At 34.3% G+C, this 122,302-nt stretch overlaps 17 protein-coding genes and 1 non-coding gene across 21 annotated transcripts; 3 read left to right on the plus strand and 15 right to left on the minus strand.

The window, feature by feature from the left end:
* Positions 1 to 480: 480 nt before the first annotated feature.
* On the minus strand, positions 481 to 3,904 carry LOC108219912 (protein trichome birefringence-like 35). Of its 2 annotated transcripts, none has more exons than XM_017393507.2 (6): positions 3,444 to 3,901; positions 3,007 to 3,286; positions 2,500 to 2,671; positions 2,187 to 2,383; positions 1,924 to 2,076; positions 481 to 1,127 (listed from the first exon to the last, which is right to left on the minus strand). In XM_017393507.2, exons 1-6 carry the CDS (start codon positions 3,709 to 3,711, stop codon positions 797 to 799), a joined length of 1,401 nt encoding a protein of 466 aa, XP_017248996.1. In that variant the 5' UTR covers positions 3,712 to 3,901; the 3' UTR covers positions 481 to 796. The 2 variants fall into 2 exon arrangements, with proteins under 2 accessions (XP_017248996.1, XP_017248997.1); XM_017393508.2 differs by lacking the exon at positions 481 to 1,127 and adding an exon at positions 1,148 to 1,834 and having other exon boundaries at positions 3,444 to 3,904.
* A 5,660-nt stretch (positions 3,905 to 9,564) lies between these two features.
* LOC108221921 (protein trichome birefringence-like 34) lies at positions 9,565 to 11,431 on the minus strand. Its single transcript, XM_017395777.2, has 5 exons — positions 10,937 to 11,431; positions 10,673 to 10,844; positions 10,373 to 10,569; positions 10,136 to 10,294; positions 9,565 to 10,054 (listed from the first exon to the last, which is right to left on the minus strand). Exons 1-5 carry the CDS (start codon positions 11,266 to 11,268, stop codon positions 9,703 to 9,705), a joined length of 1,212 nt encoding a protein of 403 aa, XP_017251266.1. The 5' UTR covers positions 11,269 to 11,431; the 3' UTR covers positions 9,565 to 9,702.
* Positions 11,432 to 12,031: 600 nt separating this feature from the next.
* On the minus strand, positions 12,032 to 15,258 carry LOC108221704 (protein trichome birefringence-like 34). The gene is made up of 5 exons (XM_017395566.2): positions 13,675 to 15,258; positions 13,294 to 13,465; positions 12,986 to 13,185; positions 12,686 to 12,844; positions 12,032 to 12,570 (listed from the first exon to the last, which is right to left on the minus strand). Exons 1-5 carry the CDS (start codon positions 14,004 to 14,006, stop codon positions 12,219 to 12,221), a joined length of 1,215 nt encoding a protein of 404 aa, XP_017251055.1. The 5' UTR covers positions 14,007 to 15,258; the 3' UTR covers positions 12,032 to 12,218.
* An 8,090-nt stretch (positions 15,259 to 23,348) lies between these two features.
* LOC108223854 (uncharacterized) lies at positions 23,349 to 25,610 on the minus strand. The gene is made up of 2 exons (XM_017398295.2): positions 25,429 to 25,610; positions 23,349 to 25,214 (listed from the first exon to the last, which is right to left on the minus strand). Exon 2 carries the CDS (start codon positions 25,211 to 25,213, stop codon positions 24,161 to 24,163), a length of 1,053 nt encoding a protein of 350 aa, XP_017253784.2. The 5' UTR covers position 25,214; positions 25,429 to 25,610; the 3' UTR covers positions 23,349 to 24,160.
* A 1,538-nt stretch (positions 25,611 to 27,148) lies between these two features.
* Positions 27,149 to 28,429, minus strand: LOC108223855 (abscisic acid receptor PYL4). The gene has a single exon (XM_017398296.2). The coding sequence runs from the start codon at positions 28,119 to 28,121 to the stop codon at positions 27,498 to 27,500; it is 624 nt and encodes a 207-aa protein (XP_017253785.1). The 5' UTR covers positions 28,122 to 28,429; the 3' UTR covers positions 27,149 to 27,497.
* A 2,574-nt stretch (positions 28,430 to 31,003) lies between these two features.
* LOC108222420 (uncharacterized protein At5g01610) lies at positions 31,004 to 32,311 on the plus strand. The gene is made up of 3 exons (XM_017396343.2): positions 31,004 to 31,218; positions 31,595 to 31,649; positions 31,810 to 32,311. The coding sequence occupies exons 1-3, from the start codon at positions 31,132 to 31,134 to the stop codon at positions 32,178 to 32,180; spliced, it is 513 nt and encodes a 170-aa protein (XP_017251832.1). The 5' UTR covers positions 31,004 to 31,131; the 3' UTR covers positions 32,181 to 32,311.
* Positions 32,312 to 32,713: 402 nt separating this feature from the next.
* LOC108221098 (uncharacterized mitochondrial carrier C8C9.12c) lies at positions 32,714 to 34,200 on the minus strand. Its single transcript, XM_017395000.2, has 2 exons — positions 33,298 to 34,200; positions 32,714 to 33,053 (listed from the first exon to the last, which is right to left on the minus strand). Exons 1-2 carry the CDS (start codon positions 34,054 to 34,056, stop codon positions 32,853 to 32,855), a joined length of 960 nt encoding a protein of 319 aa, XP_017250489.1. The 5' UTR covers positions 34,057 to 34,200; the 3' UTR covers positions 32,714 to 32,852.
* Positions 34,201 to 35,629: 1,429 nt separating this feature from the next.
* LOC108219781 (small ribosomal subunit protein eS4-like) lies at positions 35,630 to 38,204 on the minus strand. Its single transcript, XM_017393294.2, has 5 exons — positions 38,064 to 38,204; positions 37,333 to 37,410; positions 37,062 to 37,242; positions 36,529 to 36,626; positions 35,630 to 36,257 (listed from the first exon to the last, which is right to left on the minus strand). Exons 1-5 carry the CDS (start codon positions 38,064 to 38,066, stop codon positions 35,823 to 35,825), a joined length of 795 nt encoding a protein of 264 aa, XP_017248783.1. The 5' UTR covers positions 38,067 to 38,204; the 3' UTR covers positions 35,630 to 35,822.
* A 1,089-nt stretch (positions 38,205 to 39,293) lies between these two features.
* LOC108223858 (protein TIC 56, chloroplastic) lies at positions 39,294 to 42,488 on the minus strand. The gene is made up of 5 exons (XM_017398307.2): positions 41,636 to 42,488; positions 40,690 to 40,887; positions 40,212 to 40,494; positions 39,842 to 40,004; positions 39,294 to 39,729 (listed from the first exon to the last, which is right to left on the minus strand). The coding sequence occupies exons 1-5, from the start codon at positions 42,315 to 42,317 to the stop codon at positions 39,565 to 39,567; spliced, it is 1,491 nt and encodes a 496-aa protein (XP_017253796.1). The 5' UTR covers positions 42,318 to 42,488; the 3' UTR covers positions 39,294 to 39,564.
* A 1,347-nt stretch (positions 42,489 to 43,835) lies between these two features.
* LOC135152559 (uncharacterized) lies at positions 43,836 to 44,994 on the minus strand. Its single transcript, XM_064092838.1, has 2 exons — positions 44,919 to 44,994; positions 43,836 to 44,766 (listed from the first exon to the last, which is right to left on the minus strand). Exons 1-2 carry the CDS (start codon positions 44,982 to 44,984, stop codon positions 43,936 to 43,938), a joined length of 897 nt encoding a protein of 298 aa, XP_063948908.1. The 5' UTR covers positions 44,985 to 44,994; the 3' UTR covers positions 43,836 to 43,935.
* A 15,042-nt stretch (positions 44,995 to 60,036) lies between these two features.
* On the minus strand, positions 60,037 to 61,862 carry LOC108221706 (protein MAIN-LIKE 1-like). The gene is made up of 2 exons (XM_017395568.1): positions 61,851 to 61,862; positions 60,037 to 60,690 (listed from the first exon to the last, which is right to left on the minus strand). The coding sequence occupies exons 1-2, from the start codon at positions 61,860 to 61,862 to the stop codon at positions 60,037 to 60,039; spliced, it is 666 nt and encodes a 221-aa protein (XP_017251057.1).
* Positions 61,863 to 64,036: 2,174 nt separating this feature from the next.
* Positions 64,037 to 66,933, minus strand: LOC108222058 (kinetochore protein SPC24 homolog). Its single transcript, XM_064092897.1, has 5 exons — positions 66,517 to 66,933; positions 65,619 to 65,762; positions 65,426 to 65,525; positions 64,534 to 64,610; positions 64,037 to 64,427 (listed from the first exon to the last, which is right to left on the minus strand). The coding sequence occupies exons 1-5, from the start codon at positions 66,692 to 66,694 to the stop codon at positions 64,321 to 64,323; spliced, it is 606 nt and encodes a 201-aa protein (XP_063948967.1). The 5' UTR covers positions 66,695 to 66,933; the 3' UTR covers positions 64,037 to 64,320.
* Positions 66,877 to 66,963, plus strand: TRNAS-CGA (transfer RNA serine (anticodon CGA)). The gene has a single exon. It is a non-coding gene; the product is annotated as a tRNA-Ser (tRNA).
* A 7,905-nt stretch (positions 66,964 to 74,868) lies between these two features.
* On the plus strand, positions 74,869 to 77,824 carry LOC108222230 (myb family transcription factor MPH1). 3 transcript variants are annotated; one of them, XR_010291903.1, is made up of 6 exons: positions 74,869 to 75,461; positions 75,622 to 75,698; positions 75,914 to 75,950; positions 76,056 to 76,167; positions 76,288 to 76,930; positions 77,509 to 77,824. XR_010291903.1 is itself a non-coding variant. In XM_064092977.1 (6 exons), exons 2-6 carry the CDS (start codon positions 75,194 to 75,196, stop codon positions 76,847 to 76,849), a joined length of 1,056 nt encoding a protein of 351 aa, XP_063949047.1. In that variant the 5' UTR covers positions 74,870 to 75,049; positions 75,150 to 75,193; the 3' UTR covers positions 76,850 to 77,150. The 3 variants fall into 3 exon arrangements, 2 of the variants coding, with proteins under 2 accessions (XP_063949047.1, XP_017251636.1); XM_064092977.1 differs by lacking the exon at positions 77,509 to 77,824 and having other exon boundaries at positions 74,870 to 75,049; positions 75,150 to 75,461; positions 76,288 to 77,150; XM_017396147.2 differs by lacking the exon at positions 77,509 to 77,824 and having other exon boundaries at positions 74,870 to 75,461; positions 76,288 to 77,150.
* An 8,117-nt stretch (positions 77,825 to 85,941) lies between these two features.
* Positions 85,942 to 89,640, minus strand: LOC108221708 (receptor like protein 22). The gene has a single exon (XM_017395569.2). The coding sequence runs from the start codon at positions 89,435 to 89,437 to the stop codon at positions 86,036 to 86,038; it is 3,402 nt and encodes a 1,133-aa protein (XP_017251058.2). The 5' UTR covers positions 89,438 to 89,640; the 3' UTR covers positions 85,942 to 86,035.
* A 2,742-nt stretch (positions 89,641 to 92,382) lies between these two features.
* LOC108221709 (receptor-like protein 7) lies at positions 92,383 to 95,595 on the minus strand. The gene has a single exon (XM_017395570.1). It carries the CDS (start codon positions 95,593 to 95,595, stop codon positions 92,383 to 92,385), a length of 3,213 nt encoding a protein of 1,070 aa, XP_017251059.1.
* A 1,461-nt stretch (positions 95,596 to 97,056) lies between these two features.
* Positions 97,057 to 99,321, minus strand: LOC108221710 (receptor-like protein 6). Its single transcript, XM_017395571.1, has one exon. The coding sequence runs from the start codon at positions 99,319 to 99,321 to the stop codon at positions 97,057 to 97,059; it is 2,265 nt and encodes a 754-aa protein (XP_017251060.1).
* Positions 99,322 to 110,106: 10,785 nt separating this feature from the next.
* Positions 110,107 to 113,555, minus strand: LOC108223320 (pyruvate decarboxylase 1). Its single transcript, XM_017397506.2, has 6 exons — positions 112,828 to 113,555; positions 111,941 to 112,104; positions 111,185 to 111,835; positions 110,970 to 111,087; positions 110,625 to 110,813; positions 110,107 to 110,507 (listed from the first exon to the last, which is right to left on the minus strand). The coding sequence occupies exons 1-6, from the start codon at positions 113,344 to 113,346 to the stop codon at positions 110,337 to 110,339; spliced, it is 1,812 nt and encodes a 603-aa protein (XP_017252995.1). The 5' UTR covers positions 113,347 to 113,555; the 3' UTR covers positions 110,107 to 110,336.
* Positions 113,556 to 122,302: the final 8,747 nt, after the last annotated feature.

Here is a 122,302-nt window from a genome sequence, read left to right on the forward strand (position 1 = left end):
ATTTACAACTTATCGGATATAAAAATTATTAATATAATAATAAATTTTTTCTAAATTGGTCATATACATTTTGGTAAAATCAAATTTCAAAAATAAAATAATTCACTAGAAAAATAGAATTTTCAATTTTTATAACCTGACTTATAAGTTAAAAATTGATTTATAATATTTTTACACAACCAGATGAATATGACCTGTAAAACCAGAAGCTAGAGCCGTTGTGGTTTTGGGATCCGCTCAAAGTACTTGACCCATGTTAAAAGCTCCCAGAAATCTCATTTTTTGTATTTAACTTGTGCATACGTGTATACGGATTTATCGATCCAGACTGAGATTATAATATTAGGTGAGAGGGGTTAGTAGCTAACTTCTGGATGTGAAGCATGTGCAACTGATTTTCTTAAGAAAAAACAATGCAATACGATAGATTTTGTGATGTTAGAAAATATCATCTGCAGAGCCCATTTGAAACAAGAACAGTTCCAAGGCAAGTGAAATATGCGTTGAAATTTCTACTGAGAGCAAATGTACAACTATGTGACATATTACTACTTGAAAACAATGAATCTGGGATCATTGCAATGCTGGTGTAGGATACCCTCAGTTTCGTATCCTGTATTACAGGAAAACGGAAACTAAAGCAAACAAAATTATGAGATTGGGATCCGAATTCAGTTTAGATATTGGAACTTTCCCGGAAATTTTTAATGACTGACCTCAGAGCTCCGACTGCAACTTTCTCTACTCCGTGATATCTGAACTAGTTTCTTTTTGTTTACAACAAAAATCTTGGCTTCTACAGAAATTGGAATAGTAATTCATTCCATACATCAGGCACACCTGGTAGGCACCAGTGTATGCAGTCAGAGTAACTTGAAGGGTTTGCCAACTGTTCAGGCGTCCGTGGCTCCCAAAACTTTCGATAAATGGAAGGGTGACCATCTTTTCTATACTCTGACAGCTGAGTGATGTTAAGAACAGAGACCTTTGAGCCCAATCTGTTCAATACCTTGTCCACCATCTGCATTGTGGGCAGGTCTGAACCACTTCCCCAGTAGCTCGTGTTGTCGATTGGGGTTCTCTGATTATAACAGTTTCCTTTGCCTTGCGGCTCCCATTCTTCTCTCCTGTATTTTTAAACAACAAATGCCACATAAACTCAAGACAGACAACAGAAAAACAACTTGAGCTGATTACGAGAAGAAGTTTAATCAGGAAAACTTTATTGAACAAAGTATAGTCCACTGATAAATTTAAACTTCATTGTAGGAGCCTATATATATTTGATATCTTTAGCTAAGATTAACAGTTGCAGATACTGTAGCGATACAATGCACAAATTGTACTCCCTCCATCCATTTTTAATTGTCACTTTGACTTTTTGCACGTAAGTTAAGGTTGCTAAAAGAGATACTTCCACCCACTATTTTAAAATCTTCTTTTCCTAAATTAAAGTTTATAGTTTATATTTTTATTTGAAAAAAAAAGAAAATTTTAAAAATTAATGAGTAAAAATTTCTTTTTAGCCATCTTAAATTACTTGCAAAACACCAAAGTGACAGCTAAAAAGGCAAAAAGGGACGGAGGGAGTATTTAGATTTGATGAAAAATTTTAACACTCAACAAAGAGGTATATTACACATTTCCCTCAAAGATTACATAAAAGGAGCAATCAACCACATTGAGTTTCCGTTCCTTCTTTATTAGGAATAAGTTATGTGAAAGCTGGCTGAAATTAGGTTTACCCGGTAATAAGACACAAATTACCACAAATTAGCCATATAACTTAACTTCATTAGCAGAGCTGTAACTGAGGTCTGAGAGGACAAGAGATCTATCAAATGTAAGTTGAAACTAGCTTTAGAAAATTTATGCAGATACAATTAAAATATCAGAATTTGAATATAGGGTAATACTACTCACAATTGATGTGTTGGCGACATGGTAACAAAGAAGACCTTCTTTTCAAGGGGGTCAACATTAGAATCTATCCATTCTGCCCAAGCCTCCATGGCCAAGTTCATGCCTCTTAGCTCATCTATCTCTTGGCAAACACCATTTCTTTCTGTACTCCATCTGCGAAAAACAATTGGCTGTGAGACTATGAGCTACAAGTAGATCATTTCTCCTGAAAACTATTCTCTTTAATTCAAAATGGAGACAAAAACTAATTAGTTCATACTAACAGCAGCTTAACAGGACCCTGTCTCCACCACAGGTACGAATTGAAAATAAGTATATCAGCATTTTTCCATTCAGATGAGTGCCTGAGGAGTGAGTCTGGACACATTATTCGTTCATCTAATCTGTGATCTACAGGATCATCAGAATTGGATTCAACAAGCAAAGGGGCCCAAAGAAATTCCACGGTTGCATTATACTCCTAAACATACAAAATGCTTACATTTAGAGAAATCCAATATTGTGCTAAACACGGATATTGTATAATCAGTCCGAGAAAGTAATACAAAAAAAACACACAATAGAGATGAATGTAACCTCTGCTCTAAAAGTGGTAAGGTGAGCTTGGGGAGTTATTGACCTTTTGTTGGCAGGAATTACAGACTGCAACAAACATAACATTGATATCCATTGTCCTCTATTTAGCGAATCCCCCACAAACATAAGTCTCTTCCCGCGAAGCTTCTCCCATAGTTCAGTCGCATTCCATCTATAAAACGAATATTTTAAGTTGTTGATTGTTTCCATAATTACTTCAAAATGAATAATTACCTAATTAAACATCCTTACCAAGTCAATATAGTAATTAACTTAGAAACATACTTCCGTGACATACATTTAACTGTATCTTAACATCAGATTGGAGGGGGTATACTAGAGTCTCCCCTTAGAACCCTCCCACCCGATTCTCAGAAAATGATAATATGGACCAAGATCAATAAGGTTTTAGCAGCGTCGGAAACTTAATACATACTTATTACATAACCCACACGTGCACGCACTGACTGAATAACTTCATAAATTTGCAGCTAAAAACAGAAGTACCTCTTCAAATCGCAGCCATAGGGTTGCCATCTCCAGTAATGGTAATCAAAATCAGGCCTTCCATGCTTGTGACAAGCCAATTGGTCAGACATGTAAGGACAATCAGACTCATTATAGAGTGGATATGTCGAATTGTCGAAAACCCACTTGCCAGAAAAAACATCACACCTCTCCAAACTCTCCCTCCTCCCAGTCACCTCCTGCTTCCCCACAGCCCATTTAGCTTCCTGTCCACTATATTTCACAGTTGATTCACACTTGCTAGATCTATCCAAAGCCACTACAATAACCCCCCAAAAGGCAACAAATAATAACTTTCTTAATTAACAGAATAGCCTATAAAAATTTCAACTTAAAGCAAAAACCAACAAACATAAATAATCAAATCAGAAGCAAAAACATTAAACAAGTATGTATACAATGAGAAGTAAACTGACCTGGAGGAAGCTCATCAAGGGTATGATTGAAATGATTAAAGGGGTTATTATCATAAGCATCAACAAGATTAGTTATCTGATGATTATTATTCGAGTTCTCCTGATGGATTTGGTGGATGTAACGCTCATTATAGAAGATTGAGCACAAAATGAAGATCAGAAACACAAAAGCTAAAACAGGGAACTGGGCTTTCTTCTTCTGCCATTTCTGCATCATTCTTAAAATGATAATTTTATGTGTAGGCCACTTTGTATCTACTATTATCATAGGTTTTCATTTACCCCGTGAGGTTTTAGCGTTGACCCGACAAAGACCGTAAGATACCGTTTCAACTTGAAATGTCAGAAAATAGTTGAATAGTGCAGAAAATTAGGTTGCATAAGAAGCTTGTCAGATGCAGCAGGATTAGTTTTAATTTTTGTAAACTCAATTTTGTTTGGATGGGATCACATTATTAGTTTCTCGAGTACTCAGATTAATTTATGATTTTATATCAGTTTATATGTATTACTGAGACAGATCTTGAACATGTTAAGGTATCTTTGCCGATTGACGATCTGAAAGCAGAAATGCTGCATTTTTACCAAAAATATTTTATATTACAAGGAGATCTGCCTAAGATAATTTTTTTTAAATAAAATTGAGGTTCGGACTGACAATAAAAATTGAGATTTTACGATGTATAATTAGCGGAATATTTCATATTTTTCTGGATATGTGTCTTGTCATTTGTATGTCATGAATTTGGAATTTTCAAATCCTAGAAAGAGTCGGGAAAGATCTTGCTAACTCGGCTGTTAGCAGAGACTGTTAGCAGAGAAATCAAAGAGGCTCGTTCACCTAATTTGATGTGTTACTAGTTAAGAAGCCGCGCGTTGCGGCGATCTATAAAAATTATATTAATAATTCAATATTAATATTTGTAAAATAAATAATGATTCAATATTAATATTTGTTGAATAAAATAATTTTTTGGCTGTCTATAAAATGTATATTAATGTTTTAAAATTAATATTTGTAAAATAAAATAAATTTTATATTATAAAAATCTTGATATAATACCAATACTAATATTTTTAAATTGTAAAATTGGACTATAATTCATGGTGATAAAATGAAAATAAATTTATACACGTAATTAACAATTTAAAACACGACGAATCTTAATTTTATTTGTGTTTTTTTTATAAAAGTAATCATGTTCATACATTGTCACATTCCTCCAATTTTTTTAGATTGACTGTGCACAAAAACATCCAACTTAAATGAGATAGCGGTCTATAACCACCCTTGCTTGTAACAATCTTTATTTTTTAATATTATATAAACAACCTTACTTAAAAGTTGCTTGAACGGAGCAAACAGATTATGCATAAGTAATTTATTGATATCATCCATCAATATCATGTCAAGACTATATTATACAAAGTAAATCATATAAAAATTAACAACAACAAACATGTCCGATGAACAAAACAAATATTATAAAAGCATAACCAACAAATATACATCACTAATAGTTAATTTATTGATATCATCTATCAAGACTATATTCTTTTCTCGTGTTTGGATTTGTCGACTCCCACATAATGGTCTATAACTACCTTTGCTTGCAACAACCCTTATTTTTTTAATACTATATATACAGCCTTCACTCATCGTTGCAGAGAGACAAAGTTGTGGTATTGAAAGAGAGGAGGTTGTGTTTAGATGATCAAAAACCCTGCGATCTATAAGGGTATTTATATGTGCAGAAAGACTTGTGTGCTAATCTTTCCCATAATTAAATAATCTGAAACAAAATCAGATTAAAACTTTCAAGTTACTATATTCCATAAATAATCTGAAACAAAATCAGATTCTGAAACTTGCTTCTAATATACCCGAAACTATAAAAGGTAGTTCTAATTTTTGATATTTTTCATCCAAAAATTCCAGAAAATTAGAAAAATAGAACGGAACGATGTGAGATGCGCCATCTACACGCCCCTCGCTTCTTCTTTATATAAGTATATTGATTGATGATTGATATCGATTTTTTTGCAAAACAGAATTTAACCACGTACAAGATGCATCATGTGTATCCTTACTCCCTCGGCTTTATTTTTCAATTTAACTCTTACAAATCATATTTATTCGTTGCCGGCTCATCCGTCGTCACCGCCGCCAAGCTCTACCTCCGGTCTTTCACCGCTCTACCGCTCGAACGAGTCAGGTCACTGATCTTTCAGTTGACGTATTTTATTCTGATTCGGGGTTTTTCTATGCTTCTTCTCCAACGACCATGATACGCACATCCTCTGATTATACGGCTATGGCTTTTTTACGTATAAAGATTTCGACATTCAAAACAAAAGGTGTACTCTCTCCGGTTCTTAACTTACATGTTTATGTGTCTATTTTTCTTAGTATTTCAATATTGTGTGTTTTTAAAAGTATTGATGTAAATTTACGGATTGTCTCATTAATTTTAGAGGTAATTGCATATCGCACCCCCTAACTATCGTTCAAAAACGATATTGTACCTATACTTTGAAAAACTCAACTCGCACCCCTTATCTTTACATTTCAATAACGATATGCACCCCTCCGTTAAATTCCGTTAACTTCCGTTAAATTCCGTTAAAATACTCCCTCCGTCTCAATTTACATGTCCTTTTTGCTGTTCGAGGAGTCAAATTGACTAATTTTTGACCAACTATGAGAAAATATTTATTTATTATTTTAGAAAATAGAAGGTTAAATATTAAAATAGACTGGATTTACTTTTTGATGATATTTTTTTTAAATTTTTGTTTAATTAAGCTATCCCCAAGTCAAAATGATTTTACATATCAAATGATTTTAAAATAGATATAGATAAATATTATGTGATATTAAGTACTTAAAATACACACTATTTTATATATATAAATAAATATTATGTGATATTTATTATAAATAATACATAAATTTATATATTGAATAAAATATAGAGGTAATTGCATATCGCACCCCTTAAAATATATAAATTTAAGTATTATTTATAATTAATATCACATAATATTTATTGTTTATATTTAAAATAGTGTAAGTGTATATTTTAGGTAAATTTAGTCTATTTTAATATATAACTTTCTATTACCTAAAATAATAAATAAATATTTTCTAATAGTTGGTCAAAAATTAGTCAAATTGACTCCTCGAAAAACAAAAGGACATGTAAATTGAGACGGATGAAGTATTTTAATTGGAAGTTAACCGGGGGGGGGGGGGGGTGCGTATCGTTCTTGAAATGTAAAAATAGGTGGTGCGATTTGAGTTTCCAAAAGTATGGGCACAATATCATTTTTGAACGTAAGTTAGGGGGTCCGATTTGCAATTACTTGTATAATGACTTAACGGAGTTAACGGCAGAGGGGTGCATCTCGGGCTTGAACTGTAAAAATAAGGGGTGCGAGTTGAGTTTCTCAAAGTATGGGTACAATATCGTTTTTGAACGATAGTTAGGGGGTGCGATATGCAATTACCTCTTAATTTTATTTTATGCTCGATAATCAATCATTGTAGGTGTTGTTTTATGTCTTAGTTTTGTCTTTTTAGATTTATCAAGAAGATAAGAAAGTTGGTGAGATGTAGTCAAACTTATTTGTATATTATGTTCATAATATGTTCTGTCACAAGTTTTACTTGCAATTGTGTTTCTGAGGTTGGAGGGATTAGAGTTTTGTATATCGTTATTGCGAAGTGACAACGAGGAGATTAGGTTGGTACAATGTCGGTGATGATGAGATGTTGCTTTCAATTAGTGTGATTGTGAATATAAATATTCTTGAATAATTTTCTTGCATGATTTAAGATTTTTTTGTTGAATTGGTAAGTTTTTGTCAACTATTGAATTGGCTTTAATAGTAGTAAATGATGATTTAATGGGTCAATTTCTTGTCAACTTTGTTTAGAGAAGTTGACTCACTTGATTCTTGCACATTTTGAATGTTTTTTTGTTTCTCGAGTAATTGCTTATAAATATGTTCTAAATGTTTTAATCATGTTTAATGTTGATTAATGAATTTTATCTGTACCATTTATGGGTGGCCATGATTGATGGCGTATATATTTGGCCTTGTATAAGGCAATTTGGTGTCATTTTGTTGGCTTGTTTATCATATGTAATTTGTTTCTTAAAATTTTAGATATATTCTTGAAGATGTTTTATATTATATTGCTTATATTATTAATTCTATATTCTTAGTAATTATTTAGTTTGTTTTATATCTAGCCAAAGGGTCTCCCTTTGGTTAGATATACTTTTTTCTATTTTTTTTATTTATCTTCTTTTTTTGATAAATTATTTTTGGTTCATCTTCTTTTGAGAACTATACTGATTTTAATAATTAAATTTATTATTATTATTTTCTTTTATTAATTGGATTGTATTTTTTTTCAGGTAACGTGGTCTTACAAGTTGGGATATTTTTCTTTTCGGACATTAAATGTTATTGTCTAAACTTCCGGAGACATTTTCATGTCTTTCGGTTAGATAATAAGCTTTTTGAACGAAGGAAACTTTTCGGAGTATTGGTGTATCTCATTACGGGCAAGTGCATTTTCTGTCAAAAAAAAAGAATTTAACCACGTACAATTTTTTCATTAAATCAATTTTTATTTTAAATAACAAATTCTTATAATATAAAATTACTCTTATCTATGTTTCTGTATTTTTAATTAAATATTAATGAAATCATTTTAATTTTTCTTTTTTAAAATCAAACCGGTCCGATCCATGCCAGTCCAAAGGGTCTTTTAGTGAAATTTGTAATATCAAATTTATTTTTAATACATGATCCTATATATCATTGGATCATGTCTCGATAAAATAATGTATTAATAAAAAGTTAGATTAATAAATTTTGCGATTGTTTTTGGCTTAGCTCAACCGAGAAATGTGAGATCTCGACGATAGAATATACTAAAAAGTTATTCAATGAATCCAGTGATTATTTTGAGCTCAACCAATGAATATCAATGTTGAGAATTTGGTCTTAAAAAAGAAAAGGAAGAAGGGTCTTATCTTAAAATTTATAATCAAAGTTATTTTTGATTCGTGACTTTATTATTTGTCATTCCTATATTGATAAATAAAGGGTTACTCCAATGAGAACTTCTTTTTAACAGAAATTCTTTAATTTTGTCATATTTTGACTAATCTAAACATCAAACTAGTGGGTACCCAATATAATTTTTTTTATAAAACTAGCCTCTCCCTAGCTAGTCAAAAAAAAAAATTCAAAAAAAAAGTCCACTGCCACGTCATCAGTGAATATTTTTTTTGGCTAGCTAGGTGAATACCTTAATGATATACATTTTTTGTGAAAGTGCTCCTGGCGGTGCCCTTCAAATGAATGAGATTTTGATAAATTAAAAAAGTTCTCACGGTTCTCATTTTAAGAAAGTTCTCATTTGAGCAAGTGGCTTCATAAATATATGTATGTATATTATTAAGTAAAATATTATATATAATCCGAAATTACTGTAATTTATTTAATATTTTAAATTTGTAATTTGATTGTTACAAAATTATTATTGTTATTAACAAAATACAATTTCGGGCACTAATAATTCCAAATCTTGATAAAAAAGATTATAAAAATAATTATCAAGTTATCACGCTCCACCAAGGTGGCTCTGGCAAGACAACTTTTCACGCCTCTAGCTGTTCCGTGCGCAAAGAAATGACTACGTTCAAGGCATGCGAAGCAAAGAAAGTAGACCAAGTGAATTTGGAGCATTGGAGTGAGATGAGACATGGGCTTAAGATTCAGGAACTTTTGGCAGTCAGTTATGCTGGTTCTAATAATACAAAGTCAACACTGAAGCGCAATCTGCGCAATGGTTTTCAGGATATCACATCACCACCTATATTCACTAACTAACTATCTCTATAAACAAATATACAGAAAGCAAAATGCTACGTATTCTGCAGCAGTTAGTTCAGGGAGGCAATGAAATATGGGACTTTCAACTACTCAATATATCACACAAGGAAGCTGAGGTCATGCATGGGGTATTCTGTAGAAAGATAATTGTATTATTACACCTAAATGTGTCTAATTCAAAAAAGTCGTATCCAGTGCTCGAGACTCGAAAAAAATACGGGACCTTACTCTAAATTTTCATTGAGACACAGAAGATGATGTTAATAATTTGTGCTAACGATTTTGATCTTTTGTAAACAACTAATTAAATGGAATTGTACAAGCTAATGAACGTTTTGTATGTTCAAAAGTAGTTTAAAATGTATGCATAAAGGAGATGATTCCAAACATCAGGCACTCCTGGAAGACACCAGTGTACACAGTCTGAATATAGAATCGGATTCGCCAACTCCTCTTCAGTTGGGGGCTTCCAGTGCTTTCTGTAAATGCTGGGATGGCCTTCTCTTCGTTTATCCGATAACTCGGTTATATTTACATATTGTACCTTCAATCCATGGTTTTTTAGCTGCTGGACTGCATTTTCAGCTACTTCCATCATTGGTCGCTCTGATCCACTCCCCCAAAATCCCTCATCCTGTATCGGCTCAGTTTCGTTGTAGCAATTTGTATTTTCACCCTTTCCCCAGTCCCTGCCCCTGAAAAATTTCCGAACAAATTAGCAGTTTTAACTTTTAAGACATGTATAGAAGATAGGTCAGCTTAATTAGTCAGCTTACACTTGATGGTAAGGGGAGAGGCTCATGAAGAACAACTCTGTTTTGGTACGGTTGATATGCAAATTCATCCAGTCTGTCCATGTTTTTAAGGCCATTTCATAGCGACGCGCTCTCCCAACTTCTTTGTATATATCTAGCGAGTCTTTGGATGATTCCCACCTGATCAGAGTTTCCTTGTTAGTCAATCTTACATATTTTGAAAATTTGTTGATATAATGGTCCTAGGGACATACTTACAAAACAGTTGTTGTTGGAGACAGCCACCACATGAAAGAATTGAAGATGAGCATGTCTGCATCTTTCCAATGTATTGCATGGCTTTCAATTCTCTGGACTTTGATAACTCTTTCCATTACATGATGGTCGATTGGATCATCGCAATTCGACTCGACTAACATTGGTTCCCAGTAAAAATCAATAGAAACATCATATACCTGAATCATATTAACAATCACTCAGATCAATCTTACATTAATCATCAAGCTAAAGAATGCAAAAAAGTAAATAAATAAATAAATAAGTAAAATATTCACTTACAGATGACCTAAAGGTCATCAAGGAGCCATGCCACTGTTTGAGTCTTTCTGATGCAGGCACAGATGTTTCAAGCAGGCAGAGAAGTGATATCCATTGATTCTTGTTTACCGAGTCCCCGACGAAAATGACTCTTTTTCCTCTTAGTTTCTCCAGAAGTGTTGTGCCATTGAACCTTAAAAAACGACACAAGGTTCAGTAAATTTCTATGTTCTTTCATTTGTTCGTGATATGTATGTGTGTGTAAATTTGAGCACAAAAAGGTACCTGGGAAGATCACAATCATGAGGCTGCCACTTCCAGTGCTGATACTTGGAATCTTTTCTCCCATATTTGTGACAAGAATAATCATCAATCATGAATGAACATTCTTCTTCTCTATACAGAGGAAAAGACTTGGGATCATAAACCCATTTTCCAGATAGCAAATTGCATCGTGCAGACGACTTCTTTTTTATTTGCAAATCTTCACCTTGGTATGTTGAATCTCTTGACAGAAAAACAGAACCGAGGAGCAAGGCCATGAGAGAAATGCCTAATAAAGAATGGAACTTGCTTTGTATCCATGTTCCAAAAGTCCATTTCTGTTGTTTTTCCATGCACTTGAATTGTTTTGGTCTTGTTAGGGAAATGAAAGAGAGAAAGAAGGGGAGCTAAAGAATCGGACTTTTGTATGAGGTTAGTCTACTTGTAACACATAAAGTTGTTTGAATGGTTTTGTTTTGTCAACTCCACACCTAATTCTATGGTATTAACAAAATGGCTCTTTTTTAAATTTCAGAGAGAATGATGTGTTGTATATATATAGCTAGTAGCTTACATTATTAACAAAAATAATCACCAAGTCAATTACTATTACAAATTCCAAACACAGGGGGTTTAGGTGAATTACTTTCTATCCACCCTACTAAAATAAAGTACTGATAAGATTAGGAAACCAGACACTAGTTAATTAGAAACTCATGAGGTCATGAATGAAGTTAATTAATGCGCACACTCCTGGCATGGAATTCTGTTATATCAAATTATAAGTTGCTTACAAATAGGATCTAAGATGCTTCTGTTCCTATTATAATATACTAGAGGTTGGATTTGTTCACTTATCCATATGCAGATCGATATCTCAAATCTCTATGTATGCGCATTTACATGTGTTAGTTCACAGGTTCACGTCCTCGACAGATGATTGTTATTAACAGTTATCTGTCATCGACATGAACCAATTAAACGTATATAAGTACACAAGATTTATATAGTCCTTGATCGTCTTCAAGAATCATGACCAAGATGTAAAGAGTAGATGTTGTGCTTCTTCGTCATGCTAATTACTACTCCACTTGCTTATACATAAATTGATAAAGTTTAAACATTTAGCTCCAGCAATTGTAGCGCAACAACAGTAATAATTCAGCTGACATCAGTCACATCACATTTGTGTAAACAAGAACTATATATTTGATTGTGGAACTTCATATTGTTCAACAATGTAAATGAATTTTCATGAGATAATGTTCAAATTTCTGAAGTCTTTTGTATATACTCTTAACTCTTATGTATACTGTAATATGTATGCATAAAGAAGTTGATTCCAGATATCAGGTACTCCTGGAAGACACCAGTGTACACAATCTGAATAGCTACTTGGATTTGCCAACTCCTTCTCAGTTGGAGGCTTCCACTGTTTTCTATATATACTTGGATGGGCTTCTTTCCGCCTATCTGATAAGTTCGTTATGTTTACATATTGCACTTTAAGCCCTTTACTTTGTAGCTCTCGGACCGCATTTTCAGCTACTTCAATCATTCCTCTGTCTAATCCACTCCCCACAAATCCTTCATCCAGAATTGGCTCAGTTTCATTGTAACAATTTGTGTTAGAGTTCTTTCCCCAGTCTTCACCTCTGCATATATTCGGATTTTTATATTTTAAACATTTAATTTGTATAGGATACTCCTTCATGAAACTAAATATATTTATAACATTCTGTTAATCAAACTCTATCTTGTCTCACTTACGTGTGATGATATGGGGAGAAGCTCATGAAGAACAACTGTGTCTTGGTTTGATTCACGTGCAAATTCAACCAATCCGTCCATGTCTTTAAAGCCATTTTATAACTCTCTGTTCTCTCCACTGTGTTATTAATTTCTTCAGAGTTTTGAGATGATCCCTGTCTGTTAAACTTTTATGTTAAAACATTGAAATATTTTCTTGCAAATTATGCAAGTAAAAAAGCAATCTATATATTAGACGGACTTCGTATCATAGCAAATATTTTTGTAGAATCATAGTCAAACTAGAGGGAAGATGCTTACAGAACTGTCATCTTCGGAGATAGCCACCACATGAAAGAATCAAATATAAGAATGTCTGCATCTTTCCAATGCATGGCATGCTTTTCAATTTTGTGGACATTGATAACTCTTTCCAATACATGATGCTCTGCTGGATCATCACAGTTCGATTCAACCAACAATGGCTCCCAGTAGAATTGAATTGATACCCCATCATATTGCTAAAATTATATTGCATTAGGAATTAATCTAATGCAAGAAAAGGTTTGTAATAAAATCTGGCCAGTCAGGATATAATTTACGGAAAGAAGATAAAAAGCTTCACTTACAGAGGTTTTAAAGGTGGCTAAGGAGCCATTCCATTGCACAAATCTCTCTGATGGAGGAATGGATGATTCAATTAAGCAAAGAAGCGAAGTCCATTGATTCTTATTCAGTGAATCCCCTACAAACGTTATTCTTTTACCTCTAAATTTCTCCAAAAGAGTCGTAGCATTGAACCTTGCATTACAACACAAAATTCAGGAACTATGCAGCAAATCAAACCTTATTATACCTAATGATAATGCGCAAACTTGGCAGTATACAGTAGAAGAAAATAAGCTCAACACTAGTTGGTCTGATATTTCCCTAGGTACATAAATCTTGGATACACGTCGATGGAATCCTAGTACAGTGTCTGAACCAAATACAAATAGATGCAGAAGTACCTTGAAAGATCACAATCATGAGGCTGCCATCTCCAATGCTGATATATAGACTCATTCCTACCGAATTTCTGACAAGCATAGTCGTCAGTCATGAATGAACATTGTTGATCATTATATGAAGGCGCAAACTTGTGATCAAAAACCCATTTTCCAGAAAATAAATCACATTGTGGGGGTGACTCCTCATCTATTAACAAATATTCATCTAAATTTGTCGCATCCCTAGTCAAATAAATTGCAGCAAGGAGCAAGGCCATGACAGAAAAGCCTAACACAGAATTGACTCTGTTGTGTGCCAATGTCCCAAAAATCCAATTCTTTAGGCTTTTCATTGTCTGGCCTTCTTTGTTGAATTGACAAAGCTTTTTGTTTCTACTTTGTTACTTGTTCAGTCCTATAATGAAAGTGTTTAAATATAATTTATATCTCATGGTTTTGGTTAGCAAACTTACACCTAATTCTATAGTTCTTACGCATGGCTGTTTTTAATGATTATACAGTAAAGAATAAATATCATGTGTGTTCAAAGCAGCTCGAATAATATTACTCCGGAATCTTATCAGGTGCGCAGGGTTTGATAGATACTTAATCTATGTAATCAAGAAAGTTAAAGTGTAATTAAATTGTAGCTAAGTTGGATGTGATCTTGACGTGTGCGTGTTTCAGGGTGTGGGATAGTGTTTGTTAAAGATTTTAAGAAAATAAAAGTAAGAACCTTGAGATATTTTGCTTGGAAACAGGATCACTGTCACTAACACAAAAAGGATTTGAGGCTTTAGCTACTGTTCAAAGCTCTAATCTCTCCTTCATCCTTAAATATAAATGCTCACTATGCCATATATTAGAGTGAGAAACTATTAGTAACATGCTGTACGAGCGGAAAATAGACATCAAGACCAACAGACAAATAATTCAAAATATCGGACTCTCTCTCTCTCTCTTAAAATCTTATGACGTCTGAGTCTTCCGCGAGCATACTTGATACTAATACCATGATAAGTGATCACCTCTTCCAAGTTCATGTGAACTGAGAATTTGAGATGCAAAGTTGGTTTATTTTAGTTGTTTTTGAGAATATTCTATGCAGTGAATAATACTGTGAGTCCTGTTGTTGATTATTGGCGTTGCTATCATTTGCCCAGTTTAATTGAACTGCACCACTGAATTTAGGAATTTAGGTTAACGTAGTTGGCTGTAGCAGGTTAACATATTCAAAGTACTAGCCTTTAACCCGTGCGAAGCACGGGCGGGTATATAGTTAGTAATTTATTATTTATAATTTAAATTTTAACATCATTTTATTAGCATTTTAGTATTAACGGTTTGAATTTTAATTAAATTATATTATTCAACTGATTATATTTTCACCCGATTACTTGAAAATGGACAAACCCTAATACACGCGCACACACACACAAGATTTTAGTACATTTAATCCGAATTTAGTAACGTAGATTTAAAAATTAAAAAAAATTAGAAAATTTAAATCTTTTCCGAACATAACCGATCGTGTAATACCTTTGAAAGATTTAGTAAATCAATCGAATTTCAACATAATTTTGTAATTTTGGTTTTTTGACAACAATAACTTTTAAGATTAGAGTTGCAAAAGGTTATATAATGGTTCATGTTTATATTGAGATAGAACACGTTAAAGTTAAAAAGAGTTATATGAAGGTTCTTGTTAAAAGAAGATATTCAAAATTGTATATTTATAATTTTATTTATAACATCATTATAATTTTTTTAATGAAATATTATATGATAATAGATAATAGATTGTTATGAGTGTTTTTAAGATTTGAAACTGTTTAACAGTATAATACTAATAGACTCCAGATTTGTAGAATTGTAGTACCAAAAGGAGAGTACCAAACCAAAAAATATAACTAAAACCTTGGACCAGATTTGTAGAATTGTAGTACCAAAAGGAGAGTACCAAACCAAAAAATATAACTAAAACCTTGGACTACAAATTATATCCATGTTGGCTTATTATAATATAGTATAGATTGGTCGTTGAAGTTTTGGCATCGTATTGCTATTGTTTTATTCAGAGTCCGTAGTTGCAGTCTTGTATGTAAGCCCAAGCATGCAGTCTTGTTTACTGGGCTTTTGATCTCTTACATGCCCACTTCTTTTTTTAGTTATAGGCCTATAGCAAGCCCGTCTTGTCTTAACTCGAAGCATCCTCCGCTTTGGCGTCTTGAAGATTCAGCTGAGCAGAGAGTATCGGTTACTGTCACAGACTCTCAGAAGATGACGCAAAGAGAAACATAATTAGTTGCATGAATATGGCTCCAATTTTCTTATCTCCTGTTAAAATTTATATTTTATTTAATTATAATAAATAAGTTATATTTTATGAAAATATCATTTCCTAAAAAATTTAACAAATTCATTACTATAATGATTATATTAATTTAATTTGAAAGGAAGAAAATTGGAGGAGAAGGGACCGACTATATAGTAAATGTTCCCTTTAATGCAACAAAAGCTATGTGTGTTGGTAAATTCTTTTTTCGCTGAGCAAGGATTTACTTAGAAAAATATATTTAATTTTTTTATTTAAAATAAATATTAAGGATAAATTCTAAGTATCTTTTAAATAAGAAAAATATCTATATTTAAGTATTTTTTTTATAAATAGATATTATCTTCACTATAATATATGTTTGTATTATATTTAATAAGAAAAATAAATCACCGAGTTTAATCGTTCATATTATATAATACTATAATTACTACATAAATTGATGAACCGACAGAATATACCAATTTTTATTATTGATACCCTCCATCGAGAAAAATGTGGATCAACCAGCTCCGGGTGTGCATGGGGGATGAATTCTAAAAGAGTCGAGACACACATGATAAATAACAACGCGATTCAAGCAGCAGGCCACTTGCAACTTGCAATACAAATCAGAGTTTTATAACCACTCGTTCGTAATCGTTCCGGCTATAAAGCTGGTCCATATTTCCGTAAAGCAAAAACCAAGTAAAAAATAAAATAAAATACTAGAAGGCTCCTCAAGTTGCATTATTTTCCTTTATTATATCCTTTGTCGTCTAACGATGGATGTGTTTCTTACGTAAAATAATATTACAGGCCAGCCGAAGCTTATAGAATAGCGATGTAGAAGATGCAAGTTGCAGGTCTCAACTTGGCAAGTTGCGAATTAAAGAAAAGGAGTATTCGTGATTGTCAACACAACAGCTGCAACAGCTTGCAAGTTGGTCATAACAAGATTGTCAAGTTGCAAAGAATGGTTGTTTGTATATTCTTGCTTTTTTCTCTTTTTATTATGATAACATTAAACATGCATGTATTTAGATATATAACATGCCAACGGTGTGTTAAAACTCAAAAGCTAAAATCTTGTGCACGGTTTTCTGCAATATTGGTCCTAGAAGCATGAGAACTATATTGTGCTTTAATTTAAACCGTTCTCTAAAATTCAAATAAATTACATGCAATTACCAGATTATTTGTTTTTACTTACAGAAATATTATCATATTTAATATTAGTGGAAAAAGAAAACTAGGATTGTTGACCGTGGAAATCCTCAAAAAGAGTTGTGCAACTCTGATAATATTTAAATAATCAGTTTTCACTGATTATTATTTGCGGGTAACTAACATAAATTAACATAATAATATAATAATAATATCTTTAAAAAACATAATAATGATAATAATAATAATAATATACAAGATTTTTTTTTTGCTAATTAAGATTATTTATTTATATATTGTCATAAGGTCACTAATTAGCAAAATTAAATTATATAAAATCGGTGAAAAAGTTCAAACATGTTGTAAATCTTGTAATATACACAACGATATAAAGTATAAAGATGATAGAAGAAGTAGAGAGAAAGTAGTTGTATTTCAGAATATTTCAGAATAGAATTCATTTCAACTGAACCACCTATTTATAGAGGTTGGTTGGTGAATCTTCCTGACTAAGCTTTACAATACTTCTAGGTTAAGTATTACAAATCTTCTCGACTAAGTATCGTAAGTCTTCCTCGATAAGCTATGCGAGTCTTCCTTAGTAAGTATCGTAAGTCTTCCTCGATAAGCTGTACGAGTCTTCCTTAGTAAGTTTCGCCAGACTTACTTGATAAGCTCTGCGAGTCTTCTTGACTAAGCTTTTGACAATCACTTACTATTATATTATTTTATAACACTCCCCCTTGATTGTCAAATGCGAGTTATCATAGAGATTGACTGTCTCGTTAAAACCTTGCAAGGAAAAACCCAGTGGGATAAAAACCTTGTCGAAGGAAAAAGAGTACAGTCTCCCCCTGAATAAAATCATTCACATTTTAACATTCTGATCTAGCAGACTCCTTAATCTTCGCATACCCATATTACTTCGTAACTTCTCAAATGTTGATGTTGGTAATGACTTTGTAAGTATATCCGCCAGGTTATCGCATGAACGAACTTGTTGCACATCAATATCACCATTTTCTTGAAGCTCATGAGTATAGAAGAACTTTGGTAATATGTGTTTTGTTCGGTCTCCTTTAATATATCCTTCCTTCAGTTGTTTAATGCATGCTGAGTTGTCCTCGAATAAAACTGTAGGGCTGTTTGAAATACTTGATAATCCACATGATTCTCTAATATGTTGAATGACAGACCTTAGCCAAATACATTCTCTACTTGCTTCATGAATTGCTAGTAACTCTGCGTGGTTTGATGAAGTTGCAGCCATAGTCTGCTTTGTAGATTTCCAAGAGATAGCAGTACCACAATATGTAAATAGGTAACCTGTTTGTGATCGCCCAAAGTGAGGATCTGACATGTATCCAGCATCTGCATATCCAACTAGCTGTGATCTTGAATTGTTGGGGAAGAATAGCCCAAGATCAATTGTTCCACGTAAATATCTAAATATATGTTTGATCCCATCCCAATGCCTTTTAGTTGGGTTAGAACTAAATCTTGCCAACAGGTTCACAGCAAACGCAATATCAGGTCTCGTATTATTCGCAAGATACATAAGAGCTCCAATTGCACTAAGGTAGGGAATTTCAGGTCTGAGTGCATCTTCATCCTGTTTTCTAGGACGGAAGGGATCTTTTTCAACCTCAAGAGAACGAATAACCATTGGCGTGGTTAGTGGATGAGCTTTGTTCATGTAGAATCGATCAAGAATCTTTCCAGTGTAGTTTGATTGATGAACAAATATGCCTGAGGATAAGTGTTCCACTTGTATACCTAAACAAAATTTTGTCTTTCCAAGATCTTTTATTTCAAACTCATTTTTCAAATAGTTAGTAGCATTAGTAATATCTTCAGAAGTACCAACAATATTCAAATCATCCACATATACAGCAATAATAACAAAACCAGTTTGTGAACGTTTAATGAAAACACAAGGACATACCTGGTTATTGACATATCCATCATTCAATAGGTATTCACTAAGCCTGTTGTACCACATACGACCAGACTGTCTCAAACCATATAATGATCGTTGTAATTTAACAGAATATAAATGACGAGGCTTAGTGTCCTCTATTCTTAATCCTTCAGGGATTTTCATATAAATATCACTATCAAGTGATCCATATAGGTATGCTGTTACAACATCCATCAAACGTGTTTCCAGTTTTTCCATACAAGCCATACCTATTAGAAAACGAAAAGTAACTCCATCCATTACAGGAGAGTATGTTTCCTGGTAATCAAATCCAGGCCTTTGAGAGAATCCCTGGGCCACTAGCCGGGCTTTATATCTCACAATTTCATTTCTCTCATTTCGTTTTCGTACAAATACCCATCTGTTCCCAACTGGAACTACACCATCTGGTGTTCGGACTGCAGGTCCAAATACATTTCTCTTGCGCAATGATTGCAATTCTTCCTGGATTGCAATTTTCCATTTTGGCCAATCATCTCTTTGTCGACATTCTTCCACACTTTGTGGTTCAGGATCGGAATTCATAATAACATTAAATGCCACGGAAAAAGCATACACATCATCAATTTCAGTACTTTCACGATCCAGTAATTTTCCGTTATGTACATAACTCATTGAGATCTCATAATTCTCAGGTGCCTTTGCTTCTATGGAAGCATTTGCCACTTCTGGGGCATGTGCCACTTCTGGGGCAATTTCCTCTTCAGGAGGATTTGTTACAGCCGCTTCAGGGGCTTGAACCTCTTTAGGAGGTAATACCACTTCTGGGGTATTTTCTAAAACTTTTGCCTCTTCTGGGGCAACTCTAATCAATTTCCGTTTTCGTGGTACAATATCTTTTGCACCAATAGGTCTACCATGCTTTTGGCGTGGTTTTGATTCACCAATCAATTCCTCTGAAATTGATTTATTACCAGGAATTTCAATCCTGGCCGGAGCATTAACAGCAGGTATATATGATTTCACAATATTTCTAGAATCATTAAAAGCATCTGGCATTTGATTAGCAATATTTTGCATATGTATAATTCTTTGAACCTCAGATTCACATTGTTTGGTACGTGGATCAATAGCATTTAATCCTGAGGCATTCCACGATATTTCTGAGTTCAATTTATGCAAAACTTTATCTCTGTTAGGTCCAATCAGACGTAGAAGGGGGGGGGGGGTTGAATACGTCGTACCAATTTCTTCGATTTAATTTAATTGCGGATAATCTTATTTCAGTCCATGTTAAATCAATCGTAAATAAATAACTCCAGCAAGTCGGGGAATATTCTTGTATTAGAAATAATCCTCGGGTGCTACAAATTCCAACACAAGTGTCGGCTGCAGAGACTACAATCACTCTATTACAAACTCTCGATAAATACGATCTTCTAATTTAACTCTCGAGAATGTGTATAGTGTGTGCACTTACAAAGTGTGTAGTTGTTTTCAAATGAAAACACAAAGCTCTATTTATAGGCTTTCCAACAACTAACCATGGTTAACGAGTTCGTCCAGGACGACTTAGATTTACAAAAATAAATCTAACACAGAATGAATCATGGGTGGCCCCACTTTCATATACATATATATAAATATATACATATATATGTAAGTTGCGCCAAGTGCATATGTGCACACCACTGAGAGTCAAACTTGGCGCCTGGTCAAAGTTGGCGCCAGTAATGCACTGTGTCCCTGACTTAGAAGATTTCTGAACTTCATGAACTTGCACTAGAAATCCAATTTGAAGTCGCAACCTTTGACCAAGTCAAAGGTTGCGCTTCACTCTCCAACAGCCTTCACTGTAATGCCTTAGAAACAATTTGAGTGAACTTGCGCTAGATGAGCTTTTGTAGTCGAAACCTTTGACTTGGTCAAAGGTTGCGCTCAAGAGCGGTTCCCCTGTGTCCCTTGTATCATACTTAGAAATTCTAGCACATCATAAGTCTTGTGCATATGTACGAAGCGCAAGCTTTGACTTTTCAAAGTCAAAGTTTGCGCCTAAGCACAACTGAGTTCCCTGTGATGTACTTGGACAATTTTACAAGTCTTTCATTTGAGTAAGAATTAAATATACATATATATACAATTAATTGTGTTAAGTTAATTACTTGAATTATTTAAACTCAAATAATTCACAATTAATATATATATATATATATATATCTAATTAATAATTTCCTTTGGCAATAAATCCTGGAGCAGCTCGATTGACTTGATCAATTAATTCGTTGATCGAATCTATTGAATATTTTCGTACGTCCTGACGTCCTGTGCACTGGTCTGGTTCACGAACGACTCGAACTGAAATAATTCTTTGAATCCTTTGCTTGATAATATACTTGATCAGTCATTCCGGGTTAGATGTTGCTTCGATAAATTTGATTATAAATAATCAAATTAAATATACTGGAATCTTCTGGTCTTTGATACTTGATCTTCAGGCAATCTTGATAGCAGAAACATATTGAACTTTATTCTTCACTGAGGCTTGAACATGTTAATGAACTTCTTCCAGTGGACGGATGCTCGTCTCAGATATCTTGATTGTCTTTGTCTGTTCGTATCGAATCTCCAACCTGTAGATTCCTGTATAATACTTATGTATTGTTTCCTGTCTTTTGTTGTGTTGAGTTATCGTAATTACAGTTACGTTACATTATGCTTTACAATCTCCCCCTAATGTAGGGAACATAGATTCATCAAAATGACAATCAGCATACCGAGCAGTAAAAACATCACCAGTTAATGGTTCCAGATACCTTATAATAGACGGGGAATCAAAACCAACATATATACCGATTCTCCTTTGAGGTCCCATTTTAGTTCTTTGTGGTGGTGATATAGGAACATATACAGCACAACCAAAAACTTTTAAATGAGAGATATTGGGTACTTGACCGTGAACTAATTCTTGAGGGGATTGTTTATGATAAACAGAAGGTCTTATCCTAATTATACTTGCAGCATGAAGTATTGCATGACCCCAAACAGATATAGGTAGCCTCGCTCTTAGTAGTAAGGGACGAGCAATAAGTTGAAGTCTTTTGATTAGGGATTCTGCTAAACCATTTTGTGTATGTACGTGAGCTACCGGGTGTTCGACTGAGATTCCTACTGACATACAATAATCATTAAAGGTAGCAGATGTAAATTCAGCAGCATTATCTAGTCGGATTGATTTAATGGGATGATCAGGAAATTGAGCTCGCAGTTTAATTATTTGGGAAAGTAATTTGGCAAAGGCTGTATTACGGGTTGCAAGTAGACATACATGGGACCATCTAGTTGACGCATCAATTAAAACCATAAAGTACCTAAATGGGCCAGAAGATGGATGAATAGGCCCACAAATGTCACCTTGAATTCTTTCTAAGAATTTTGGGGACTCAGTTTGAAGCTTAACAGGGGATGGTCGGACAATCAGTTTTCCTAAAGAACATGCTGAACAAGGAAGTTCATCTCTAGGTATAACTGTTTGATTTTTAAGAGGGTGTCCTATAGAGTTTTCGATAATACGGCGCATAGGGGTGGCAATTTCGGGTAATGGGTCGGGTTCGTGTCGGGTTGGATGTACCTAGTTTTTTTTTATCCCAACCCGAACCCGACCCGAACCCGAAACGGGTTGAAAAAGTGTGACACGAACCCGACCTGGTAGGTACTTGAATTACCCGAAACTGACCCGAAATGACCCGAAAATTTGAATAAAACAATAAAAATAAATTAGAAAATTAAAAAATTAATAGTCTGGTCAAAAACAACCAGAAGAAACCATAGAAGCTGGCTTTCAAATCCTCTCTGCTATGAATGATGAGCTCTGCGATCCCACCTATGGTCCACACCACCTACTTATGATTTCAATTCCAACCGTAACACTACTTGAGCTGTTTTGAACAATCAGTCTTTGAGCAATTATTCGAATGGGGAGGTATCGTATGATTCGACAACAGGGTCAGTTGCTCTGCACTTTGAGATGGGTGGTGTTGCTCTTGATGAAGCTAGGCTGAGGTATAATTGATATGGCTTTGTAAAATCAGAAGAAGGAGATGATTTTATATTTTTGTGAAGAGGCAGAATGGAGTCGTCAGTATGAAAGAGGCGGAATGATTATTCTTGGTTCCTAATAGGGTTTGAATCGATGTAATTATGGATTGGGCCTCACAGCTGGGTTACTGACTCCGGATCGCACTTTGCAGGCTGGAAGATGTAATATATATGTCAATATATAATATATAATATATAATATATAATATATATAATATTAAAATAAACAGGTCGGGTTCGGGTATTTCGGGTCAACCCGAAAATGACCCGATTTTTTCGGGTATATTTTTACCCAACCCGAACCCGACCCGAAAGTCAAAAACCCCGACCCTAATTCGTATTTTTTCGAGTCGGTTTCGGGTCGTGCTTCGGGTCGTGTCGGATTTTGCCACCCCTAACGGCGCATCATAGATATTCCTGGATGACCAAGCCTTTCGTGCCAGAGGGAAAGTAGTTTTGGGTCTGTAACTTTGGGGACGTTGACACTATGGGTTTCAATAACTCTTATTCTTGTAACATATAATCCTGAAGAAACTGAGTGAAACTTTTCTAAGACCCTTTTATTGTCAACGGTGTTTGAGGTGATGAGAAGATATTCTTTTTCATTCTCATTAGTAGTTTCAACGTGAAACCCATTAAGACGAATATCTTTAAAACTCAGTAGATTTCTAGTTGACTTGCTAGAGTATAGAGCATCTTGTATATGTATATGTGTCTTATTTGGTAGAATAAAACTAGCTTCCCCAAAACCCTCTATTATATTTGATGTACCCGATACCGTCCAGACATGTGAATTGGTTTTAGTCAATTGTGAGAAGTATTTCTGACTCTGTAAAATAGTGTGTGTGGTTGCGCTGTCAACAATGCATGTATCTTCCATCTCTATACATATATAAATATAAAACATCTTCATTAAAAACACAACGAGTACATAGGATAACAACATAAAACAAATACATAAAAACGAGTACATGAAGGAAATACATAAAGTAAGACAATACATATGAAGGCTAGTCGTCTAAACCATAATAAAGGTTAGCACCAATATCTATTTCATTTGAGGCCTTGTTGACTGGTTCCTTAACTAGATTATAATTAGCAAAGTTTGTTTCCACTCTCTTTCCAGTATTCTTTTTGAATGACTCGTAGAGATCAACAAGATGTTTGGGTGTACGACAAGTACGTTGCCAGTGTCCCTCAGTTCCGCACCTATGACATATGTCTCGTTTCTCTCCTTCTTGGGGTGCCTTTCCTTTATTTGGCACTTCACGTTGGCACTTGTTGTAACCATCACGTTGCCACTTCTGGTGGCCAGAGTTGTAACCATCTCGTTGCCACTTCAGGTGATCAGAATGATATTGATTGCGAAACCGACCACGGAAATTTCCACATCCACGGTTTCGTCCATAACCTCGTCCTCCTCTATGCCCTTTCCCACGTTCATTCTTCAGGAATGACGTGTTGTGTACTTCAGGTAACTGGGCAGAGCCTGTGGGACGTATCTGATGGTTTTTCAATAGCAACTCATTATTCTTTTCAGCCACAAGAAGGAGAGATATCAGCTCACCATATTTCTGAAAATTCCGCTCCCTATATTGTTGAGCTAGGATCATAGTGTTGGGGTGAAAGGTTGAGAGGGTCTTTTCAATCATTTCAGCATTGGTAATATTTTCACCACATAAAATTAATTTTGAGCTTATCTTGAAAAGAGCTGAATTATATTCAGCTACAGATTTAAAATCCTGTAGCCTCAAATTAATCCAGTCATATCGGGCGGATGGCAAGTGAACAAGTTTCTGGTGATCAAATCTATCTTTAAGATTATTCCAAAGGGTGAGTGGATTTTTGATAGTGAGGTATTCAGATTTTAGGTCTTCGTGGATGTGATGTCTAAGAAAGATAATTGCTTTCGCATTTTGTTCAACGGTTGGGATTTTTTCTGGGTCAATAGTATCTTTTAGGCCATTAGCACTAAGGTGTAATTCCGCATCAAGGACCCATGATAGATAATTATTTCCAGAGACATCCAAGGCAACGAACTCTAATTTTGCAAGATTCGTCATTCTGAATTTTCAACATAAATGTTTAATATATGATATAATAATATAACATGCTGGTGAACAAATAATTAATCATGTGTCACATAATAAAATTTGTAGTGCATATATTACAATTAAGCGACATGAATCTTTAACTTTAAACAATAATATACACATGCTCAAAAACTATAATAATAAAGGAGATGTTAATAACAAAACGAGATATAGTTCGAACGTACCTTCTTCGTCGAAATAGATTTTGGATAATAACTTGCACACCTTTATTGAAACAAAGCTCGGGCAGAGACTCGTGCTGATAACGTGTTGTAAATCTTGTAATATACACAACGATATAAAGTATAAAGATGATAGAAGAAGTAGAGAGAAAGTAGTTGTATTTCAGAATATTTCAGAATAGAATTCATTTCAACTGAACCACCTATTTATAGAGGTTGGTTGGTGAATCTTCCTGACTAAGCTTTACAATACTTCTAGGTTATGTATTACAAATCTTCTCGACTAAGTATCGTAAGTCTTCCTCGATAAGCTATGCGAGTCTTCCTTAGTAAGTATCGTAAGTCTTCCTCGATAAGCTGTACGAGTCTTCCTTAGTAAGTTTCGCCAGACTTACTTGATAAGCTCTGCGAGTCTTCTTGACTAAGCTTTTGACAATCACTTACTATTATATTATTTTAGAGTAAATGACAAAGTGGTGGCCGAAATTTGTCAAATTTTACAAAATGGTGGCTGGACTTCGAAAACTACAAAATGGTGTCTGGAGTTCACTTCCGCCTTTTAAAAAGGTGGCGGCCGTTAAGTTCAGTTAATTTCCACCGTTAACTCCAAAAAATAAAACTAAAAAAGGGTAAAAAAGAAAATCACCCCAAAACAACCTCCATCTATCTCCATCTCCCTCATTTCATTTTCTCTCTCTTAAAAACACCCGACTCCTTCCCTTTCTTTCATATGATTTCTAGACTCCCGAGAGAGAAGTCAAGCGCGGTGTGTCCAGATTATGGGTTTCATTTATATTTAGCCTTCCTGCCAAAATGAGATGCAATGAAAAACAAATGGTACACTAGTATTGTAATGTTCTTGACAATATGCTTCTCCTAAATACTTATGAAGTAGCTCAAAGCGGGCTAATCTAGTTCAGAAATTTATGCAGCACTTACTTTCTCTGTTCAGCCTTTTCTTCTTGAGCAAAAGCATGATGATCAAAACTGATATTTCTGTTAATAATGTTGGAATTGATATGAATAGCTCAGATATATGTATGTAAGCACATTAGAGTTTCCAAGAAACAAGAGAAAGTTGAGAGTTTTGGATTTGGGGATAATCAATTGATTTAGGGATAATCAGTTGAGAGTTTTTAACCCGAAACCCGCTTTTGCCCCTTTTTTTTAATTTTTTTTCGGAGTTAACGGAGGAAATTAACGGAGTTTGACGGCCGCCACTTTTTTAAAAGGCGGAAGTGAACTCCAGCCACCATTCTGTAGTTTTCAAAGTCTAGCCATCATTCTGTAAAATTTGGCAAACATCAGCCATCACTTTGTTATTTACTCATTATTTTATAACAAAACACTTATAATTTTCAAACTGTTGAGCTAGTTGCTCCGATGCAAATGCAGTACTCATTAATGCAATAAATAAAACCACCGTGCTCTATCAAGTTGTCACACTCCACAACTTCCATTGATCTTCTGCCCCATTCAGATCCCGTAATATCAACCGCATATATATTAAGCAATTAAGATGACTTGCAATTGTTAGTGAATATTACCATTCCAATTTCAACTCCAAATAATTAACCGGCATGTTCGCTTGAATTTTCCGATAAAAACTGATATCAAAGAATGAAAGAATCAAACTTTCATCACTATTTTACAGAAGCTAGCACCCATGAACTGAGAGTTCACTGAACATGAAGAACTTTGAACAAATATATGATCTTAAACATCAAGAAAGCAACTTAATCATCCATTAAATAAAAACCGGTCAACATCTATACAATCGCAAGAAATCTTTACGTTACACGGTTCTACAACCGATCACAAATGAACAATTAACACCGGCACATCACATTAGGCACTGAATCCTCATCAGCTGTCGAAAGCTCTTTTGGAAATATTTAAGGTACAGCCTGGATCACGAGATTTCAATCAAACCGATACAAAAATATATTAAAATCTCATCATCCCCGTTCATTCAGACCGGATTGAAATCTCGTGATCCAAACGATCGTTAAATATAACCTGGGGTAACCAAATGCTGTCATCGCTCAGGTTATTAAACGAATCTCGTGTGTTTAATTTCGCTTTGATAATTTGTTGGCGATCTGCGTAAGTGACTGAAAATTGCACTTAACAATAGTATCAACAAACACACAAGTTTCCTCTTTAGTATTACCTGGCGGAATATCAACAACGTAAGATTCAACCACCACTGTTCCATTACCTGACGGCGCTTCATGTAACGTCGTCACCGATTTATAATTCGCCAGTCTATGGTCCCCACCCACCACGCTAAAGCTGATCACGTGTTGTTCCTCGTCTAGAATCTCGAGCCTCTCGGTGCTACTCGCGGCCGGGAGGCCGGAGATGACGTGGACTTGCCGGAGTGAGCCTACTTTACCGTCACCGACTAGGAGGTGACAGCTCTTGACAAAGTGTTTGTACGCTTGTGGGTTGTCGAAGCGGCGAACGAGGGACCAGATGGAGGAGATGGGGGCGGAGATTTGCTGGATCACGGCGGAGCAACACTGGTCGGGGCCCACTTGGTGGTTGTGGTAGACGGCGACCGAGTTGGGGACTTGGTGGGTGCATGGTAGAGGGTTGCGACGTTGATATTCTTTAGTGGCGGTGGTAGGGTTAGGGTTAGGGTTGATTCTTTGGAGTACAATAGATGAGGATCTTTGTTGATTGGAATGCATTGTGTGTGTTTGTGTTTTTGCTCTCTCTTTTGTGAGAGCTAAAGAGATTAGAAAATTTTAGTTTGGGGATGATATGAAGAGAGAGTGTGTATATATATTGTTTGTTTGTGAGGTTTCTTTAACTTTCTATCTTTGTTTAAAGATGGTGGGCAACTAAGAGGTGATATATGTATTTATATTGGTTTGTATATGTAAAAAGCAAATAGGAGGTGGAGGGGGAGACAAGGAGGGTTGGTTGGGTTTTGGATCTCTTCAAAGTTCAAACTTTGAAGATGAAGATGATGGGTTATAGGGGAATTCATGTGAGCTTCATAATATATACTTTCAACTTGGTTTTTTCAAATGACCAAAATAGCCCCTCACTTTTGCAGAACACAAACTTAGAAATTATCTCTAATTTTGTTTCTTCTTCTTAAAGGAGCTTTGAAGCAGTAGTACAAAATCATGTGAGGTAGTACACAAAATTAATATTATGTTTGTGTCATTTTCTAACATGGATTTATATCTATTCAGTCACATATCAATGTAGCACTAGTTGGGGTGTCAATATTTATATATTTACCATTTGCAATTTTATTAATATGAATCATGCAAATTCAATATATGTTAAAGATTATTTTAAATTTCTTGAATTAAAAGTATTTGGACACGATTGATTCAAACAAGATTTTATTTATTGAGATCGAAGAAGCAACATTATTTATTAAACGAGAAATAGCTGGGAAGATTGGAGGGTTAAGCAAGTCAATTCATCCAATAGAATCCGTCCTTCAACTTGTGCATAAAAAAAAGATGCAAATAGGGTCTCAACTGCCCACAGAAGATTAAAGAAAGAAAGAGCCAAATTGACAGAGAAAAGAGATAAGGCTTCTCTCTCTCCTGCCCTCTCTTTACGCCCAAGTTCATATTATACATATTTTCAATAAGTCAAGCAAGCTGACCATCTCATTTTCCATGGACATCATGTGCCTTCCACTTTCTTCTTCTCGTTTCTTTTCCTATTATAATATCACCACTTGCAGTGTGTTTAGATGGTATATTTAAGTACGTATGGTACCGCTTGAATTGGTTGATATCTGAATGCACATTCATGTGATGCATTTATTTTTGTATGCAACACAGATAGCGTGTTGTGCTTATTATATTTTAATTTTTTTAAAACCAGTCAGGGTGTAATAATTTTGTGACATGTTTAGACAAGTAATTAATCGGACTAAGAATACATATTAAGAAAAAATTATATATGTACTCAATAATAAAATTTAAATATTATATAGTGTTAGCAGTCTTGCGTGAAGCCGGATTCGAAAGATGCATCGATTTAGTTATAGCACAATCTATACTGTACTATCCTATACTATACTATAATAAGCCAACATGGGTATAATTTGTAGTCCTAAGTTTTAGTTATATTTTTTGGTTTGGTACTCTCCCTTTGGTACTACAAGTCAACAAATGTGGAGTCTATTAGTCTTACATTGTTAAACAGTTTCAAATATTAAAAACACTCCTAACAATATCTTATCATATAATATTTCATTAAAAAATTATAATGATGTTATATATAAAATTATAAATAATAATTTTGAATATCTTTTTTTAACAAGAAGCTTTATATAACTCTTATTAACTTTAACGTGTTCTATATCAATATAAACACCACACATTACATAACCCTTTCTAATTCTAATCTTAAAAGTTTCTGTTGTCAAAAAAATCAACATTACATAATTATGTTGAAATTCGATTGATTAGATTACTGAATCTTTCAAATGTATTACAAGATCGTCTATGTTCGGAAAAAATTTGAATTTTCTGATTTTTTTTAATTTTTAAATCTACATGTACTAAAATCGGATTAAATGTATTTTATATATATATATATATATATATATATATATGTTAGGTTTGTCCATTTTCAAGTAATCGGGAGAGAATATAGTCAGTCGAATAATATAATTTAATTAAATTCAATCTATTAATATTAAAATACTAATAAAATGATGTTAAAATTTAAATTATAAATAATAAATTATGAACTATATACCCGCCCGTGCTTGGCACGGGTTAAAGGCTAGTATCAAATTATACATTATCCGTTTCCGTCGAAACTCAACTTAAACGGCCGGGCTAGCTTTTTATAACACCAGCACGACTAAGCTATGTATTTAAATGTTTAGTGTGGACTTTTGTTTTTTAAATTTAATAATATTCATTTTCTCTTTGTTATTTCAAGTTCGAAAGTCTTAAAAAAAAATATTTGAAGTTATAGATAATTTGTGAAAATGTCTTTTCATTTTTATATAATACTCCTTCCGTTCCTTTATTTTAGTAGTTTTGACTTTTTACACGTATTTTGAGGTGCAAAAAACATATTTTTACATATTATTTTCGAATTTTTTTTTCTGAATAAAAATATGGATGACTTTTATTCAAAAAAAAGAAAATTTGAAAAGTAATATGTATAATTATGTCTTTTGTGCACTTCAAATTACCTGCACAAAATCAAAACGACTAACATAAAAGAACGCATGGAGTATAACATTTTATGAAGATTAAAAAATATATTATTTTCTGAAAAAAAATTCACTAAAACATGGATTTGCTAAACGAATAGATTGTTTTTATGCAATTTAAAATTTTGATATCAAGATCAATTACAATTAGTGATCCAAATTCGGATATCCAAATTTAGGATGAGATCCAAATCTTATTCCAATCACGTGATCTAAATATAAATTCAGATTATTTATAAATTCAGATTATTTATTTTTATTATATTCATGTATGTACTTTGATGTTATTTTTATTGGGAGCTGTAATTTTGTCCTGCATGCACTTATATACCACCTTAATCGTAATATGTTGTTATTCTCACAAACATGGCGCAATTGTAGATGCCACTGGGAAAGAGGACCGTCTATCAGACTATCATCAGAGTTTAGGGCAAAAAGAAGAATTTCAATTTCACATTTAAAATAAATAATTCTGCTATTAAATATTGTAACTAATGGATCAAATATTTGGCAAGGTAGGTGGTTATTGGTTTAATCAAAAAGCCACCAAGGAGCTTGATTCTGTGAGCAATAATATCAATGTAAGATCAAATATATATCCTTAGCCTCTTTCTTGATAATCTTGATTACCTATATATTTCATGTAAATGATAAATGTGTGCGTTTTGTTTTATTTTTTTGAGGATTTTGCATTACAATTGTGTGTATCTCTAGTTTTGTTGAATTATATGAAAGATAAATTCTTGAATAATGTTTGCATGTAAATTCTGTTTTTTTGACAATTTAGAGTTTTGGTTGGGTGTGAATTTTCTCAGCTATGTCTATCAACATGAAGAAATTTTTTTGCTGCTAGCATTATAGCTTTCATTTCAATTTCATCAAATATTTAAATTGTTGGGCCCTAGAGAAATTATCCACAAATTTGTTCTATATGATGATCTTTTCTTCTTCTGTTAGACGGTGTCAAACAATATTGACAATGGAGCCAAATGGTTGGTCGGCAAAGTAACAGGTATGCATTGTGCACTCATCCGTTCAGACATTATTATTACTAGAACATATTTCAGCTACTAGAACATTTCAAACATCTCAATAAATGATCAATTTTTTCCCTTTATCATGACATGATATCATATTTTGGGATGCTTATCAATGCAAAATTTTCTCTACAGGTAAAGTGCAAAAGCCATTGCCAGATCTTCTCAAGGAGTTTGACTTGCCATTAGGCATCTTCCCTCTTGTTGTGACCAGCTACGAGTTCGATGAAGGAACAAAAAGATTAGAAGTGCATGTATCTTCAGTCTGTGAAGTAGCTTACAAGGACTCGTCTGCCTTGCGCTTCTCCACCAATGTGTCTGGATATCTGGAGAAAGGAAAGTTTACAGATATAGAGGGATTGAAAACCAAGGTGATGCTTTGGGTAAAAGTAACATGCTTGGCCACTGAAGGGTCAAAGCTCCATGTCACAGCAGGACTGAAGAAGACAAGAAGTAGGGATGCTTATGAGGTTCAACATGAGGGAGTTGCTGTTGATAAATTCTGAGCGGGTCAGATTTACTTGTATATATGATCACAGTATTTCTAGCATCTTTTTATCCCCTTCGGATCCTTTTCCTTGTTTTAAAATTCACTATTATGATTATACAATTAAAGACTATGTTTGAAGATAAAAAATTTCTGATCTTTAAGTCCGAGTCTTCACCTCATTCATAGAATGCCATAATAAGATAAAGAAGAATTTAGGTTATCAAAGTAGATCCTAGATCAAAAAATTGCTAGCTGTGGCCTTGGTTTTAGATGCGAAACAGAAAAAGATGACAGACAGGCGCTCTGGAAACAAATGCATTCTAGCCATTACGCCTCTATACAGAGATTGTCTGCTTGAATGAACTAACCGTAACATTACTATAGCCAAGGTCCAAATCTGGAATACACAATTAGAAACAAAGTATAAAAGGAACTACTTCAAATAACCATTTAGAGCATGGGATCCATGGGTGATGGGTGGTGAATTTTATTGGTTTACAGCATATTCACAATTCTCTGAACCCCATCTTCCCCATGTATATATTGAGATTTACAATGACCAGGTACATTTTACAAAGTTATATTTGACCTATACTTCAGCAAGTTTATGAACAAGAAACACCTTACTTAACTAACCAGATTGAGATTCATTTTAGCAAATCTGACTTCCCCCCTAAATTCCAATCAATCAGGCTTGTTTGCCATTCAGTTCTTGAAAGAAACTCTTAGCAGCTTCATAAGTAGACCAGCATATTGCAGCGGCAGGTGCATGAAAAAGCATTCTCGGAACCCAGCCTCTCATGAGTCCAGCATATCCATCCTTCTTCACAATGCTTTGTATAACATCACCAATTGAACAACTAGAAAATCTATCACATCCGCAGACACCCTGGTCATGTAAGAAACATTGACAAAACATAATTGTAATCGCACGTGTTGAAATTTTCAGAAACTAACTTAAAACATTTAGTAAGATCTCCTTGGGTGCTCCTATAGGTTGAATGTTAACAGATCTACAAGAAATGGCTGTCAGAGTGTCAGGTGCACAATATAATTAGCAACCAGTTATGAACTGTTAGTTCAACAAATCTGACACATAAATTATATGATTATAATTTATAATTCTTGTTTACCTGACACTGAAGCCGAGTTTTTACAACATCCAGAGGATTGGTTACAGCAGCAGCCAATCCACCAGCAGCCGCTCCAGCTGTTGCATGAACCAACAAGGTCTCATCATCAGCTACACTATCGGGTGAAAGCTCCATCAAGCCCTTCTTAGCAGCCTCATATGCTGCAAAATGAACTGCTGTAAAAGGAGCATTCATCAAAACAGTAGTCCTATAAGACACATAGAATGCTCCAAATCCTTCTTCAACCAGCACCTTCTTCACACAATCCCCTACACCTTTATAAGGACTGTTCTTCAACTGCAGCCTCTGTTTCACAACATCCATTGGTGTGATCATGGCATCACTAGCAACAGTAGCGAAAACACCAGAAACAGCATGAACAGCTGAATTATTAGGGCTTCCATGAGCTAATAAAGATTTCTTGAAAGTCTCGTAAACTGAGAAGTATACAGCATGTGCTGGCCCTGCACCAATACCCATTGCAGCAATGCCCCTGTATAATCCTGCAGGACCTTCAATCCTCAAGATTGAGCTGAGAGATTGCCTGAGATTAATCACTGGCCCTGAGTAAGAAGTTGATGATGACCCCATTACTTGCATTCTTGTTTTTAAGGTGTCTATTGGGAACATGGCCATGTGTTCAACTGAGCCAGCGACTGAGCCAGCAACCATAAATTGCCAGAATTTAAGGCCATCATGAGTCGATGGCAAAACCGCGATTTCTGGGTAGAAATCAGCAGTGGTGACTGTGGTGGTCATGGTAAGACCAAACAGTAGGGTGATAGATTATATTGGACAGTGGGAAGAGTACTGTGTCTTCCCTTTCATATGATGTTTTTAGGCAAATGTTTTATTACTACTATGAATTATCTCCAGTCAAAAACGGATGTTTTAATGGAAGAGGCGTACATACATATAATTTATCTTCATACTCTATACTCTATAAGTAAGATATTCCGCATTTTAATTATATTCATACTTTGTGAGATACATCGGATATGTTTGATTTATTTTGGTATCGCTTTCCGAGTGAATTGTGATGGCTTGTTGCCATACACAAGAATGCATGAATTATTATGATGAGAATTTGGAGAAGAAAAAGACTTTAATAAAACAAAATTATGAGAAAGATGGGAGTAGAAAATAAGAATGAAGCTGTCAGATAGTGGAGATGAGCATTTTTCTTTCTCATCTTTTGGGGAGACAAGAGAAGATTAGATTTTGGATATGAAAACGAAACAACCTTTATACCATTAATCCATTATCATCCTTCAGGAGGTGTATCAGTTTAGTTATCTAGCTCGAACGAATGGGCAGTGTTTGAGTATCAATATTTGTATGACTTTTCGAGAAAAGAAAAACAAATCAGAGAGAGATCAGCTCTGTATATGCCATAATACAGCTCTGTATATGAGATAATGCAGTTCCTTAAGGTAGAATATCAGATTATGTACTTACCACAAGCCTTTACTTGAAGCAAGTGATTGTCTTTACAAACTCTTGCTATTGCTGACTATGGAGCTCGATCTGCAATCGCAATCGCGGCTTCACTTTCAAGACAAAAGCAAGAAGATAGAACTACTGCAGCGTCTTTGACGCGTGGTAGCCACAAGTCCTTTCGTTCTTGCAATTATCTTCCATTTAAGTAGTAGAAAGTAGCCTGATATCATCATTATCATATATTTCGGAACCAAAGACATGCAGCAGCAAAGTAGTAAATTGACAAGGAGAAGATTATCATCCTCTAGTCAAAAACAAACAAATGTCCCTCAAGAATCGAACTGTCACTGTAAAGCCTATAGGATCAGACAAATATGTTAGATTCTTGACCAGCGTGAAGAGTAAGAACTATGAATTCTGTGTCTCTGCAAGCTAATGGTTATCGTCGACCTCGCTTTTCCCTGCATAATCCATTTTTTACTCAAAGTACACATTACTATTCACTCCGAAAACAATGTCCATTTCAATATCAGACTAAAATTACACAGATAATTTGGCAATGGCAAACCACACACCTCAGCCTGCATCCTCAGTTTGTTTAGACAAACATTAGTACGCAAGATAGAAGTAAAGATGAGATCATGCCATAACAGTTATTATTTCTGTCATATTTAAGCCTTTCAAAAACCTACAATATATGCAATATTCACTCCATTAGTGATTATTTATGCCCAAGCCCAAGGTAGTCACAATTATATTCAAACAGCAACAATCGGTAACAAGGAGTATCGAGATGCCTGCCAGGCTGCCGCTGCACAATGATTAAGCAATGCTAATTTCAATTTTAAATAAATATAAAGCTGATGACAATAAAGTACAAATTAAGGACTGCTGAGTTGAAAAGTTTTCTATTCTGACCAAAATTAATAGAGTTCAACCAAATTTGGAACTAAATCTTTCACAATTTTCAGTTCAACAGAGAACAAAACTTAATTTCAAAAGCATAAATCCTATGGTAGCCAGATAACAACCACCTGCTTGTAAAATTAGCAGATAAAACTCTGCTAAAAATTTGTTCACACAATTTATGCAGTTGTCGCAGCCTGGGCAGCAGTCCTCTTCCTGGCCTCCTCAATGATGGTCAATTTGATACCCTTGCCTTTGGGAAGAGACACCCATGGCTTTGAACCCTTTCCAAGAGTAAAGACATTCCCTAAACGAGTAGCAAATTCATGACCAAGTGCATCCTGAATGTGAACAGTCTCAAAGCTCCCCTTATGCTTCTCCCTGTTCTTGAGAATCCCTACCCGTCCTGTATTTCTTCCTCCGGTCACCATGACAACATTGCCAACATCAAACTTAATAAAGTCAACAATTTTGTTTGCCTCCAAGTCAAGTTTGATGGTATCATTAGCTTTGATGAGTGGATCAGGATAGCGGATAGTTCGCCCATCATAGGTATTGATGTATGGAATACCTTTCTGACCAAACTGGACTGATCTCACTTTGCACAGCTTAAACTGTCAAGGGTGAACACAACTATTTATCAAACTGGACAAGTTAGTCCACAAAATATCCTTATCAACAATGTTAACATTCACAAGGAGATATAGAATTTGAACATATGAAATCTAGAAGGTATTTAAAAGGAAATATTACCATTGTAGAACTGTATGCAAACAAAGTTAATACACACTCTAATTCCAGCCAATAGACCATTGTCGTTAAAATAGATATAGTCTCACATCTAGCACATCCCTTGAATCAAATTAATTAGGTAAATAGACATACCTTTGACTCCTCGTCTCTAACAGAGTGTAAGCGGAATCGGCCTTTGGTGTCATAGAGGAGACGGAAGTTCTCGTTGGTCTTGGGAATTGACACAACATCTGGTGATCAAGTACATGCAAGTTAATGTAAAATTGTCATCACAACATAGCTACAGAAGTCGTTTTTTTATTATGCATCACATACTAATTTACTTAAAATATATAGGTAACAGTGCACCATACGCTACAACTGGATACAAATATCCCAGTTCTAACAGTTGGTTGTCATGTAAAGTAAAACTTTTTTTTAATTTAAGTTAGTCTGTACAGAACATCATTATAAAGCCTTTAGTTGCACTAGGAAGGTTTGTACAGAACTGAATATAACTGTAACAGGAAACTAGCATTGGTAACTTGCACTACACAAGTCTATACTACATTAAATAGGTCAGATATAAACTACTCCAAGAAAACTACATGTTATAGTGATCACGTAAACTATATGTAAAGGAATATAATAATGCCAATTAGTATGAGGTGAATAAACATGCATACCCATGAAACCAGCTGGATAGGTCTTGTCAGTCCTGACCTTCCCATCAACAAGGACATGACGCTGCATCAAAATGGACTGGACTTCACGATAAGTGAGAGCATACTTCAGCTTGTTTCGCAATATAAGGATCAAAGGCAAGCATTCTCTGGATTTATGGGGTCCAGATGAAGGCTTGGGAGCCTGAATAAACAAATTTCAATATGGTTAGAAACAACTGTTTAGAGTACACAATAAGCAATAAACATAGGAACAGAGTTTAAAGGGACTTACAAATGCACCACCAAGTTTGTCAAGCATCCAATGCTTAGGCGCATTGAGCCTCTTCAAATGCTTCTTAAGACCTCTCGCCTATATCAAACCAGAACCGAGCTCAGATTAAAATACATTATAACTTAATTTGCCATCCTACTACGCAAAACAAGTAACCAAAAATTCATTGATCAGAACGCTTGCTCAAAAATATCAAGAGCCATATGCCACCCCTTAAAAACAAGTCCTAAAAATTTATATTGCTCTACATCTCATACATACACATTTATCTAATCTACATTTCCAGAATATAGCAACACATTATACAATCATTGCAAACACAATCAACAATTTAAAAGTGCTGCATCAAATTGTCCATACCCCACCCCTATCACTGTCTGATCAACATAAATTATAAAAAAAATTGCTACATTTTTATAATTTTGCAAATCTTCAGCCAAAATTATCAAGATTGGATAGAAAATAGCTCCGCGTGCTACACACATATTACATAGCATTAATTCAATACAACCTACCGATTCGAGATTTGCTAAAGTTAATAATTTAAATTAACATAATCTTAGATCCAAATAAAAACAATTACTCAGAATCACACAACAAATCAATCATTCGAGCTTGCAAAAGCAATGAGATGAGTGAATACAGAGACATATTCATCAAATTGGAGTGATTACATACACGTATACATTCAGGTGATATACAAGAGAGATGAGAATTAGTAAGTAACTGACCATAGCTGTTTCGCTGGATTAATTAAAACGCCGGTGTTGCAGCTGCGCCTCCCTCAAATCCGTTTGTAAATGGCAGCGAACACTAAACCCTAGATGACCCTCTCTTTGGTTTTATATTGCAGCCCCCTAAACTGTGTTTATTTGGGTACGGGTTTGGTTTTTGTTCTATTGGGCTTCGTTTAGGCCCTTTTCTTTTGAACCAATATTTAGCCCACAAGAAATTTTGTCTCTCTTTTCTTTTTTTGGTTATCTTTTATTTTTTGAATGAAATTACCGCAAATCTACATAATTGGAAATGAAGGGGAAAATATTAGGGATTTCTCATATCATTCGATCCCCATTTTCTCCATCTAATCTAATAGATTAAATATTAAAAAGTTGTTCAAAATATTAAAATATTTTATTTAAAACACATATTATTCTATTATAATTTCATTTTAAAATAAAATTAAATATTAAAATATATGATGAAATAAAATTTCGGACAAAATACTTTTGAAAAAACAATAAATATTATAAGTCATATAACATATTACAAACTAGTAAATACTCTATATAACCGCTTTAAAACGGTATTCTAAAAATTCCCGATTAATCTCCTATAAGGTCGGCCACCGATTTGATTTCTGAAATCCGATTAATTCTTATATATATTTCTTAATCGAAGTTTATATGATAAATTATTAAAATTAAAATACTATATTATTTTAAATATGAATAATTATAGAGTTTATGCATATAGTAAATATATTAGTTACTAAATAGCTAATATAATAATAACTAAATATTAAATAATATCTTAATATTAAAATAAATCCAATTTTCACTCCGATTAATCCCTGAATCGGTAGCTCAACCGATTAGGTCCGATTCCCGATTTTTGTAATACTGCTTTAAAATAATAATTCCATCAATTTACCAATTTTTTCTTATATTTCACACTTCTTTATACATATTTATTAACCTCCTACCAACCTCAATTGATTGGCGCTCTCTTTGTTATATTATATTATATATTATAAATTTTATTTTCTTATAAAGTATAAAATAAATTTATCTGTACAAATAAATTGAAAGATTTTCTTTGTTTACAAATAAGTTCTTACTTATAAATAACAAATAACATTTTTAAGCTAACTCAAAACTCTCCACCATACAATGCCGTCAAAGACTTGCCTCACAGAAATTATAAAGATCACTTTTAAATTTTAGATGTCCTTGTCAGTGATATGATTAAAAACGAATTCAATTCTATAGATGTTGCTCTCAAAAGCAACCACTAGTTCCCATTCCCATACATACTATGAAAGTCGTGTATCTTCAATTTTACATGATACACAAGGATAATCACATCACATTATAAATTCAATTTGGATATGGATATGAAAACATGTATATCCAGGTCATGCTCCCATAAGAATTAAGATGAAGAAAGACCTATATGCTTAAAACCTTGGACCATAAGAACTCACCCCCTCCCCAGAACTTCCTCCCATTACACTCACGATTTATTCTTAATCTTTTCTTCCCGTATCTTTTTGCGTCTCTCAAGCCTTTCAAAATAATCAGCTTCAAGTTTCTTCATAAACGGTTTGAAGCCTGGCATTGCTTCCTTCAGTACGCTCACTACTTCATCGTTAAGGTTTATAAAGCATTCAAAAAGTTCCTGCATTGACAAGTTTTAAGGGAAAAACAAATATTTGTGTTCCAATTAATGCATGTCCGCAATAATTTCCTGCACAATAGTTCTGAATGCACATTACAGCAAATAGAATTACCTCCATTTCCTCATTCCACTGTTGAATATATGGTGGACCAGTAGTGAAGGAACCAAGTGGCTCACGGTACCACTTACCACTATAAGTTATCTGATCCATAGCTTGTTCTACACTTAGAACTTCCCATGGCCTCAAACCAGGTATAGCTTTAGCCAATTGGAGCCTTTTCAATAGAAGAAATGGGAAGGATTACATATACTAATTAGGATGTGTTTAAAATTTTATTGTATCAGGACTGTTTAAAATATAGGGAACATGAACATAAAAAAACAATGGCTACTATATCAAGTTACTTGTCCTACTCAAGTTTTGAGTTATGTCAGACTCTTTTAACGATGCAGCAAAGAAAAGTAGACAGCTGTAAAGATACCTCAGATCTTTAGGAATGTATTTGTTTGGCATGTGATCATTTTCCAATATAGATGTGAGCTCAGAACCACTGGCCCAAAGAAATAAGGCATGGCTAGGAATTCTTACACCCGGCCAGACACCATCATTAGCTTCTAGTACAGTCAAATCACGTCTCTTGCTCTCATAAGCTTCGTCTTGGAGCTGCTTATAAGATTTCTTCTCGAAACCCTTTAAAGGCGCCCAAGGAGGTATACCTTTTTGGAGTTTATGGAGAAAAGCGGTTGCAGCAGCACCTAGCCTAACTGAAAATTCAGCCTAATAAGTACAGGATGTCGGATACTTGGAGAGAGATACTAAAAAATACATTCCGAATGGACTTCCTAATGAATGAATGATAGAAAAACAGAAAAGAAAGGACAAGAATAAACAGAAAATTTAAAGAAATATAATCTGAAAGGCTTAAACTTTAACTTGGCTCAACATAATTATCTACCAACCTTCCCATGTGGCAACTGCACGTTCCATGCCATAAATCATGCCAATAGGTGCCCATTCATCCATATCCTCCCCCCAAACAAAGGTGTGTTTATCAATGATTCCAGCACCCCAGGCAGTCTTAAGCTGGATAAGTTCCATCGGACCTCTAGTACGTCCCAACCGGTCCTTGTAGAACCAACCTCCGGTCTTCATGATAACTACAATCATGACATCACATGTCAACAGTAATCCAGAAGTGTTGTAATATTTACAGCCTTATAATAGTATGAAAAACAATCTAAAAAACTTCTTAATCACAACTGGATAGTGATAACACTCGTGCCGGTAGAAACTTCTTAGCAAACAGAAAAAGCACCAGAATTATGGCCTTTAAGCATGATGATGAAATGTATTAAGAATGGAATGCAAAATTGTAAACAGAAATATAGGTGAAAGATAATGATGCAAGCAAAAAGAGTGCGAATTTCTATATAAATGTTTGCAAAGGAAATGAGCAGGAGGTAGCAATGATCAATCATTCCTAAATTGGTGGAATTGGGATTTGAGCTCTAGTACATAGTTGTTTGAATGGAATAGGACTGAATTAATGAACGAAAATTAATGTATCATTACCCCTATAGTAAGAATTTCATTCAATGCTCACCCCATCTCATCCCCCCCAATCTAAAAGAAATGTTCTTATTCTAGAGAATAGAACTTACCTCGCTAAACAAAATTGAAGACACTACCAATGGCAAATTATTCACATAACTTAAGCTACTACCATATGGTCCATACTCCATATAATCCACATAAAACAAAATGTATCTAGGAAACAAGCAATCATCTTAAATTCTTCATACACATTCATCATTATTATTTAACAAACCAACTCCATCCACTAGCAACTAGAACCGAAACAAAAAAATCACAACGAAGATAAAGCTAAATTGCTCAAAAACTCACAATCATAATATCGTTTCTCAAGCCGCTTATACCCAATAGCTTGCGCAGCATCAATAGGCCTCCCAGGCGGATACGGCCGTTGCTGAAACCCCCAAAGTCCAAAAAAGAACTGCTTAGTAAAATCCCAAAACTTATTATCCGCCTCCCTCTGTGTCAACGCCTTTCTCGGCATTGGCCTACCATCCAAACCAATCACATGAGGAACATCTCTCCAATACTTCTTATCCTCCTTACGAAACGGAGTCTCATTTTCTTTCAACTCCATCTCATTAAGCATATCAGCAATTTTCTCAGCCTGTGCCAAGAACTGCACAACCGGGCTGCTTCGAAACTCACTCCACCACTTCTCATTCTCCTCAATCTCTTCCTGAGTTGGGTTCTCTTTCTTTTCAACAAGTGGGTCTTCATTCATTAGCCTATCAATTTCCGGGTCGTGTCGAAAATCGGGTCGGTTTTCGCATTCCCAGTAGAATTGGTCCAGCATTTGCCTGTACTTTCCGGGTTTTTTTTCTTCCGGGTCGGGTGTATCGGGGTTCGAGGCTGTAATTGAGGCGAAAAGCGGGGATTTGGGCTGGGGTTTAAAGGGGTTTAGGGAATCGAAAAATGGGGTAATGGGTTGAAATGGGTTGGGTGGTTTCTTGAACCAGTTTTCTCCAAATGGGTTGAAATTTATTGACGCCATTGTTCTAAAGATTGGAGCTTTTTTGCACAGAGGTGATGAAGAAGGCGGAGGTGCTTATGGGTGAGAAACTGTGGTATTCATTTGGAACTTGATGATAGATGCAGCCGGGTTTATCAAGGTGTATGTAGGAGTAGGAGTAGGAGTATCAGATAATGACGGGGTTTCGGCCCCAAATAACCAACTTTAGGCTAAAAAAGCCCCAAATAACCAAATATCCGAAATATGGCCCTTACTGACCAGCAGAGACGTTACTTAAGTAGCGTTTTTGTTAAAACACCAAAACGCTACATCGTGTAGCGTCCCGGTTAATTAATTTTTTTAAAAAAGCTTAAACGCTACACGTAATAGCGTCTGACTAATATATAAAACATATTTAAAACAAAACGCTACAGGCTGTAGCGTTTTCACCTAATTATTTTTTTAAAATGTTTAAAATAAAAACGCTAGACGCATTAGCGTCTGGCCAATATATAAAATATATTTTAACACAAAACGCTACTGGCTATAGCGTTTTCATCTAACTATTTTTTTTTAAGATGTTTAAAACGTTGATTTTTAATAGGCATATTAAATTTCTTTTAATTTAAAAACGCATTTGTTTGAATTAAAAATGATTTGTAAAATGCATATTGAATTTGTAAAATGTATATTAAATTAAAAATGTATATTAAAAATGATTTGTAAAAATATCAAATCTTTTTTGATGGAAATTTGAATTAAAACCTTGCATTAATTTAAGTTAAATTAAAGTATAAAATTATCATTCCGCCGGCGTCTCGGCTTCAGGGCCTTCGGCCCTTCAGCCTCGCTTAATTAGGGTTTAGGCTCGAGGGAGTAGGGCCTACCGGCCCTACACCCTCAATCCTAAATCCTAACCGTCGGCCAATTTATATACAGTATAAATTAATCTTTCTAAAACCCTAAACCTAAACCCTAAATGTTAACAGTTATAAAATTATCATTCCGCCGGCGTCTCGGCTTCAGGGCCTTCGGCCCTTCAGCCTCGCTTAATTAGGGTTTAGGCTCGAGGGAGTAGGGCCTACCGGCCCCTACACCCTCAATCCTAAACCCTAACCGTCGGCCAATTTATATACAGTATGAATTAATCTTTCTAAAACCCTAAACCTAAACCCTAAATGTTAACGGTTATAAAATTATCATTCCGCCGGCGTCACGGCTTCAGGGCCTTCGGCCCTTCAGCCTCGCTTAGTTAGGGTTTAGGCTCGAGGGAGTAGGGCCTACCGGCCCTACACCCTCAATCCTAAACCCTAACCGTCGGCCAATTTATATACAATATGAATTAATCTTTCTAAAACCCAAACCTAAACCCTAAATGTTAACGGTTATAAAATTATCATTCCGCCGGCGTCTCGGCTTCAGGGCCTTCGGCCCTTCAGCCTCGCTTAATTAGGTTTAGGCTCGAGGGAGTAGGGCCTACCGGCCCTACACCTTCAATCCTAAACCCTAACCGTCGGCCAATTTAATTATTAAAACATTAACGCTATACTAAAACAGAAACATACGACATGAAATTAAAATATTTACAAGATCCGTGCTATCATATATCACAAGTTCAGCATCCTATAACTAGAATGTCATCAAAAACCTACAAATATCATCATCCCCTATGTGAACCAGTACCACAGTCAGGAACCTTCTTAGCCCTCTTTGACCGTCGAACATAAAAGACGTCAAAAGGGGGTACACTAGGCTGCGTAGCAGGCTGACTAGGCTGCGTAGACGTAGCAGGCTGACTAGGCTGCGTAGACTGTGTAGACTGTGAAGAGATGCCCAAGTCAAAAGGGGGTACCTCTGGTGTACCATGCCAAGGCCGAATCCTGTGATGACGCTGCACAACAGGAGGAGGCTGCTCTGTACTGGTATCTGGCATCTGAGAAGTCTGCTGCTCAGGTACTGGCTGTGAAGGCAAACTTAGGCCTAGAGAAAAACTAGGCCACCAGTCACCGGCACCGGTAGTAGTAGCTGCAGCGGCAGCAGCAGCAGGGCGAGTAGAAGCCTCGGCTACAGTAGCAGTAGCTGTGGCAGCAGCAGCAGAAGCATCAGCAACAGTAGCTGTAGCAGCAGTAGCAGAAGACTCTGGGCCTCGATCCTCGCCTGTACCTATATGATCCGCATGATCAGCATCATCATCCGGCTCATCAACTAATCGTCCACCGCCTCGGCCTCCATTGCCACGAGCACGGCCTCCCCTGCCACGAGCACGGCCTCTCCCGGCACCAGCGCGGCCTCTCCTGCCACCACCACGGCCTCCTCTATCACCTGCATCCTCCCCTCCCCCGTCCTGTCTAGCATCCTGCTCCTCAACTTGACGTGGATCAAACTTGTATGCATTCCGATCTCGGAGATGGTGCATACTCTGAGTGGCTAGTTGGGACATATCCGGGAGGACGTCTGCTGTCCTGGCTGCTATAGTCTCTAGCACAACTCCCTGAAATACAACGAATACAAATGCAATATCAACTACTAGAACCCATCAAATAAAGCATGACGACTAATACAACTAATACCCCAACTACAGATAACGAAAACACACGACACATATCACAGAAAGTGCAGATATAATAGTCAAAAAATACTTACCAGGTGGGTATGCAGTGCACCCAACTGACTAATGAACCTCACAGTCCGAGGCAAGTACCAATCCATGTACTCTGGGACTGTAGTGTAACGCCCCAGATCCGCATCCCACAGATCTGGCTCGTTACTAAGCATCTGGATCAAACAACACTTGCATTATTTAATAATATCTTACAACAAAACTCTTGCCCCACAAGTCCAGGGCCGATCGTCTTATAACATCATTTCCAAGTCTAACTTGATTACATATTGGGAAGTCTGATTACAGACTATAATAACTATTGATAATACTACCAAACGGCGTAATCTAGCGGCCTCAGTTTGGGTGATGCGCCTTCTCCTTTCCCTTGCCAGTACCCGTTTCCGGGCGGTTCTCCTTAGTCGTGCCATACTCGCTTTTTACTGCTTAAGATAATATAAAGTTGATGCAAGGATGAGCAATCATATTGCTCAGCAAGTTCACATAGCACATAACAACAAATAGCAGAATAATCGAGTAAAACATCGAAGGCATTTCAAAACAAAGTAATGAAGCAGATAATGCCAACCAACAGAACAATTTCCAAAAATAAGAAAAGGCTGGTCTTCCACCTTTCGGTAACACTACATGGTCCGATCATAACCATTTCGTGCTTCCCGTCCCCCTGTGTAATCTTTGCAGTCTGATCGTCACTGCACAAGATACACCTCACACTCTCATTTTTGCTAGCATAAGGGTTAACATTTGTAACCCTAGACTATCCACACACAGCAGACAGTCAATAATTTATCATCTCTTCCACGAATTTAATAAATTCGTGTTGACCAGCTTAAACAGAATCCTCCGAGTGCACATTACTTCGTCTAAGGAATGCGAACAATGCATCCTTTATTTATTAGTCAAGAAGTTTCAAGCTTTCACAATGTCGGAGAGGTATTGAATATTATTATGAGCGGTTACTTCCGAACAAAAGAAGAACCCGAAATGAATAAGATTTTCCGGTTTGCCACTAATATTTGATATCAACTCGGTCAAATCAATAACAAACACATTTAAAATATTAAACACACAAGAATGTGTCATATTGGAGAAAAGAAAATAGCGAACTTGCCTGGCGTCCTTAGCTTATAATTAGTGGCTCCGCTTTTCCAAGTATTAAATAAGTATTCTATACAACACACAAAATAGTGGTTTAGAAATTTATCCAAAAGAAATTAATGATTTAATACTACGAATATTTTCACTAATTCCTTGTAATCTCTTGACTAACACTATATTTCAACTCATTATCTTTATATTAGGGGAATTTATGCTTCATTACAAATTTAGTAAAGATTAATCTTCCATTAATTAATTAGTGATTACTCACTTGTCTATTTAATAACGCCACTCGTCCTATTGTCACTAATTTGACAAATAATACGTCTCAAGTTACCAACTTGTCTTTGGGTACCAACTTATTTAAATGTGTCACCCAGAATTTTAATAAACGACTTTAGTATAAATCTTCCAATGCCACTTTAAAGATTATTGACTAACCCTTTTTATTTATTAAAGTTTATAATCCCACAAATTAATCTTACTCTATAGCCTAATTGTTATATAAATTACTTCCTACTTTTAATTTATTAACATATGGCCTTATTATTAATGTAACCACTAAATATTCTTTTCCTAAATCTTTTCATAAATTACTTTACTTTATTCTTCCATCCCAAATATAATTATTAGTCCCTCTTATTCCTTTTATACTCCTTATTATAAGAATTTTAAACCCCTTAAATCCTTATTTTACCAATTGATTGATTTTAGATAATTAATTATGAATTAATTAAATACTACAATCACTATACTCCCCTGTACCCCCCATCTTTTCCCAGTATTATCTCCTCTCTCTCCCTCTCTCTCTCTCTCTCTCTTTCTCTCCCTCTCTCCCGTTCGTTCTCCTTCTCTCTCTCTCTCTCTCTCTCTCTCTCTCTCGTTCTTCTCTCTCTCGCCCTCTCTTTCTCTCTCTCGCCATCTCTTTCTCTCTCTCGCCATCTCTCTACCTCTCTCCCTCTCTCGCTCTGTTTCTTTCTGTCTCGCACAACACCGCCCCTGAAGGCGGCGTTCCGGCCGGCTCCGGCTGTTTCACCGCCTCCCTCCCCGCCGTAACCTCCGATCTCCCCTCCCCCATTCTGTCCTCTCCCTCTACTGCCCAATCCATCGACCCGCTGAACTCACCGCCATGACTGCCGCAAGGAAGCCACCATCTCCTCCTCGCCATGGTCGAATCCACACCACAGACTCCTCCTCCCCCCTTCATACGCTTCCAGTCACCGCTGCAGAGCTCCGTCGGCGTTGCCGACGCGAGCTCCGGCCTCCCCTCCGGCAACACCCGATTTAATTCCTCCGCCCAACTTAATCAATTCAACCTCCAATCCCCAATATTCAGTTAATCCCCAATCAACCAACAAACCCCAATTTTAATCAAAACCCTAGCCCTAATTGTTAAAGATTTGAGTGAAATTTGATGTTATATCTAGGCTTATATTCACTGGTTTTATTTATCAATACTCAAAGCAAAAACAGTAGCTAAAATGGTCCACAAGAGTTCATTATTCAATTAAACAATTACTTGAATTTAAACCCAATCAATTCCATATTAAAGGAAAAGATAAGGTATGGGGTGATACCTTGCTGAAACACTAAACTGATATGCTAGCTCCTCTGTTTTTTTTCTCCCTGGATGGAAGTATCCAAAGAAAAATCTATTGATTTTTGTTTGCTATTTATAGGCACTCCTAAGTACACTTAAGCCCTAATTGTGTAATTAATTAACATAGATTTACGTGCATTACTTGGTGGCTACACAATATCCTTGGCCACCACTCAAAACATTCAGTGCCCCATTTTTTTATTTCTTGGCTCAAATTCCAAGGCTCAATTAACCGAAACGAATTTCCGCCCGGCTCGACCTATTCTCGTATCATTTCGTTTATTTTTGGATAATTTCCGAAACTGAAATAAAATAATAATTTAAATTATCAAATAAATAATATATATATATTATTATTATTTGTTATAATATTTTTGGACCAATCTCTAAATTAATTAAAGAGATATGGAGATAAAATAATTATTCCGGCTCAAAACATAATATTAGCTCCTGAGCCGGTAACTAAATAAATACTCGAGGCTGCATATATTTTTGTACAAACAAAATTCTAAATAAATAGCCCGCACAATTAAATGCTGCGTGTTTTCTAAAAAAATATCCGCTCTAAACTACGATATATTAATATTTTATAAATTTTATTAAATCAGAGGGTAATAATGTAGCTTTTTTCGTTAAATAAATAATTAAGCTAGCCAGCTATATTTTTCATACTAGGTGACTAAAATATCCGCTAGACACTAAATTATAACCTTGCATTGGCTCACTATATCCAGACAAATATTTCTATTATTAGTGTACATATGTGAATTAATTGTCGGTCAGCATAACCTTATTATTACACCACTACGTACCCTTAAATAAAATATTCCGTACCTCACCTTACTAATTCTAAAAATAAAATAATATTCCTGACGTGGTAAATAAAATAATTTTATGCTTACGTACTTGTAAATTTCTCGGTTGTTACATTCTTCCCTCCTTAAGGGATTCCGTCCTCGGAATCTCGATTAGTGCCGAACAACTCTGGGTAATTTTTTCTCATTTCCTCCTCTAATTCCCACGTAGCTTCTTCGATAGCTTGATTTCGCCATATTACTTTAACTAACTTGACTCTCTTATTCCTCAATTCTTGAATTTTTGAATCTACTATCTCCACTGGTTGCTCTTCGTATGTTAGATCAGGTTGAATATTTACTGGCTCGTAGTTTAAAACATGACGGTTGTCTGTCTTGTAAACTTTTAACATGGATACATGGAAAACATCATGGATATGTTGTAAATCTGGGGGTAAGGCTAATTGATAAGAAACACTTCCTACCTTTCTCAAAATTTCAAACGGTCCTATATATCTCGGGTTTAACTTACTTCTTTTTCCAAATCTAATTACTCCTTTCCAAGGTGATACTTTCAAAAGCACTTTTTCTCCTACATCAAAGGCTTTCTCATTCCTTTTTAGGTTAGCATATTTCTTTTGCCTATCTTGAGCTGCAACTAGTCTTTTTCTTATTTTCTCAATTGATTGTTTGGTATGTTGAACTAGATCTGGTCCTAAAATCTTTTTCTCTCCAACTTCATCCCAGCAAAGTGGTGATCTACACTTTCTACCATATAATGCCTCAAAAGGTGCCATTCCTATACTAGAGTGATAGCTGTTGTTATAAGAAAATTCTACTAAAGGTAAATGATCGTCCCAACTTCCCTTGAAATCCAAAGAACAAGCTCTTAACATATCTTCTATGGTCTGAATTGTCCTTTCACTTTGTCCATCTGTTTGAGGGTGGTATGCAGTACTTAGGTTAAGCCTAGTTCCAAAGCATTCCTGAAATGCTTGCCAAAATCTTGATGTAAATCTAGCATCTCTATCCGACACAATGGATATCGGTACTCCATGTTTAGACACAACTTCATTCATGTACATTTTTACTAGTCTTTCGAGGGTGTACTTTTCACTAATAGGAAGAAAATGCGCAGATTTTGTTAGTCTATCAACAATTACCCAAATAGCGTCATGATTGGCTCGAGTCCTAGGAAATCCTACTATGAAGTCCATGGTAATATGTTCCCATTTCCATTCTGGGATCTCCAGTGGTTGCAATAATCCACCAGGTCGTTGATGCTCAGCTTTCACTTTCTGACATGTTAAACATTTACTTACCCAGTCAGCAATCTCCCTTTTCATATTAGGCCACCAATAATTTCTCTTTAAGTCTTGATACATTTTGGTGCTTCCTGGGTGTATAGAATATTTTGACTCATGAGCTTCACTCAGAATATCCCTTTTAAGATCTATCAGGTTAGGAATCCAAATTCTATTGGCAAACCTCCTAACTCCTTTCTCATCTTTAACACTTAAGTACTCATCACCAGTTAATTCAGATCGTCTTTCTTCAATCATTAATTCCTGACTCTTTTTGATTCTTTCTATTAGTTCCGGTTGTACTAACATCTCATGAATCCTTCCCTCCTTATGCTCCGAATCCTTAATTTCCAATTTTAATCTTTCCATTTCCTTAATCAATTCCTTTGGTAAAGACATCATATTTATTCTTTCTTTTCTACTTAAAGCATCAGCAACTACATTCGCTTTCCCTGGGTGGTAGTTAATTGTACAGTCATAATCCTTTATCAATTCTAACCATCTTCTCTGTCTCATGTTCAACTCTTTCTGAGTAAACAGATACTTTAAACTTTTATGATCAGTAATATCTCGCACTTCTCACCATACAAATAATGACGCCAAATCTTTAAAGCAAACACTATAGCAGCTAACTCTAGGTCATGGGTAGGATATCTCAACTCGTAATCCTTAAGTTGCCTAGAAGCGTATGCTATCACTTTTCCGTGTTGCATCAGTACACATCCTAGTCCCTTATGAGATGCATCACTATAAATCACAAAGTTTCCTGTTTCATCAGGTAAAGTTAACACAGGTGCCGTTGTAAGTCGCTTTTTTAATTCCTGAAAACTTTCCTCGCACTTAGGGGTCCACTCAAATTTTTCTTCTTTCCTAGTCAATTTGGTCAGAGGAGTTGCAATCTTAGAGAAATCTTTCACGAATCTTCTATAATATCCTGCTAATCCAAGAAAACTTCTTACCTCTGTCGGGGTCCTAGGCCTATCCCAATTTGATACTGCCTCAATCTTTGCAAGATCTACTGATATTCCTTCTTTAGAAACTACATGTCCTAGAAACTGTACTTGCTCCATCCAAAACTCACATTTTGAAAACTTAGCATATAATTTTTCTTTCCTCAAAGTTTCCAAGATTATATTAAGATGTTCAACATGTTCTTCCTTCGTCTTAGAATAAATCAGTATATCATCAATAAAAACAATGACAAACTTATCTAAGTACTTTTTGAATACCCTATTCATAAGATCCATAAAAGCTGCAGGGGCATTAGTTAATCCAAAAGGCATTACTAGAAACTCATAGTGCCCATACCTAGTCCTAAAGGCCGTCTTAGGTACATCTTCGGGTTTGATTTTCAATTGATGGTATCCAGACCTCAAATCTATCTTTGAAAAATAGGATGCTCCCTTTAACTGGTCAAACAAATCATCAATCCTAGGTAAAGGATACTTATTCTTAATTGTCATCTTGTTTAACTCTCGATAATCAATACACAATCTCATGCTTCCATCTTTCTTTTTGACAAACAAAACAGGGGCTCCCCACGGGGACACACTCGGTCGAATTACTCCCTTATCTAACAATTCTTGCAATTGGGTTGCTAACTCTTTCATTTCTGCTGGTGCCATTCTATAAGGGGCTTTAGATATCGGTGTCGTACCAGGGACAAGGTCAATGGTGAATTCTATTTCCCTATCAGGCGGTATTCCGGGTAATTCCTCAGGAAACACATCTTTATATTCCTTTACTACAGGAATTTCATCAATCTTAGGGTTTGCCTTATTTACGTCTACTACATGAGCTAAATATGCTTGACACCCTTGTCTAAGAAATCTTCTGGCTTGAATAATTGTCAAAAATTTTCTAGCTTGCTTTTGACCTCTCACCATGACTCTCTTTCCATTAGCACCTTTTAAACTCACACGTTTTCTTCTACAGTTTATTTGCGCATCATATTTTGTTAACCAATCCATTCCAAGAATCACATCAAACTCTCCTAGTTTAATAGGGATAAGATCTATCGCAAAGTTTTGTGTTTGAACTAATATCTCACAGTTTGGACACACCTGATCTTCCGTGATTACTTCTTGATTGGCTATTTCTATATTCATCATTTCTCCTAAAGGTACAGATTCCATTCCTAACTTATTCATGAGTCGAATAGAAATAAAGGATCTACTTGCTCCTGAATCAATTAACACACAGGCATTTTCAGAGTTTACTAGAAGCGTACCTGATATGACATCATTATCCACCATAGCATCCTTCAGGGTCATGTTGAGGGTTCGGGCCGTGGGCTTGTTGCTCTTGATCTCTGGTGGTGCAGGTAGTTTTGGTGTAGCATTTTCCTGCTGGATTTGTCTACACTCTTTCGCCACATGTCCTTTCCTTCCACAATTGAAACATGTAATTGACTTCTCCTTACAGGCAGAGGCGTAATGACCTTTCTTTCCGCAATTATAACAAGTAGTGGATTCCTGATAACATGGGGGTGGATGCTTCTTTCCACAAGTCTTACAATCGGGTAATGGAGGTCTTCCTTGTAACACATTTGTAGTTTGTGCAGTCCTAAATCTTTGACTTCCCTCTCGATTCTGTGGCACTTCTCTCTTTATAAAAGGTTTCTTCACACTCGGGTTCCAAGGTTTCTTGCCAGAGCTCTGACTATTCTGTGGGGTTTTTCGCTTCCTATCGCCTTTTTCTTTGTTATAAAGCTCATTTCCTGACTCAACAATACAAGCCTTATGTACTAGTGTTGCGTAGCTAGTGATTTCTAAAACAGCAACTCTATTTTGGATCCAGGGCTTTAAGCCCTGCTGAAAACGTCTAGCCTTCTTCTCGTCCGTATCTACTTGATGCGGAACGAACCTAGAAAGCTCGGTAAATTTAGCCTCGTACTCTGCTACAGACATATTCCCCTGTTTGAGCTCCAGAAACTTGAGCTCCATTTGATTCTCTAGATGTTTAGGAAAGTATTTTTTCTAGGAATAACTCAGTAAACCTAGCCCAAGATATTAGACTAGATCCCTTTAATACTCGCTTAGCTTCCCACCAGTAGTTAGCTTCACCTTTAAGCATAAAAGCAGCGAAAATAGTTTTCTTCTCTTCTTCTACACCGACTATCTCAAAAGTCTTCTCTATCTCTCGTAGCCATATCTTGGCTTCAACGGGATCTACTGTCCCTTTGAATTCTGGGGGTTGCAAAGATTTGAAAGATTTAAAGGAAATAGTGGGTTTAGTAAGCTGACTTGAAGAATTCCTCTCTGAGTTAGCTTGAAGATTTTGTTGAAGAAAATCAACAAACATTTGAACAGGGTTGGGTTGGGGTTGGAATCCCGGTGGAACTTCAGGGGTTGGCTCATCAACTGGGTTGTCATTTGGACTTGAACTCATCTTGATTCTATTAAGAAGAGACAAAACATGTTAATAATTTTCGTCAGAAATCATGGTTACTTGAGAGTAAAACAGGGTTCAATTTCTTTAAAACTCAGTACAGAAGTTGAAAATTAGTTTGAATGTCTTATTTAAAAAGAGATTTTGTGTCAAAGTTGCATATTTTGAAAACTTTTTAAAGAAATCTGCAAAACTTAAGTGTCGTTGGAAACCCTTTTAAAATAAATAATTAGTCATTTTGAAAATATTTTCTTTTTCTCTTTTATTCCCGTTTTTAGAAAAATCTTCTGGTTGAGAATTGATATGCAGAATATCTGACAATAATGAACATGTTGAAAGTAAATGACAAGTCGAGGATAGATAACAAAAAGGTAACAACAACAAAACTCATAGGTGAAAACATCATATCATAGAGGTGGTCATAATATCCGAAGCTTTAAAAGTACAAGTCATGATAGAAACAAAAATACATCTGATCATGTCATTCCTACAACATCATATCTAATCTGGCTATAACTATACAAAAGAGTCCAAACTACAGCACTACTGCCAGATATGTATATATATATCGATACTACAGCATCTGCATCAAAATAAAAGGTAGTGCATGATACTCTAGTCGATGCTATCCAGTGTCTACAAGTCTACTAAGTATATCAAAACTATATCTGAGATACACACAGCTGCGTGTGTTATCTCCCAAAAGTAAAACTGTACATATACCATGAGTCAACTAGTAGAATATCTCTGACACTCGACGGAGAAACTCACGGAATGCTCTATCCACTATCATAGAGATCATAGGACCGCTCACAAGGCCAGAACTGGTAGACGGAACTCCATGTATATCTGCTCGGAGTCCCTGAAACACTGAAATGGCAATCTGATACATGATCTCTGAACCAGTGTCCCGAGCTAAGAAGCCCGGCCTCGCAGAAGTAAACAGGGAATCCTGTGATCCCTGGAAACCAACCCTCATCTGCTGGACAGAATCTCTCACCTGTAAATATCTCTGGACCAATGACTGGTGCTCATATGGTGGTAGAAAAGCGAAGTCAGGAATAGGTGGTGGTCCATCAAACTGGGTAGGTGCGGTCATGGGTGCATGAACAGGAATAGTAAAAGGTGGTGCAAAAATGATAGGAGTCGGTAGAGGAGTAGTGGATACGGGTGGGGGTATAGGGATATCCACCGTAGCGGCTGATACAAAAGTCTGAAACTGGTACTGATCGGTAACTCTGGGAATATCGTAAGTGTAAGGATAGGGAGTAGGCTCGAACTGTCTAAGCAGCTCAGGGATAGTAGGCTCCTCCCTCACAGGAACTGGCTCAGGAATAGGTGGTACAGGAGCAGTATCTGGAGGAGTCGGGGTCAACTCGGGTAATGGGGTCTCAAGATCTAACAACTCTATGAAGTCATCATCAGAAACCAGGTCGATAATCTCTGGAGGAGGTGGCTCTATGATCTGAATCGAGGAGTCATCAGAATCGATGTCAATAACCATAATATCTGATGAGGAGTCACTGGAATCTATAATCATCACATCCATAGAGGGATCACTGTCATAAGTAGAGTCAGTGTCCATAGATATGATCTCTAGAGTAGAATCACTGCTGGTCTTTATCTGGGAAGAGAGGTCTGTATCGGAATCTCCCTCGTATCCTGACATCTACAAAACAAAATAAACATTATTATTACCAATTATATGATTACTCGTAACTATAAAATATATATGTATACTCATAGGGTTTACTAACCCGTTGCGTATGTACTCTAACATACGGGATAGGTTCAACAAGGGTACCTATCTTAAACTTTGTGTCGTACTCGCTAGTTATATTCCTAGGGTTTCTCAAATCCTAAGGATATAACTATAGCTCTGATACCAAACCTGTAACGCCCCAGATCCGCATCCCACAGATCTGGCTCGTTACTAAGCATCTGGATCAAACAACACTTGCATTATTTAATAATATCTTACAACAAAACTCTTGCCCCACAAGTCCAGGGCCGATCGTCTTATAACATCATTTCCAAGTCTAACTTGATTACATATTGGGAAGTCTGATTACAGACTATAATAACTATTGATAATACTACCAAACGGCGTAATCTAGCGGCCTCAGTTTGGGTGATGCGCCTTCTCCTTTCCCTTGCCAGTACCCGTTTCCGGGCGGTTCTCCTTAGTCGTGCCATACTCGCTTTTTACTGCTTAAGATAATATAAAGTTGATGCAAGGATGAGCAATCATATTGCTCAGCAAGTTCACATAGCACATAACAACAAATAGCAGAATAATCGAGTAAAACATCGAAGGCATTTCAAAACAAAATAATGAAGCAGATAATGCCAACCAACAGAACAATTTCCAAAAATAAGAAAAGGCTGGTCTTCCACCTTTCGGTAACACTACATGGTCCGATCATAACCATTTCGTGCTTCCCGTCCCCCTGTGTAATCTTTGCAGTCTGATCGTCACTGCACAAGATACACCTCACACTCTCATTTTTGCTAGCATAAGGGTTAACATTTGTAACCCTAGACTATCCACACACAGCAGACAGTCAATAATTTATCATCTCTTCCACGAATTTAATAAATTCGTGTTGACCAGCTTAAACAGAATCCTCCGAGTGCACATTACTTCGTCTAAGGATTGCGAACAATGCATCCTTTATTTATTAGTCAAGAAGTTTCAAGCTTTCACAATGTCGGAGAGGTATTGAATATTATTATGAGCGGTTACTTCCGAACAAAAGAAGAACCCGAAATGAATAAGATTTTCCGGTTTGCCACTAATATTTGATATCAACTCGGTCAAATCAATAACAAACACATTTAAAATATTAAACACACAAGAATGTGTCATATTGGAGAAAAGAAAATAGCGAACTTGCCTGGCGTCCTTAGCTTATAATTAGTGGCTCCGCTTTTCCAAGTATTAAATAAGTATTCTATACAACACACAAAATAGTGGTTTAGAAATTTATCCAAAAGAAATTAATGATTTAATACTACGAATATTTTCACTAATTCCTTGTAATCTCTTGACTAACACTATATTTCAACTCATTATCTTTATATTAGGGGAATTTATGCTTCATTACAAATTTAGTAAAGATTAATCTTCCATTAATTAATTAGTGATTACTCACTTGTCTATTTAATAACGCCACTCGTCCTATTGTCACTAATTTGACAAATAATACGTCTCAAGTTACCAACTTGTCTTTGGGTACCAACTTATTTAAATGTGTCACCAAGAATTTTAATAAACGACTTTAGTATAAATCTTCCAATGCCACTTTAAAGATTATTGACTAACCCTTTTTATTTATTAAAGTTTATAATCCCACAAATTAATCTTACTCTATAGCCTAATTGTTATATAAATTACTTCCTACTTTTAATTTATTAACATATGGCCTTATTATTAATGTAACCACTAAATATTCTTTTCCTAAATCTTTTCATAAATTACTTTACTTTATTCTTCCATCCCAAATATAATTATTAGTCCCTCTTATTCCTTTTATACTCCTTATTATAAGAATTTTAAACCCCTTAAATCCTTATTTTACCAATTGATTGATTTTAGATAATTAATTATGAATTAATTAAATACTACAATCACTATACTCCCCTGTACCCCCCATCTTTTCCCAGTATTATCTCCTCTCTCTCCCTCTCTCTCTCTCTCTCTCTCTCTCTTTCTCTCCCTCTCTCCCGTTCGTTCTCCTTCTCTCTCTCTCTCTCTCTCTCTCTCTCTCTCTCTCTCTCTCTCGTTCTTCTCTCTCTCGCCCTCTCTTTCTCTCTCTCGCCATCTCTTTCTCTCTCTCGCCATCTCTCTACCTCTCTCCCTCTCTCGCTCTGTTTCTTTCTGTCTCGCACAACACCGCCCCTGAAGGCGGCGTTCCGGCCGGCTCCGGCTGTTTCACCGCCTCCCTCCCCGCCGTAACCTCCGATCTCCCCTCCCCCATTCTGTCCTCTCCCTCTACTGCCCAATCCATCGACCCGCTGAACTCACCGCCATGACTGCCGCAAGGAAGCCACCATCTCCTCCTCGCCATGGTCGAATCCACACCACAGACTCCTCCTCCCCCCTTCGTACGCTTCCAGTCACCGCTGCAGAGCTCCGTCGGTGTTGCCGACGCGAGCTCCGGCCTCCCCTCCGGCAACACCCGATTTAATTCCTCCGCCCAACTTAATCAATTCAACCTCCAATCCCCAATATTCAGTTAATCCCCAATCAACCAACAAACCCCAATTTTAATCAAAACCCTAGCCCTAATTGTTAAAGATTTGAGTGAAATTTGATGTTATATCTAGGCTTATATTCACTGGTTTTATTTATCAATACTCAAAGCAAAAACAGTAGCTAAAATGGTCCACAAGAGTTCATTATTCAATTAAACAATTACTTGAATTTAAACCCAATCAATTCCATATTAAAGGAAAAGATAAGGTATGGGGTGATACCTTGCTGAAACACTAAACTGATATGCTAGCTCCTCTGTTTTTTTTCTCCCTGGATGGAAGTATCCAAAGAAAAATCTATTGATTTTTGTTTGCTATTTATAGGCACTCCTAAGTACACTTAAGCCCTAATTGTGTAATTAATTAACATAGATTTACGTGCATTACTTGGTGGCTACACAATATCCTTGGCCACCACTCAAAACATTCAGTGCCCCATTTTTTTATTTCTTGGCTCAAATTCCAAGGCTCAATTAACCGAAACGAATTTCCGCCCGGCTCGACCTATTCTCGTATCGTTTCGTTTATTTTTGGATAATTTCCGAAACTGAAATAAAATAATAATTTAAATTATCAAATAAATAATATATATATATTATTATTATTTGTTATAATATTTTTGGACCAATCTCTAAATTAATTAAAGAGATATGGAGATAAAATAATTATTCCGGCTCAAAACATAATATTAGCTCCTGAGCCGGTAACTAAATAAATACTCGAGGCTGCATATATTTTTGTACAAACAAAATTCTAAATAAATAGCCCGCACAATTAAATGCTGCGTGTTTTCTAAAAAAATATCCGCTCTAAACTACGATATATTAATATTTTATAAATTTTATTAAATCAGAGGGTAATAATGTAGCTTTTTTCGTTAAATAAATAATTAAGCTAGCCAGCTATATTTTTCATACTAGGTGACTAAAATATCCGCTAGACACTAAATTATAACCTTGCATTGGCTCACTATATCCAGACAAATATTTCTATTATTAGTGTACATATGTGAATTAATTGTCGGTCAGCATAACCTTATTATTACACCACTACGTACCCTTAAATAAAATATTCCGTACCTCACCTTACTAATTCTAAAAATAAAATAATATTCCTGACGTGGTAAATAAAATAATTTTATGCTTACGTACTTGTAAATTTCTCGGTTGTTACATGTAGCATGACCATCAATCAGGTCATCAGTCCAAATATGCTCCAGACGATGCTGCCAGTGTGTCATACTCGGCTGATGTACGACTGCATAATCCAAGACCTTCTGGCCCTTCAGCGTCATAACGTGATGCTCGTGGGAGTAGTGTGGTTGATCCGGAATACGCTGTATCATGCCAAACTGTCTAGCAACTCTGTCCGGCTTAGGGGTGAACATAAACCCGTTCAACCCGCTAACCCAACCCAAACCAACCTTTTTTTAGACCGATTAACCCGACCTATTTAAAACCCAAAAATAAATGGGTTAGTTTTTAAAAAACCCGATAAAATTGGGTTGGGTTAGGGTTTTACAGATTTTAACCCTAACTAACCCAACCCAACCCGATTATATATGTGTGTGTATATAATATTTACATACCTATCTTACATTTTTGAGTTTATCCTCATGAATCTTTAACCTGAATTTGATTTATCTAGGGTGTGTCTATACATTTATAATAATAATATGAATAATTTTAAGTATCTCGATAACTATAAATGTAAATGATGACTTTTGGAATTTGAACATGGTTAATGATCTGAACTGATATACAACTTATAAATAAGAGTCCATAACTGAGGGTGTATACAACAATTTTCTATTATTTCACCATTTTTCAAATGTTTTACTAATGTAATAGGCTACCCTCTTTAATTAAAAACTTACGCATCGACTAATATTAGTGAATGATTGATTCATAGAAACTGAATAACTATAAATATGTATGCCGACTGTTACTAACTATCGACGTGCGAGTGAGTATATTTTTTTTTCCTATCCTGATGAATGACTAAATTTTTATTAATTATTATTTTCGCAAGTTTAACCCAAACCAATCCGAACTAACCCGAATTAATTGGGTTTGGTAGGGTTGGGTTACATAATTTTTTTTCAGTTAATGGGTTGAGTATTTATTAACCCGCACTAATTGGGTTGGGTCGTTTTTTTCTAAAAACCCGCCCAACCCAACCCATGTTCACCCCTAGTCCGGCTGATGTAAACACATATCATGGGGCCGCGAAAGCGCCAGAGATGACGGCCGGCTAAACAATAGTCTGGCAGTGTATCAAGAATCTCAGCATAAGGCTCCCAAATAAACTCATGTGGAGCAAGCGCATCCAATGCCGCCCGAGACGTAGTCACAGTGCTTCCATCACTCTCAACGAATGAATGTCCAACAAGCCACCTATAGACATCATAGGAATACAAAAAAACACATTAGTCAATTTAAAGAGACAATTCACAACTTGAAATGTACAAACCAGTAAAAACAAAAGCTACTATGTACCTGGCTCCATGTGGTCCTGGAAGCTGATGCTCCCAAAAAGCAACATCCTCTAATGGAACAGTGGTCCGAACAGGGGCAAGAGTGGGCAACCTCTCCCATGCCCATAACTGCAGTAAGAGAAGGCATCCAGCTACCTCCTTAATACTCGCTTTGCGACCATTGCAAAGCTCCCTGTATAGACGAGCTAGAACAGCTGGACCTCATGCATAGCCTCCGAGCGCCTCCAGGTCACGAACAAAATGAACCCACGAGGAGTGTATAAGTCCACCAGAATGGTCGGTGAACAGTGACCCCCCAAACAACTGTAGCAAGTAACACCTGGCGTGAAGCCTGATCTCCTCAACGCCTGCATCATCATGTAATCTCGCTGGAGTGAGACTCTCTACCCATGTGAGCCGTAGCCTCGAGTTATTGAAAGCCTCGGGTGGAGGAATCTGTCCAAATATCTCACCAACGATGGTCTCCCATCTCTGTCCAGGTGGAGGGCCTACAGGACACATAACGGGCTCTCCGTCAATGGGTAACCCGAGCAAGACACCAACATCCTGCAGTGTAATAGTACACTCTCCCATCGGCAGGTGGAATGAATGTGTCTCTGGTCGCCATCTCTCTACCAGAGCACCAAGCAAACTCCAATCAAGCTGAAGAGTGGATACCCGAGCTACCCCATAAAAACCGGCTGCCTGCAGAATGGGGATCAATCGAACATCAATGTTCAAATCAGACTGGTTGGCATCACGACGTCTGAAATACTGCAAGGGCGCAACACCAGTTCTCCAGACAGAACGAGACCTATGAGTGGCCTGTAAGTGAAGAAGGCTAGGATCATGAGGTCCCTGGTCTCTAATAATAGCCTGTGAACAAAACAAGGAAATACAAAGTCAGCACATCATACTAACCTTAGAGAGAAACTAATTAAAACAAAGCAACTAGTTAATCTTGAAATGGGAACTATAAATTGGTTGAGTGTGTGTGTGTGTGTTTGAATATTAGTGAAACAACTTGTTAGTTAGCTATTTAATTATTATTTCACCCAAAAAGAATCCATATAAAATCATTTGCATAGATGCTGCATTAAAACGCCAGTCTAAGTAGCGTTCAAATGTGTGTCTGTGAAATCTATGCGAAGACTAATGGCGAAGACTAGAATTGGATCATAAGTTAGAAAGAGGGGTAATAAAAGAATCTATGCGAAGACTAATGGCGGGTAAAGAAGGTGAGGAAACCAGAGTTAGAGCAAATGATATGCAACAAAAGATGAAGATCAGTGTGAGTGAGGGAGGATCCTCATATGCTTCATTAAGTGATTTAGTAGATTTCATTTTGTCATTTTAAGTTGCCATGAGTAGCAATATTCTAGCATTATTTATAGTCTCTAAAATTTACAGATGTAAAAACCAACAATGTACTCCTCAATTTCAGTTTTCAGTTTTCCTGTTCTATTTGGTGCTTAAAAATCGCTAGTGTTGCATAAATGTTGAATCAGTCACAATTACCATTATGATTTCCTGTTCTGTTTTATCCTTAAAAAATTAATTCTACTTCATTTATCTTGTTTCTCACTTGTCTTTCAGCAAAAGTTCCCCGTATACACTGCTAAAGTTCCCAGTATCTTCATTCACTGATCTATACATCACATAAAGTGACCAGAAAGCCAATTCCAAAATCACATCTGATTCTCACACCATCACTGCAAAATTTAACAATTATTTTGTAATATGCAAGCTTCTTAATCTCTGAACTCTACTTATCAGTGTATCAACAAACTATGTCACTGCCTAAGGTCCCATTTGTTTTCCACTTAATATAACTGAACGAGTTCCATCCTAGCCATTCATATAATTACAAAACATAGCAACACACATACAACATAGCAGGCATACACACATAGAACAAACACATAGCAGGACATAGATTAACATAGGAATTTCATCAAACACATAGCAGGCATGTCAAAACAGTGAAGATTAAGACATTTTTGACATTAAAATCGCACAAATATGAAAGAACATACATTGAAATCCATGGGTATTTTCTTCAAGTGGTTGAATCAGCTCGCTTCAGTTGATGGTTGGTATATATCAGTTAATCGCACTCTCCTCTCCTCCTCTGCATATATCGCTACTCTCCTCTGTGATGTTAGCCGTTGTGTTTAAGAGAAGGTATTTATATTTAAAAGAAAACGCTATTGCGTGTAGCGTTTTGCTCTATATTAAAAAAGTTTAAAACGCTACACGCTGTAGCGTCTTAGTCTGAGTATAAACGCTACTACAGCCGCGTTTCTAATGGTTATTAGGGGCTATTTTATCAAATATTGTTATTATGGGCATTAATAACTAAAATGTGGTTATTCAGGGCCTTTTTTCGATATGACGAGATACAAGGCCTCCAATTTTGATTTTTAAAAAAATTGTCAGCAATTCTGATAATTTTCTGATATAAAAGGGATTAATTTTGAAAAATAGTTTCTAATGAGTACTTTTGAAGGCAGAACAAATATATAAAACTGGTTTTTAAATTTTATATTTACTAGCCTTTAACCCGTGCGAAGCACGGGTGACTATATAATTCTTAATTTATTATTTATAATATAACTTTTAATATTATTTTAGTATTATAGATTAATTAATTGGATTTAATTAAATTATATTAATCAACTAATTTTGTTTTATTATAAATTATATTTAAAAGGATAGTAGTCGTACAATATTTTGATTTGGTCATGTGTTTGATGATTCAGTTTATAACTAAAAGTCCGCTTTACCTAGAGTTCTCATAGTTTTACATCTCTAAACAGTGTACACGCAGATTTCTCATAGTCTTACATTTCTAAACAGTTTAATATAGTATAAGATAAAAACTCCACCATCATTTTTTTAAATATAATTTATAATTAGTTAAAAAATGTAACCCGTTTGTTAATATAATTTAATAAGATTTCAATTTATTAATACTAAAACACTAATAAAATGTTGTTAGAATTTAAATTATATATAATAAATTTAAAATTATAATATATAGTATATAAATAATATATAAATTATATTTAAAAGAATAATGGTAGAGTTTTTTATCTTGTATTACATCACAAGTGTTTGTAATTTGAACGGTATAAAACTCTTTAATATTGTAAGAGCAAGAGAAGTCTTACATGTGACCGACTTGCAGTTATAAAGGAGATGACCAAACCAAAATTTTGTACGACTACAAATTAAACTTATGTTGGCTTATTATATTATAGTATAGATAGTATAGATTTATAAAAATTATTTCATAGAAGACAAGCAAATATCAAAATTTATTTTTATCTGATTTTTTAAACATTTACAATATTTTTTTTGCCAAAAAACATTATACTTGAAAATATTGATATATTTCATATGTATTAACAAAAATAATTCCAATTTTATTTTTTTATTTTATTATAATTATATAATAAGATAATTATAATCAAATCATTATCAAGTATACAAAGACAACACTGATTTAAATTGTATTTTCTTATTTCATATAATTTTAGTTGAGTTTATATTGATTTCTTATATATGATATTTTTTAATGTCCAAATTAATCAAAAGTCCAAAAGTTATTTTCATCCTTTGTTAATATGTATGTAGACTGCGCTCAAACTAATATTTTATGTTCATAACTTTGAGTTCCTTAACAAATTTTAATTTTTCAAGTTCAAACTAATTAAGTACTTTTATGAATCCTAAAGGGTTCTTAACCACATATTATCATGTCTAAATATATATATTTAAACCTTACTAAGTTCAAGTCTGAGTTTAAATCCGATTCAAACCAAATGAATCAAGTTTAAATAGGAATAATTAAAACATCAACTAAACTCAATTCTACAGGAGACCAAATTGTTTGCTTCAAGTCGAGCTGTGCACCCTGTGCTCCAGCCTCCAAGCAACTCTATTCAAATAGTACTTGGCTTTCTTGCACATCTCTGGTACTTAGATAAATAAATAATCGGTTTTTCTAGGTGTGGCCATGATCACTAAGCACTAAATTTCATTTCATGTATTTAACTCATTTTGATTGGCTACTACTAATTAATGGACTTCATGCATATATGCAAGAGTTCCACTTATCAAAACAAACTAAATACATCAAATTTAGCGCTTAGCACCATAAATAATCTATTAAGCCACTTATGAACCTAAACCTTTTTTCAAACACAATCACGACAGATTTCCAAGGACAATATGACCACTAAAATTTTAATTTAATGTGAGAAAGTTGAGTTTTAAAGGAACCACCAATGAGCTTTTAAAAGTTGAATTATAACTGATACCAGCTGGGGACTAGCATTGATGCAGAAGCATCCCATTCTTTGAATGCAGTAAAAATGTGACAAAACTTTACAGAATTACAACATAACTCAGCTTAAACTAAAATAGTTGAACAGTAATTTACTAAATAACTGCAGGACTGTCGAACCACTAGCCTTTTGATGGAAGAATGTAACATATCAGTTAAGGATTTATCATCTTCCATATGTGGTTACATGTATCATATGGTGACATCTTCAGGGGATCAATTTCAAAGTTCTGAACTACTTTCTTTTCTCTTTCTACAATATCTGTAATTGAAAAGGTTAAGGAGAACTATGCAAATTTCATCAGATACCAAAATTCACCAAACTAGATGAAAAGATAGATAAACACGAAAAGTAGGATCAAGGATACGGCCTGATATTGCAGACTGCTGCTCGTCCAACTTGGGTATGATGTTGGTAACTGAAGCATACATCGAAAGCTTCATCCTACAAACGTGAAAAGTGTTTGAATCCAGATATAGAATAGAGTTGCTCATCGATTTCAGAAACACATTAATATTAAATGATAAAAAAGATCAAAAGAATCTTGGATATCTATCTTGTGAACATTCTAAAGAGGAAACGGATTCTATGGTTTAGTTTTACAAAAATTTAACTTGCAACTATGGTCAATGGATGCTGCACAGCACAAGGCTTTATTTTACATTTTACAACAATCAGCATAAAGAAATTACGAAGTTTATGCTAATTGATGCTAAATCATATATACAATAACGTCAGATTGTTTTTCCATAGTTTCCTAAGGCACTTGTTCTTCTAAAGTTTTGCCATTGCAAGCAGAATGGTAAGAAAATCACAAACTTAAGTGAGAGAAAAAGCTCTGGCAAGTACAAATTTTTCAGTTTTTGGCCAATGAGATAAAGCAAATTAGATGCAGTTTTTGGCCAATGAGATAAAGCAAATTGAACAGATTTTAATTGCTTGCATAACCAAGATTAATTATGCAACACTCCTATCTATGCTAATCTATGTCAACCTCACTTTTGTAACTTTATTAAAAAACTCTATGGACTCCCCAACCAAATTTTATTTACTTATCTATTATATTTCTAGCAAAATATTTGACTATTTAAATTCATTAACATTTACAGATATTTAGATAGCCGTACATTTGCATTTTAAGTTACAATAAAAAGTTATTAAGTTTTGACGTTTTGTAGAAGGATTCAAGACACTCCAATACTGCATGGCAAAATCCATGTTTCAAGATCTTCATATACGATAATAATTTAGAAACTCACTGTGCTCTGGAGTCACGTTTATCAAGTTTCCTCAAATTTTCTCTTCTTTCTTCAATAGAAACTCTCTGATGTTCTAGATCATTGATGTCAAGCGTAATCAATGTGTTGACATGATCAGAAGAAAAGCCACCAATCAGTAAGATTTGCATCAATCCAAATTGGCAAAAATGCAACTTTTAATGTAAAAATACTTATCTAAGCTCATCTTTGAGCAGACGCTCTCTCTCGAGTTCTTCTTCTAACTCTTTCTGAAGCATATCAAGTTCTGAGTCTGAAGCAACTTCTGATTTTGCTGCATCTATTTTCTGGTTGCACGAATCTAATTTATTCTGATAATCTGGTACAATTCATTAGCACAGAGTAGTTATATATACCATGAAACTTGGAAATATGTTTTTACTGCTTCACAGATTTTGATACTCAGATATAGCATGCAGTTAGCTCCTTAAACAAAACCCCAAAAAAAATAATTACAGACTTCTACATTACTAAGCTTTCTCAGAAGGGTGAAAGGCAAAGCTAACCGATTGAACTGATTCCACCATATAGTTTCAGCCAGTTACTTGTTCATACTTCATACGTTGCATAATGTTTTGAAATTTAAAGTAAAGCGAAAATGTCTGCATCCATCCAGTTTTAAGCAATGAGAAAACAAAATTAACCACATTGCATTTGTTTGTCTCTTCGCCTACTTCTCTATCTATATTTGGTTCTTTACCCAACTCACTCTCTTTCTTCTCATCTCCCTAGTTAAAGAAGAGGACATTAGAGCAATTCAAACTGCTCAACTCGGTTAGACTAAAGAGGTGCCTTAGCCTCGATTCTAAGTCCCATACATCTTTTCCCCTACATTATTCAATTCTACATCGATTCAGCCCAGGTTACTTCAATAAGTCAAAAATAAGATTATAACATGTTCTCCATAGAGCACGACCCCAAGACCACATACTCAACAAGCACATGAATTCAACAACGCGCAAGTAGACATGAATTCAACAACACACAAGTAATTAACTATCAATCCACACCACAAAATTAAAAATTAGCAAACAAAACTAAAGAATCTGAAATCAACGAGGTGAGATATTTACCGAGTATCGAGCTCTCCACGCCCTTGAAATCGGCATCGGATTGCGATACAAGAACATTGAATTGCTCCAAAAACTTGCTCAAATTAGCGCTGTCTCTTTCAGACTTCAATAAATTGATTAAATCGTCACTGTACGGAATCAAATTCTTCATCTCGAAGTTTCTAGCAGCATCTCCCATTGAAAAATAACTCTAATCACGATCGATCTACTAGATGTAGCAAAGTCTAGGGTTATAAATGTTATTGTAAGACTTGTGTTCTGAAAGAGGGAAAAGTACAAGAGGGTTTATATTTTCAAATTAAAGGAATTGTGTATATTATCCTGATTCAAAGCCTTTTTGTCCATAGCCCCAACCTGTTCGTCGATATGTCCGAGTGGTTAACTTAAGGAGACAGACTCGAAATCTGTTGGGCTAGTCCTGCGCAGGTTCGAATCCTGCTGTCGACGGCCTTTATCAATTTTAAATTATTTGCGACATTTTCATGGTTCAAGTAATAAGTATTCTTATAAACTACTATAGTATGTTCTTTTTATAGTAATACTTTATTCTATTTTTCTTTTTTCAAATATTTATGTTCTTGAATTACTTTTTAAGATATGAAATTTTTAAAAAAAAAATAAAAGGGTTCATGAAAGTATTGTCAAGTCAAACTCATAATATTGTCCCTTTTTTGCTTATAATAAGAGTTGTTTTGTTGATTTTAAATTTTTATGATATATTATAATATTATTTTAACATAATAGTTTACAATTATAGCATTAATAATATATATATAATATGATTTTATATTATATTATTTTAATATGAATTTTTAATTAGGTTTAGTTTAATGACATTTTTTATTTATCTTAATCACTTAAATAATTTTTACTTATATGTTTTTATATTTGACTTTTAAGTCGAGCAATTTGAGTTGAGTTTCAATTCTTTTATTTTTTTTGCTGCGTCTACGTTTGGAACCTTTTTTAGCATAAAATTTTATTATTTAATATTATGAGGAAAAAACTTACATGTCCTTTAATTATGTTGCCTAGACTCTCAATTTTATATGAAAACTTATTGTTTAAGTTGTTATTCTTGTGTCTTTGTATAGGTCAAAAGTTTGTATAATATGGAGAGGATATCGTTTTTCTCAAAAGTCGACAAGTTAGATGGATATGTAGAAAATATATTTTTTTTATTTCAGAATGTATAAAAAAATAAATTATGACATTTTTTTTCTTGTAGTCCTTTTGCATTTTTTTTTATATATCAAAAAAGACGATTCAATGTTTATATATGGAAAAGTGCGTGACCTTTTTCAAACTCAAAGAGGTTTTTATGATGTTCTTTATATACTCAGATTTCTTCTAATTTATTGGTTTTTTTTTAATTCTATTCTTAAAAAAAAAAATGCCATCGCTCTTTCATCGAACCGCTCTTCCCGCCCCCTAGATTACTATTTTACCCCGTCTCTGTTACTCACCTACTTTTAACAATCAATGTCACGGAATATGGTCAAAGGGTACAAATTGAATCACTTTTTAAATTTTAGAGTGCATATTGCCAAAAAAAATTATTTGAGACCAAATTGGAAAAAACTGCTAAACTTGAGGGGTGCAAAATATCAATTACTCATTATTTTTCTTCCCGCAACAAATAATTAATTGTTTGTTTTCAGTTGTGCCGTCTACAGTAGCTTTGAAGAAGTTTGGAGAAAAAACTTATATGTGATATTTATATCAAAAATTAGTTATATTTGTAAATATCATGGACACGATAGATTGTTTTACGTGTCAAAGCATATACTTCCTTTATAATTAAGAAAGAATAACCAAAATACCTTAGTTTTTGGAATCAATTGACTAAAATGTCTCTAGTCGCAGGACACTGCTTAAAATATCTAATTATCATCTGCGCATCTAGTGATTAGTTTTTTAAATCTAAAGAAGCAACACGCATAAGGTGCACAATCCGCTTTGCGGTAATGCATATCTACAAAAAATCAAAAATTAAATACGCATGCCTTTCATGCGTGTTTTTTGATAAATTAAAAAACATGAATACGCCTGCGGACATCCATATTTTATGTGGTATTAAGAATAATGTTGAGTGATTAAATGTATTTTAGACATCTAAACCTGAGAAGTGGGTATATATTTTGATGCCACGTCTTTATTAATGTGTTCCAATTATAATTTCACATCTCCAATTTATTTATTCAACTCTTTTGATCATGGTCATTCATATGATGTGCTAAATTTTGATATATAAGTTCATCAGGAAAAGAAGTGATATATTATTAATTTAATAATTACCACGATCTAATATAAAACAATATTTGAATAGATTATAAATAGAATGAAGCGATATAGATACGAAATATATATATATATATATATATATATATATATATATATAATATAATGTTTGAAAAGAAATTATAGAACCCTGTCAGCAGGCTATAAATAATTATATATTCGTATATAACAGGTGAAATGTAACATCATGCTAGTGGGATCTACAAGTTGCTTGAAAACGAGACAACTTTGACTACAGAATTATATAACTCATCTGAATAATATTCTCTTCAACTGACCATGGACAACCTCTCAGTACAAAATAATACTTCCTATGTCTCTATTCAGTATTTTTTTACACGTAATTTAAGGTGATTAGAAAACATATTTCTACTTATTATTTTTAAATTTTTTTTCATGAATAAGAATATACATTATAAATTTTATTTCAAAAAAATAATAATAATAAGTGAAAGTATGTATTTTAATCATTTTAAAGTACGTGCAAAAAATCACGTCAAGATATTTGTTCGATTTGATATATTAAGGATGAGAGTGATGATGAGAATATTATAGCGAGATGGGGTAGTGACAACTTAAAAAGCGATGGAGGGAGGACTTTGTTTGCTCCCTAAAGTCTTTGTTTATAGATATATAATAAAACTAATATCTTTAAAACTTTTCATATGAACATAATATTATCCTTTTTATGCGGAAAAATTTGAGAAAACAAATTTTATATAGACCATAAAAGAGCTTCTAAAGTACTTAACAATCTGTAAAATAATCTATAAAATCATATTTTTATAAGAATTTTCAGATACGTGTAAAGTACTCAGTCTCCAACATAATGAAATCTAGAGGATGAAGGTAAGACTAAAGTTAATTTAAAGAAGACGGAGGGAGTACAAACTTTAATTGTGTTTTTGTTCAGATTAGCTAGCTTCTAAGATTACTACGACACATATATAGAGATTTCCCCCCATCTTAATCACTTAAATAGTTAAGCGAACAGTGTGTCATATCAATAAAATCATATAAAAGTTAAGTGGGGATGGAGAGTTGGGAGAGCTGTAAGCAAATAATACTGTTAAGTAGGGTTGGCAGCATAATTCTTCAGCTTATTGCCTATCAATTTTAATAATTAAAATTCTTAATCTCATGCTATTATTCTCTCGTTTATATAAATATTCATGCACTTGATGAAAATGCTTTTACTTCCCACTTATGAAATAGGAAGCATTTGGAAGCGTATATTGTTATATATATATAAAAATCGATCCGTCACATGTATGTATCATCGAATTTCATGCATGTAATTATCACACACTCCCCACAAAAACGTACTCCCTCCGTCCCTTTGATTTCTATACACTTTCCTTTTCGGGATGTCCCATTCAATTCTATACATTCCAAAACTTTCCCAAAATAGTAAATTTTTATAATATAAAAATCTCACCCACCCACTAACTTCATCTACTTTTTCAAATCTATCACTTAAATACCTACTTTTCTTTCTCTCTTTCCCATTACTTTACATTACTTTATACACTTTTCTTAATCTCCGTGTCCAATACAAACGTATATAATCCACGGGGAATTACTTTACATTACTTTATACACTTTTCTTAATCTCCGTGTCCAATACAAACGTATATAATCCAGAGGGACGGAGGGAGTAGCAAATTATAATAGTAATCTAAATGTATAAAAGGACAGACATGCTCATTCTCAAATTATGCTAGATCCGCATTAATAGGTACACAAATTCCCATGAAAACCCTAAAAACAAAAGCATAGTACTGTTGGAGTTGACTTCACAGATTTAGAGTTGTAGTGAATCTTTCCAGACTAACTCCTTGTATTTTTTTATTACTAGTGTCTGTCCTCTTGGTTGTGCCTTCCCTCCTCATTTAGGGTTTGCATTACTTTATCTTTTAGATAAGCTTTGAAGTTTGCAAGGTTTTTTGGCTCTAAGATTTATTTATACTTACATCTAGTCTGTAAGTGGTTTCTCAGGAAATTTCTCATTCCCAGTATTTTGTTTTGCATGCCCTGGTCCAGAACTTTTTAAACATCATATATCAATCAGGATGTGTGATTGTTAAGGATCTATCTTTACTATTTCACCAAAATTTAAAAGATTATAATAGTTAATTTTTCAGAAATTAATTTTGAAATTAGTTAACTATAATTTTACATGTACAAATCCTAGAAAATTTGATAGAGAACTTCTTTTCTTTTGCTAAAATAATTGATAGATCATTTGTAATAAAAGAAATTAATTAGAGAGTTTCGCAAAGTTCCAAAAAAATTGATAAAGTTTTCCAATTTTAGTTCAGAATATTGTAAATTTACCTAATTCTAATTGATTGAAAACAGTACCAAAATCTATTAATTTGTAAATACTAAATATTAATTTATATATTAATTGATATTAGTAATTGATAATGCTATTGGTACTTTGGTAGTTATTCAATCGTGCAATCAAGGGAAGTTTAAGGAGAGTGTTGAAAAATCTAAAAAGGCATAATTTTTTTAATATTGTAAGATTTTAGATGAATATTATCTGTTTAAAAATAGATTTTTTTGAATAAAAAAAATTATATATCACTAAACTAGAATCTTCATATATGTTCATCTTCTTTTCCAAAACAAAATATTTCTTTGACCAAAAAATATAAGAGATTGAGATAGGCCATCTCTCTCTAACAATACGTGTCTGGCATGTAGAATGACTTGTTGTTTCCCGAAAATCCAAACCAACCACAACTTACTGTACATAAAAAACATATAAATTAAATATGCATGGATCTAAGACAACGGTTAATATCCGATCCCTTATACTGTTATACATGTTGTATGAGTTAAATACATGCACATTCAGTCATTTATAAACAAATTATTACAAGAATCACTAATTTGAAGGGTACACTTAAGTTCTGACCTCACATATAAATTAGTTGGTTGTGAACTCAAGAAACTCGTGAGAAAACAATACTGCATTACCAACTTAAATTTCAAGGCTTAATCGATCACATGTCTCTCCCATATGCCATTCATGTACACGAGCGAGTAATGAAAAAAAGTTCAACTTTACAACCTTTATTTCAGCTTTTCTGATCCTCCCCCAGCTGCTTGCTTTAGTATTTTGATAAAAGAACTAAAGAAACTTGCTAACTACTGTAATATTCTTATCCTGCAGATATGACTTGTTTCTTCCATTTATACAAAGACTTGACATTTACAAAATTAACGATCGGATCTTGACATATGATTGTTTCGATATCTTGTTATTCATGATATCAGATAATTACATAGCCGTTTGGGTTAACTTAAAAGGAGTGACTTCTTTCTTATACTAAAGAAGTGGAGTAGAAGTGAGAAGTAAATAAGTTAATAAAGTGTTTGGAAAAGAAGTAGAAGCTGTGAGAGAGAAACTAGCATTCTCAGTTTTTTAAAAGTGCTTCTACTTATTTACACAAACGGATCAAGAGAAGCAGAAGTCAGACCCGTTAGCTGCTTCTATCAAACAAACAGCTCCTGAGGGAGATGAAGGTGAGGTGGCTGGATTAAGAAATCTCGACTCCCTAATAGAAACAAGACCCGTGATTCCCGACGCAAAAGAAGCTGCATGAGATTTCCTCCATTCGAGTCACAATCAGAGACAGCAAAGCATATTCATAAGCGCACTCCGCACGCACGCATAAAGACAAACACGGGGATGAACGGATATTACTGTACTGTATTATACACTGCGCTTCAGCGTTTTACAAATACGCATGGCCGTGTTAATTACCTTTGCTCAATAACTGATCTGCACAAAACTGAAAAAGTTCCACTTCGAAATATCGAAAACTCAAAAATTCCCGCTTCGAAATTTTGGAATCATGCAGACATGAGATTCTGCGTTTTTACACAGCTTTGTGTTTCTTAAAATTATTATTCAGCTTACAAAAAATCTGTTGACAATTGTTTTATTAATTACAGTTATCTACTCTATATAACAGATAGTTAATTCGGTTAATATGATTAATTAATCAAGCTCCAAACTCTTGTTTAATGTTTTTCTTTTGTGACAAAATGCCTCTTCAATTCGGTCATTTGTCCCATGTAGATGTATCATCGTGATCAGTCATCACCCTGTACATAAACAAAATATACAAAGCTTTCGAGCAGTATTATTAAGTCTGATACTGAAGTATATGTAATATAAAACCAATTGTAATAGTTAATTCTAATTATTTACAAATTGACTCTGATGCAACATATATAGAACGCTAGAATTTTGTTTCATCTACTATTAAGAATGCTGTGGTCCCGAAAATTTGTAGAAAAATTTCCCATCTAGAGAAGAAACAGGTAAGAACAAAAGTATACTTTGAGCAAATTTGGACATACTCGATAAACAAAAAGAAAATGCTAGAAATTTTAAATAATTCTAAAATAAATTTGATGTGACACTTTTTAATTAAACATGTCATAACAGGAAAAAACACCCGAAGAGTTGAAACCAATTTTGCTTACCTAACAGAACAAAAACTGAATTTTAACTTGGCTAGAAAAGCTCGAAATTTCTTGGTTTGGACAGTTTCAGCAGAATTAGCTGAAGGCTGATCATTTCTTTAAGACGGTCGGTCTCGATAGTCGTTTATTATACTGCACTAGATACTTTTAGTGTAGTCTGTCCACAGTGTCCGCAATTGTTTGTGTGCTGCATCTGTCTAGTCTAATTTTGATGCATACATATGCAGCTTAAAATTATTTTCCAGACTTTCAATATTATAATATCATTTAATAAATCAGAAAATAATTTAAAATTTAAAACAAAATGATATAAAATTACAAATTAGTAGAAAATAGTTGTTTGAACTATTAGTTTTATTTTGGTGATAATATATGATAATAAATAGTTAATCTATATATTATAATTGTTTTACTATTACATTTTTAGTCACTTATAAATTATCGATAGTATAAAATTATCTGAACATATACTCACTGAAAACAATATTAAATAATAAATATTAATTCAAAATTTTATCGAGCTAATTGTGATCCCCTTTAAAATTGTAATCATGTTTGACTCTTCAATAATTTAAACTTTTATTGCGAACTAAGATTATTATTCTATAATTTTACAACAACATATATTTTAAAATATATTAGATATAGCTTTTAATAATATAATTTCACAATTTATTTTAATTATATATCTTTAAACTTAAGTCAAAGTATTATTATTATCTAAAATATGAAATTATATATATTACTCTCAAATATAATGGGAGGGTTAGCCAAGAACGGGATAAATATCAAATAGGTCACTCGTTTCATCCAAAATGTATCAATTGAGTCACTGATTCCCAATTTGACTCAAATTAGACACTCATTAGAAAATTTTGTATCAAAAATGTCACTCTATCGTTAGTCGAAAGTTTGAAAGTATTATATATTGAGTTTCGCACATTTTTTATGAATGATATTACATCCAAATAAAAGATTCCGAAGTCTACTGTTTTCGCTAATATTTTTAGGTTTTTAAAAATTTATCTCCTATTTATTTTTATTTAAATCATATAAAACAATCAAAAAATTAAAAATAAATAATTCATAAAATTTTAAAATTTTGAAAATATTAGTGAAAATAGTAGAACTCGGAATCTTTCGTTTGGATGTAATACCATTCATAAAAAATGTGTGAAACTCGATATATAATACTTTCAAATTTTCGACTAACGATAGAGTGTATCTTTGATACAAATTTTTCTAATGAGTATCTTATTTCAGTCAATTTGAGAATCAGTGACTCAATGGATATATTTGGACGAAACGAGTCCCAGCAAAAAAGTGATTTCATATTTGGTTAATAAAGTGTTAGAAAAAGAAGTAGAAGCTCTCAGAAAAAAACTAATATTCTTCTAATTATATTGACAAACGGGTCAAGAAAAATATGCAGACCAAACAGGACACATTGGTGGCTAGGGGTAAATATGTTCCTACTTTCTAACATTATGCGCGTGTGTGTCAATTCATAAGCATGTGAATGTTGCTCCATCTTTATTCTTTATGACCAAAGTTGCAATAAAGTTGAAACTACCAATTATTGTTTATATTAATACTCCCTACAAATTAAGAAAGAGGAAACACTTTTAATTCTTCATTGATGTGGTCTAGCTAGGGTTCAACTAATTTCCAACTGTTGGTTTACATGATATAATCTCAAGTCATCATCTCCAGCTTATTGATCAAGGTTCTCATGTATAATATATATATATCTACTTAGCCATGTGTCTTTATTCTTGTTCATTTGAATAGCCCTAGCTTGCTAATTCATATCATATCTGCCCCAGCTGCTAGTAATATTAGTGGAGAAACCCTGGCAAACAATTAACTTATGGACGGAAGTAGTAGGAGTGAGTGCTACAAAGCTTCCCCATCGAATGAGGAATACGAAGAGGATGAAGAAGATGTGAGTGCGGAGAACAACAGTAAGGCAACAGATGGAGGCGCTGGAGGTTCATCAAGCAACAGTACAATTGAAGAAAATGAAAACAAATCATCAGTCCGTCCTTATGTCCGATCCAAGACGCCTAGACTCCGGTGGACACATGACCTGCATCTTCGCTTTGTTCAAGCTGTTGAGAGACTTGGTGGCCAAGAGAGTGAGTTTTAGATTGGTGAAAGTCTTTAAATTATTTGAGTGATTACTAATTAAAAACTTCTTCTGAGAATTTCTGTCCATGTTAATCAGCTAGCTAGCTAGAGCAATTACATATATTCTTAGTCTCTTCTTTTCTTATTTGCTTCTTTGATTTGGAGCAGGAGCAACACCGAAGTTGGTTCTTCAACTAATGAATGTCAAGGGGCTTAACATAGCACATGTCAAAAGTCATTTGCAGGTTTGAAATCTCTACTCTGATCACCTTAAACACCTCAGACCTTTTACATATCTCAGTTGTATTGTAATTAGCATCAAAAAGTAATCTATTACTGACTAGATCTTTGATTGGTGATTCGGCAAAAGTTTATGTATGGAAATGACTTTATTTTTCTGTCTTTCTTCGATCCCGAATTAACCATATATATCTGCTTGCTTATTTATGGGTTTACTCAGATGTACAGAAGCAAGAAGATCGATGACCCTAATCAAGGTATGTTGCTGATAACTGACAATTAATACCTCTGATCACTTTTAATTAAGTTCACATGCATTAATTAACTTCAATCTATATAACGGTATTCTTATGATCATATAGCTATAGCAGATAACAGAAGTGTTGAAAATTATGGAGATCGGAACATCTACAACCTAAGCCAACTCCCAATGCTTCAAAGCTATAACCAGAGCTATAATCTGAGTACCTTCAGGTATCATGATTGTAGAATAGGATTATAATATTGGTCTGCATGATAATCTTTCTATTTTCTTGCAACAGTTATAGAGTAAATGTAAATCATATACTGAAATATGTGCAATTTTCTTTTAAGGTATGGAGATGCCCTTTGGAATGCTGGACATCATGAGAAATGGATGCAAAATGTTTATAATATGTCTGGTCGGAATGGTGCAGTTGATTATAAGGCAAGACCAAGATTTTATCCTTCAGTAACCGAGAAGATATCAGGAAGAAATTCCATCAACTGGGAGAATAATATCAATGCTTCATCATCTAGTCAATTATCTACATGGAAAGTTCATGAAAACAAGGGTGAATTACTTGGACCATTGAATGATCAATCTCCAGTGAAATTTATGGAATTTAAATCATCGAACAGACAACAAGAGAAAGTTGAGCCTCTGGATTTGGAAATCGCCAGCCTTACACCGGCTAAAAGAAAGGCTTCGGCCTGTGAGCTTGATCTAAATCTAACTCTTGCGGTCAAATCAACAAATGACAACAGTGGAAGAAATTTGAAGGACGACGAAGACGAGTACTTATCATTGTCACTGTTCTCCCCCTCTTCTTCGAAGAAGCTGGAGAGGTTAAAAATGGTTGATAAAGAAGAGATTAATGCGGAAAGGGCAAGTACTCTTGATCTCACTATATGAATATTGCGGTAATATTCTAAGTGAGATCTTGAAGTACTACTTCCAGGAAGTGCATCTGCAATTTGTCTTGCACCATTCAAGGTAAACAAGAAATTGTACCACGTACCAGTACGTACTTCTTTATATGTATGAATTGCTTTTAATGTAATTTGATCGCTTAGTTTAACTTGTTCACACACACCATAATAAAGAGGTGATACAGACAAATTGGAAATGAGAAAACACCATGTGCATATTAGTATATTGCAGATTGTTATATGCAAACAACTTCGACATATATACTCTATCAAATTTTTTGACATATCTGCAAATTTTTAAAGTTAACATATGGATACTACATCAATTTGCAGCTTACAACCCCAGAGAGACTAGAAATATAATGTTTGGTTAGATCAAGACTAATTAAAAAATACTGCATGAGCATCATTCTGTTTAGTGTACTGTGTACATTGAAAAACCCAACCAAATATAGAGTAGATTAATTTCAACTGATTGAATACTCAGGCCTGGGAATTAGCAATATTGGAATCAGCTGGTCTTACAACATTCATACTTGTGTGAATAGTTCAAAGTTTTATACTCACATGCTTATAAATATGGGTGCACTGGCTTATTATAAATAATGGATTTGTGTTTACATAATGAGTTTCATCCTTCAGAGCCTTGTACACAAGAAACTCAATCAAGGCACGCGAGGACTCGGCAAGAGGAACAAGACAATTGCAGATCACACTTTAGGTTTAATAATCTCCGCTCGAGAGTGAATATATATATATGGTACTTTGCCTAGCTTGTCTACAGTTGCAGCAATTAATCAACTTGGTTAATGTCTGTTTAATTTGTTTCTGTGAAGTTCAGTAATTAATCGACAATGCTTACCTAAATAATATACAAGTACACCAGTAATTCTTAATGTAGGAAAATGTTGGATGTAGAGCTCAAATAGTAATGATATTTAATTTTTGATCTCACAATCAAGTGAGCCTTTCTGATTAATTAAACTAGGCTGATGTAGTAATTGACTATTCAGTATTGTTGTATAGCCCCCATTGAAGCTCACCCAGCAATTCAGCAAAGTGCATGTAAATGTATTAACAGCTCTGATCATAATCATAAGAAACACACAGGCTATACTCCAAACACAGTATCTTTGTGATCAGTTTCTTCTAATATTAGTACAAATATAGCTCACAAGGTCGGAGAACCCTTTGCAGAGCAGCGTTGCACTTGTATAAAAATACTCTTGGATATCCTTGTGTTGTGTTTGGTTGAGGAGAATGGAATGGAATGAAATTTAAATGACTAAATATTAATGAAAATAATAGAGGTAAGAGGAAGATTTTGAAAAAAATCGAGTGAGTGCAAAATTTTTATAATGAGATTTGAAACCATTCCTTCTCAAATTGGAATTGTGATGTCTTAGGTTGTGTTCACTTTAGAGCTGAACAAAAAGACCGGGCCTAAAAAGACCGTCTGGTCTGGCCCGGTAAAAAGACCGGATAAAGCCCGTCTACTAAAAACCCGGCCCGGTCTTTATCTGGCGTGCAAGTCCTAACAAGTCCTTGATTTTTTGGCAAAAATCTGGCCCGGCCCGGCCCGGCAAAAAATCTGGCCTGGATAAAGACCGGGCCTGATAAAAGACCGGTCTAAAGCCTGGATAAAAGCCCGAAAAGCCCGGATGAAAAGCCCGATTAACCTATAAATCGGAGTTTTTTACACATCCAAGTCCATGTATAAATATTAAACATATCCCCACATCAACTAGATTAATTAATGCTACACGTACTGACACAAATTTATATACAAAATTTAAATTAATTTCAATCAATTCAAGATATGTATACATATATATCACGTCAATTCATTTATACAACTCAAATTTCAGTTAAATAGAATGATATGGAAAAACTCAATAAAAAAAGGTCATATAATTATTTAAAATCATAACTAAAAAAAGCCCGGATAAAAGCCCGGTTAAATCTGGCCCGGCCTGGTAGGCCGAAGTAGGCCTCATTTTTTCATAATAAATCTGGCCCGGCCCGGCCCGGTTTTTGAAAAGCCCGGTCCGGGCTTTTGAAAAAAAGTCCGGGCTTTTGAAGGACCGGTCCCGGGCCTAGTGGGCCGATCCTTTTGTTCAGCTCTAGTTCACTTGGAGTGAATGGAATGGGGGGAGAATGGAATGAATTTTGTGCTCAACAATGGTGTTGATCAAAGAAAATGTTCCTTCAATCATTCCATTCTTACTATTTTAACTAGAATTTTATCCCACATGTTTTGGAAGGAATGCTCATTCCATCTCTACATCATATTTCTTTACAATCTTTATCACAAAAAACTTGAACTCATTCATATTTAGTCACTATTAGCTCATACTTTCTTCTTTCTCCATAAAATTTCTATATAATTTTTCATTCCATTCTCCCCTCATTCCATTCCATCCAAGTGAACACAGCCTTATGTTGTGTTTGGTTGGGGTGAATGATTCCGGAAGGAATGGAATGAAAAATGAACTATATTATGGGCAATTGTTAACAAATTTCATTCCTTCCTCCATTCCATTCCTTACATTATATGCTAGAGATCATACCTTCAATTTGAGATGGAATGCTCCATTCTCTCCTACCCCCAATTTCTTCTCAAATCTCATCATAGCAATTTTGCTCTCACTTACATTTATTCCAAAACTTCCCTCTTATCTCTATTAGTTCCAAATAATTTTACTCATTTCATTCCATTCCATTCCATTCTTCCCAACCAAACACAACATTAGAGTATATGATGAATGGAATGGAGGAAGAAATGAAATTTATTAACAATTGCTCTTAATATTAGTTTAAATTTCATTTCATTCCTTCCCAATTCATTCACCCCCACCAAACACAATATTATATGAAATAAACTTTAGATATCCTTGTATCAAGTTGTTATTTAAGTTAATTCTATGCAACCTGCTATCAGAAAATAACAAGATGTACAAGCTATAAATTCATACAGGGCTCTGGTAGCCGGTAGGTGCACTTTCTGAGATTAATACTAAGTTTTGCATCTTCTCGCTGAAACGTGTCACACACTTAGATCTGTTAAAACTTTGATATCTTAATATAGTGAGCTCAGAACCCAAGTAGAATAACAATTTAGAGTAATGTAAAAATAATTGGGATGGTTTATTTTGGATTAAATTCATCTAAAATAAATCATAAATTGCATCCATACGAATTCAATATACATGTAGCTTTGGGCCTTTGGCATATCCGTTCACAAAATTGTGTATAACTTCTAAACTAGTCTTTTAACATGTTAAAGGCATGAATAAGAGGCATCCATGTTGTAATCAGTACAGAAGAATGTTAAGAACATGTAAAACGCAAGAATTAAAATTAAGGCGGTGGGCAATTTACAACCAAACTAACAATATTTAGAAAGATCTATTGTCATACATTATTAAATTATTTTTGCAACATCAAATTATTTCTGCAACATCCATACACACATAACCTGATCTATCAATAGACTGATTGCATCTGTTACATTCTCATTTCTCCCAATTCCTAACACACACTTATAACATCATCTGTGCTCGATCTTTAGCGGCGGCGAGCTTTACGACATATGTAAGAAACAAGGAGATAAATCATAGCAAGAGCAAAAATTCCCACGATAGAAAACACCATGATCTTACCATCCAAAACATAACTTGGGTCAAGAGTAATAACCATAGTTTCTGGTGGCTCAGGTGCACCATCAGGAGAAATTGCATTGGGAGAAGGAGCGGAAGCCATTGCCTACTTGGATGTTTTACCACAATTCACTAGACTATGGGGACTAAATATTGGAAAAGAATCGAAAAGAACAAAAGTTGGTACAAGTAAGTCTAAAAAACCGTCAGCATTAAACCGGTAGCAATTTAGTGACTTTGTACTCATATAGTATCATACAGTATCTCATTTTGTCATCATTACTTAAATTGTGAAGTTCAGTTTACGGTGTAAACCAGTAACCGCTTAATTTTATATAATATTTGATATTAATAAATATGAAAAATTGTAAAATGTTATAATTTTAGAACTTTTTAATGGGAGAAATCTCAATTTATTTTAATTGACATATAGTATTAGCTATATAATAATAATATTAATTTTACAATCCATGTTTGATATGTTAATTTTCTTCATATTATATAATTGGTGTTATGATTGTATGAATATAGTTTTAAATTATGTTAATATCAAACTTTTATTAGTTTTCCTTGACTTATATATAACCTAGAGAATTTCGTTTGGGCACCATATTTTATTAAACAAATATACTAGACAATGTAGAGAACACTAGGGTGATGACAAGTACACATCTTGTGGTTTTTCCCTGATTTTGTATATGTGAAGCAGTGGCGTAGTCTCAAATAAATTATTTCTTATCTAAATTTATCGGGTGTTCTAGTTTAAAATAATATGAAATTAAATTTTAATATTCTGTAGAATGGATACGGCTCTTGTAATATTTTGATTTCGAAAATGAATAATTAATTAACAAAAATAAATTATTAAGGGAGACTATTCAAAGTGTGATCGAGAAATTAAAAATTTTGAAATAAAAAAAATCATTAAAAACATATTTTTATTTTTAGATTAAATAAAATAGATTAGATTATGTCTTTGAGTTTTACCTTATGTAAGGTGGGAGTGTGGGACTGTCACGGCTCACGCGAGACGGTCTTTAAATAATAAGATTTCGAAAATAATAGTAAAATCAAATGATAATGTAAAATGGGCTGAGAAATACACCAGGTCCAATATGCATCCAATACACATCTGTACATTAAACTAGCTTGGCTTATGTAAGTACTCGGGTAACTTATAATAAAATCATTAATTTTTTCTAAAATCAATAAAAATTATTTATATTAATTATTGATAGTTAATTACTGATAAACATATCTAGTTTGTTGTTGAAAATATTTAAAAAAATCCATCAAATAATCTATAAATATATTGATCTGAGAAAATATTTACATATCTTTCGATTACAATTAAAATACGTGTTAAACAATAAGCACGTGAACCGTCCGAATAATCTGCTTATGGACCAAATATCATTTATCAATATATAATTAGTAAATCGAAAATAAAGTTTTTCTATTTTTCTTTCAAAACAATGTTGAAAATTAATCGTAATATACAAATGACTTTACAGTAGAATCATATTCGTCTAAAATACTTCTACAATAAAATCAAATTTAAAAATCAATATTTTTGCTTAAACTATGTGTTAGATTGTTTGTGTAATATTATACATTGGAATGACCATATTATATACACGTATATGATTAATTATAAAGTTATTTAAGAGATTTTAAAGTTGAACCAGGGTCATAAGAGTCCGTCTAGTATTGTTGTTAGCGGCAATAACATTAGTTTTTTTTACTGAAAAAGTAAATAAAAACCTGTTTTATAAATCTAAAAAATGATTTTCCGAATAATTTAGGGATGATATTAATTTTTATAATATTAGATCACAAAAATAAAATAAGATGTTTAAGAGAATATCTCCTACTAACTTCTATCTTAAATTTAAATTCTGACTTATTTTAATATCAGATCAATATATTATACAAATAATTTCTTCTATTAAAACTTAAAAGTGATTTTAATGAATTTCAAACTACAAGTATGGAGTACAGTAAACTAGCTTTTATTTTTAATATAAATATTTGTGATTGATAGATGATTGAGTGGACAATGAAAAGCAAAGTTGCTAATCTGAACAAGTTACTATATAATGATTCATTGTCCTCCCTAGCTATCTAAGTTACACAGCGGCTCATATATATCAAACAGTTTGTCAGTTTGGTATGGGATTCGAAAGGTGACACGCAAAAAAAAAAATTGATTTTGTGAATTAAATAATTACTTAAATATATACTTTTAAGAGAGTTATTCGATTTTAAGGTGTAGCATGATTGAAATGGCTCAATGAGAGTCAAAGTTTAAACTGGATCAAGGTCATTCATAAAAAACAGTACTGTTTTTTTAATCATATTCCCTGATTAGCTTACCTAAACTTGCTTATATATACCTGTGTAATCAACATTTGTATACGAGAGTCTAATACAGTAGCTAACCGGGGGTCAGATACTGAAAACTTGATTGAAAGAGGAAATGATGTTTTCATAAATTCAAATGAATTGATTAAGTTCCATCTCTTTTGCTTTTAAAATATTTGGATGGAGTGAATTGTAACATTAGCGGGTACATTAGCTGGTACATGCACTTAATGTCATTCAACTATTTAGTAGTACTCCTTGCTAGTTGCAAAGCGGACTAATTTTTAGCGTATAATTAACGTTGTGTTCTTCGATTTCTGGCTTCCTTAATGTTGCAGTCACTTCTTGGTTAAGACTACTTGGTCACGAAACAAATTTCACTCTGTTTATATTTACCATGCATAGCTGCCTAGCTAGTAGTCTAGTACTTATAAATAAGATGAACCTGCCATTGAGCCTCACCTGCATCCTCTCTGCCGTGTAATATTAAGTTTTCCTCACCATATCTATACCTTATTGAATTATGTGTTGGTTAACACGATTTACATGTATTAGATTAGAATTTTAATCCCTTAAAGTTCAAATACAATGGAGTCGAATAGTCATCAAGGACCTTAATTGGTCTCGTACTCTTTGAAAAACATATTTTAGCACAATTAGAAATGTTGTTCGGTGTAGAACAATTGTTATGTATACTTTCCACCTTTTCTATACATGTTATATTTCTGAACTCTTATTGTTTTGTTTTGTCAGGTTGAACTCTTATTGTTTGTTTTCATTCATTGAAGTTAATGTTTTCAATGTAATAACTTTGCTGTACTAGTTGATTCAGGAAACACTCATTAAGAAAGCAAAACCTAAAACTTCCCTAGGGGATTCTAATATTGCCCATTACTAGACACCTAAGGTCAGATGTAAACTCGTATCCTGCACAAGAGATTGTCTGAAATTTGATGCATGGCTTAATATTTATGTACTTGTTTATTCTTTCATCATTTACTTTGAACTACTCTTGAACTCTGTGGAGTCTATGCACTTTCTCTTCACTGCCCTCTAGCTAGCTCATTCTATATATACACCCTTCCATTACATGAAATTCTTCTCCAAGTCTCACATCTTTTCATTTTGCACCATATGAATACCAAGCACTAGCCAGGCACAAATCAAGCAATTATCCATATTTGCATCTAAATCTACATAGTATATGTAGTCCATATATGGTCAGGTAAAAATGGACTACTACTTCATATATGGTAACAACACTAATTACAATGAAACGCAACAGTTGGAGAAGAAAAAGGGTAAGAAGAAAGGCAAGAAACAAGCTTGTGGCAGCAAAGAGGTGAAGTTATCAACAGATCCACAAAGCGTGGCAGCGAGAGAAAGAAGGCACAGGATCAGAGAGAAGTTCAAGATTTTGCAAAGCTTAGTACCTGGAGGATCAAAACTGGACACGGTGTCCATGTTAGAGGAAGCTATTCTCTATGTCAAGTATCTCAAATCTCAGGTATGGTGGCTCATGCATCATCCTCATCAGTCCCAGTACGATCAGAACATCAATATTGACAACACTTACAATATTGATCAGTTGGTTACTAATGAGCATGTGCAAGCATCAGCCATGGTAAATGATGTCAATGGGCTTCATTTACAGAATGTCAATGACTATGAAAATCAAATGAGGCAACAAGATGAAGGTGCTCAGCAAGTTATGAAGGTTGATGATGCATGTTTGGAGTACTCTTGGTAGCAGGATCCCTTGGTTCCTTCTTCCTCATTTCCTTTATTTTGAAGAAAAAAGTGTACTCTTATGGTTATTATAGCTAGGACCAAAAGTTTAGACTGCAGAGTTTCCGATCAAGTGTTTTTTTGCATGAGATGGCCTAATGGTTTAATTCAGAAAAGTGTTTATGATTTGATTATGATTACTGAAAAAATTATCAATTTATGTTATTATTCTTTTGATATTTTTAATTTATTAAATATAAAAGTTATTTATATACCAATAAAATATTATATATTATCTGTGTTATATATTATCTTTTAAAAATAAGTTTATGCATTTTTGCAAAGTAAAATTTGAAATATAAATTAAATGGCACATGCTTAGGTTCATATATGAATCGAGTTAATTATTAATAAATACAACACCTTAAAAAATTTTACTTAAATTTCATCATCAAGTTCCACTTCAAACAACAAATTTGTTTGATAATGAACTTTGAATAACTCCGAATAATATATTCAACTTATTCTCGATCATCTCTTGGTTAGATAGTAAACTTTATTAAACGAAATAAACTCCTGGTCGTGGCTATTATACTTTTCGTTATACAAGAAAGTATCTTGTGAAAAAAAAAATAAAAAACTTATGGCGTGACTTGATTTATTAAACTCAAATTTGATCTGTGAAGATAGACCGGGTTAATTTTCTTTTGAAGATACATATAAAATTTTGTTATTTATGAATATATTTCATATTCTTTCTTGTAATTTTTTAAATATTTGTTAGTCTTAAAAAAAAGGTCTATTATATTTTTAAGTTGATAAATTTCTTTTTGAAACTTATATTGAGCCCAAAATTAAAAAAAATTATAATTGTATTGGAATTCCTAGCAAAAAACGAGAACTCTGAGCGAACTCAATTTTGAATAATGAATACTAAAAACTCAAACCTGACTAAAAAACCTTCGGCTCGTTCATTTCGGACCCTGCATCCTCTCATAAATTTTTTGCATTCATACTGCGGGGACGAACTGCATCATATCTCTTACTTTCTACCTAAAAAATCATAACTCGTGGCCAGGTCTGGCTAGCTTACGATATACGGAGATTTTTGGTGGCCTTCTGTTGGATTGAAGTTCAGATGTTTGATAAAATTCCCTACAGAATGTAAGTTCAAGTATATAATGAAAAAGATTAACTATATTGGTCTTGTGCGTGTAATGTAGGTTGTTTGAGAATGCAACATGCTCGTTAGGACCAGCTGAAAAGTAGACCAATCTGTCCATGAGTATAAACTAGGATTTGGGTTTTTGGAGCATAGAAATACTGGAATTGTAAAAAATTGATCTAATTTATTTCTAGATTTGATGCTATACAATAATAAATACAGCAGGGATATTGAAAGAAAGAAATTTAAGATTCTAAGGTGTCTTGTTTGAGGAAGAAGTAGAGAAGGAGGAACTAGAGGAACTGAAATTCGCCGGTGTCGAGGTATGACACATGCATTTTGGATCATGTACAACTGTGTTTCTGAACATGTCTATTTTTGAACACAGCAGACAGTACCTTCCTCTAAACGTTGTATCTTCCGTTGTCCGGTCTTCTTCATCTGAGTGTGCTGCATTGTATGTGTCTTGATCCTCTTCCACAATGTCGTAGCGAGTGCATATTATTCCAAAACTTTGGAGAATGATATGAGCGAGTTTATCAATCTTATCATTCAACCAATGTGTTCCTTTCTGGAAAAACAGAAGAGGGCCTAGAATTATGGCTGCTCCCACTCCGAAACCCATTCCAGTGACAATGATTTGCCAATCAAAGGATGAGCTTGAATCTTGACGATTATATCGTTCTGAGGATGGTCCAGTTTCAGGTACAGCACATGTTCTGTTCAGGGGTTTCCCACATAATCCCTCATTCCCTCTGAAAGATCCTTCGTCAAATGTTGATAGCTGAGTCCCAAGTGGAATTTTTCCAGTCAGTTGATTATTTGACAAGTTCAAATATGCAAGGAAGTTTAAATTTGCAAGCTCTGCCGGGATGCTTCCACTTAGCTTGTTCGTTGACAAATCCAAGGCTTCAAGTTGTTTCAAGTTTCCAATTAATGGTGGAATCGTGCCTGTGAGTGCATTGTGCGATATATTCAGGATATAGAGCTCTTTGAGTTGGACCACATTTTCTGGTATATTTCCTTCAAACTGATTGCAAGAAATGTCAATGGAGTTGAAGATTGTTAAGATCTTCACAAGCTGTACCTCTAGCCCTTTGCTTGTTACTGTCACGGTGTCTTGATAGTAGAAGTTATTAAGCTTTAAGACCCTAAACCGCAAGTGATTAATCTCTGATTGTGCATCGTCCTTGTATCCCATCATTGCTGTCCAGTTCAAGAAACAATTCGGTGGTACCTTACCTGTAAATTTATTAGAAGCTATGTCGATGATTTGAAGATTTGGCCAATGGCTCTTCGGCCCCGAGCACCGGATGTCTCCATGGAACTGGTTAGAACGCAAAACAAGGACTCGCAGATTTGAAGAATTCTTTAAATAACATGGAAAGGTATCACTTATCTGGTTGTTCCCCAGGTTCAGAACCTCTAACATTGTGCAATTGGACAGAGAATTCGGAACCTTCCCTTGTAATTGGTTTGCATGCAGATCCAGTGTTTTTAAACCGCAGTTCTCCAAAAACGTACCGTTGATATGTCCACTGAATTTGTTATTCCCAAGATTTAGTACAGCAAGAGACTGTCTCTGTCCAAGTAAACATGGTGGGATCACTCCACTAAAATTGTTATTGGACAAATCAAGAACTTGAAGATATGTAGCTTCACAGATGGAAACAGGGATGGTTCCAGTCAGCTTGTTGCTCGAAACAGAAAAGAAATAAGCAAAGGTGAGATTCTTGCCAATATCCAAAGAAATTGAAGAACTGAAATTGTTGTCTGAATAATCCACATATGAAGCAGTTTCAGGTGGTACTGGGATTCTTCCGGTCAGTTGGTTAGAGTGCAAGTCAAGTACACTTAATCTTGGAAAAGCATAAGGTTCTTGGAGACTCACTAACTGATTTCGAGACAAATTTAAATTCGTGAGAGATCCAATTCTCCAAGTCCAGTTTGGTATTGCTCCGTGAATTTGGTTGTCTGATAGGTCTAGTACAGACAATCTTAATTGCTTTCCCAGACGAGGAAAAGATTTTAGCTTGCATGAAGCTAACTTAAATGTGCTGTACTGGGGGAGCAGAGTCTCGCTTGAGCTGTTGTGACTGGTTTCAATTGACAACCTGTTGTACGACAGATCAAGATTGGTTAGATTTGCAAGCTTATGAATCATTTCTAGCTGCAATGAGCCAGCCAACTGATTAGAGGACAGGGAGAGAATGTTCAGCCGTTTGAGTTCAAACCAAGACAATGGGATAGACCCATTCAAGTTGTTGCTACCCAAATCAAGTGTATCTAACTGTGAGCGCGAAGCATCGGAAAAATTGGCGAGTAAACCACCAAACTGATTTTGGGAAAGCTTAATTTGTCTCAATGATGGGAGAGCGAACAATGATGAAGGAATTCTTCCCATAAACGCATTGAATCCAAGATCAACATGTACAAGATTGTCAAGTCCTATGAAATACGTAGAAGGAATTGTACCTGATAATCTATTATGGGAGAAATCTATGTAGGTGAGGTTCTTGGACTTCTGTAACAATGGAATATGACCACTAAGATTGTTGTATGAGAAGTCCAAACGGACAAGGCTTGTGAGGTTTGCCATTGAATTTGGAATCATTCCGCTGAAGTTGCAATTCGTTATCTCCATCCTAGACAACAACCGTAAGTTCCCAAAAGACTCTGGTAACGTTCCTGAGAAATTGGTAAATGTGAGCACCAACGTCCGAAGGGAGCCATTTTGGGGAAATTCTGGTACAGAACCCCGCAGTTCTTTGTTGTCTGACAGATCGAGATCGTTTAGTGTCGGTACTTGTAAGATCCTTTTGGGGAATATCCCCTGCAGATTACAAGAACTGAGATGTAAAACTGTCAAGTTTTTTAAGTTTGCCAAAAACTCTGGAACTGTGACACTCAGATTGTTCTGATCCAAACGAATCTCTGATAGAAACTGAACCCTTTCAAGAGAAGGGTCTATAGGACCTGATATATGACTACTTTTCAAGCTTAGCTTTCTCAAATTAGGAAGTGAAGATGATATTGCTAGAGACCAACTGTTTGCCTGAGTTGTCATGTTGACACCATCCAAATACAATTCGGTAAGCCCTTTGAGATTTTGAACAATCATTTCTAAATTTGGATTCTCAATTTTCAGTGAAGCTTTTCCAGATACAAAAGATGTAGATAAATCAAGAATTTCCAACCTTTTCATTTGCGAAAATCCTTCTGGTATCTGTCCAGCAAATCCACAGTATGACAAATTCAGATATGTCAAACTTGAAAGATTAAACAACCCAGCTGGAATTTCAGTAGAATTGAAATTGTTGTAGGCCAAATTCAGTTTCTGAAGATACCGGAATTGGTATAGACTACTTGAACCATTGATCCCATCAGAGATTCCTTCTCCATCCAGTTCAATGCCAATAACATTACCAGAACTTGTATTGCAGCTCACCCCTTCCCATTTGCAGCAATCCGTGCTCTGATTCCATTTCACAATCTTTGTCGACACCATTGTATCGTACTTCAGACCATCCTTCAGCTGAAACAACAAGTTCTTTTGATCCTCCAGACATTGACCATGAACAGAATTTATTTCAGTGATCAACAAGATTTGGAAAAAGGGTATCAAGAAAACCCAGAAAAAATCTCTATATTTCATTGCACACTCCTATGACAGACACCCATAAGCCTCAAAACATGATAAAATATTTCTGCATCCACACTTCTTGATTATGTTCATGCAGTATTATTCAGACAGAGAAAGATGAAAAATAATTGGTCATATGATGAGCTTGTGGTCAATGTGAACTTGCGGGTGTTTTAGATACGTTTACTATTTTATTTGTTTTGTATATTTGTTTGTACACTATGTTCAAGTCTTAGACGCGTCTTGTTTGTTTTTCTAGAGCTGTGGGCGAGTTGGAGCCTTTTTTATTTTGTATTGGAGTGACTTGATGTATTATTGACTTTGCTTTTTATTTTTATTATTTCTCACTTCTGAAAGTTGTTCATCTGCCATTAAAATTACACGACTAAGGGTTAAAAGTATTATACCCCTTTTGTCACGCTTTGAATTTTGATTAAATACTCCATATTGAATTTACCAAAACAAAGAGACAATTAACAAATAGTAGGTGCCAGACAGCCAGATCCTACCATTTCTTTAATTCATGACGATGAAAATGAAATCTTGAAGTTAAGAATTGTTCGATATATATGTTGTTTTTAATTTTTGAAAACTTTATGCCGGAAATTACGTAAGATTCTTTGGAATCTTAGATTTAAAAAATTTAGATCACTTTAAAAAAAACTTATAAGTCAAATGCGTTGGTGCAGTGTTTCTTTTTCTTTTCTTTTTTTCGAAAGCTCGGATTCTTTTATCCTGCAAGAAAATTTTCTTCAACATATCGGCTGCACTTGTTTCTGTGTTTTTTTTTTTATATAATGATGCGAGAAATTTATGCACTGAGGTGTGACCTTTGTTATGCTCTTTAATGGATTCTACATCTACCGGTTTCAAAATTCTACAGAGGATATGAATACTAATAATGTAGTTCTACATTTATACTCTCAACTAACAGTCTGGAAGCTGTCCTCTTTCATCAACCAAAACTTGTCTCACCGATTAACATCACTGGCTTAAATGTAGCTTATATAAGTCCATTTGACGAATAAATTTAACGACTAGTGATCATACTGATTTGTTGCAGCCAACATGGCAAATCCGTCGGGACAACATGTATAATCTTCCACAGCAAAATTAGAACCTCAAATCTCATTTGTTACCTGGCTCTAGTACCATAGTACCATGTCATGTAACCCGGATATCATGTTAAATTACTAGCTCTCTAATACCTCAATGTGTTAGGACTTAGGAGGAAGCCTTAACCGGATCATATTATACCATGTGCCCTCACATACCTTAGTCCATACTGTCATTATTTGAATGTTGAATTTTCTAGCAGGATTCTTCCATCCGGTACCTTTGGAGGCCACGTTTCAGTTCTGCAGGTTGCAGCCGAATCTCAAATTTCTCTGTCATTTAATTTTTTCATCTTCTGTGTGTTGCTTTCTAACGTATTTAATACATGTACTGCCTATCATTATTCATGTCCTGATTTTCTTGTGATATATGGTTGAGCTTGCTTTCAAAGTATAGGAGCCCAGAATTTACTCTAGATTTACCTGTCACATTCTAATAAACTTCTTCCCGGGTCCAGTCGGAAGACTTCCGCGGATCATACCATCCTAGTACTTATATCGTCCAACTATGCATAACTCTATATTCCAAATTTCCAATAGGATTCGGTGCGTGCACCAGTGCTGCTTGCACTTCTACATTTACCTGTGATTACTACATTCTGCTTCATTTGTAGCTGTAAAATATTACAATCATTCTACAACTGGTTTTCTGTTAATGCTCTTCAGTGTCGTTGCGCATCTCCAAACATAAGAGATATCTTCTGCAATCAATCTTTTCAGAAAGAATGATGCCGAGCACCATAGTTATTTACTCCTCTGGTTTGTTTTGAAATATAGGTCGCTTATTTTTTGCACGTATTTCCAAGTCCATGGTAAAAATCATTATTTTTGAAAAAAAAATTCTGAATAAAAATATATATCACATATTTTTATTGAAAAAAAACAAATTTAAAAAAAAAATGATTTTTAGCATGCGGTCAAAACACTAACAATTGCGTGCAAAAAAATCAAGCGACCTATATATTAAAACAGAAGGAGTAACTTGTTTAATAACATAAATTTGCTTGAAATGAAGTGAAAGTGTGAAAGTGAGGTAGATGCCAAAGTTATTCGTATATACATGTACTACTTGTATTGCATTCATGTAATTTAGGTTAATCAGACACGATTGTTTATATTAGGATTCTTACCTGGCTCAAAATTTCTGAGGCGTAAGTATTCCGCCTCCATCCCAAATTAGATGAGCTAGTTGACTTCGGGCACGTAACTTTAGCTGATTGACCGCCTATTCCGAAATTTATTTTTCCGATTTTTCTTTTATTAATGAAAATTTCATATTTTTAATTTTTATTTGTAAAAATAAAATTTTAAAAATAAATCATGTAGCTATGCGGTCAATGAACCTTAAATTGTGTGCCCAAAATCAACGAGATCATCTAATTTGGAATGGAAGGAGTAAACGGTTAACCTGGTACTCCTGAAACTTTGTATTATGAGATGTCTATTTCTAATGGGCTTCTTAAGTGATTTTCTTTATTGAGAAGAAATTTAAAACAAGAACCCAATGTATAATTATTAAATGTTGTAACCCCAATCTGTTTTTACTTTAAAAATTGTCGTTAACATTATCCATTTGCATTTTTATGATTTCCTTTGTCTTAGTTTATTTTTTAGAACAAGTTATCTATCTATAAAATAATATAAATATATATATTTATTTTTAAGTTCAGCACGTAAAAGATAATCAATAATTTCAATAAAAAAATATTTCTGAAAAATACGAAAAGAGTCAACTGTAATTTTATTTATTGGTGCAAAAAATACTCCATAACAGGGTAGACGAAGACGAAACTCCTCTGCACGAATTGGCAGGTCCAGACGTCCTGTACTTATACGCCTCGGCTACCTTGCCCTATGAATTCCATTCCGTCTTTTTCGTGCCTGATTTTTCCGCTTTGGGGACTGCTTTTGGAGTATCTTAGCAAGAGCTCGATCAACATGTTCAAAGTAATATGCTCTCCAGTTCTTGTAATAGAAAAGAGGCATTACAACGATTTCCAGGCCAACAAAGAACCCGATTACAGCAGATATCATAATTCCCACCGTCATGTCACTGGAATCCTGATTATATGGTTCAGCTTCAGGTACAGGTTCAGCACATGTTCTGTTCAATGGTTTCCCACATAATCCCTCATTCCCTCTGAAAAATCCTTCGTCAAATGTTGAAAGCTGAGTCCCAAGTGGAATTTTTCCAGTCAGTTGATTATATGACAAGTTCAAATATGAAAGGAAGCTTAGCTTTGCAAGCTCCACCGGGATCCTTCCTCTTAGATTGTTCACTGACAAGTCTAAGGCTTCCAGTTGTTTCAAATTTCCAATTGACGATGGAATTCGGCCTGTCAGTGCATTGTTTGATATATTCAGAAGATGGAGTTCTTTGAGTTCAACCAAACTTGCTGGTATATTTCCTTCGAACTGATTGCAAGATATGTCGATGGAGTTAAAGATTGTTAAAATCTTCAGAAGCTGTAATTCTAATCCTTTGACTGTTACCGTCACCCTATCCTGATAGTAGAAGTTATTAAGCTCTGAGACCTTGAAACGAATCAAATGATCGAATTCTGACCCTGCATCATTCTTGTATCCGTTCATTGATGTCCAATTCAAGAAAAAATTCTCTGGTACCTTGCCTGTAAATCTATTGGAAGCTATGTCGATGATTTGAAGGTTTGGCCAATGGCTCGTTGGCCCCTGACAATGAATGTTTCCATGGAATTGGTTTGATCGCAGAACAAGGACTCGCAAACTGGAAGAATTCTTTAAGAAACATGGAAATGTATCATTTATCTGGTTGCTCCCCAGGTTCAACACCTCCAACATTTTACATTTGGCGAGAGATTTAGGAACATTCCCTTGTAAATTGTTGGCATGCAGATCCAGTGTTTTTAAACCACAGTTCTCCCCAAACGTACCGTTGATGTGTCCACTGAATTTGTTATTCCCAAGATTTAGTACAGCAAGAGACTCTCTCAGTCTCTGTCCAAGTAAACATGGTGGTATCACTCCACTAAAATTGTTATTAGACAAATCAAGGACTTGAAGATAAGTAGCTTCGCAAATGGAATCAGGGATGGTTCCAGTCAGCTTGTTGCTTGAAACAGAAAAAAATAAAGCAAAGGTGAGATTCTTGCCAATATCCAAAGAAATTGAAGAACTGAAATTGTTGTCTGAATAATCCACATATGAAGCAGTTTCAGGTGGTACTGGGATTCTTCCGGTCAGTTGGTTAGAGTGCAAGTCAAGTACACTTAATCTTGGAAAAGCATAAGGTTCTTGGAGACTCACTAACTGATTTCGAGACAAATTTAAATACGTGAGATATCCAATTGGCCAAATCCAGTTTGGTATTGCTCCACGAATTTGGTTGTCTGATAAGTCTAGTACAGACAATCTTATTTGCTTTCCCAGATGAGGAAAAGATTTTAGCTTGCATGAAGCTAATCTAAATGTGTTGTACTGGGGGAGCAGAGTCTCGCTTGAGCTGTTGTGACTTGTTTCAATTGACAAATGGTTGTACGACAGGTCAAGATTGGTTAGATTTGCAAGCTTATGAATGGTGTCTAGCTGCAATGAGCCAGTCAACTGATTGGAGGACAGGGAGAGAATGTTCAGCCATTTCAGTTCAAACCAAGACAATGGAATAGACCCATTTAAGTTGTTGCTACTCAAATCAAGTGTATCTAACTGTGACCGCGAAGCCTCGGAAAAATTGGCGAGTAAACCACCAAACTGATTTTGGGAAAGCTTAATCTGTCTCAATGATGGGAGAGCGAACAATGATGAAGAAATTGTCCCCATAAACGCATTGAATCCAAGATCAACATGTACAAGATTGTCAAGTCCTATGAAATACGTGGAAGGAATTGTACCTGATAATCTGTTATGGGAGAAATCTAAGTAGGTGAGGTTCTTGGACTTCTGTAACAATGGAAGAGGACCACTAAGATTGTTGTGTGAGAAATCCAAATAAACAAGGAATCTGAGGTTTGCCATAGAATTTGGAATCATTCCGCCGAAGTTGCAACTCGTTATCTCCATCCTAGACAACAACCGTAAGTTCCCAACAGACTCTGGTAACGTTCCTGAGAAATTGGTAAATGTGAGCACCAACGACTTCAGAAGGGAACCATTTTGGGGGAATTCTGGTACAGAACCCTGCAGTTCTTTGTTGTCTGACAGATCAAGATCGTTTAGTGTTGGTACTTGTAAGATCCTTTTACGGAATATCCCCTGCAGATTACAAGAACTGAGATGTAAAACTGTCAAGTTTTTAAAGTTTGCCAAAAACTCTGGAACTGTGACACTCAGATTGTTCTGATCCAAAAACAACTCTGAAAGAAACCGAACCCTTCCAAGAGAAGGGTCTATAGGACCTGATATAAAACTACGTTTCAAGCTTAGCTTTCTCAAACTGGGAAGTGAAGATGATATTGCCTTGGACCAACTGTTTGCCTGAGTTGTCATGTTGACACCATCCAAGTACAATTCAGTAAGCCCTTTGAGATTTTGAACAATCATTTCTAAATTTGGATTCTCAATTTTTAGCCGAGCTTTATTAGATAAAAAATATGTAGATAGATCAAGAATTTCCAACCTTTCCATTCGGGAAAATCCTTCTGGTATCTGTCCAGCAAATCCACAGTTTGACAAATTCAGATATGTCAAACTTGTAAGATTAAACAACCCAGGCGGAATTGGAGTAGAATTGAAGTTATTGTTGGCCAGATTCAGTTTCTGAAGATACTGAAATTTGTATAGACTACTTGAACTATATATCCCGTCCTGTATTGCTTCTCCATCCAGTTCAAGGCCAATAACATTACCAGAACTTGTATTGCAACTCACCCCTTCCCATTTGCAGCAATCTTCTGTGCTCTTATTCCATTGCACAATCTTCGTTGACACCGTAGTGTCGAACTCCAAACCATCCTTTAGCTGAACCAAAAGGTTTTTTTGATTCTGCAGACATTGACCATGAACTAAAGATATTTCAGTGATCAACAAGATTTGGAACAAGGGTATCAAGAAAACCCAAGAAAAATCTCGATTTTTCATTGCACACTCTTACGAAAGCCTCAAAACATATAAAAATATTTCTGCATCCACACACCACACTTCTTGATTATGTTCATGCAGTATTATTCAGAAAGAAAAATATGAAAAATAATTGGTCATATGATGAGCTTGTGGTCAATGTGAACTTGTGGGCGTTTTAGATACGTTATTCTTCCACTTGTTCTGTATATTAGTTTATACACTACGTTCAAGACTTCAAGGCTTAGAATTACACGACTAAGGGCAAAAAGTATTATATCCCTTTTGTCACGCTTAGAATTTTGATTAAATTCTCCATATTGAGTTTACCAAAACAAAGAAACAATCAACAAATAGGAGGTGCCAGACTCCATATTAAATTCATGACAATGAAAATGATGATTTGAAGTTTGAGAATTGTTCGATATTTTGTAAACTTAGTGCCAGAAATTACATAAGATTCTTCAGGACCTTAGCTTTAAAATTTTAAATCATTTTTAAAAATTTAAAAGTCAAACGCATTGTGTGCTTCTGATATTATCGTACTGATATTCTTTCAGCCAACATGGCATATCCGTCGAGACAACATATATAATCTTCCACAGCAAAATTAGAACCTCAAGTCACATTTGTTACCTTACTCATGCAGGTAACCCAGACATCATGTTACGTTAGGAACTCTCTAATACCTCAAAATGTTTGGAGGAAACCTTAATTGGATCATATTGTACCATCTTTTATAACACAATCTTATTTAGCAGGATTTTTCCGTCTGGTAACGCGTAATGTGCCGCCACTTATCTTAGTCCATACTGTCATTATACGAATGTTGAATTTTCTAGCAGGATTCTTCCATCTGGTACCTTTGGAGGCCACGTTTCAGTTCTGCAGGTTGCAACCAATTCTCAAATTTCTATGTCATTGGAATCCTTCATCTTCTGTGTGTTGCTTTCTAACGTATTTAATATATGTACGGCCTATCATTATTTATGTCCTGATTTTTTTGTGATATATGGTTGAGCTTTCTTTCGATGTATAGGAGCCCAAATTTTACTAACTACACATTTACATGTCACATTTTCATAAACTTCTGCCGCAGTCCAATCTCAAGACTTCCGCGGATCATCCATCCTAGTACTAATATCGTCCAACTATGCATAACTTTAAACTTCCAATAGGTTCGTGGAACCAGTGGTGCTTCCACTTTTGTACATTACCTGTTGATTATTACTACATTCTGCTTCTGCTGCAGCTGAGGTTGATGCCAAAGTTATTTGTATATAATGTGCTATTTGTACTGCATTCAAGTAATTTACTTTAATCAAATACAAGACTAATCTCGTAAAGCATTTTATTTAAATACTTTAAACTTGCAAAGTCCTGTAAAATAGGATTGTTATTTGAGTAGATTGAAACATTACAAGACTAATCTCGTAAAGCATTTTACTTAAATACTTTAACACTTGATCAGCAGCTCCTGATTCATTTCCTAACAGTACCATTTATATGGTTATTCTGTAGATTCAACACCTCTAAGGAGGTGCAATTAGGCAAAGCTGTCGGCACAATCTCTCCCAACTGATTTGCATGCAGGTCTAGGGTTCTCAAACCACGCCCTTCAAAAAATGTTTTGGAAACATTGCCGGTGAAATTGTTATTTCCAAGATTCAATACTTCAAGAACTTTGCTCTTGTGAAGTAAACATGAAGGTATCTTCCCGTTCAATCTATTGTATGACAAATCAAGAACTGCAAGGTTTTTAGCATTGCATATGGACTCAGGGATGCTTCCTGTCAAATTGTTCCTTGAAGCAGAAAAGAAGTATGCAGCACTGATGTTATATCCAATATCAGGAGGAATCGTAGAACTGAAATTGTTGGAAGAGTAATCCGCGTACTCATAGATTGCAGGTGGTAAAGGGATTTTACCAGTCAAGTGGTTAGAGTGCAAGTCAAGGTAACTTAATTTAGGAAGAACATAAGGTTCTTGGAGACTTTTTAACAGGTTATGAGAAAGATTTAACGATGAGAGAGATCCCTGGCCTATATTCCATATCCAGTTTGGTACTTCCCCACCAATTTGATTGTCTGAAAGATCCAAATTTTGAAGCTCTGATTGGTTTCTTAGATCAGGAAATCTTTTCAGGTTGCAAGAAGCCAAATATAACAAGTAGATGCGGGGAAGCAGAGATGTGCTAGAGTTGCTCGGACTTGTTGTAATTGACAACCGGTTGTGAGAAAGATCAAGAGCGTTGAGGTTCTTAAGTTTTTGAAATCTCTCAAGTTGAAGTGTTCCAGAAAGGTTGTTATAAGACAGAGATAGGGATTCTAGTTTTTTTAGCTCGAAAAAGGATGATGGAATAGGTCCATTGAGCTTGTTGCTACTTAAAGTAAGTGTTTTCAACTGAGAAGACGAAGCCCTGGAAAAATTACTCAGAATACCATCAAAGTGATTGAAATGAAGCAAAAAATTCTGCAATGATGGGAAAGCAAACAAATATGATGGAATGCTTCCACTGAAAATATTGAAACTCAGATCAATATGTACAAGATTATCAAGGCCTTCAAAATGAGTCGACGGGATTGGACCAGATAGCTGATTATTAGACAAATCTACATATGTCAAGTTCTTGAACTTACCAAATGATGGGATAATACCTGAGAATTTGTTGTACGCAAAGTTCAAACGAACAAGCTGAGTAAGCTTTGCCATTGATTGTGGGATTCTTCCACTGAAATTGCTTTGGCTTAAATCTATCTCATACAACCTGGCCATGTCACCAATAGACTCTGGCACTCCACCTGAAAAGTTAGTATTGTAGAGGAACAACTCCCGGAGGGATCCATTTCGCGGAAACTCTGGCAAAGAACCCTTGAGCAATTCATTGTACGACAAGCGCAGAGTCTGGAGAGTTGGTATCTGCAAGATCCTTTGCGGAAACACTCCAGTCATATTACAAGAATGAAGACTTAAAGCTGTTAAACCACTCAAGTTCTCAAAAGATTTTGGAATTGGCGAATTCAGATTGTTTCCATCAAGTTCAATCACTGAAAGAAACCTAAGCTTGCCAAATGAAGGATGTATAGGACCGGTAATATGACATTCTGTCAAGCTCAGAATTCTCAAATTAGGCAATGAAGATGATATAGCACGGGACCAATCAGATCCTTGGCTCGACAGATCTACAGCATCAAGATAAAGTTCAGAAAGTTGTGTAAGATTCTGAACGATTATGCTCAGCTTTGGATTTTCTATCCTTAAGGAGTAAGAATAGGAGAGATCCAGAACAACCAACTTTTGCATACGCGAAAATACATTTGGAACTTGACCGCTAAACGAGTTTGACAAGTTCAGATAAACTAAACTGGTGAGATTAGACAGACCAGATGGGATTTCTGTACTGTTGAAACTGTTGGAAGCCAAGTTCAATCTTTCAAGAAACTGAAGTCTGAACAAAGTGCTGGAACTGTTTATTCCACTAGTGATGCCCTCGTTACTGAGGTCTAAGCCAATAACAAGGCCGCTACTTTTTTTGCAAGTTACACCTTGCCAGTGGCAGCAATCTATTGTGGTTTGATTCCATTGAACTAGCTTGGTTGATGACGAAGAGTCGAACGAGAAACTCTGTTTTAGCTGGAGCAACAAGCTTCTTTGAGAGTCCAGGCATTGGCCAGAAGCCAATGACAAAAACAAGCTGATTTGGAACAAAAATGTCAAGAAAAGCCATGAGAAATGTGTAGTTTTCATAGATTAGTGGTGATAATGAATGAAGGTGAAATGAAGTAACTAAAATTTTTGCTTATGTGTGTGGATAATAAATGGATCCTAAATAAAGAGTCCAACCGCACAAGTCAGAAGACTTCAATGTGGTTCCAATGGATGAGTCCAAGATTAGTGTAGTTCTAGATAAACTAAGGAAGAATGGGCAAATGGATTGCGAATAAATGAAAGAAACGCAGAGGAGTGGGGGCTGCGCGACATATTTTTCCTAATGGAGAGGGTACTATCTTTGTCTTCTAGCCTTTTAAGCGAGGGACCTCTTCTAGAAATGGTGGCATTTTGACACCCGTGTGTTACTCGTGATTACAACGGCACCATGCTTTTACGGGTAATAAACAAGTTAGCAAGGCTACTGGTTCCTTTGTGTAGGGTTGAGCACTGGGTCCAAAACCGGACCAAATTGAATAAAACAAAATTGAAATTTCATTTTTATTTCCCCATTGAATTGAATTCGATTTGATCCAACACGTCCCGGTTTTGAAGAAAGAAATTCTTTTTAAAATAGAAAATCATACTATAAATAAAATTAAAATCCATGAATTATTTAAAAAAAATATTAATGACTAATCACCACTTCACCTATCAAAATCCTGATTATCTCTTCCAACACAAACGAAAGCTGTATTGGAGCTGGAGACAAGAAAGTGAAGTTGATATGTCTATCAAAATATTGACAATTCGATAAGTTTCTTAACCTTCCTCTTGTTTCAACATCTATTATGTGATTATCTCCGCGTATATATGAATATTGTTATTTGTTGATAGGGCTGATTTGCATTTGATTAATATAATTTAGTTCAGAGTCTATGATCATTGCTTTTTAGTGATTATAGGTTTGATCTTTCGCACCATAATTAGACTCCATCCGAAGCAAAATTACATATACTACTAATTATATAATATATATATAGAAGTAAAACTATAAGAATCAAAAAGGTTAGGCGAGATTACTTCTCTATTTTGAAGAGAAAACGAATGGTTAAGTTCATCCTTTCAGAGATCCCATGGCTGCTTGTTTGCTTTGTGTGTGTTTTTGTTTTTTTCAGGGATATATGAAAACTAAAGAAAGCTACCGACGAGACTAGGCTAATGACTCCACGATCTTGTACGAGAGAGACAGGATAGCGGTGGTAGCCGAAGAGGATGGTGGTGACGGCGGCAGTTTCGAGATCAGAATGAGATCCGTGTGTCGGTTTCAGAAAAGATGCATTAATTGTGCCTTAATTGCGGCGTTAATGTTTTGTTAATTGTGCTTTAATTGAAGGTTTAATTGTCTCTTTTATGAGTTATGTTTGTGGAATATTTTGACCACAATTAAGTGTCATTTATTGACTTGTTTTTATTTTTAATTAATTACTATTTAATGTTGGTGCATTTGAATTGTTTCCATATTATTTTATCTTTAGTGTTCGCTAACTATTTTTATTTAATGTTTATAATATCTTGCAGGTTCAATGTTAAATATTGCACTCTGCGGAATTTTAGAGGTAGCAGATGGAAAAGGACATAAGTGTACAAATCATTATAGCATCGGAGGATACGAGTTTTATCTTGTAATTTCTTTGTAAAGGATGTATATTTGCTTTGTAGGGTACTTTTTTTCCCCCCTTGAGTTTTTTTTTCCATAGGGTTTTTACTCTTGCGGGGTTTTAACGAAGCCCAATTGGTGGATTTTCTTTTCGGACATTAAAGACCATATCGTCTAAGCGTCCGAGAGTACTAGCTTACTCTTCGGTTAGATGGTATACTTTTGTGGATGAAAGAAACTCTGTTCCGTCGGACATTATATCTTTGATATTTAGTATCAATGAAAATTTATTTTCCTTTAAAAAAAAAAAATTCACCACTTCACCTGTAAACAAGTCGTATAGGTTAGTTTGAGCCTTGAGGGTAGTGGATTGGAGGCCAGGTATGCCCCTAAACGAAACTAGAGGCTAGAAATATGGACGTTGGAGTTTTAAGGACTTAAAGTCAGAAGCCCATCAATTTACAATCTGCACGGGCTTAGTAAAAACATGTGGGCTAAAAGAAAAAAGAGAGAGGCTACTTTGAAGTCCAAACTTGTGAATTGATCTGAGGCCCAGGAATTCAGCTAAACTTGCAAACACCAGTTGCGACTAAAATTTTGAGTATACCAGCTTTTTGCCCGTGCTTCGCACACGGAAATTATTGGGGTTCCATTAAATTTTTGTAAATTTTAACCTGCTGTCGATTATGAGATAAAAATATATGAGTAACAGATATCACAATTACAAATTACTTCTTATAATAACGATAAAATAATTAATTTCTAAACATATAAATTACTTCTCATAATTAACCAATAAATAATTAATTTCCAAACATTATCAGTGGAGATGGGATAGAATTGTGTGTAGCAAACAGTGAAAATATAAGTGTTTGTCACCTTAACAATTTTATCGATGAAATTGTTAAGGTGACAATTTCATTTACAATTTCTTCGAATTTTAAGTGGTTGTCGACAAAGAATTATATCAGAGATACTTATTATATGTAATTTACTTTATGTAATAAATAATATAAAAATAATAATTAATATTCATTATAAATTTCTTAAAAGAATATCTATGATATATATGATTTGCACTATTGAATTAAATTTTGTAACATTTTTAATTTGTATAATAGATTTTGAATTTTGATGATTAAACAATTTTAATAAAAAATTAATGTGAAATCTTTTTATTATATTATATCCATATATAATAATAAACAAATATACCAATTTAGCAAAAAAAATCAATTTTAATAATGATTTTTCATGATCATTAGCGAGTAAATTAGTAAATGATGATTCTAAATGATTAAATTAATGAAATCAAATAAAGTAATAGCCTCCAAATATTTTAAGTCAATTAAGGCAATATCTACAAAAATATTAATAATGATGATTTTTATGATTATATTTACAGGGAGTGAATTAACATATAATGAGATTTTATTATATCATTGCTAAACATGATAAATGAATTCCCTTCCAATATAATGTTAGATAAATATGTTACGCCGGTTAGGGCACTATCTTCACAAAAATCGGTTTCATATTAATTTAGAATTAAATGTTATATGAATATAAAAAATTTATAGTATTGTAATTATAAAAAGGTAATGTTTATTTTTTATATATAAATGTTAATATCGAGTAAATTAGTGGCAAATGGATTGTAATGATTAAATTAATAATCATTGATATAATAATACTCTTCAAACATATATTTTTGAAACCATAAAAAGTTAATGTAGTTTTTTATTATATTAAATACTAATATTAATATCGAGTAAATTAGTGGCAAATGTATTGAAATAATTATAATTAAATTAATAATAGTTGATATAGTGATGCTCTTCAAATATAACAGGGAACAAATAGATTTTTGAAATCATAAAGTGTTAATGTAGTATATTTTTTATTATATCAATATTAATATCGAGTAAATTAGTGACAAATTAATTGTAATAATTAAATTAATTAATACTTGATATAGTAATGCCCTTCTAATATAATGTGAACAAATATATTTTTCAAATTGAATTAATAATCAAAAATATTCTTGTCCTCTTTTAATAAGTTGTAGATTTCATTGATAAAATTGGTAAGGTTGTAACCCTCCGTAACAACGAAGGGCTGAGCCCAGCAGATTATGCTAATCAAGCTTTCATAATCCTGAATTTAAATAATTAAACATAAAACAAAGGATATATAACAACTTTAAACTAAACTGAATAAACTGCAGAAGGTGTGGGGACGGGGGCTTGCAGAACATACAACTTCCTTTTAATCAATGTCTATGAAGACATTGTCTCAGCTCCCACCACTACCTGCTAGAGGCTCATATCTTGGCCCGAAAGCTCAACCCCGACAGAGCAACGGGAAACTTAGACGTGGTGAACCACCGGTAGAAACTTTCCACCAGTAAAAACTTTCTCAAATGTTTCGCCTCCTGCTTTTCATTTGACAGCAAATGTTATCACAGAGGAGACCTATATGCAGAAAATGATCATGCCTTTTATATTCAATCTGCAGAATAAACTATATGCAGTGACTTGGTTTCCGTTTGTGTCTTGTATAGCATAATTATTTGTTTGGTGTCAAGTGTCAAAGAATGGCAATAAAATGTTGCATAACTTTATGAGTTCATGAGTTTGGTCATCCGTGGTCCTGGTCATTCTGAGCAGCAAAAGCCTCTTACTTCAAGATGAATGAAGACTTCGTCACTGCATTTGTGCAATAATGATTTATATATGTTGTCTTGTTGGGTGCATGAGGTCTAAATCTTTGTAGCGTCTAAGAATCTTGCTTGAGTCTAAATCTTTCACATATTTACAAAATCACATTTTGCCATTAAACAACATTAAACCGCATTTCTTGACTGTGCATTTGGTAACTGTGCATAAAAGAATCATGACTTATGTTAATAGAGGTAGCGTGGAATAACCTGAAATTCAGCGCCCTGAATCTCCTTCCCCGATTGAGCCAGCAATGAAGCCTTATCTGTAATTGCACTCTAAATTTCTAAACACCGATGATGGATTGAGTGCTAGGTAAATTAACATTTTAAATATGTAAAATACCGATAAATAGGTGAATCAGAATATAAAACACTTGAAGGTGAGTTGCTGTCATAACTTGGCGATGACGATGAAACATTAGTATATGCATACGTGAAAGGAGAATTACTTGCCGATGGTGTTCTAATGCCCGAGGAACCTGTGAAACGCACATGCAGACGTCCAATAAGCAATTACATGGTAGGTACATTACATGCCTACATCGAATGTTACAACAATACTGATGGCAAGTACATTACATGTTTATACAGAAAACTTCACAACCAAAATGATCGACAACATAAATTGCATGATATACTAATTACTAATGAGCAAGAAAGCACGGGTATAAAACCTGTTATTCGAGATATCGTGTCATTGTTAAAAGTATTGTTCGAATAAGGCTTGCATTTGCCTTTGACAGCGAAGAAGCCACTGAAGGGAGGGTAGGAACCTGGGGTGCAGTCACGTTAATGCTAAAAGTGAAATTGATAAAGAAAGAAGGGTGACCTGTGGAGCTTGCACAATTGACCTGTGGTTTTGAGGAGAAGTGAGGTGGGGTAAAAGGCAAAATTTCATGAGAATTCTATAATTGAGTTAAACACAAACTTAACAAAACTAAAGTCTGCAAATGATTGGAATCTGCTACTTATATCCACTGTGCAAAAATGATTAAAAAAAATGAAAGCTAAAAAGCACAAGAAGAGATGTTTCCACATTTTTTTTTAATATTTACAATCAACACTATCTATAGCATTCTTATATATTTGTGCAAACTATTCTTGATACAGAGATTACTATTTAATTTTCATACTTTGTAAGAGCTATATATTATTAAATTCTAGAAAAAATAGATAATAAAAAAAGTGAGAATAAAATCTCTGATATAAAAAAATTAAAATTATTGTGAAGAAATATATATATCAATGCAATTATTATATATATTTATCATACTCATATACATTTGTTAATGCATGATTCTGCAATCAAATAGGAAATGATCTTACGTAGGCCTAAGAATGAAATATTAGACAATATACGATCAGAAAATGAATGAACTCAAATTTAAAGAACACAACTCTCCGGTCAGAATGTCATTGCTCCTGAATTAACTTTCCTGTCATATGAAAGTGACTGTATGCCTTTTGAGCGATCCCAAGGAACCCATCAGTCATTTGCAGCAAGCCAGCAATAACCTTTTTGCTACATAACTTGTATCCCAGACTCGCCCAATCTTTAATTCTTGAATCAATATCATAAAATGTGGTTCCTGCAAACATTTCATCAGAAAAAACATCACTAAATGCCGTCAATGTGAAGTACAGAAAAACAATCAATAGAAGTCAATATACAACCACAAAATGAATGAACACAAACACATTAATAAACAAAGCTATTATGATTTGCTATACCAGCAGCACATGAGAGACTACATCTCCAGAAGCAACATTAATGTCGGTCCAAAGTCGATCTTTATGAATTTTCTCCGGTTTACCATCTGCTTGAAAATTGTGAAGAAACTCGAAGTGAAGTCAGTGTTGTTACCATTAATATATCTGCTATATGCGGTTCACCATTAGACTGTCATTGATCTTGAATGTCATTGCTACTCGTCAAAGTAGTCCTATGCATTTTGAGAAGTCCTAGCAAACACATCCGACTCATCTTTCCTGCAAGCTAAAATAGTTTACACGGCATTAGAATCTGTGTGCAAAAACTCAACGGAAAAATAGACATCAAAACCATTTCTGAACAACATCAAGAAAGAAGGAAGATAGAAATTTCAAATATGTTACGCCATGGAGCATTCCGTGCAGTAATACATGTGAACAATCATAGAAGTCACAGTGGCGCAGACGGAGACAAAAACTGAGTGACATGCAGAAGTTCTTATTAACAATACTTGCAATACTAAACCAACACGACTTGAAAGAAATATACAATATAAACTTACAGCGTCTTGATGCAGAAGAAGAAGATATATGTTGAGACAATGCAACACGCTTCTCATCTACACAACAATGACATGCATGTGGGTCAGGTTGAATACAGTTTGTATCATTAAACACTATAAAATGGAACAAAACTCACCAAAATTGCTGTGTATGAATCCCAGTTCTTCTGCATAATCTCTGTTAGTAAGATCATATCAGATAAGGAAAACTTAAAATTTGAATTACATATTAACCGCCTTGATTTTTTGTTGAAGATCATGGGCAGTTTTCTTCTTAAATATAATGCAAAGATGGGTTTCACCCGGGTGGACATGAATGACCCCTTAATTTATCAGGTTAATTAAATTTAAATTCCTTAACTTTTTTATTTGACAAAAAACAGTAAAACAATTCAGCATTTGCATTTAAAAAGATAATTAGGAACAAAATAGAATAAATCTTTTGACAAATTTTTTTTTAAACATGATCTTCCCAAGAATTTCTTATTGCATGTTTTAAGTCTATTAATATATTAATTAGGTAGTGTTTAAATACCTTGTCGTCCCTTAATTTATTAGGTTAATTAAATTTAAATTAATTAAAATTTTTATTTGACAAAAAACAGTAAAAAAACTTCAGCATTTGCATTTAGAAAGATGATTAGGAACAAAATAGAATAAATCTTTCGAGAAAAATAATTTTAAACATGATCTTCCCAAGATTTTTTTATTGCGTGTTTTAAGTCTATTAATAAATTAATCAGGTAGTGTTGAAGTACCTTGTCGTGTAACAGCCCAATTTTTCAGGCTATTATTTAACAATGAATTACCGAAAATTAAGCATGAATGATATTAACCTAAAATTGAGAAGGAAAAATTATAATCTCAATGTTTAAAAGTAATTCGGAAATCTCCCAGTGATACTGATAAAAGTTTAAAATCAACTAAACCAAGTCCTGAAATTTACTAAATAGTCCAACAAACTAATTTGGGTAGCACTCATCTCAAGTCCCGCTAACCCCTGAATTCCTGCGGAAAGGAAATAAACAGAGTGAGCCAGATGCCCAGTACGAATATAATTTTAAAACAAAATTAAGTTTAAAATAACTGAAAGAATTGTGTCTTACGTTTTAAATCGAGACTGAAAATAAAATGAAACAGTGCCGAAAAGAATTGAACGATAATAAGTGCACTGAATCGAAGCAGAACATATATAAAGCTGAATCAAGTAAGGTATGTATCCATAAGAGTCTCTTATACAAATATGTACTAGCATAAAGCAGAGTACAAAACAGAGAATCCTTCTCCGGTAATCCACGAGAAGAAAACACACAATAGTGATCATGATCTATACACAATCTCATACTCCAGAGACGTGCTCGTATACTCACAGCACTGATACGAGTAAGTGCCTAGTTCACCTTCACTCCGAACTCCATGTGAACATTGTCTGTGATTTACCCACACAGATAGGTTTAAGAGCCCAACACATAGGTTTCAAATATTGCCAAACTCTTTTAACAAAACAGAACAAAACAATGTCGCAAATAAATGCGAAACAAAACAAGACAATTATAAATGAGTTTGCGATAATAGTTCCAACAATAGAGAATACAAAAGAAATAAAATAATGAGTGTCAAAAATACACGTAGAGTACAAGGTCACAATTTTGTAAAATTAACTCGTGATTATAAATATAACGAGTAATCAAAATACAAATGAGGAGAAAAAAATGAAGAAATCCGTACCTCGAAAATAGCAAACTCAAACACTAACGAACCTCACAAGGGACCATCTAAACTCCTGAACCCCGACTTGATCTTAAACTCCAAATTTCTCCATTATTCCAATCTGCCCAGACCAATAATCGACTGTTTTGACCCTCTAAACGATATTTTCTGGAAAACCTCAAAACTCGAAAGTCGTAGAGAACAAAAAGAGCTTTCCGAAAAGGTATGACTCATCAAAAACGGACACATAACGAATCGGGAATTAAATAAAACGTCCGCTGATTCAGAACTCAAAAAATAAACAGGGTCTGATTATGTTTGGTGATTTTGAGAATAGTTCGAAAACGAATCTGAGAAAACATTATGAACGAAAGTTGTAGGAGATTGAAAGAGCTTTCCGAAACATCAAGAATCATCGAATTCTGGTAAGAATTGAATTTACTACGAATTTTACAAGACAGCTGATTTGTGAGAATAAAGCCCTGCGAATTTTTGTAATAAAAACGAAGGGAAGGTTGGGTGGCTCTCAAAAGTGTATACAAAAGAATGGGGGAACACAATCAATATATAGAGTCTTGAAACCCTAATTCTGGACCTATCCTTATCTGAATACAAGTCTGATTCATATTCTAAGTCCACTATCCTAATTCAGTTTTAAATCCTATTTATAATCCAATTTTAATCCTTTTTTATTAATACTAATCTATTAATATTATTCTAAAAATATGGGATATTACATGTCGTCCCTTAATTTATCAGGTTAACTAAAATTAAATTAATTAATCTTTTCATTTGACAAAAAACAGTAAAACAAATCAGCATTTGCATTTAGAAAGATAATTAGGAACAAAATAAAATAAATCTTTTGTAAGGTGAAAGTACTAATTATAATATCTCAATAATAATACGTCCATATTTATATTAATTCAATGTATCAATATATTCCTTAATAATAAAAATAATATAATGATCCTCATGTATTAAAATGAATACATTCAATTAATATAAATTTATTATTAAAGAAGAATAATATGAGATGGAGAGTAGTTTGAAACTGAAAGTCGTGCCTACAAACGTGGGATTAAAACTGACTCAAATGTAAAATTTGGAAAAGAGAGAAGAAAGAGAAATGCTGCTGTGGGAAGTTAACTGCCGGGTCGAATCATAAAAAGATCCATATGCTAAATGGGCATTAGCAGGAATTTAGAATATATTGATTGATTGCACTTTGTAACTTTGTAATCATGACTTTGGCTCAATAGCAATTCAGACCCTACACTTTGAAACATGGTAGTTTGTAACTTTAAGTTTCATTTAGCTTTCGGTTTGTAACCCTGTCTCACACATTCGTTAACAACTGTTAATTTTAACTGTTTGAGAGGTAAGATGTGTATATTAGTTTCTAACAGCTAATTTACCCCATATAACCCCTCAAAGTTTATGTATTATATTTTAAAATTATTTTGAACACACGCAATGATGTAAAAAAAATTAAAATAAATTTTAAAATATGTATTTATTTTAAAATAAGTTACATCGTTTATGTAAAAAAAATTAGATTCTAAATCTAAATACATATTTTAAATTTAATTTTAATTTTTTTTTGCATCGTTATGTGTGTTCAGAAATAAATTTAAAATATAATACATAAATTTTGAGGGTTACAAGAGGTAAAGTAGCTGTTAGAAACTAATATACACACTGTTACCTCTCAAACAGTTAAAGTTAACGTCGGTTTTTTAATGGATGTGTGGGCCAGGGTTAGAAACTGAAAGCTAATTAAAACTTAGGGTTACAAACTATCACGTTTCAAAGTGTGGGGTATGATTTGTTAATGAGCCAAAGTCTGGGGTTACAAAGTGCAAAAAGCTCTAAAAAATTTTTTTTGACAATGCAGGCTTATATGCCTTACAAATTAGTATTTGTTCTAACAATTCTCGGGGTGAGCCAGAGTCGAACCCGAGTGTCTCGGACAACAGAGGATAAATCCACCACTGGGCTATCCAATCGTGCTCAAAAGCTCTAAAATTTTAAACCTCAACTTTGAATGAAAGAAGACAAAAAAAGAACTGACAAAAAAGCTTTACCGTAAATCACGGAGCTCCCAGGTTACCTTCATATCTTTCTTGGTCTATAATTGATGTACGACCACCTTAACGTATCCAAGCTATAAACCTGTGAAAATATCTTGCGACACCAATGTACTTCTAGGCTTGTCTAGATCAACTCATCCACAACTTTTTTCTGGCTGGTATCGGTACACAGAAAGAGACACCATAAAGTTCAAAAGTCACATTCAAATTGGCATTCAATTCCTTGGTACTCTATTATTCTTGATGTCCCCAAAAGTTCAAAACAGTACAACTATGTATACATTGAACTCGATCATTTCATCATATTTCTTTTCAATTTTTTTTGTGGTCGCCGAGACCCCACACTAATTATCACATGATGCGAATCTATCATACATATATTGATTTCAAGAACTCTAAAGCTTGTTAAATGATTCATTGTGGAGATGGTTATAAGAAGGGAGAATTTATATGGAAGCTCAGAGTTATAACATAGACGAAGACTCGTATATATACAGATTACATAAACACATAATTGAATAGTACTTAAAATGTTACCAAAGCATATTACTAATTTCGACCAAATAAATTTATTAATTCCGTGTTTAGAAACTTAATCCACTCGCAAAGTTCAGCATATAATCATGTTCCATCCCTCTGCAGCAAGAGGGAAAGGTCTACTGGGGATTCGGTGGGCGGCTGTTAGCAGCAGATACCCTTGATCCCCACTCGAGCAGCTCTTTGCTTGTATCGTCCTTGTGGCAGATCACTTCAATGAAGCAAAGACAATCTTTCTTGGCTCCTGTTGCTGTCTCTATAGCTTCAACAAGATCTTCCTCACAGCGGACCTGAACAACAATCAAGAAGCAAGGCAACGTCAGTGTCAACAATTATTTAACGAAATAGCTTCACTGTGTTAACTTGCAAGTAAATGATTCATTATCTATAACGTATTTTTCACTGACCTTAGTAGTCCAGCATTTGCCTTCACCGTTGTGGATCGCATCAACCAGTGCAGTGTAGTTCCAGTTCTTGATCACATTGTAAGGTCCATCATGGATCTCAACTTCAATGGTGTAACCACCATTGTTTATCAGAAAAATGATTTGATTCTGACCACATCGCAACATTGTCGACACATCCTGAGCAGTGACCTGGAATAGATAACAAACTTGTTAATGTGAAATAAAGATAGTTATCATAGTTCACTTCATGTAAAAGTGGAGGAAATTTTTTACAGAAGCACCACAATGTATTTTAAAGAGCTTCATGGTAAATTCTTGAAGATGCTAGAACTTAATATGAGTTACCTGGAAGCTTCCATCACCAATGCAAGCAATTACTCGCTTATCCTTAGCGGCCTGTGCATACCCTAGGGTTGCACCAACTGACCACCCAATGGATCCATACTGCATTTGGAACTCATACCTGCATCATGACACCTACATCAGTATGTGCAAACACTATATATATAGATGGAGAGAGGAAGAGAGTGAAGGAAAATTATACTGTAGGGAACACTCACCCGCATCCTTTTGGCAATTTCAGCTTCTGGCAATTGAACCACGAGTCCCCTGTCTCAGCAATGACAGCAGTATCACCAGACAACAGTTTCTGTATATGCTGGAACAAAACATTGACCCTTAAAGGCTCCTTCGGTGCACATTTGAGTGGGTGCCCTTCTGGAACATAAATCCTGTGGTAGTTTTCATAGGCAGTATTATTATGCTTTAGCCTTTTCGCAAGGGCTTGCAAAAAATCCTTCATTAGAACACAGCCAAACGTAGGACCATTTGCTATCACAACACGATCAGGCTGCAAGATGATTGCCTTCTCCTTCTTAAGGAGGAGAGAGTACCCAACAGAGCTGTAATCATTAAAGATTGGTCCAGCAAACAAGTAAGCATCAGCTGATTCGACAATCTCTGCACAAAAAGCAGTGCTCACGGCACCCCAATACGTTCCAATGAAATGTGGATGATGTTCAGGCACCATTCCTTTAGCTGATGGCATTACAGCAACTGGATACCCACAGACATCTGCTAATTCAACAAAAGCTTCACAAGCCTTGGCCACACGCATTTTTGGACCACCCACCATAACTGGCTTAACAGCCTTGTTCAAGAACTCTGCTGTTGCTTCCACAGCAGCTTCCAAGCCCATCTTATTACTCAATCTACACAGCACCAAATAAATTAGCACACAAACCATAAAAACATACTTGCAGACAATACCACCAGAAAAATAATTCCACCTATTAGGTGATAGTGAAAATTCTTACTTGGGAGCAAGTGAAAACGGAACTGGTTCGCGGCTAAAAGTAGGATGTGGTATCGCGGCCAAATTACATCCCACGCTTATATATACAGGTTTGCTTTCTTTCAATGCAGTAGAAATTGCAGTATCAATCAGTTCATGAGCATCTTCTAAATTATTGACCACGGCCTAAAAAATACAACTCACAATTACAAAACTCATCATAATACAATAACTTTTCAATTACACCAACAATCATCAACAATAACATCCAACAAGCATTTTGATAATAGATTCATAGTAAGAAAAAACATACAAGCTTCAAATCATATTCTAATTTTTTGAAAGAGTCGAATTAAACCTAAAATATTATTAAGTTCATGCTTGTAATAATAGTTGTTCCATACAACAAATCAAAATAAAGTTCCCGTTATACTTGATGACTTGATCTGTTTTAATGCCACAACATGCACATAATCTTAGAATAATTAACACAAACTGACATAATATACATACATGATACACAAACCATAATACCCAAAACCATAAGATTCAAATCAAATCCTTATTTTCAACTAAATGATAACAATAAATCATCATAACAAACAAATCTAATAAATATAATTCACATGCATATAATTTTAGGCTGATTAGTACAAACAGACATACAGTTACGACTCACGACTAATTACAGGTTTATATTCAACACAATAGAGCATTAACGAGAGGGAGAGGGGGAGGGGGGGCGAGAGAGAGAGAGAGAGAGAGAGAGAGAGAGAGGGGGGAGGGAGGGAGGGAGAGAGGGGGAGGGAGAGGGGGAGAGGGAGAGGGCGAGGGAGAGGGAGAGGGAGAGGGAGAGAGAGGGAGAGAGAGAGAGAGAGAGAGGGAGGGAGGGAGGGAGAGGGCATATACCTGAAAGCAAGTGACAGTCTGGAAGCACCGAAGCTCCTGAGAGAAGTCGGACAAGCCGATCGTATGATGAAGCACTCTGTTAGTTCCGTAATCATTACTATTCGGACCTCCAACGATACAAATCAACGGCAAATTCTCACTATACGCGCCAGCAATCGCGTTAATCACACTCAATCCTCCGACCGTAAACGTCACCACACAAGCACCTACGCCGCGTGACCTTGCGTATCCATCAGCCGCGTAGCCAGCATTAAGCTCGTTACAACAGCCGACTAAATTAAGCCCTGGCTCAGCTAGTAAATGATCGAGAAGCGTCAAGTTGAAGTCGCCGGGAACGGAGAACACATCGTTCACGCCGATCTGAACCAGCCTCCGCGCCAGGTGACGCCCAAGCGTCGCTTCCGACGAGTTGAAGCTGATCGGAGTGTTTGCGATTGTCGAAACGGCGCCGTTCGGCGGTGCTGCGATGTCGTTGCAGGCTGCCTTACAGGCGTCCACTGCTCCGATTGTCGTGTCCATTGTAGAAATGAAAAGTGTGTTTTTGTGATTGTAGATATTGGAAATTGTGTGTATATGTTTTGTGAAAATAAGGAGGAAGCGGAGGAAAATATTTATAGTGAGGGTTTTAGGGGGTAAAAAAAGAAAGAGAGTGGAGGAGAAGAAAAGAAAAACCAGGGGCGGTTTGGACTGAGCAGGACTGCGGTAATTATTTTTTGTTTCCGGTGTGTGGAGACTGGAGAGGCGGTTGGGGTTAATTTGGACTTTTTACTGTCGGCTGATTTAGAGGGTGAAATTTGCTCATGTAGTATAAATTGGTCCAAAAGATCTTGAATGGTTAAATTTGGATGGGTATGTGTGACCATGCACCAAGGTTCCCCGTGTCTAGTTCTTTTTTTTTTTTATAAAGATTTTGGGTCTCTATGTTTGATGTGTTTTTTTTTAAAATTATTGTACTCCTTCCGTCACAATAAATTGTATACGTACACGTATTTTAAAACTCTTATAAAGTATAGTTCTATAATGTTTTTCTAAAAAAACCAAATAAAAATTTAAACATCATATTTTTATTCAAGCAAAAGAAAATTAAAAAATATTTTGAAATTATACTTTATAAGAGCCTCAAAATATGTGCAAACAGTGAACGTATCATCGGTCCACTCTCTGATTTTTTTAGAAAATTTCTCTTTTAAAAAATATTAACGGTTAGTTTATTGAAATCGTTATATAATTTACTTATTTCAAAAATTAAGAAAAACTTGTCATCCAAAAATTATAGTGATATCAATATTTGGACAGAGTTACATGAACAATTAGATCATGGATTCTCTCCTAGCATTTCCATCAAGCTATAGTTCATTAGACCATGGATGCTCTCGTACCATCTCCACGGATTGGCTATAATTGTGCGTTAATTTAGATTTGTAAAAAATATTATGTAAAATTTGTTGAACTTGTAATACACTGTGCTTCAGTGTTATTGGCTATATTAATTGGTTATAGTTTAGAGATAATATATTATTAATATTTTAGATTGTTAAAATAGAATATCTCAGTTCAATATGGTAATAAATGATGTTTAATCTTCTTACAAATTTCTTACAGGTCTGTAAAAATTCGACAAATTTAGCCATTCACAGAAGATTAGCTGAAATTATTGACAATGGATGATTATGATTTGGAGTGTGAATTTTTCAATAGGCTGGCTATATTTTTTATTTGTGGTATGCCAACTCACTTTTTAGTTAAAAGACTTTATATGGCTGGAGATACTCTCGTATGAGACAGTAGGTGGATACTAGAATAACATCATTAATTCGTACTCCCCTTGTCCCAACTATTTTTTAAATTTTTTTTTGAAATGTTTTGTCTAATTTTTTATATTTTAAAACTTATCAAAATAGTAATAGTTCCATCACTTTACATTTTCACACTACTTTTACTCCACAAATTATTCTTTTATACATTAATAATCAATACATCCCACCATTTCATCCGTTTTTCTTTCTCTTTTCATTATTTTATTCACATTTCTTGGCTTTCGTGTCCCGGACGAGATGGAGTGGAGTATTCAATTTAAACTTTATAATTGAATGTTATTTAAGTGTATATAGGAATAGTCATAGTTAGAGAGCTTGAATGTGGTTTCGACACATGGTTTGTATCTGTCCACCTAGACTTGGAGCTGGGCAATTTGAATTAGGCTGCTAGCAGGACAACTAAAATAGGGGTCCAGTGCACCCTTTCTGAAGTTAGCACGGAGACAATGTCTTCGAACCACGCCTCGGTCACACTGTATAATCTTCCTTTTTTATTATACTCTATGCTTTGTCTGGGTGTGTCCATGCACATATACTAAACACTAAATTTTATATGTTTGGAATATATTTGCCGGGTTGTTGTATATGTAGGGTCCACCATTATTAACAAACAAAAGCCAATCAAAATGAGTTAAATTTATACTCCCTCCGTCCCAATGGGATGTACCCGCTCACTATTTGCACGAATTTCGATGCTCCAGTAAAATATAGTTGCATAATGTTTTTTTAAAATTTTCTATTTTTTAATAAAAATTTAAACATCAAATTTTTATTAAGAAAAAAAAAATTAAAAAATATTATGAAACTATACTTTATAGAAGTCTTAAAAAAACGTGCCAAAAAATAACGTATACAATCCATTAAGACGGAGGGAGTAATTTTTAGTGGTTAGCAATAGGGACATACCAGAAAAACGTTTTATATATAACCAATAAATGAGAAAAGTACATCGAAGGAAAAGAAAAGTATCAATGATTAATTACACACAAATATAGATCACATTATCTGTACATATCCAGCAAACAATATATAAACTAATAAAACTGATCTCGAGTTAAATAAACTTTGTTGAACCATATAGATTTATATGTTGAATTATAAGACTGACGATTTTTAAAAATTAATATTAATTTATTCTAATATGAGTTCATTTATATATTTTTGTCATAATTGACATAATGTGCACGTCGATGAATCACATCAAAATAAGAAAACGGGATAAAATATTTATTAAATATATTTATTTATCAATCATCATTGGATGGGCATGCAAAAATATAAACATTTATTGAAAAGATAAATTATAACTTTTTAATATATTTTTCATATATTACATAACTAAGAAAGAGTATATCATCAAAATAGAAAAAAAAAATTGAATTGTTTTTAAAATTTTAGATATTTTATTAAATTTAATTGAAACGAGCTACTCCCTCCGTCCCTCCCATTTCTTAGTATAAAGTAGTGGAAAAGAGAATGAAAAGTGGGTGAAGTGGTGGGAGCCATTGATTTTTAATGTATAAAAAGGAGATAGTGGAGTAAAAGTAGTGGGAAAAGGAAAGAAAAGTGGAAAAGTGGTGGGACCTATTAACTATTTTTGGTAAATTTTGAAATGTAAAGAATTGGATGGGATACCAAAAAAAAATGTAAAGAAATGGGAGGGACGGAGGGAGTATAACTTAACCGAAAGTTAGACTTTTTATTGGTAAATAATCCAAATACAGAAGAATCGCGGCAGGTAGCATAAAAATATATACGAGTTGAGAAGATGTGGCAAAACCGGACAATAGTAATTCCACCAGAATACTCACATGCATTAGTGTAACTTTACAGATTTGCGAACTTTGTTGTAATTATTTTAATAGTAGGAGCATCTTGTATTCCGGTTTTCAAACTCCATTGACGGTTTTGACTTGTTGACGACATTGTATTACATTTCGAAAGTTTGTTCTGTGTTTGGGTCATCATTTTCCTATAAGAGCATCTCCTCTTAAATCATTCTTTAAAAAATAATATGAAATGTGGTTCCTAGTAAGTTAATACATCGGAGAACGTGAGAACTCCAATGCTACTCTTCATAGTTAGCTCCTAATTCACATTTTATATTTAATTTATATAAATGGGAGGAAAAAGTTAACTAAAAAAGAGAGAAGATTGAAAAGAAAATAATATTATATTGAATTAAGAACTAATAGATGTTCTTTAAAAAAAAGGAGAGAGAGTAGACTTCTAAATTTTTAAAGAGTATCTAGGAGTTCATTGGAGCACTGGATTTTGATTTGCTCCTAAAATTTGGACTTAGGAGCTTGTTTAGAGAGCACATTGGAGTTTGCTTTAAATCAATTAGTAGATCTAAAGAAACTTTTTGCGCCCCGGTTGTAAAATAACTTAAGCAGTTAAGCTACATCACATATGAAGGAAAACTGCAGTAGCAGCCTGCAGGCCTGCGCCCTGCAGGCCTGCACCACCCTATGTAATTTTACTTCATGCAAGTTTTGCTTACTCTTCTCCGAAAAATTACTATCCAAATTATAAAAAAAGAAAATGAAAGTTCTAGCAGACTTCCCATAAAAGTAGCTAGCTTACGTGTCATGACGTCTATATATAATTTACAAGAATTAAAAAATATATCAGCTAGTACTACTAGTATCGTATTACCGTATACTACTAGCATTTTCCTAGATTAAAACCCACTTATGATATGATAATCATTTTTCTTTTTTGAAGAAATGATATTTTCATCGTTGAATAACGCAAGTGGTGGATTTAATATAACACGGTATTGACAGTAATAGAATTCTTCTCAAAAAGACAATTATTATAAAATAATCTTTAATGCTGTGGTCACCGACTTCCACTAATTATGGGGACAAAATTAGAAAGTTATTCACTCTAAATAAATTTAAAATATTCCCAACTCTATGTGTGCAACTAAGCGCTCATCTATAGTCGACTAAACCGCTTGCAAATACCATTTTCTAAAACATTAGGCAGCAAGTTGAGCAAACAGAGGCGGCTGGGAGCTTGGTGATTTTGCAGGTGTCCTTCCGTCAACTTCCGTCTTATAAAGCTCTCCCTCTCTTCTAAAAAAAATAGTTCTTTTTTCCCACATATCTCACCATAATAAAAAATAGTTAGTGTAAATGTTATTTTTTAAAAAACTTCATTTTATATTAAAGTATTAGATTCACATATTTATAAAAAAAATTAAAATATAATATTTACAAATAACTCCTCCAAATATGTTGATATACGTGAAAAAATTGGAATGTCACTTTTTCTGGGACATAATACATGCTTCTCATCCGGTACTCACTTTCCTTTAGTTTTTGGTTGAATAACTAAATTTTTATTTTTCATTTTTTTATAAAATATAATATTTATTATGGGTCTATCGACTCTATTCTGGAAACATGATAAACTGATTTCGAATGTACGAGGGCAAACTCAACGGTGGCCGTGGTGGCCGTTTCGGTCTAAATCCTCGAAACAGTGGCTTAAATTTTGGTCCAAATTTAGGTCGGTGAATAGTACTGGCCTAAATTTAGGCCGACACTATTCACCGGCCTAAAAATAATTTTTTATTTTTTGTATATTTAGTTAATTAAATGATTTTATGTTAATATAATTATTAAATGTTTATAAATTATATTTAATATATTTTACTTAAATAATTAGATACGTATTAATTATGAAATATAATAAAATTAAATACTCTTAAAATAATTCAAATTAACACCACATTAAAATGCTCGATTTCAACAATTTCTTGGACGACATCGAAAATTTAAGAAAAAAGCTCATATTGCATCTTTGTAAATTTTATTTTAGTTAATTAAATAAAATGTTATATTTTCTTTGTTTAAATGTAATGTTTTTCTAATTTAATGAATTTATTGAATTTAATATTAATATGAAATCTTATATTATTGTTAAAAGATTAGAATAATAATATAAAAATTGTTAGAAAAATAAAATATTGATATATAAATTTAGACTAAAATTTAGATCAAACTGTTGGAATGAAAAGATGGTTCGGTTTAAATTTGGACCACGATTTAAGTGAAAAACTGATTCCACGGTCGGAGATGGCGTTGAAGCACCCGTGAAATCAGCCAGAGGATAAAATAAATAACTTATGAAAACACAGCATAAATTTAGTAAAGAAAACCACAATATAGATTAGCTTGTCGACTGTCGAGAAAATAAAAATAGGCAACCACGTGGAGGGCATGAAGACGTTCATCTATTGGACAGAACTATATAAATTTAGAGTTAATAATCAAATCGGTCATCAAAGTTAGAACTATATATATTTAGGGTTAATAATCAAATCTAGGTATGACAGTTTTACCCGACTAGATGGATACTCGACCCGTTCCGATCCGATTGGGTCTGCCCGAACCCGATTTTTTTGGATTTGGATCCGGATCTGGATCTTATTTTTAGACCCGAAAGAGTTTGGATCTGGATCTGGATCTGGATCTCAGGTATTCCGAACCGAGACCCGACCCGAAACCCGAAACCCGCCCGATCCGAACCCGAGACCCGATAAAAACCTGATACAAAATATTATATATATATATATATATAGAGTCCTACTCCAATAGAAACCAAATTAGCCTAAAAACTAAAAACCAGTTTCTGGACAGTTTTTTATCACTATTTTTAACTACAAAAATCACTAATTTGTACATAACGTATCACTAATTTATATATAGCATATCTCACGAATATAAATATATATACATACATATATGCAACGTATATGACCATCATCATCACCCAAAATCGTAATAATGGACCTCTTAGCACCATTACCAAACGTTTCCATGACTTGCCACCATTGTCTACCATCACCAATAGTCACATACACTTTCCATCATAACTTACAAAACTAACGACTACTTACTATCATCATCCTACTTCTCTTGCGGCTTCCTACCACCAAGAACCTTCCTACAGATGAAATTAATCATTTATAATCGATTATCAATAATTTAGATAAGTAGATTTTCTTAATTTTGATAATAAAAATCGCTTTTTACATAATGTATAAAAACAGTGATTAGTGCAGTATAAATTAGTGATACCCGTAGTTATAAATAGTGGTAGGGAAACTGGTTTCTAGTTTTTATTTTAAGAGTGGTTTCTATTTGATCATGAGCCTATATATATATATATTATGTGTTTAATGTAAAGTATATATATTGAAATATTATGAATTATTGGGTATGAATATTAACATTTTACTTAATTTTATATGCCCAATACAGAATTTATATTCATTTCATCAATATTTTTCTCAATTATTGTGTATTAAAAAATCTAAATATAATAAAAATATAAAATATAAATGATAAGTTGAATGATTGTATAGAATTAAGTTAACATGTTTCACGTGTTTATTGTACCGGACGAAACTTGTAAAACCCTTTTTTATATTCCTAAATTTAAAAAAAAAAATAAAGCATCACATTTTTTTTATAGATATATAATTTTAAATTTTATTTAATTTTATTTTTTAAATATCCTAATTAGACCCGAACCCGAACCGAAACCCGAAAAAACCCGACGGATCGGATCTAGATCTTCATTTTCCAGAGCCGGACCCGAACCCGAACCGACCCAAAATATAATGGATCGGGTCTGGATCTCAAGAAACCCGACCCGACCCGACCCGACCCGTTACCATCCCTATTCAAATCAGTCATCAAGTAAGCTCGATATATCAAATAGTCATCAAGTGAGCTCGATATATCAAATTGGTCAACGAATTAGCGAACTCAAAATGGTCTCAAATCGGTCACTAGTATCATTTACATGTATCTTTATATATGTGTTGAAATAGTAAAAATATTATTTGTTTACCACAACTAAGTATAAAGATATGACTTCGGCTATTTATGATAATATATTTAGATATTATCAATTTTATTTATTATTTATTTTTAATTAAAATAAAAAATATATATAAAATAAAAATTATAATATTTAATGAAAATATATAATATTTGTAATAATTATGTAATCAAAAATACTTATCATATAAATTTCAGATTAGATACACGATTTTAAACCAATCAGATGTGAATTTCAACTTTAAATACATGAAAATACACTAAGATCGACAGGTCTAACTTTGACGATGAACCCACAAAATATAATTGTGCTGGGCCAGGCCAGAGAACTACATAATTTCTCGTCGCAATATAACACGCATGTTCAATTGGGCCCTAAAACTTTTTATTTCTTTTGTGTTTTATTTTGTTTGTGTTTTCTTCTTTATTTCAATAAAACTTTTTTTGACATTAATTTGTCTTTTCGGATATAAAAATTCAAAATTGAAAAATTTATCAAAAAAAAGTTTGTACCGGTTAAGAATAAAATGAGAGAATGTTTCGGTAATCATGTTTTTCAAAATAAAAAATTATTTTCCTAAAAATCAAATATTTAATTATATTTTTTCTTCAAATTCACTTCTTTTTTATCAAATAACTAATATGAAACAGTTCTTTAATATTTATATCCTAAAAATTAATTAAAAAATTGTTTTAGAAATAAGGATTTATGGGGAGGTTGTCAAACTGATGAGATATGTTTAATCTAAATTTTATACTAACTTTTTTAAAATTTAAGAAATTTGAAGTTCTTATTTGAAGAAAAGAGATACAACAGAATCTCTTTCAACTCTTACTTTTTTGCCTCGGATGGTAACAATGGCAAAACTAACGGGGGTGTATTCGATTGTGATTTCAATGGATTGTTTTTAGTCTATGGATTTTAATGGATTGCATGAGATTTTGATTTTTTGCGGATTCTTGATAAAATGTCGCAGAGTTGATAGGATTTAGGTGCAATGCTTTAAAATCCCATTGATTTTGGTGGGATTTCAAAAAGCTTAAAATACACTGAAGAATGCCACAAAATCCATCATTTTATGAAATGAAAAAAAATCCATCAGCATTTGAATACCATCAGATTTCAATGGATTTTAAACAATATCAATTGAATACCATCGGATTTTAAAGCATAATTTAAAATCCCAATTGAATACCATCAGATTTTGTAGCATAATTTGAAATCCCAATCGAATACCCTCGGATTTCATGAATGCAAAAAATGCTTTAAAATCCCAATCCAATACACCCCTCTAAGACTTAGAAATTAGATTTGGTTTTTTTTTTTTTTTTTGAAATAAGAAATTAGATTTGGTTTAATTTTAGTTTTTGAATGGTACTTGATTCTTTTTAAATTTGGTTACCTTTGGAATTTGACCTTTCTCTCCATGCTTTAATTTGAATTTTTGTGTTTTATTGAAAGATTAATTGATGGAATCATTATTGTTGATTATTGTACCTGAATTCGACTATTTATGAGGGCCATGTAAGATGGCTTTATTGTGTTTTGATGTGGTATTACTGCGCCATTAATGGTTGTTTGGTTGATTGGTATATACCAAATTCATATTGTGTTGATACTGATGATTAGCTAAAATCATACATTTGTTTGTCAAGATTTTGTCTTAGAGTGGATATATCTTAGCTATGCTTTCGATTTTAATTATATTTTCTTATTTGTATTTTAAATATTTTTTGACATGATTATCATTTATTTTGTGATGGGACTTATATTTTATTATGTATCTAACCAATGAG

This window comes from Daucus carota, chromosome 5 (genome assembly GCF_001625215.2).
Source record: "Daucus carota subsp. sativus chromosome 5, DH1 v3.0, whole genome shotgun sequence".
Lineage (NCBI taxonomy): Eukaryota > Viridiplantae > Streptophyta > Magnoliopsida > Apiales > Apiaceae > Daucus > Daucus carota.

What these genes read in the sequence shown, in the direction of transcription:
- LOC108219912 (XM_017393507.2), bottom strand. Translation starts at nt 3,711, where the DNA reads ATGATAATAGTAGATACAAAGTGGCCTACACATAAAATTATCATTTTA. An exon ending in CCTTGATGAGCTTCCTCCAG is followed by an intron (nt 3,287 to 3,443) that starts GTCAGTTTACTT and finishes GGGTTATTGTAG; the next exon opens with TGGCTTTGGATAGATCTAGC. An exon ending in TATGGCTGCGATTTGAAGAG is followed by an intron (nt 2,672 to 3,006) that starts GTACTTCTGTTT and finishes TTCGTTTTATAG; the next exon opens with ATGGAATGCGACTGAACTAT.
- LOC108221921 (XM_017395777.2), bottom strand. Translation starts at nt 11,268, where the DNA reads ATGGAAAAACAACAGAAATGGACTTTTGGAACATGGATACAAAGCAAG. An exon ending in CATGATTGTGATCTTCCCAG is followed by an intron (nt 10,845 to 10,936) that starts GTACCTTTTTGT and finishes TCGTTTTTTAAG; the next exon opens with GTTCAATGGCACAACACTTC. An exon ending in TCTCCAACAACAACTGTTTT is followed by an intron (nt 10,295 to 10,372) that starts GTAAGTATGTCC and finishes AACTCTGATCAG; the next exon opens with GTGGGAATCATCCAAAGACT.
- LOC108221704 (XM_017395566.2), bottom strand. Translation starts at nt 14,006, where the DNA reads ATGAAAAGCCTAAAGAATTGGATTTTTGGGACATTGGCACACAACAGA. An exon ending in TCTCCGAAGATGACAGTTCT is followed by an intron (nt 12,845 to 12,985) that starts GTAAGCATCTTC and finishes AAAGTTTAACAG; the next exon opens with ACAGGGATCATCTCAAAACT. An exon ending in TTCTCCCCATATCATCACAC is followed by an intron (nt 12,571 to 12,685) that starts GTAAGTGAGACA and finishes GAATATATGCAG; the next exon opens with AGGTGAAGACTGGGGAAAGA.
- LOC108223854 (XM_017398295.2), bottom strand. Translation starts at nt 25,213, where the DNA reads ATGACGAATCTTGCAAAATTAGAGTTCGTTGCCTTGGATGTCTCTGGA.
- LOC108223855 (XM_017398296.2), bottom strand. Translation starts at nt 28,121, where the DNA reads ATGCATTCCAATCAACAAAGATCCTCATCTATTGTACTCCAAAGAATC.
- LOC108222420 (XM_017396343.2), top strand. Translation starts at nt 31,132, where the DNA reads ATGGATCAAATATTTGGCAAGGTAGGTGGTTATTGGTTTAATCAAAAA. An exon ending in CTGTGAGCAATAATATCAAT is followed by an intron (nt 31,219 to 31,594) that starts GTAAGATCAAAT and finishes TTCTTCTGTTAG; the next exon opens with ACGGTGTCAAACAATATTGA. An exon ending in GTTGGTCGGCAAAGTAACAG is followed by an intron (nt 31,650 to 31,809) that starts GTATGCATTGTG and finishes TTTTCTCTACAG; the next exon opens with GTAAAGTGCAAAAGCCATTG.
- LOC108221098 (XM_017395000.2), bottom strand. Translation starts at nt 34,056, where the DNA reads ATGACCACCACAGTCACCACTGCTGATTTCTACCCAGAAATCGCGGTT. An exon ending in AAACTCGGCTTCAGTGTCAG is followed by an intron (nt 33,054 to 33,297) that starts GTAAACAAGAAT and finishes TTACATGACCAG; the next exon opens with GGTGTCTGCGGATGTGATAG.
- LOC108219781 (XM_017393294.2), bottom strand. An exon ending in ACAAACTTGGTGGTGCATTT is followed by an intron (nt 37,243 to 37,332) that starts GTAAGTCCCTTT and finishes TTGTTTATTCAG; the next exon opens with GCTCCCAAGCCTTCATCTGG. An exon ending in TTAGAGACGAGGAGTCAAAG is followed by an intron (nt 36,258 to 36,528) that starts GTATGTCTATTT and finishes CACCCTTGACAG; the next exon opens with TTTAAGCTGTGCAAAGTGAG.
- LOC108223858 (XM_017398307.2), bottom strand. Translation starts at nt 42,317, where the DNA reads ATGGCGTCAATAAATTTCAACCCATTTGGAGAAAACTGGTTCAAGAAA. An exon ending in TGCAGTTGCCACATGGGAAG is followed by an intron (nt 40,495 to 40,689) that starts GTTGGTAGATAA and finishes CTGAATTTTCAG; the next exon opens with TTAGGCTAGGTGCTGCTGCA. An exon ending in TACATTCCTAAAGATCTGAG is followed by an intron (nt 40,005 to 40,211) that starts GTATCTTTACAG and finishes TCTATTGAAAAG; the next exon opens with GCTCCAATTGGCTAAAGCTA.
- LOC135152559 (XM_064092838.1), bottom strand. Translation starts at nt 44,984, where the DNA reads ATGGATTGGTACTTGCCTCGGACTGTGAGGTTCATTAGTCAGTTGGGT. An exon ending in GTGCACTGCATACCCACCTG is followed by an intron (nt 44,767 to 44,918) that starts GTAAGTATTTTT and finishes GTTGTATTTCAG; the next exon opens with GGAGTTGTGCTAGAGACTAT.
- LOC108222058 (XM_064092897.1), bottom strand. Translation starts at nt 66,694, where the DNA reads ATGGGAGATGCTGCTAGAAACTTCGAGATGAAGAATTTGATTCCGTAC. An exon ending in CGTGGAGAGCTCGATACTCG is followed by an intron (nt 65,763 to 66,516) that starts GTAAATATCTCA and finishes GAATTGTACCAG; the next exon opens with ATTATCAGAATAAATTAGAT. An exon ending in GCAGTCTGCAATATCAGGCC is followed by an intron (nt 64,428 to 64,533) that starts GTATCCTTGATC and finishes TTTCAATTACAG; the next exon opens with ATATTGTAGAAAGAGAAAAG.
- LOC108222230 (XM_017396147.2), top strand. Translation starts at nt 75,194, where the DNA reads ATGGACGGAAGTAGTAGGAGTGAGTGCTACAAAGCTTCCCCATCGAAT. An exon ending in GAGACTTGGTGGCCAAGAGA is followed by an intron (nt 75,462 to 75,621) that starts GTGAGTTTTAGA and finishes GATTTGGAGCAG; the next exon opens with GAGCAACACCGAAGTTGGTT. An exon ending in GATCGATGACCCTAATCAAG is followed by an intron (nt 75,951 to 76,055) that starts GTATGTTGCTGA and finishes ATGATCATATAG; the next exon opens with CTATAGCAGATAACAGAAGT.
- LOC108221708 (XM_017395569.2), bottom strand. Translation starts at nt 89,437, where the DNA reads ATGAAATATAGAGATTTTTTCTGGGTTTTCTTGATACCCTTTTTCCAA.
- LOC108221709 (XM_017395570.1), bottom strand. Translation starts at nt 95,595, where the DNA reads ATGAAAAATCGAGATTTTTCTTGGGTTTTCTTGATACCCTTGTTCCAA.
- LOC108221710 (XM_017395571.1), bottom strand. Translation starts at nt 99,321, where the DNA reads ATGAAAACTACACATTTCTCATGGCTTTTCTTGACATTTTTGTTCCAA.
- LOC108223320 (XM_017397506.2), bottom strand. Translation starts at nt 113,346, where the DNA reads ATGGACACGACAATCGGAGCAGTGGACGCCTGTAAGGCAGCCTGCAAC. An exon ending in TTGGTGATGGAAGCTTCCAG is followed by an intron (nt 110,814 to 110,969) that starts GTAACTCATATT and finishes TATCTATTCCAG; the next exon opens with GTCACTGCTCAGGATGTGTC. An exon ending in GCAAATGCTGGACTACTAAG is followed by an intron (nt 110,508 to 110,624) that starts GTCAGTGAAAAA and finishes ATTGTTGTTCAG; the next exon opens with GTCCGCTGTGAGGAAGATCT.